Raw genomic sequence first — 126,665 nt, forward strand, 5'->3', positions numbered from 1 at the left:
GTGTAAAGAAGCCCACACAGATGCTACATGACAGGAGAGCAGATTCGAATTACTAGTGTAATTAGTAAAGCTTGTAGAGCATAGCTTCTAGAATTTTTTTCAACAGCCATGCTCTGCAACTTTTCCTTAGCTTGTTCATATTGCTATTAAAGTAACTCCACAATCTGTAACTTAATTACTTTACCTTCATACCATGTATCTTCTAAATCATCTTTCTTTATATCTACTTTCTATTCATTCAATTAGGTTTACAGGAGTTCTCAACCTTGGCAACTTTAAGACATGTGGACTTCAATTCCCAGCTTTGCTGGCTGAGGAATTCTGGGAGTTGAAGTCCACAAGTCTTAAAGTTGCCAAGGTTGAGAACCCCTGAATTAGGAGGACAATGTTTCTTTGAAGAGGACTCTCTTTCTGGAGCTATTCTATTTCCACTCTATTTTTTCCTCACTTTTGTTCATTTTCTGTAGGTCTAAACTTTCCCAAGACCTGTTTTTCACATTACAAAATAAAGGTTTGTCCCACATTCGGAAGTTCTCATCTCTCTTACATCCCTTATTAATTCTCTCAATCTTTTCAGCCTAATTAATCATGTTTTTAATTCATCCCTTTGCCTTGCAAACACACAGAGACTTATGCATAAACTGTATATTCCAAATAAATAGACATTTTTCTCATAGGTGCTTACTGGTCATCCTTCACATTTATTTCTAGGTCATCAAAGAGCTCAATTACTTTTTCTGTAGTCTTCTGTTTTGTTCCACTCACCCAGTCACGTCACTGACAGAATACCATTTTCTCCACATTCATGTTGTAATTTTCCTCAAAATGAAGCCTAATTCTTCCATTATCATTACAGTGGCCATATACAGTACATCTTTGTTATTTATTTGTCAAATTCAGATACCACCCTTCACTCACAGAATGACTCTAGGCAATATACAGCTAAAATAATCATAAAGGACAGTCTTTTATGTCAGAAAGCTGTCCCTTAGATTATTTAATTATTTATTTCCTTGGGTTTGTTCTTGGTTTAAACCTAAAGAACTGTTTTTTAGCATTATGAAACGCTTACAGGTTTTCCTCTTTTTTAGCCTTGCCCCTTTATTTTTTCCAAGAAAATATGGTTACTGTGATTGTCATCATTCACTGGAATGTAACAAGAGGCTATCATCAAGCTATGGATTCTTACTTTTAAACACACTCACAGCAATTTAGATGATATCAAGTTCAAACTTTCTGATATACCTTAGCTCTTTCCTTCAAAATAAAACCTGCACCTTCACTCCCCTAAAGATATCAACTCCGTTCCACAAGATCATATCACTATTCAAATCTATTACATCTTTTCCCTTTGTCTTAGTTTCATAAACACACAACTTATATAGTATTTCATTTGTGAATTAACTTTTTACCACTTACTCTGAAAGTTATTGCAATTCTCTGCAGGTTAGAATCTCTACTATACTGTACAGAAAAGATTTGTCTTGCCAGCCATCATACAGTACTGTTAACTTCATCCGATCAACTTGAAGATACATGCTGTGTACTGAGACACAATCAATATATATACTGATTGCAGAGGATAATAAACAATCTGTGAATTTTCCCTTAATCAGTACAGGTAATCCTCAACCACAAGTGAGAACAGAAAATTCATCATTAAGCAGCATAGTAGTTAACTGAGGCATCACATTGCTGCTCTCCATTTTATGGCCTTCTTTCCCATTGTAGTTAAGCAAGATATTACGTGATTATGATTTGCAACCTTCCCTGTTGGCTTCCCCTGTTGCAGGGATGGGGAATCTTGGCTCTTTTATGACTTGTGGACTTCAACTCCCAGAATTCCTGAGCCAGCATATTGACTTTGTTGGAAACCAGCTGGAAAGGGCACAAGTCATGTGACTGTAGAATGCTGCAGTCATCATAAATACAAGCCAGTTGCCAAGTGCCTGAACTGCGATAACGTGATCATGGTCAGATAACTTCATGGACAGATCATAAGTCACTTTCTTCAGGGCCATCGTAACTTCAAACTGTTATTAAACAAATGGTTGTAAGCAAAAGACTGCCTCTGTGGCTTAAATTTCATTCCATGAATTTTCCTACCACAGGAAACTGTGGTTCCTTGTTCAGGACTCTAAATTTTGTGGAGTTCCATGTTCATAATACAGAGAATCACAATGCAATCCAGGATCTCTTTCCTCTTAAGTAAAATTTACTGTCTTGAATAAAATTTATTCAAGGGAAAGAGTTTTCAAAGACCCAATATTGAGAAAAATGGGAAATCCATATTTAATCATTCTATCTTATGATGAGTCATTTTTTTTTTTATGTACTTCTTAAAGGGAGTGAGAAGTCAAATCCCTTATGAATAAGCACAGATGCCACATGATGGTATGCCTCAGCAAGTGGAGCCACTGAGTCATCCACGGCTGATTTCAGAAGCTAAACAAGTTCAACTCTGGTCAGAGGATGAGAAATGTCCTGGGAATTCTAGTAAAGTTGACTGGACTCAGAAAATCCAAGAATATAATCCCCAAACAAGGTAATGACAAGCCACGTCCCTAATACTGCCAAGAAAACTGCATAGATACAATTCGCCAGGAGTCCTTTTTATCAAAGTCTTTGACTTTTAGAGCAGTAGCCCTGATGTTTTCCTAGAGACAATATATTGTGCTATCCCTAAATTAAATTAGAACTTACTAAAAATAAGTTGAACAGCAAAATCCTATGTATATCTTCTCAAATAGTGCCAAATTCAGTGGAACTGAGTTCCAACCTACAGGGTAAAGAACGTCAACTTCAATTGGGGCTACTGGTTTTATAGGCCTTTTAGAAAGGGCAGCTAAATTCAGAATCTTTTGATGGGTGCAACTAAAAAAAAATCAGTTCAAAGGTATGATTGAGCCAAAATATTTGTGTTAACATAGATAAAATTCTGCTCTAAACCAGCAGAAAATGAACTGGTCAAAGTCTGAATATGAAGGCAGCATCTTAAATTAGAATTATAGAAATCATCGAGAAGAGAGAGAATCAGATATCCAATAGTTACTAAAACTTCCAACAATTAAGCCCGGGGTGGGAGGGAATAGGCAGATTTCTCCACTGCTATTGTATTGCAGTTTATAGCACATGGCCTAGTTTCTCTTTAAGTCATCCCATAATATGATCTCAACACTGTTGTACAATCTTTTTATGCAGTACAGCTTGTAACTGAAAGGTATGTACTAGTAAGAATAACAACAAACAGTTTCAAGATTGATGTCAGCTCTTCCAGGTAGAGCTGGTCAAAAAAACAGATACAAGGATTGCAGGAATACTATTGTAGTGGAGTGTAATACCAATTTTAAAAGCCTGTCCAAGTTTTGTTTTATACTTTCTTATACTACAGTATACAAAACCAAGGAGGGATTATGTTGAATTCTTTCTCATACTTCCTTTGGTCTCCGGACTGTGCAATCTCTTTCATAAATCCTTCTTCAATCCTTCATTCATACCTTGCACAGGTTCTGCTCTATATTCCTTTACAATATGCATTAAGGTATGTTTAAGATGTATAGTAATTCCAGAGAACCATGTCAGTCATTGCAACTGACTTGAAAAGAGACAACTTCACTAGAGCAAAGTCACCTGTAATAATACTGATTTGATTACTGAGTGATACAGAGTGCGTCAGTGCCGGTAATTTTGGGGGGCCCTAGAATGGCCTCAGTAACACCACTGCTCTGTGAGCTGCATTGGTTACCAGTCTACTTCTAGGTGCAATTCAAGATGTTGGCGATCACTAGTGAAGCCATTCATGGCATGGGTCCAGGTTACTTGAGGGACCATCTCACTCCACTAGGATTGGCCCATCCCCCTCATGCTGGCAGAAGAGACATGCTGCAGGTCCCATCAGCCCAATTATTCTGGTGTTGGGGTTCAAGAGGTCATAACTTCATGCTCCTGCCCTTGGAACATCTTGCCCCTCGATGTGAGCTTGGCCCCAACCCTCCTACCCTTTTGTAAGGACCTAAAGAACTGGCTCTGCTAATTGGCTTTGGGCCCCAGTGGGGAAATAAGGCAATGGAAGTAGTTGATCAAGTAATAACAGATCTCACCTCCCCCTACTCTGCCCCCACCCTCCACACATGCCCTTATATTTTAATTATTGGTTTTAATTTATTTATGTTTTAATTGTACATGTATATTTTTATGATTGCATAAGCCACCCAGAGTTACCATATGGTAAGATGGGCAGCCAATACATTTTAGAAATAAATAAATGTTATAAATAAACATAAAAAAGAGGGAATTCAGTGATTTTTATCTTTGTTCCTTTAACACAACTGCTTAAGTGCTTTGTTAATAGAGGAGAATAAAAGCACTTTACATATGTTCAGTACTAAAAGCTCTTCTCAACGAAAACAAAATTCTTGAAATCAAGCCAGAAGTACATAGACATGGATCACCACAAGATGGCACAATGAGAAAAAAAAATCCTCTATGCTCCCCACAGAATAAACGAAGAGAATTCAACCTTGACAACTTTTAAGATTTGTGGACTTCAATTCCCAGAATTCCCCAGCCACCTCTGGAATAAACCAACTAAGGATATTCACTCTTGTTCTTTACATGCTAACTTTGCTTTTAAAATACTAAATATTGAATCTCCAATTTTTTTCCTACTATCTTACGGGTTTTTTCTACAATATCAGTCCTTAGATCTAACATCCTTTGGAAGAGTTACACAGAGTGTAAATATTGTGTAGGTACAACCAAAGATTTAGACTTCCATGTTGTTGAAATCCAAAGTTTTGTCTAAGCAGATTATTCTGCTTACAATTTATTTTCTGCATCAAAGTAAAACAGAATGAAAAGGCTTTGCATAGCAATACCTGTCAGAAGTCAGAAGCTATTCTTCAATAAGAGGTCATAAATCTACTCATGAGATCTGCATAATTTACGTTCAGTGCCCCTAATTTATTCATCTATCAATATATAATTGGGGTTTATATGGCAAAGATAAAAAGGACTAAGCAATTGGAAATCAACCCTGATGATACATGGGTAACTGAATATCCTAAGGTCTCATAATTTATGAAGGCTAGAAAGACTGACATAGTATCAGTATTCAATTCTGAAAAAGCATTTCAGAAGCATTCTGCAATCCATGTCCCCAAGTGAATTACAATTCCCATGATCCAGAACCAGCAACCTGCATAAGATGAGAGCACAACATATCTATAGAGCATTAGTCTGGGGGAAGCAAACATGCAATACACATACACTTTCTTTCTAACATTTTTATTTAAATTACCACCCTTAAATGACAATGTGATGTAGGTGCTGAACTAGATTTTAGAAGAACCAATTTCAGGACCCCTTCAGCCATAGCAATTCACTGAGGGGCTTTGAGTCACTCACTAACTCTCTGCCTAATCTATCTCACACAAAAGTTGTGAGGAAATGGGAGGAGGATATGCTATCTTTGCTACCTTGAGCTCCTGAGGGAAAGATAAGATAGAAATCTTATGCATAAATTAAACATACATTATTCTCAACTCTGAATAATGTTTAACCCATTGATTAATAAGATGACCTGGGTCCTTCATATCGGTTAGTAAAATCCCAAATCATGGATTTAGTTCAGCACACAGAAAGTATCTGTAAAACAACAAGGGAAGACAAATTATGAAAATGCAAAAGAAGAAATGAAAACGTGACAGAAAAAAATAACATAGTGGGGAACCCTTATTGTAAGAAAAAAGTATTTTCTAAGAAAGTCAGAAAGGGAGAGAAGTGGGAATAATAATGTTATTTATGACTTCTTTATTTGCCGTTTCTTTTTTATTTCTCTTTAGCATAAAACCATGCTGGAATTTACTTATAAAGTTTTTGCTGGTTGGAATCTGAAGAATACACAGACTGTTTTAACAGAATAAAACTGTGAAAGAAATAACCCCCAAATAACTGGAGATTAACAGAGAACAACAGATGATTTTTTTCTTAATAGCCCTCCCACCTTTTTAGCCTTTTCCACCTCTTTCAAAAACATAAAACATACAACCACTTATTTAGCACTTTATCTTTAATTAAACTAGTTCAAGAAGAACAAGTTACCCAAAATAATGAAAAGTGTATTTCCTCAAATATGTCTTAGCACTCCCCCCCCCCCAACTATCTTCTTCCTTCTTTTTTTCAAACACTTCTTCCTCGATTCTGGGAAAGAAAAGAGAAATGCAACTCAAGGGACAGTCCCACAACATCCCTTTGTTTGTCACACAGTGTCTCCCCTGGTGATCATATAAAGTCGGTGGCAATGGCCAACACTTTGGAGAATTCTCTTTTTTTTCTCAACAGAGAAGGTATGGGCGTTTTGATCCGTGTCCCGATGGGGTTCCCATTATCTTCAATGAGAACCACGTTGTTAGAATCAAACCGAGGAGACATGCGAGGTCCGGGAAACTTGCATCCGACAATTAATGCTTTTTTCTTTTCCCCTTTGATAGCCAGAAGAATTTGGTCACCCACTTTGCCCACTCCGTTTTTGGTGTAGACGTGGATACATTTTGGAGGCCGGTGATATGGTGTGTTTCCCAAGGCGCTGTTATCAATCACTCGCACACGAGTCAGCTTCTGGATATAACTGCACACATTGCTGAGGCTGATAAAAGAGAAGAGAAGTCTCAATTCAGGATCCATTTAAAGTATAGTGTTCTCTTTTATCTCCAACCTTGTGCCCTCCAAATACTGGCCATAGTTTTGGGGAAGTATGGGAAGGTTGTCATTCAATATAGCTGGAAGGCAACAAGTTGAGAAACTTGCATCAAGGTAATCTCCTTCAGGATAAAAACAATACTATGCCAGAATGTTAAACCAGCAATATGAGGGACTGAAAATAAACATATAAAAAGATGTTAGGGAAGCATGCTATCACTTTAACAGTGTGTGTGTGTGTCTGGATGCATATATCCATATATGCATATATGTGGAGAGTGAGAGATGAAGAAAGAAAGCACCCATTCCATTATGAAGGTTGATTCTCACACAGAAACTTAACACTGATTAAATATTTTATTTGGCAGGCTTTCCTGTCTTGTTCTTTGCTACCCCACACTCACCTCCATCCCTGTTTGCTAGCATTAAAGAGTTAAACAGAAGGGATCTGGCCAAAGGAATCAAGTTGCAATCCGACCAACACTTAGCATGCAGTACCCCCACTTCAAAGCAATGGGACTTCTAAATAGACAATATACTTACTATAAAAGCTCTGTACTTTTACAAAGAGAGGAAAGGCAAACTGTGAGAGTCACTGACTCATTTTTACAGTACTTATACCCATAATTAAAAAGGGATACAAATATTTTTTGAGTTTTAACAAATGAGTTCAGGGTTCTGTCTCTTAAAATCGATTTATGTATGGTGCACTTTATAAAGTAAAGCACTTGATTTTTTTTTTTTTTTTAGAAAAACTCTAGTTATGCAAGACACACATTTTAATCCTAACAGACTTTAGAATAACTACTTCTAACTACTAACAGTAGTACGAATAACTACTGTTTTAAATATATTTGTATTCTCTTTTTTCTCATGGAGTGATTTATATCTGAGGAATCTTTAATGCAACTCTGTGCACGAAGGGCGGCTCTTTGGATTCAAAGGGTGACAGCTATTTCCAAGCACACAAGGGCACCAGTCAGCCACTCCTCAAAGCAAAGCAGCTAAGTCTTTTCTCTGAGATGCTGTGGCTGCTTTCTATTACTGCATTGTGATCCCATAAAAAAGGCACTTGGTTTCAGGAGTTATCAGCAGCTGCTCTGTGGGTGCATCTTTTTCCAAGGTATTGCACAGCTCCATTGATTTTATGTCAGGATGTTTCATTGTGACTGTATACTACAGGTAGTCCTTGACAGTAAACCACAGTAAAGCCCAAAATTTCCATTGCTAAAGCAAGACAGTTGCTAAGTGAGCTTGCCCCATTTCATTTTCCATTGTTGTTAAGTGAGACACTGCAGTCATTAAGTTAGAAACACAGGCTTCCCCTTTGACTTTGCTTGTCAAAAGTATGTTCATCAGGATGCCAGTACACTGCAACCATCATAAATACATACCAGTTGCTAAGCATCCAAATTTTGATCACATGACCGTAGGGAATGCTGCAACGGTTGTAAGTGTGAAAACTGGTCATAAGTCACTTTTTCAGTGCCGTTGTAAATTAAAAGGTCACTAAACAAATGGTTTTAAGTTGAAGACTATCTGTACTGAAAAATAACGCAAAACTAAACTTCCAAGGAAGCTGGTCCATCATTATGTATCTTCAGCTACACTTCCAAGATTCCCTGAAAGTCTCAATTTCTACTGCATATCTATAACGAAGATTATTCCCATTGGACTTTTTCAGCCAAGGACCATGTTGGCTAGATACACTAGAAATCACAAATCTGGAGAAGTCAGGTTCAGGTCAGTTGGTCACGGCTGACTTTCCCATCTTATAATGGCATACTCTGTTTTGGTCAGTTTGTTGAGTAAGCCCTAGTAACCTGATTCACACTAAGGTTATACAACATGTTTGACAAACTGTAATGCTTGAATTAACAGTTCAAATCAAACAAAACATATTAGAAGTTAGTGTGCTGTGAGACCATAAGCAGCGTGGAACCTTCTGGTGTTCTGGATCTGGCTTTGAATATGGAGATGCCAAACAGATAAAGTAGCAATATGAAGCCACAAAACAGAAGCAAACTATTTTATATTTTCACTCTGAAGAATATTCTAGGTGAGTTATTGGTTTAAAAATATGTTTGCTATGAACTGCATCTTGCAAAATACTGACCTTTGCAGAAGACACTTAACTGGCTTCAGGGCCTCCAAGGCCATTTCTCCTTTTTAGTTTTCAAGGATCACTCCAAACGTTGAGGAACAGCCAGCCTTTCTCCCATGGCTTCTCTCACTCCACCAAGTTATTCATTACACAATGGATAAATCACAAATGTCAAGGGTCTTCGTTCCCTCTTGAACATCAAGTATTTTGCAGAAATATTGCCCGCATACTTGTACAGCAGCAACATAATGATAAAGGGGGAAGAGCACATACCTCTACCTATGCAAATCTAATGAGTCTTTTGGAACATAAAGATTACTGCATCGATCACTAGTTAAAGAAATTAAAGTACCATCTACTGTGCTTCAAAAGCCAAGTGTGTTCTAGGACAGTGTTTCCCAAACTTGACAATTTTAAGGCATGAGGACTTCAACTCCCAGAATTCCACAGCCAGAGTTGAAGTCCACATGCCTTAAAATTGTCAAGTTTGGGAAACACTGTTCTAGGAGGAAGATGGGCAGTTAAGACGTGTGCCTGAAAGCTTCTGAATACATAGTGGTTGACCTATAACCACCATTGAGCCCAAAATTTCTGTTGCTAAGCAAGATAACTGTTAAGGAAATTTTGCCCCAATTTACGTCCTTCCAGAAAGTTCCATGCTTGCCACAATTATTAAGTGAGTCACTGTAGTTGTTAAGTTAATAAGACAGCTGTTAAGTGAATCTGGCTTCTCCATTAACTTTGCTTGTCAGAAGGTTGCAAAAGTCAATGACCTTGGGACACTGTAACCATCATAAACACATGCCAGTTGCCAAGCACCTGAATTTTGATCACATGACCACGGGGATGCTTGCAACAGTTGTAACTCTGAAAAACAGTCATTACTCACTTTTTTTCAGTGCCGTTGTTAACTTTTGACAGTCACTACGAATTGTTTTTAAGTCGAGAACTACCTGTACAGGGTTAAATCCCTGGAGAAGAGTCTGTAAAAAGACCCAGTCCCCTCCTAACCACAAAGTGAGTCAATCACTTTCTCTCAATCCAATCTACTTCACAGGATAACAAGAATAAAATGAAGGGTCACCACGTATAAATTGTCCCAAACACTTTGGAGATAAGACAGGGCATAAACCAGTGTTTCCCAAACTTGACAATTTTAAGGCATGTGGACTTCAACTCCCAGAATTCCACAGCCAGCATTGCTGGCTGTGGAATTCTGGGAGTTGAAGTCCACATGCCTTAAAATTGTCAAGGTTGAGAAACACTGGCATAAACACAATAAAATAAATACCTGAAATTTCGTTGATTTGTTGCTCTGCTTAACTGGGGAAGAGCCAATCCCAGGTACCGATACAAAGGAACCATCGGGATTCCAATCAGAAGCCTGAGTAAAAAAAAGAACAAACAAAAAAAAAAGGTTAATTTTTATTTTAGAGCGAACTTCTAGGGAAAAGCAGAATTTTTCATTCTATTATTCCCTTGAAAGATCTGATGCTTGCATCGTACTGTTAAGTCACAACAGCCCCCCAAAAGAAATAAATACAGCAGATTTAATGCAAGGCAGTTACACATAACACAATGGTACTGTACTTGGGGGGAAAAAACACACTGCAGGGCTGCTTTCTTCAAGGGCACAGATCCTCATTGTCAAAATAACCTTCTGCTTTCACAATTGCTGGTTGTTAGCTGCTAATTGTGGAGGAGCATAGTCATTTAGCACAGCATTTTCTACTCTGATGGTCTCCAGCGGGTTCTGAACTGCTGGTTTTTACAGCTATAAAAGGAATGAGATTTTTAAAAATTCAAAGAGCTGACAGAGATACCCATCTCTTTGTTATTTACTACTTTTTCAGAGAGACTAGTGTGAGCATTTTTTTAAAAAAAGTGTGATTTGCAGAAATTTAAAAGCTGATTTGGTACCAAAACTAAAGGTACGTTTGTTTAACTGCTTTATTCGCTTTATTTGCAGTGATATGGGATTTCTAATCAGCAATTTAGAAGCTTAATAAAAAATTTAAAAGTCACCAAATAAAAATCACCCAATGATACTTCTGGAATAGAAATCCATTTTATGAATATAGATTTTTTTAAAATGACACAATTATTCCCAATCTGATTAGCTCTCTTAATGTAAGTCCTGTGAATATACTGTACTAAAGTTTATTTTGGCCAATTTAATAACTCAGCTACATTTGCATTACTACCACACTATTTATTTTTTACCCTAGGCCTTATTTTTTTATTCTTTATGGAATCTTTATTCTTTTCCTAGTTTCCAAATACAACGTACAATACCTATCAGGAAGATTATCTGTCCAGTTTTTAAGCCACTCCCAAAATACTGATGTCATTTAAGACTAAATTTATGGTATGTATGTGTACATATGTGTTGTAAATGCTGGAGTGTCTGGTAGATTCATAAGATACAACAGAATTACAAACATTTTCGAGATGCATAGAGCAAGATCTTCTGGATCAAAATTACCTACTTGGAAAGAAAGTGTTCTTAGCAATCAAGGTGGTAAATATTTGCTTATTTGCTTTATTTATTTATTTTAGGCAGCTGCTCATCTCACAATTTTACACTGCTGGAACATTTACCTTAAAAAAATGTAAATCAAGTAAATGGGCAGTCTGCTTCACCACTATTTGCATTCCAATAATATACAGGGGTGGAATTTACTCTTTTTCTGTTCAGTGATTAAATCTTTTCCAACTGGAATTCTGGAATATAAAGCTTCATGACAAAATGGTACAAAATAAACCAGACAAGCCTTGTATCAAGAACTTGCAAGATTAAGTAATAGCATTTTCTATAGATCATGTAAAATTCATTTTTAAAAACACTGAATTATTACAGTGAAATTGAAAATTATCATTTCCATATTAGAATCATTTTTCTTCTGCTTTGCTTCCTTTTTTGCATCTGTGTGTATATAAATGCCATATATAAAGTGTATGTTTGGCTTCTGAGGGTTTATTTTCCTACCAGTAATTACAATTAAATCAGATTTTTCTTCTTTTTTTGCCTCCTCCCCTATGTTAAAGCAGGATAAGAGCTTTGGATATAATATACAGATGGAACAATGGGAAAATACATGGATGAAAGGATTGAAATTCACACATTATAATTGTAAAGATATTTTTTATGCAAAGATGGACCAGTGATATTTGTTACTGGAAAAAGTGTCTAAAATGGGTAAAGGTACTTTAAATGTAAATTGGAAATGTGAACAACAAGAGAGGATCTTTTTATCATGCCTGGTACAGCTGTAAAAATGCTTTTAAAAAAAGGATTCAAATTAATGCAGAAGATTTTAAAGACCAATATAAAATAGAAACCCAAGGTACTTCTTTTGGAACTGATGGATAAACAGCTGGGGGGGGGAACCCCTCATGGTACCTTGTTTCTTCAGCAAAATGTTTGTATGCACAAAGGTGGAAAGATCTGACATTACTTACAATGGAAGAATGGAGGGCGAAAGTTGTTGGAGCCGGCTGAGATGGTGAATCTGACAGCTTTGATTAGAGAAAAGACATTAATTTTAACTCCGATTAGAAACCCCTTCTGGACTTTCTGCCTGAAACAGAAAAAAAATGGAATTATGATATATGGATATGATGACTAGAATAGCAGAACATCAGAGTTCAAAAGTACCTTGGAGGTCTCTTCTAGTGTAATGCCCTGCTCATGCAGGAGACCCTATACCAGGGTTGGCTCTTTTATGACTCGTGGACTTCAACTCCCAGAATTCCTGAGCCAGCATGGCTGGGTCAGGAATTCTGGGAGTTGAAGTCCACGAGTCATAAAAGAGGCAAGGTTGCCTACCCCTGCCCTATACCATTTCAGACAAATGACTGTCCAGTCTCCTTAAAAACCTCCAGTGTTGAAGCATCCACAACTTCTGGAGGCAGGTTGTTCCAGTGATTAATTGTTCTGTCAGGAAATTTCTGAAGCATTTCAGACACCCCAAATTCTGTGTGGTGGGAAACGCCTCTTTATCTAAGACCTATCATATAGTACTTTTCTGCACTTTCAGCTTTGGCTTTCTTTTTCATTCTTTACTTTTTTTCTTTTTATCTATTTTCATGTTAATTATTAGTTCTTGTTAGTTTTTCCCTCTTCATTTTAAAATTGAACAATTTCAAAAAAATATATGTAATGGTTTTTAAGAGATGTCAACATGCTTTAAATTGCTGTAAAATAACTTTAAAATACCCAGCAAAGATCCAGTATCTGAAATTAACATAGTCTCAGAAATTAGGATTAAAATTTAATCCTAATCCAATTTAGATTTTTCATCCTGTGCAATGTTTTCAAAGAGCCTGGATACTTAAGAACCACTTTCAATGCAATTTATAAACAAAAATTACCTGTGCACAAAATTAGGGGTTATTGCTTTCTTTTTTAAATATAAATATTTCTTCTTTTGTCTTTTCATCCTTCAACATGTGATTTGCACCACATGTTGATTTGTACCACATGCTGACCAAGATGAAATGTTTCAGGAAATCACCCGCTGTATATAATATGGTTTATCTATTGAGGCATAGCATATTGTGTGGACATAGCAATTCTGTTGGGTTAACCTGGTTTTAAGGTTTAGCATATTGAGTAAATGGATCAAGGGCATTTGGAAGGGGACATGCTCCTTGATTGCAATTTCTTCTGTACTCCTCCAAATGTAAAGTTTTTTTTCCAAACTGATAATTTCCAACTGGCTGTTACATGGAGACTCTCCTCTAAAGATTACAGAAAGAATATAAGATAGGCAAGAAAAGGGATATCTGCAATTCTTCATTATTTATAGAATAATAAACCATTTTATTTCAGGCAGGCCTTGACATTTCATTTTTTTAATCATATCAACTGATCAAAACTGTTACACCAAGAACTAATTTGTATTCCGAGTATAAAGCTGATATGTTGAAAAGTGAGTTTTGACACAAGACCATTCTCATTACTAGTAGCATAGTTATCATGAATAGAAACATCAAGCACACAATTATTTTCCAATGTTAAGCCATAATTGCAGTTACTTTATCTCTTATAATCAACCATTTACATCAGCATAAAAGGAAATCATCTGAACACTGTGACTCAAGAATTGTTATTTTATCTCATTCCCCTTATCTGCTAGGAATTATTTGGGTACAAATCCACTCTGAATTTAAACTAAACTGCACAAAGAACAGAAATAATGACTTTATCTAAGCAAGAGAATAGATATTTTTAAAACTGCTTTGGGTTTTCAAACATATGTTTATTCCTCAAGGCAAATTTGGGGAAGCAAAACCTACAGGGAAGATGGAGGGATCAATCCTTTCCTTACCTGCAAAATCCATAAATCATTTAAAACAGGACTGTCACAGCTAGATTGTAAAGTAGGCCAGTTTGGGAATAAAACTGCAAGATTAGCAAAGACTCAACAAATGTAGACAAAATCTCCTCCAATTGTTAAGCCTTTCTGCAAGGTCTCCTCACTTCCATATTCATATTATCTTTGCAAGCATCTGTCAGTTGCTCAGAAAAAAAAACCTGTCCCCCAATTATGTCCCAGTTTAGAGTTTGTAAATAACAAAACCACACTGAAAATCCTTTTGTTCTGGGGGGACAACCTGCCAACAAAAGCCAATGTTACAATACCACTTTATTAAATATAGTTTTAAAAATCTTCAGTGATTTCATGCAGGCTTCATGCAAGGCAATAGAGCAATTTTTGAAAGCTGGATTCCAACTAACAAAGCCTTAGAGTCCTCCAAATTATGTAGATGAACACAGTGACACCAAGACTAATTTGTATTAGTTTATTCTCCTCCTGAGATCTTTCTAAAAATATTTTTATCTTGACATGAAAAAATAAGATGTGCAATTACCTTACCTTTTTAATGTACCAACCGCTCTGGCACCATAATATTTTATGCTTCCTCTCAAACATCTCACAAGAATTTGAAGCACCTCACTTTCCTCAATTGAGGAGTTTCTGAAAGTTTGCACCAAGATTCTCAAAAGCCCATGAGAATATGGACTGATACATTACAGCACTTCGCAAACTTGGGTGAATTACCCAACCTTAGGTACAAGTAGGGGTTGTGGGGATTTTGGGGGGTTATGACATACAAATCATTATCAAATCCCAATAGGGACATTTAAATAAGAACTTTATGATAAGGACTTTTGGATACTGAAGGAAAAAAGTTTGAGAAGCACTGCTACACCATATAAGTGACAAGTCACCTAAAGAACACCTTCCCCCAGAATATTTCATAGATCTTTTCTATCCCACGGAAGAGAATGGTTGCCTCCATGAGATTTCTTTCTCACAGATAGGATGACTAAGTTACCAAAACAGTGAACAGATGGAACTGGCCTCACCTGTTCAATCCCTCACAAAGTAAGACTGTAAGATACTTAAATGTTGCCACCACAATTGCCTATGTAGAGGTGTTTCATTGAGAAGTGGAGAACTCACGGGAATTATTGTGTTGTCATTGTGACCTTCCCCATAAAAGACTGTTTGATCAGAGATTTTGGATGATTGTCTGTTAGATGAACTATTTCCAGTCCAAGCTGTTTGGAGGAAGGTCTGACTCTTCATACAATATGAAGCCCACAATGAAAGGGAAATTTAATTTACAAAAGCCATCTACACATATATTAGATACACTGCTTCCAGTTTGTTCTGTGTGTGCTTCCGGTTGTTTCTTGAGAATCATAGAGCAAACCTTTTTTAACGTATTAAGGATACTGGGCAAGACGGATCCTTCCTGTTTCACAATCATTCATAACATTTCACAATGCAAAGGATGAGCTCAGATGTTTTGAAGAATGCATACGTGTTATGTTCTGACCAATGTAACAACTGTTTCTAATTGCTAAAGTCTTATGCATGCTTTTTTGAGAACATGAATGTACAAGAGTTTGCTTTGAAAAACTGATGAGCAAATATTCTGCATTATATCAAAGCAATGAATTATTTTTATGTAGCCAAGTAATGTGTAATTAAACTGAAAATAATGTAAGTTAAAATTCAATTGTCTCTCCATTAAGTTTCTAGCAGCCTTACCTATGCTGCCCTGAAATATATCATAAATGGAAACAGAACCAGAGTCCCTTAAATTTCTTTGCATCTATTTGCAATCTGGTTGCAAGTTAGTCAATCACACCGACAATGAAAAAATAAAATCAGTACTTGAAACCAACTTTAATTCACTGATTGCATTAAAAGACTGCAAATCTCATTAATCCCAGATGTATTGTTAACAGTGATAAATGCCACAAAAAATTCTGTTTGAAAGTGATGGGGGAAGAGAGTCACAGTTTTATCCAGACAGGTTAATATCTGAGCCACATCAGAGTTGAGGATGATGATTTTGTAAACTTTGATAGTAACTTTGAGTTTAATTTTGTAACATATACAGTATGTGACAAGATAACTTAGTTTTTTTATTTTTATCTTCTACTGTTTTCATTATGTGCTAGTGAGGGAAAAGAGGAGGGAACTGTTAATTATTTATACACAATTTAAATCATATGAATATATGTATATGAGTGTGTATCTGGACACACACAGAACAATGACAAAGTACAAGGTCCACCATCCAAAGGGGATTCCTTGACATAAGAGTTTGATGTGTGAATACAGGCAGTTCTCAAATTACGACCACAATTGAGCCCAAAATTTCTGTTTCTAAGTGAGACATTCATTAAGCGAGTTTTGCCCCATTTTACAACATTTCTCATCATAGTTGTTAAGTGAATCATTGCAGTTATTAAAGTCAGTAACTCCATTGTTAAATGAATCTGGCTTCCCAATTGACTTTGCTTATCAGGTGGTCACAAAAAGTGACCACATGATCCTGGGATCCTACAACCATCATAAATATGATTCAGTTGCCAAGCATCTGAATTTTGATCACATGACCATGGGAATGCAGTATCGGTCATAAGTGTAAAAAATGATCATAAGTCAGTTTTTTAATGCTCTTAGTCACTAAATGAACTGTTGTAAGTCGAAGATTACCTGTATAGCTCGGATCATATTTCCAAAGAAAATGACCACAAAGAAATAACATAGGCACTTGTTATTAAATCTTCCTGAATAGTCCATATTTGCTTATTAAAGATGTGCACATGTATTAGAGCGCATTGTCTCAGAGGACACAATACACAATCTCTACACAGTCCCATCTAGCTTCGCTAAGTGCTTTCATAGTTTTAATATGCTACTCACTTATTCAGGGAAACATTTTTAATTGACCAAAAAGCTTATTGACTGAATTTATACAAATGCTTTTGAAACAGCCCTAATTAATAAATCAGGTTGTGTTCTCCACTGAGAATCTTTGATCTAGCAAAACCTAGGAAAGAGTTTTTGTTGATTTGCTATTTCCTTTCCACTCTTCTAAATCCTCTCCTGGAATCCTACATAGAATTAAGAACCACTGGAGGGGGGGGGGGGAATCCCTACTGCAGCTGACAAAAGCCTGTACAGGATCAAACAACTAACCATCTTTGAAGAAATATACTTGCATATACCAGATTCCATAGTAGCACTTTGGATTCAAAGGGAAGCCAGCTGGGTGGGGAATTCTGGGAGTTGATACACACAGTTGCCAAGTTTGAAGAATACAGCCTTAAATAAAGTGCATCTTTCCCTGAGATTATGCTGCAGCTGTGGAAGGTTGTCCTGAGATCCTGGAATAAGACTCAGCTGCTTTAAGGAATAGTGAACAGGTGCCACGCAATGCCCTCTTATCCCTTCAGATCTGATGTGCTACTCAGTCCTGTGGCATATGATGCAATCAAAAGCACAACTGCCTAGACTATCACGCAAACAACTGAAACTTCAGACAGAAACATACATCTTGTATTTATAAATCTAGGACTATACCCTGCAAATTCTGAACCAGTATTCACATGCACAGCAGATAGCACAGCAATGTGGCAGGTCAAAGTGAAGAGCCTCTGCTGGCAGTTCCCTTGGATAGCCCTTAAGAAACAAACATTAACTTAAAATTAATTCAAACTATCAATTTGTTGTGTAACAACAACATGCAACCAAATTGCTTCCTCAAACTGCAGAGTGAGAAATTATCTTTCAGACAGACAACTTTTCAAGGCTCTGGCTCATTTTGATCTCTCCTCTAGAAGCACTGAAGGCTTCTGCCAAGCCACAATCTCAGCTTTAGTTCCGGGCAGCCAAGACCAAATATTATTTTTAACCTAGAGATAAAACAATACCGGTACCTCTGGATCTCAGCAAAGTTTGAAGTATTCTGCAGGGGTGAGGGGAGGCTTAGGTACAAAATGTCCACTGTTATGTGAGACAATCACTGTCTCTCTGCTCTATCAGCTCATTGGCTGAGGTCCTCATAACTCCCTTAAGCATGTCACTTAAAGGCACTCCCCCACTTGCATTTCTCCACAACATCCATTTCCTCTTTGGTCACCTGACATTGCCCTTATATCAAGCCAACTCATGAACAAAGCCATTTTTAGTTGTCCCTGGCTGAACTGATCTAAACAGAGTATTGCTCCCTTATTTCAACATCATCAAATAATAGCCTAAAACACTAGTTAAACATTGTTACCCATTTTCTTAGAGGAGAAATCAAGTGAGCAACTGTAAGAGTTACATAGGAACACAGAATCTGCCCCTTGAGGTTTTTTTCTTTTTAATTTATTATTTTTTAATTATCGATCTTTTTATTTTATTTTTCATTATTATGGTTCATCGCAAGGTCAGCCAGATGTTCAGACTGGTTTTGGCATTTTTAACCACCTACCCTTCCCAAGTTATTATTTTTTTATTTATTAAGTTTTGTCAGACTTGAGTTTATCCCAAGCTGTTTAAACTCAGTTACTGATGACTAACCCACTAGCTCCGCTGGAAGTTGGTTCCAAGCTTCCACTACTCTTTCTGTGAATACTTTCTAACACTACTTTTGTGCATCCCTCCTGTCAGTTTGAGGTTATGCCTCCATGTTCTTGATTTTTGCTTAATATGGAAAATATTGCTGTCTAGAACCTTATTCACATCTTTAATATATTTAAAGGTTTCAATCGTGTCCCACACTTTCCCTTCTATCATCCAAGCTGCATAAATCCAGTTCTTCCAATCTTTCCTGATTTGTCCTGACAGAAGAATATTGTAGCTTCCACTGTACACTTTTTAATCACCGTGAGCACAATATCTCCTAGACTCTTTTGTTACCTGCCTCCCATTTCAACTTCTCTCCAAACTTTCCAAAAGGAGAGCTCTCCTCAACTATTTTATTTGGGGAAGAATTGGGGTAAGTTTGTGCTAGCCCACCTTAAAAATATTTGGAAATCTATTTCTACTTTATATGTGAAAGCCCCTTCACTGTAGTTGGATATTGAACTCGCTGCCATTGCTTATTCATCTATTCCGTGTTTGTCAGATTCAGTTATTGCTATCCCCTGCAAGTAAGAGAGTAATTACTCAAAAACCATTTCAGTTACCTAATTCCCAGATACAAATCATGACAGGATTTGCCTCCCTCCTCTAGGTTCTATTTCTGTCACAGGGCTGTTAATGTGGGAATAAAATTAGGGGAGACCCCACCCAACTCTGTTGCCTTGAGAGAAAAAGTGAGATATCCACAAAGTAAATCTAAGCACTGAGCCACGACTTTTTGAATCTGTGGACGTCACTAAGATTCTAAAATTGTTTTCTACAATGGTACAGGTTAGTCCTCATTTAGCAACCACAATTAGGACCAGCAATTTGTTCATTAAGCAAAGTGGTCGCTAAACCACAACTGTACTTATTTTATTTCAGCTTCCTTTGCTTTACAAACCTGCAAAGGTCGTTAAAGGATTGGTTGTAAAATTACATTTTCATCATTGTTGTAATGGTGGATGATCACAAAATGACAACTACCTGTGTTTTTCATGTTAATTGTAAGCAACAATTAACTGTCAGACTACATTTAATTGATGTCAGAAGCTAGTCAGAGAGTTTCTTACCAATTTTCTGTTTAGAGTTTTAAAAAAGAAATATTTAGTTGCTATTAAATTTGATGCCAGCAAACTCTAGTTCGTCCTACAGTTTTTGTTTACCTGGACATTTTTCTTATTTCTATTTTCCTTATCCATACCTTTTCATAGCTTCTTATGCATATATCCCCTCCCATGAAACATAAAGCAGGTAGATGAGAAAAAAGTTGATTTTTATACCATGCTAAATTGCCTTTCCTCCTATCCCAACTTTAAGAAAACATGGGTAAATCTCGTGCAGTATCTGTCAGAATTTTAAAACTGAAGCATGCAGATGAAATCTTAGCAAGAGTCATTCACATTACCATTACACCTCATACTAAACACATTTGCTGAAGATGATCATGCTTAACATATCCACAAGAATATTCTTGTTATCAAAATTTGATATTCCTTTTTGTTAATTTTGCTATTTTTATGTTACTGTAGCTTTCAGGAAAAAAAGCAGACTCAGATTCTTTGTCCTTCATGTTTGACCAGCTACTCTTGACAATCCAAGTATAATTGTCACTTGCTGCCCTGTTCTCTTTGTTGCCTCTTTCTGATAAAATCATTGGCCATGGTGCCTAAACTACAATCTTGGACCAGGAAGAAGGAGTGAAAGTTTCCCATCCATCTTCTTTTGTGAATCTTCTTTTCAGAATGGGTAATAGATCATCCCAGAGCCAAAGCAGGCACTAAATGTGCTTGTTACAGGATCCAGATTAGGCTTGCAACAACTTCAAGCCTGGGAACCGGAACTACATTAAAGTCTTCAAAGAAAAAAAAAGACACTCTCCAGCCAAGGCAGAAAGTGTATCGGGATAAAGAGAGAGTTGCCTATGCTCTCCATTTCTCCAAATTTCAGATTTGAAAATAAAGCATTATTATTTTTTGCCCCATCTGCAAATTTCTTCTACACATTTATTTGGGAGAAACCTCCATGAAACCTAGAGGACTTTGTTTTCAGTAAAGGACAGAAATTGCTGTAATTCCGGAACACTGACCGAAGGGAGACCCTCAAGCCTGAGCTGAATTTAATGGGCTTAATGCCATCTACGTATGTAATCTTATTTTGAAATTCTGCTGATCCCGGGACTTATTGCTCAGCAAACAAAGACAAGATCCCAGTCTTCTGATCTTTGGAAGGTTTATATTCGAAATCGTAAAGATACTTCCGCACGAGTGATGTCCTATAAAATGCAACAGCCATATTTGTAAGTAAAGTTACTTAAAATCGCATCAAAGGGCTGCAATTTTACTCAAACTGATCGTCCTGATTTTCCACGCCCGCGTTAGCATTCAAGGTTGCGGTGCAAAGGAGGCCTTCTCGAGGTTAAGGTTGCAATGCTAAAATCATTTGCTGGGGCTTAGAAGTGAGCCTCGCACAAACCCGTGGGCTTGCCCACAAAAGAATCTGTATATACGACCGCCCCGCACGGCCTAACTTCTTTCCCATCAGTAGCATGAAGCCCCGTCCTAATCTTAGTTATTCCAGTCCTCCAGCTCGAAGCCGCAAGGAAAACACGGAACCGCTCCCACCCCGAAACGAGCCCCCCCCCCGCCCCTCTTTCCCAACCCTTATCACTCACACGGTCTCCGGGCCAGAGGTTCTCCCGAGCACGCAGGCGCAAAACAGCTTTTTAGGGAAGGGAGAAAAAAGGTGCACATGCGTAGAAGGCGAGACTCTGTCGCCGGCACCGGGCAAAAGGCCACGCCTCTTCGCTCTCCCCCCCCCCTCTTCTTTTAGCCTCGAAGAAGCTGGAGTAGGAGCCGCGAACCAATCCAAGGAGGCGAAAGACGTCTTTATTTAGGAAAGGGGAACTGAGCTAGAGCCGAGTGCGCTGGAGGAGCGGAGGAAAGCCGGGGCTTCGAGGCGAAGAGGAGCGGCTCTGCCTTGGACGCCGGGTAAGCCACCTGGTTGTCGCTCCTAGTTCCATTGCAATATCGCTTTCCTTCCCCTGTCTCCCCCCACCCGCAGCGATAACCACTCCTAAACCCTGTTTCCAAGGGAAGCTGGGTCAGCCCGAGGAATCCTTTGGGAAATGGCTTTCCGTGTTTTTCCTGAGCTCCCTCTCCAACAACTCGGGATCTGTTTACTCGGGAGAGATCTGCTTGTTTCCTCCCTCTGCCTTGCCCTAGAACAATGGAAGCGGCGGCTGCGTGGCTGCCCGGGATTCCGGGCGATCTGGCGCAGGCTCTCGCCTGCAGAGGTGGTGGCGAGCGGGGGGGGGGGCGCGGGCTGGCGCTGCCTCTCGCCCTTTACGCGGGTGCTTTGGGGAGCCCTGCGGCAGGATCGAAGGCTGCCTTGTATCCCCGCTGCGTTTCTTCTGTTTGGCGGGACTCGCTTTCTCCCCCGCTGGGTCGGAGGCAGTTTTCCTTCTTCCCCTCCTCCCACCCCTCAAAGCCCACCTTGACCAGCTGCTGCATTTCGTTCCGGGTTTCTGGGATTCCCTTTCCAATGTCAGTGGGGGAAAGGAGGAGGACAAAATGGGAGGTCGTGGCCTTGGGTTTGGGTTGTGTTTTTTATCCCGATCCCGATGTGTGCCTGCGTGGATTTGTTGGTGCTGCGTGCGTAAATAAGGCGCAGGTATCTAGATCAAGATGGCACGGAGAGAAAGCAAGGCTGGGTGCTTCTTTGTTGCTGTTTCCACTCTGGATGGTGTGATCGTGATGATGATGTTGGTCCGCGATGCTGCAGTCACTCCCCCCTCATCCTTGTGCATGTGATAGAGCCTGGAAGGGAAAGTAGAGGCGAGCCTATGAGAGAGCAAGTTGCCTCTTTCATGCGGCTTTTGTTTGGGAAGATTTTGCTGCAGCTTTCGGAAGACGCACCAGGTGCTTCTGAGAATTAGGCCACAAAAGCAGCAGGCAGGGAGGAAATCAGATCAGTTCCTAGGCACCGTCTGTACCTCTTCTCCTTTACACCACAATAGAGGCTTTCTATCTTTTCCAGGGATGATCTCTTGGAGGAGCAGTAATTGACTTGTTGCTGTCATTCAAAACATCTTTTCCTACCTATGGGGGGGGGGGAGGAAGCCTTCCTTAGCTTACTATCTGGAGACTGCCCTGAATTTCTGCTCTCACAATCTCCATTCTGTCTGGCTGGGAATTATAGGTAGTCTTCAACGTACCACCACAATTGAGCCCAAAATTTATGTTGCTAAGTGAAAAATTTGTTAAGTGAGTTTTGCCCCATCCTTGCTTGCCATATTTGGGTTAAGTGAATCGCTGCAGTTGTTCAATTAGTAACACGGTTGTTAAGTGAATCTGGTTTTCTCCATTGACTTTGCTTGTCAGAAAGTTGCAAAAAGGGATCACATGACCCCGGGGACACTGCAACCATCATAAATGTGAGTTGGTTGTCAAGCATCTGATGTAAATCACATGACCATGGGGATGCTGCAACAGTCATAAGTGTGAAAAATGATCACATCACTTTTTTCAGTGCTGCTATAACTTTGAATGATCACTAAGTGAACTGTTGTAAGTTGAGGACTACCTGTATAGAGGTTGAAGTCCAACACATTGTTGGAAAGGCTGGAGTAAAGATAAGCTGTGAAATCTTCTCCAAATGTTGCAACATTATAATACTGTTTCTCTTTGTTGCAAGATCTCAGTTTACAAACCAATTCTAAAGCTAAACTCTAAAATGTTTAGATCTGCTAAACTTTTCTTTTTTAATTGGCTTTTCTACTTGTTTTGCCTGATATTTCCTTCTCACTTCAGTTCATTTATTCTTTCCTCCTACCACTCCAGTTACATTATCCATGTCCTTTGAGCAACTTCTTCAGAGCACTTCTGCTTCGCTCCGATTATATTTTGGACTGAATAGTAAAGCAACTGCAAATGGGGAGGAAGCTATAGAGAGACTTCATTCCAGATCATAGTGGGGATTTTTTGCCGTTGTTTCCAAAAGTCTGTGTTTCCAAATATTGCCTTAAACCTAGTCAGGGTCTACTAATGTGGATGTGCCTGGATTTCAGTATGTCAGCACCTGATGATAAAGCACTGACTTTTGTAGAATTGGTGGGATAGACTGAAGGCTAAATAAAGTGATGTATGTTGAGCCTAGCAGTCAATGCAATAGAACAGATATTTTGCTCTAAAACAAAATGCTTAGCAAGCAATACATATTTTTGATATGGGACAGCCCTTAGGAAAGACCTGGGCTATGTTATCTGCCTTTGATGTCATTTTAACTAATGATTGGCTTCTAAGTATACAAATATTACGTGTGTGTGTTGTGTGTGTTTGGAAATTGTAAAAGATTGTTATCCATTACTTGCCATTAAAAGAAAGCACAACCTCCCGTTGTAAATGTAAATGTAAAGGAAGGCATTGAATTCTCATTAAAGGAATGAAGCTAAGCTAGGAAATACTGACCTTCCCAAAGCCGCCCAAGTTGTTAATGGAATTTTAATGCTACTGCTTCCGAGATTTTTTTCTTATTGAAGTATCAAGGTCGCTAGTTAACCTTATCCAGATGTGAGTTTCAGCCATTGACAGTATGGCATAAAAAGATTCCTTTGAGTCAGGCTTGGCTCCTAGAAGCCTTGTGGGCACATCCCTGCTGTTTTCTTGGCAGCAGTATAAAAATTATTTGCCATGGCTTTCCCTGGAGTCTCCCATCCAAGGGCTAAATTCTGAATTCAGATAAACTGAGCCAAATACTGCCACCTGCTATGGAATGCTGAAATGCAGTTATATTGTAGCTAAAGCGACAGAGAAAATGAATTGGAGCAATAACCCTTGGATTTGAATCCACGGTAGTTTTTTCTCCATTTGAGCTCTTCTTATTGTTACACAGCATAGGAATTGACATGATCTCTGAATAGCTTGTTCTTTATCCTTTACAACTTACGTGAAGTATATAAGTACTGGAATCCTTAAAGAAAAAATATTTAACCAAGCATATACTTCCAGGATACTGATAAATAGCAATCAGATTTCACAATTCATACTTCAACATGCTCTCAACTAGAGAATTGTAACCAGATGAATCCAAGTAAATGTAAATATAATTTATGTGATCTTCATAATGGATGAACTTATGTAGTAGGTGAATTGTCAAATGAGAATGAGAAGAGAGATAGTTTCTCCCAATGATTTTATTAAAAATTATGAATGAAAAGAATCAAATACAAGCTAGAAAAATACAGATAGTAAAATACAAAGAAATATGAAAAAAGGGGGGGGGGGGAAGCAACTAATTTCCCCCTTTATCCCAGCAAGTAAAGGCAATTTTAATAGGGCTTATCACTATAAATACAGTCTCTTCATCCCATAGTTTATTTAAGTAAAAAAAAAAATTCAAATGTTTTGCCAGTTGTTCTTTCTCAGCTAAAAAAAATTCCAGTAAAAGCAATTAGATATAATTGTTTCTTTTAGCCCCAATCAAATAAGCCAACTTTGTATTTCTTCCTTGAGTTTTCAAGAATCTTAATTTTTAACTGCTTCAAAAATAGTCCCAGAGTTAATTTTCTGTTCATCTTCTAGCCAAAAACCTTTCAAAATTTTAACATTTCTTTTGTATATCCAATAAGTAAAGTTTGTACTTCTATTTTTCACTTCTAATAAAGTCCTTCAACACCTTAATAGCACTCTTGTCATGGTTCCTGACAGATGGAACTCTTCAAAAGAACTTTGAGACATTGTTTACCTTAAAGAATCTTTTATTTGAGAAACAAAGTATCACACTACATAGTTGAAGCCAAAAACTGAATTCTCCTCCCCTTGGCACAAAGTAGCAAAGCACAATTCCCTCCTCCAATTAACTGTCATAAATCACATTCCCCAATTAGCTTGAAGCACGGGCTTCCTCTCCAGTTCTCCAGCCCGCCAAATCTTTATCAACTCTGGGTGCAATAAACTTGGATTCCCGTGGCTGAGTTATTGTTATGACTAGCTGGACTCTCATCCACATTCCCCCTCCCAGCATCATTCTAACTCTAAAAGCGAAAGAAAAAAGATGGCTACATTTCCATCTGTTATCAAAGCAAGAACATTCAATATTAGCAGCGTTGACAACTCTCGTGTATTCGGTTAGAAAAAAAATTATCCAAATCAATTTTCTGGTTCAATGTTTGTAATTGCTTTTAGAGAATAAGTCAGCCATCAGTTCCATTTATGTGTCCATATCTTTCTCCATATTCTTTTCATTGTTTGTCATATTTAAGTCCCCCTTCAAAATAATTTCAAAATTATCTGTTGAAATTTGTTCTTCCTCTGTAACTTCATTAAGTATGCTCTGTCTATCTCATAAATTTATCTTAAGAAGTTTGGGAGACCAATATTCAAAAACTTTTATTATAGATTTCTGCTCCATTCATTTCTGTATCTACTAGCTCCCTCTAGTGTCCAACCTTCAAAGTCCCCTTATAAATAGACCCAAACAATGCCATTTCCCATGAGACAATTTCTTCTACTTAATTCCAAGCTATAATTTTAAATCCATCTGGAACCTTTATCTTTCCAAAATCCTTATTCTAAGTATACCTTTGCAGCATAATTTTTTTTAAAAATCATATATTTCCAAAATTTTAAAAATAAAAATCTTCTTAAGGGGAAGAGAACTCATCGAATGAATACAGCAAAGCCTTGCTGATCCAGAGAATTTTAATTTCTCGCCTAATGTCCATAGAAGGCTGCATTGTGAGTGTGAGCTTGATGGAATTCCAACTTTCAGCCACTCATTTCATAAGCTGATAGCAAAACAGCAGTTTCTACGGTCTACCCGCAAGGATTGCTGTCTAGAGCCATGTAGATGATCTCAACAATTTCTCATTCCTCATGAAAGATTTCACAAGATTGGATCCAGCATCCGGTTGCGATTCTCTTTGGAAATACGGTCCTGCTAACAGCAGGACATCAGTTAAACCCTGGCACTCACAAGAAGAATGGAAAAAGATACCGTTTTGACAAATTCATTTATGCTGCATCTATTGCCATAACTGGCTATCATTACCGAGAAAAAGGAAACTGGCTTGTTAGTAGACTATAAACATTGTGAAAGTGTGCAAACTTTTAAAAGTTTATACCAAAAATAGTATTAAGTGAAAATGTAAGATACAGATATATCGCTAGTCATATAAGTTTATGAAATTTTATTTATTTATTTATAAATTTATAAAATGTATTGGCCCATCTTACCATAGGGCAACTCTGGGTGGCTTACAGTTAAATATATAATTAAAACATAAAAAGTTAACAGCAAACCTTAAAACCAAGGACACATGGGAAGGGCATAAGCAGAGTTGGGGAGGGAAGTGGGATCTGTTATTACTGAATCAACCACCTCCATTGCACTGTTCCCCCACTAGGGCCCCATACCAACTAGCACAGCCACATCTTTATGAAAAGATAGGAAGGTTGGGGCCAACCTCACATTTGGGGGCAAGATGTTCCAGAGGACAGGAGCAACAGCAGAGAAGGCCCTCCTCCTACACCCCAGCAGCTGGAATAATTGGGCTAATGGGACCTGCAACATGCCTCCCCTGCCAGCACGTGTGGTACAGACCAATCCCAATGGGATGAGACAGTCCCTCAAATAACCTGACCCATGCCATGAAGGGCTTTACGGGTGATCGGCAACACTTTAAATTGCATCTGGAAGCAGACTGGTAACCAATGCAGCTCGCAGAGCAGTGGTGTTACAGGGGCCTTCATAGCCCCCTCCCTGAATTATGGGCATTGCCACACTCTGTACCAATGGTAGCTTCCAAATCCTCTTCAAGGGTAGCCCCATGTAGAGCACATTACAGTAGTCCAGCCATGAGATGGCTAGGGACTGAATGACTGATCACAGGAAATCCTGATCCAGGAAAGGCTGCAACTGGTGCCCAAGATGAAGTTGTGCAAAGGCTCTCCTAGCTGAGACTGCCACCTGTTCCTTGAACAGGAATCGCAAGCCCAGGAGAACCCCCCAAGTTGCGGACTGGATCTCTCTGGGGCAGTGCCACCCCACCCTGAATCAAAGATGACAAGATCCTGGAGCCCCATGTATCCAAAGCCAGCAAAATGGCAAGTCCAGAAATGTATTAGTTGTGTGACCTGTACTTTTAAAAAGGTTAATTCATTTCTGATGTTTAATGAGAAATGATTCCACCCCCAGGAACTTTTGAATGTCTCAATTGAGAAATCAATTTGCTAGTAATTGCTATTATATATTAAGGTACAACTGTGCTAATTTTGTTTAAGAGAGGAAATAATGTAAACTTATTGCTTCTATTTATATCCAGTAGCTGTCAAACCTGCAAACACAGAACAATATGGTGCTACATAGCAATAAAAATCTCAGTGAAAAATGTGAGAATTATTATGCTGATAAAAAGACTAGCAGTTACCAAAAAAGTGAAGATATGCAGAGTAGTACAAGCTTCCAGTCCCTGCCTTCCCAAAAATGGAGGATATTGGCAAGAGTTGTACTGGCATAAAATTGTTTGTGTGTGTGTGTGTTTGTGTGTGTGTGTGTGTGTGTGTGTGTGTGTATGCGTCTCATTTGAAAGTAAGGAATTGCTAGCTTGTTATTCAGTGGATTAACTGCTTCCAGTCTAGATTAAAGAAGGAAACTAGGACAAACAATAAGATAACAAAGAATTAAAGATCTTCACAGTAGCTAAAAAAAGTTGCTAATATGACGCAGGCATATTTGTTAGATATATTATAACAATGCTTTGTCATACCTAATATTTGGTGGTGTAGAGAAAGACACAATTATCTTTTTAGTTATTTGAAGGATATTCAGGCAATGATACACAAATCTGGTTAGATATAATTTCCAATGAGCTCAATGGTGTTTTTCCCCAAGTGCTTCTCTTTAGAATTTTATATTATAGCTGCTAAGAGATGGAGGTTATTGTAGATGTGAGCAAAATGTCAGTAAATTTGTTTTTTGGACCAAACATTTCCTCTTTCTTCTAAGGCAGCTATACTGGCTGAGGAATTCTGGGAGCTGAAGTCCATAAGTCTTAAAGTTGTCAAGGTTGCAGACCCCTGTTCTAAGGAACTTGAACAATACATTACTATAAAAAGGGTATGCTACCAATCTAAAGTTGTAATTCATATCTTTTGTTAAGCTAATTACCCTGAGGGGAATATTGATTTGAACATTTAAGACAGGAGATGACATAATAGCAAAGCCAGATCTGATGATTTCATTACTAAAAAGTTTGAATCAGAAATTTAAAATACTGCTTTTTATATTATGATGAGGTCAAGTAATTATTAGATAATCCTCAGAATGCATAATGTTAGCTATAGATTAGGTTTATAGATGTGTAATACATTTGAACTTTCTATGAATGTTTACACAAAAATTACATTATTTTGTTGTAAGTAAAATACAGGTATAGCTAATCTATCCAAATTCAGAATGCTGATATTATCCACAAAATGATTTTGATTCAAAATGATCTTTAATATTATGAAATAACTTTATGATGGAATTTAGAAACACTAATCTGATTCCCATATTTCATAAGGTATAATATGCCTTGTTTGGTTTTGACTTAATATATTTTGATCCATAAAGCAAGTGATTTATAACTTTTAGCATTTACATGAACTTTGCCACTTGTGAATTATTTGATAAAGCACAATTAAACAATGTCTTAGTTTTATATGTGAAATCTCTCACTATATATAATATATTTTAACTGTACTGGGCCTACTCTTTAGCAGTACACTGTACATTTTAACTCTCCTACCCTGGTCTCCTTTTAGGGAAATAGCAATGTGAAATAGCAATGATTGTAGCTTCTATACCAGTGATGGCGAACGTTTTAGAGACTGAGTGCCCAGACTGCAACCCAAAACCCACTTATGCATCGTCGGGTGCCGGGTGGGTATTGCCCATTGGATGGGTGTGGCCCATTGGGTGGGCATGGCTGCAGTGGTAACAGCAGACTGGGTGGGACTAAAAAGTTCAATCAATCAATTCCAACTTTGCAAGATCTTTTTTTTTCCCGCGAGAAGTTGAAATTGACTGATTTGAACCTTTTTTTGGTACACAGCAGCGGAGGCCTAAAGCAAAAAGGTTTTATAAAACCCAGCTGAAGGCCTAGGACTGGGGCGATGGCACGCGTGCCCACAGAGAGGGCTCTGAGTGCCGCCTCTGGCACTCGTGCCATAGGTTCGCCACCACTGTTCTATACATTTAAATGTAAATGTATATTAATTTGCAATTAAACAGTGAATTATATATATGAAAAGATGGTAAAAATCTAGGGAAATGTATCATCTGGTTCTTTCTGGGATCCTTTAGGTCAGTGGTCTTCAAACTTGGCAACTTTAAGACTTGTGGACTTCAACTCCCAGAATTCCTCAGCCAGCCAGAATTCTGGGAGTTGAAGTCCATAAGTCTTAAAGTTGCCAAGTTTGAAGACCACTGCTTTAGGTCCTAGGATGCTGAGATTAAATGGAACCCTAGCCTGACATCTGTTCAACTTGCCTCCTGTATCGGTGCCCCCTTTGCCATTGGCTAAGCTCCTACACTTGGCAGAGGTTGCCAGCTGCCAGGCTACTTGCTCGCATTGTGTGAACAACTTTACAACTCTACTCACACATCCCATCTAAGTGATGAGATCTCTAACCTGGTACCCAGTGTCAGAATAGCCAACATTACCTGTGTGGGAAAAGGCTGAGAGAAGCTGTTTCAGTAACACTCCTGCCATGGGGTCTATTTCCTCTTTCCCTAATTTGGAATTGTTCTATCTTGTTGATAAGGCTTGAGCTAACCACTCCTCATTTCTATGTATGTTCATACTTGGAATGCCCCACAGCAGCTTACTGCCCCCAATTTTAATAAGGAATCATAAAGATGGCCAAAATCTTGGAATTTTCTCCATCCCTTATTTAGATTTGCATTAGCATTTTACTACGCAAATTTTAATATGAAAAAACATAGCATTCCATCTTCGAATCTGTTCTTTTTTCATTTGTGAAACGTGGCAGCTCCTACATCTTGTTCGCCAAAATTGGCATTTAAAAAATGACTCATTTTCAGCATTGCAATTTGTTGCTTATTTTCTTTTATTTTTCTTAGATCGAAAGGGCTCTGGATGATAGTTTGGCCTGATTTATCTCAATGTGGTTGGGAACTGGGTTTGCAGATAAACCAAAGAACCACTCAATATTTATTATAACTGTAGAAGGCTATGGAAGCTAAGGTTCTCTTAAATTGGAAGAAAAATTATTCCTGTGGAATTCGGTACAGGTTTTTGATGCTGTAAATGCAGAAGCTTCACTCAGGAATGCTCCTTTATAAGAGTCAGGATGTATCAGCCTAAGGCTGTTCTCTGGCCCTGACAATCACCTTGCATTCACAAATTCGTGGGAAAGTCTTTATCAGCTACTGGAGAATGCCATAGGTATTAAGCCATTGTTTAATTGGAAATTTTAATACCCTTCATATGTTTGAAATTGATCGATGAAAAGCATCAGTCACAAAGTACAGCTTCCATATCAAGTAACTTTTGCATCTCCCCATGCCATGAGAAGAACAGTTAATTTATTTATTACCATGGTGCGATGGTATCCTTGTAAACATCTCACACAATGGCCTTCCCAAGAAGTAAAGGTAATTATATTGGACATAAGTACTATAACCAATGAACTTGTAAGTTTATGTTTTCAAATTTGTCAACTTAAGAGATGTGGACTTCAGTTTCCAGAATCATGGGAGTTAAAGTCCGTATGTCTTAAAGTTGACAAGTTATAGAAACACTGCTTTAAGTGAAAGAGAATAGATAAAAAGAAGGGAAGCTACCCACAGTGTAGGGAGATGGGAGAGCCAGATCCAAAGGAGAAGTTGATTTATTGGCTATACTGTTGTCAGTTTCCTAACAAACCTAAGGGGGAAAAAAACAGTTGGTATCACAGCTGCAAGGCCTACTATCAAACCATCTCTTTGTTACCCTACCTCCACCCCAGGAATAAATGTTTCTTTATCAAAGAGAAATCTTAGAAATCATTAAAGGACAAATTCTGTTCTGGATTTGTAAGTCTCAAACCAAAACAAACGATAAATAAACAGTATTCAGAATGAAGAGGGAAAATCATCAGTATCCATTATTGGTATTTGGATATTGAATTTCATTATAAATAACACAAAATCAATCATGACCAGAAAAATGACCAAATTTGTTTACTTTTATATAAAAATGCATAGAAGTTTTCTGCAGGTAACAGAATAGCTACTGTAATGCAAAAAACAATTAAGTGCAACTGCAATTTGGTTGTGGCCCAGGAAGAATGTTTTGGGGTTATAGCACAATATCCACATTAAATACATTAAATTTAATAGTTACTAGAAAAAAGCGATGTAAAGATTGGGGTTATTAAAGGGAGTGTTGATAAATTTCAAAATATTGAATAGGGTTTTAGCCTCAGATCTGAAAAATGTTGTTAAACTGGAGATAGTTGCAAAAAAATAGAAATTTTCACAATCACTTTAAATATTTTCAGAAACATTTAATGTGGAAACATGCAAGTTAAATAAATTATTATTATGGTTGGTTGTACAGTCAGCCAGATATTTAGACAGAATTTGGCATTTTTAATCCTTCCCAAAGATCTGGGATAGGCAGATGCTGCTATTCCATCATATGAAGGATAGATGTAAGCTGCCTTTTGCAATTGACTGGTGATGATTTTGTCAATGTCAGTAGTCTTCAAGTGATACTCTAAATGTTTTGGAATTGCATCCCAAGGTGCCTATTGCTATTGGTACTATCTTTGCTTTCTTTTCCCACATTTGTTCTACTTCTATTTGCAGGTCTTTGTATTTTGTAATTTTTTTCCCCAGTTCTTTCTCTTCTATTTTGCTGCCTCCAGGCACTGCCATGTCTATTATCTAGACCTTTTTGTTTTTCTTATTGACAGTTGATAAGTCTGGGGAGTTATGAGGCAGGCTATGCTTTTCTGCTTGAATTCTAAAGTCTCAGAGCACTTTAGCTTCTTAATTCTCAATTATTTTGTCTATTTTGTGATCCCACCAGTTCTTGCTTGCAGACAAAGGGTATTTCTTGCAGGTTTTCCAATGAACCGTTGTTGCTACTTTGTCATGCCATTGTTTATAGTCAGTCTGTGCAATCTGTTTCTTCAGTTTTTGTTTGTTTGTTTGTTTGTTTGTTTTTGAAGAGGAGGCATTTGCTTTCTCTTGCTGTCCTCTCAGTTCTGGCTCTGTATGCATTTGTTCTTCTTAAGACATGGTCTTGCAACTGGAATTAGCCCTTCTGTCTCTTTCTTCAATTTTCCTGATTTTACCTATTGATAGTCTTGTTTTGCCTGCCTTATTATGTACTCTTGAGTATTTGTTATGCTCGATCTCCATTATGATGTTATTGTGATTTTATATTATTATTTAGGAGTTGGTTTGATTTTCATCATACTTAAATGCCAACAATTTCTACCTACATGTTTCTTGAACTCCCAATCAATGTAATGATTGGAGATAAAAATAGGTAGGAACCAAATAAAAAGTGCAGAATAATATGAATGACAGCATTCTGACAGTAATCAGGAGATGGAATGAGATCTCAGGTGATCCAACAATAAGCTACTAAAATAATTCACACATGACAGAGTATAAGCAAAATGTCTCACTTAGGAAGAACTGATAGATAATGCAGCATTCAATAAGTGGAAATAGTAAATTATAATAGTTTTTTTTCATAAAATTTCCATCAATTTGGACTCCTGGTTTTTCATAATAGCAGAGATTCCCAGCTGGCAGCCCTGGAACTCAGAGTGACCAATTAAAAAGGGATGAGATGATCAGAATGTAGTAACCTGTTTTTAGCTATGTTAAGTTTAAGATGGTGGCAATACATCCAATCTAAAATCCCACCTAAGCAATTGTAAGGAATTATCCATTTTGTAGGCAAGGCAAGCTTAGACAAATAAATCTGAGATTTTGATATATAGATTTAAATTTGCAAGAGTAAATTTGCCTTTGTTGATTTAAATACTGATGTCATGGTTCCGACTAATGAAGCACTTCAAAGAACTTCCAGGCATGTTTATCCTAAAGCCTTTATTACCAGTGTTACAAATACACAGCACATCATGGAGATTTATGCCAGAATCCCTCTTGCTGGCATCTAACTTTTCTTGCTAAACCCCTCCCTTATCTTGCAGTCACAAGTTACATCTTCCAATTATCCCGTTCCTTTCCCCTGGCTTTTGTTATTTCCTCTCCCTTTTCTCTGTCATCTGAATTAACTCTAAAAATACCAGACAGTTCTGCATATTTTGTCAAAGCAAGAATATTCAATATTAGCAGCGTTGACAACTGACTTTGCAAGGGAGCCTACACAGGCCACATATTATAGCAGGCAATTCTTCTTTTTGATGCAAAAAGCTGTCATATTTCATCATGGACAGAGTCACTTAACCTAATCCTTATAAAACAGTATCTGTACATGTTGTGTAGTGAATATATAAACGCTAGGGCTAAAATATCAGGCATTTCAAAATGTTGAGGGGTGTGTGTGTGTGTGTGTATAAACATTCTTTTGGGGTAGATCATCATGTGGAAAATGGCCACCATGGCAACTTAAACAGGTACCAAGCACCAATTTTCTGCCATACTCTCTATCTCCTCCCTCTCCTCGTTGCAGTGCTACTTTTTCTTATTTTTATCCTTTTCCCAGACATGTGGACACACTTGCAAACAAAGCACAAGACATGTCCCTAAGGTGCTTTTCAAAAGGCAGCTGAATATCAGAACTAAAGAAGTTTCTTGGATGAGAAGCAAGCTGTTTTAAAAGAAGCTTCCGCCTTTGGAAAAGGACTTTGGGATAACCATGACCTGGATGATTGAGAATCTCCATAGACATAAAGAACAAGTCACTTTTTCTCACTTGTCCAACATTTGTATATCTTTAAAAGAGTAATAGCGCTCATCTGAGCCCTGGAGGCTCTGTTGGTAATAAAGAGGGTGTTGGAGGTTTGGCCTTCTTTTGTTAGCATCCTATTTTTGTTCGATTAATTGGATCCACATATTGCACTAAGGCATAATGTGATTTAACTCAGCACTTCAAAGGGGCAAGGGCAGATACTGAACTATAAGCAACCTATCTCAGTGGAAAATCAATCATCTCTGAAGTATGTGATGATTGTCCTTTCCGACATGATTTTTTACAGCCTTCCTGGTGTAGAATACTGTAGATCTTTAGCTCAGCTCAGTAATTCAGGCAACAATTTACCTTCTTCATTCAGGAGAGATAATTATAAGATCCGATCCTGAGGATCAGCCATGCACTTAATATTCTAAAATAAGAACCTTCAACATTAGTGTTTTGAGAGATTTATTGATTTGCTGAACCTTAAATGAAGGTTCTCCCAAAGCCATGAGCTTGCTCTGTCAGCCTTGTTCTGTTGGAGAAGAAGGAGAAAGCCAATAAAGGTAAACAGAAAAGAAACAGATAGTATTGGCAATGTAAGCCACTCTGCATATTGGAAATAATCCCAAAAGATGTGTAAGTAAGCATTTCTCACTATGGTCAAATTTGGTGCAAATCAATAGGTATTGTGAGGGCGGGGAAATCTACTAGTAGTATTCATTAATACTTCCATAGAATAACCTTCCTGATTAAAGGAGAATCCAACTTGTAAGAAGGAAGACTGCTGAGCTATTTTATTAAGCAATTTTTGATTGAGATATGCAAATATTAATTTTGTGCTCTGAAAAAGCTTTGTGAAACTGATGATGGCAGTGAGACCCCCAGATCTGGGATGAAATTGCGAACTTTCTCACTTTGGATTTCATCGACCCAATCCCCTACTCCCAGTAATAAGCTTGGCACATTTTCAAGAGGAAATGTTATTTCAACTCATAGGTATAGAAGAAGAAAAAGATTTATCCAAAGTCATGGATTTGCAAAGATGATCAAAGTGGATGTTATCATTTCTAATACTTAGCATAGGAATTTAACAAACTCTAGAATCTAGACCATATTAGGTGAAAAGCTTATCTAAAACAATTTTTTATTATTCCCTCTTTCACCAATTAGGTACCAGTGAGAAACATATATCTAAAATGTACAGTGTTTGGTTTTGTCTATAACTTGAAACAAGGTCGTTCCAAAATGGCATTGTCTCCTCATGCACCACTTGAAATATGTGTTCTTACTCAGATATTGACAAGTTCTGCGCTCCATGCACCTTCCCCTTCTCAGTAACCTTTTTATAGCCTTGTGAGACTGTTCAAGGGTTTCAGCTCAAACAAATGAGTCCTGAATTAATTTTATACTTGGAATTGATTCATTTTTATTTCTCTGTTTTCACTTCTGAAGAGAATACAAACCATTCATTTCATTTTCCATTTGCTTTACAAATAAATGAACACCTTCATTTTTAAATGAAAAGAGCCATCCAATGGATCCTTTTTAAAAATTGCACATGCAGCAATTGCAGTTTAAGCAGCACCTGTAGGAAGGATCTTCTAAAACTCAAAGACCTCCAAGAAATGACATAAAATTAAGATTGACAACCCAGAACTGATTCCCTATGTGGTGGAAATGTAACATCAGAGTCTATCTTGAACCATAATTGTATTTTTATATGTTGTTAGATTGAAATCCCACCCTTCCTCTTAGGATTCATAGCACTCCCTCTTCCCATTCCCCCCCCCCCCCGTGAGACAAGCGGAACTGAGAGAGAGCTTTGCCCAAAATCACCTAATTTTGTTTCCATGTCTGAGGAGAGACCTATCTCAGTCCTAGTCTAACATCATGGGCCAAATGTTCCTCATGCTGGCTGAGGAATTCAGGATATTGAAGACTTCACAATTTAAAGTTGCCAAGGTTGAGTATCATTGATGTAGGCTATCTCATATGATATCCATAGAATTTAATGTTGGTTTTTCTCTAGAGCAAATCCATGTATGCTATGACTATTTCAGAACTGTGATGACTACTGGATTCTGCTATGTGTTGTGAAGTAAGATGATTTGGTCTGGTCTACTTGTTTGGGTTTTCTGGCTTTTGATGAATGGCTGATTGTGGAGCATCCACAAAAACAGAGAAATCATGTGACTTTCTGTATTAGACCTGTTTTTTCAATGGTGACTAGTGATATAGGGTGATGACCCTATGTCTATGCTTTCTCCTTTGTGATCTGTTTAAATAGGTGTTTAATGAAGAGTCTCTTATATTTAGGGAATTTTAAAGAGGAAAATATTAATGGGATCTTGGATTGGGATAGTCAAATGACTTGCTGAAATATTGGGCTGTATAATAACAGAATTATCAACAGTTTTTCAAGGAAAGCCCAAATGCCTATCATGAAATAGAAATGCTTCTGAGATTTTAAATTCCCCAGCTTTTTTTTTCTTCCTTGTGCTATGTGCAATTTACAATTAAAGATACTGCAAGATCTCTTCTGAGCAAGAAAGCATAAATATGATCCATTTGGATCTCTCTCTAAAGATCCCAGTAAGAAAATGTTTTGCTTTCAACTTCTTAGACAGTTACTGTACTTAACATACGTTACACCAGTGATTCTCAACCTTTCTAATGCCGTGACCCCATAATACAGTTCCCCATGTTGTGGTGACCCCCAAATGGGTGTGGCCACCAATAAGAGGGAGTAAGACAGCTAGGGAAAAGGGAAAAAAATGGCGGACAGCATGGTTTGGTGACCCCCGTGAAATGGTCATTCGACCCCAAATGGGGTCCCGACCCACAGGTTGAGAACCACTGCGTTACACCATAAAATGCTACCATGGAAAACATCCTGGCAATTGACATTGTCCATCTTGCTGCATGTTAAGTCTCATAGTTAATCCTGTTTATTTTAATTTATGGTTGATTAAATGTTTTTGCAGTCCATAAGCCTGGGTATGTTGTATTGAGAGAAGGCTATTTTAGGTGTTTTAAAGGTATTAACCCTATGCTGAAATAACAACATGCAATTCTGCATGTGTCATTTCAGAGGTCCATATGGGCTGAGTGCCTAACTATCCTTGAGAATCCAGAGGAGGCTGCAAGATATTTAAGAGAGGAAACCAGGCTGTTGCAGAAAAGAACAGAAGAACTTCAGGAGCTTAAGAGCCTTTAATTACACTACATGTAAGTTGTGTGGGAGAATAACTTTGATAGGCTTTCATGGCTTTTTACAGTGCCTTTCTAGCAAGAAAGCCAGAAATCCAAATGGCTCTTGTCTCCTGAGCTTACCAGGCCCAGAGAATTTTACTAATCCCCATTGAGTTAAATGGTACTTATTTCAGAAAATGAAATGTAGAATCATATCATGGCTCATAACTTAATTTTTTTAAAAAAGATTTGGAAATTCTGAATTTGTGTGAAAAAGAATTATTGTCAATATCTAATAATCCTGTATAATAGGTGGTAGCAATTCAAGCCCTAACAAATTGCAGAGATGTAACCTTATTCCATCCCCTATCCTAGTCAGTTGCACACATAGAAATAGTTTCGGCATCAAGGATCCTTTTGCATTTAGATAGGGTCTCCCCACAGTTTATAACCTTGGTTTTCTCTAATTAACTCATTTGTCCTTTTAATCTGTTTTATTGGATCAAGTGGGCTTGAAATTCAATAGTATTTCTGTTTGCATGTACTAAATAATTATAGTATTTAAATTAATAAGCTGCTACACCTTCTAAACTCCTTATGCAAAATAGAAGTGATGAGGGCAGGAAAGAGAAATAAAGTGGGTTACACTAAGGGCTGAAATTGGCAAGAGAAAACTGGAAAGAGGCACCAACCAGTCGTGCCCATGCCTTGCAAGCATCTTCTGCATTTCATCTGGGGAAAGTGCAACAAAGCATCCATTAACTTGAAGAGTCGTAAGAAAGAAACCTAGGATTTAAACTCTGTGGGCTTGATAGATGGAAAAACAGATACGTCAGAGATGTGACTTATTTAGGTTTGCAGTAAAGCATTTGTCTAATTATACTGAGGCTCTGAGACTTGTAGGCTCTGCTCTTAACTAGTTACTCAATGCAGGTGGTCAAACATCTGCGATTTATGAAGTAAATTACCTCTACAGGACCTCTTAACACTGAGGGAATAAAGGCAGGTGCAAAGGGAACTACTGTTTGCTAAAGATGGGTAGATAGAAATGTGTGTGTGTGAGAGAGAGAGAGAGAGTGACTATATATATATTTTCTGAGGTTTTTGCAGGTGTTTGTATGTAGGTCTTTGGTTATTCAGGTTTTCTCCTGCGTAAAATTGAAAGTGTCTTGGCGACGTTTTATAACATCCAATGGATACCAAAGAAATAAGATTACAAACCTAATCCAAAAAGAAACCCTCACTAAAATCCAAGACAGAGAACAAGAAAACGGCAAAGCCCTCCTCCCATACATAAAAGGCACCACAGACAGAATCAGCAAGATCCTCCATAAACACAACATCAAAACAGCATTCTGCACAAACAGAAAAATATCCACCATCCTGAGAAACCCCAAAGATAAAATTGAATTAGAAAATCAAGGAGTATATGAAATCCCATGCACCACTTGTCCCACCACATACATTGGACAAACCAACAGAAGAATAAGTGCACGCATTGAAGAACATAAGAACTCAGTCAAAAAAGAGGAACCAACATCTTCCCTGGTCCAACACCTTAAAGCCACAGGACATGAAATTGACTTTAAAAATACCAGAACTATCGCCAAAACTGAACATTTTAATAACAGAATAATCAGAGAAGCCATCGAGATAGAAAAACGCCCACACAGCATGAACAAACGAGATGATACCTCCTGCCTACCAGCCATTTGGAAACCTGCCCTTATTGACAAAAGACTCCCTAACACAAAAAATGACACCAGACCCACACTCACAAAAACCACACAGGATGTCACCACCACACATCCATGCAAAAAGCAAACCCAAAACCACACCAATGATGAGGCACGACCACAAACCAGAAGCCAGACCACAGCTGCATCATTAGCCACTTTAAACCCCTCCAATCCATACATGAAGCAAACTGACACCCACCATGAAGATGAGGCACGACCACGAACACACCATTTTAAACCCCCCTGCAACTTAGACTAACCTGAGCACAACAAAGCCCCCACCCAAACAGAACACTCCCCCAGCCAATCAGAGCACAGCCAACCCCCCAGCCAATCAGAGTACAGCCAACCCCCCAGCCAATCAGAGCACAGCCAAGCCCCTAACCAATCAGAACACACCTCCACCCAATCAGAACATAGCCAAGCTCCCACCCAATCAGTTCATACCCCCACTGGCAGTTAAAAGGAAGAAACAGCTAAGACCACACATTGCTCCTCGAAGCACGAAGCTGAAAACACCAGCCTGAAGATGACGAATGGGACTTCGTCAAAACATCGCCAAGACACTTCCAATTTTACGCAGGAGAAAACCCGATATGTATGTATGTATGTATGTATGTTAACAATTACACTAAAAATATGATCCCTGGGTATATCCATGTTTAAAACGAAACAAATAAATGTGAGCAACAGGGAATGCTTAAGAATTTATGTTGGGGAGACCGCCAAGAGAGTAAGAACCAGGGTCCATGAACATAAATTAGCGGTAAAGAGGGGCAAACAATACTCTCAGATTGCGGCACATATGACTGAATCAGGCCACTGATTTGACTTTGAAAATGTACATGTCTTGGCTAGTGACAATACGAAAGGGGGCCGCTTGCTTAAAGAAGCATGGCTATCCAATCCAATAAGGATTCTATTAATCGGCATATCGATCTTTGCCCAGCCCACTTAACGCTGAGAGCTTGGAGCATGGGTAATTCCCCACCCCACTGGAGACACCCTAAAGAAATACCTAATATATCAATGGAGAGGATTGTGGAGAAGAATTCCCCCTCTCACCATCCACAGCCCGGGAGTACTCAGACAGAACGCAAACAACGATCGAGACCTCCCCCCCCAGAATGGTTAGACATCTCCGAGCATCTGAAGGAGCGTCGGGAGACATAGGAGCACTAACATGTGGACCAGGAATCTGCACGCACCCCCCAGGATATCCGGAGAGGAGAGCGTCGCCTGATAAGAGGTCCACATCTAAAATACCCTTGGCGGGGACACTGAATTGCCTGCCATGTTTGGGAGAAGAAAGGGTAACTTCTCCAGCCCTACTGCCTGTAACAACTCGATCACTCCATTCAGCAGCACCAACCCAAATGCGTCAACGGGAGATGTGGAATGAACCCGATGAAGATGCATATGGGAGGAACATCGAGAGTGGAGGGGAGAGGGCAACGAAGACTGATACTCCTGATTGCTGTATAGAGAGCATCCAGGGTGAGTTGGTTAAAACTAGGATGGAATACACAAAGATCGGAGATAAGAAAGGAGACGCCTGGGAGCAACAACTACCAGATCGTACTCTAAAAGGGGAGAAACAACCTCATTAGCATGTTTGGGGAATACGACACGCCCACCCCACCTTGTAATGCCAATCCATCCATATCAACAGACAACACGGAAGAGCCCTCAAGCCTCCGTGCAAGCAAGGAGTAAGGAGGAAATAAGGGGTGTGACAGTAATTAACTCGAATAACATCTGCGGAGACCATGACTGGGGAAAATACAAAGAAAACAAGAGACAGTGCGTTGCAACGGGGCAATCAGAACAGAGTGGGGAAAGGGGAGGAGGGAGGAGTGCAACTAAACAAAGTAGGTGTAGCAATAAAACAGAAAAGGAGAGGGAGGATATTCTGTTAAACCCCGAATTTGGGAAGGAGAAAACACCCGATGACAGCTACACAAGCAAAAAATGCAGGAAAGCAATTATTGCTAGTAAGAAACCAGCAACTGAGAAACAGTCTATTGCATCAGGCCCAATGACAAGGTCTAGGAGCTGAGTGCAGACTCTGACCAATCTATAAAGAGGACTCTCCCACTGACCGGCATTTTGAGCCCTAATGATGTCAGCAGTTGCAGACAAAAGCTAGGCGTTTTATTGGTTTTATTGTAATTTTATTGGCATTTTATTAAATTTTACTAAATTCTTAAGCATTCCCTGGTGCTCACATTTATTTGTTTGGTTTTAAACATATAGATGAGGCACGTAAGATTGGAAGCATATTCACGGGTGGAGAGGGGATATTTGAGAAGGGAGTAAGAATGGAGGAGAATAGTCAGGAACAGCAGGTAGAGCTGTAGATTAGAGGGGGGAGGAAACAGGAGAGAGTGGAGTTGATAGGTATGGAAAAGGGCAGGCAGGAATAATAGGAAAGCAGTTTTGGAGAGGGGAAAGTTTGGGAAGGAGAGTCCAATAGGAACACAGGTCGGTAGATGGGAACAATACGTAGGACAGCAGGCAAGGGAAGGAAGAATGCTGGAAGAAACAGCAAACAGAGCAGTGGATTGGAGAGGGGGGGAGGAAACAGGAGAGGGGGGGACTGACAGGAAAGGAGAAGGGCAGATAAGAATAGAAGGCAGGACGGCAGATTGGGGGGAGGAAAGCTTAAGAAGGAGGATTTAACAGGAATGGATGTTGGCATGTGGGAACAGCATGTAGGAAGGCAGGTCAGAGGAGGAGGAATGCTAGAAAAGAGAGGATGTACAGAAATGGATGAACAACAGGCAAGTCAGCAGATGATGGGGAAGACATTGGAGAGGAGAAGATGGACAGTGGGGGAGGAGGGTAAACAGGAACAGCAGGTAGGGCAGCGGATCAGGAAGGAAAAGATATTGAGGAAGAGAACATCAATAAGAATGGTTGATGAAAGGCAGGAACAACGTGTTCATCAACAGGTGGGAGGGTTGAAGGAAGGGGGGGAAGGATGACAGGAATGGACAAAAAAGGGTGTATGAATCGGCAGGCTGGGAGAGGAGGGGGGTTGGAGGAGGGAGTTGTAATAGGAACTGGCAATGGTATGCAAAAACGGCAGGCAGATCAGCAGCCCAGGAGCATGCTACTGATAACAGCACAGGGAGGAGGAGACAGCACAAGGATGACAAAGCAGGAAAATACAATGTTAGAGTGCAAAAAAGAGAGGGCGGAACAGGCAAGGCTGTCACAGGCAATCAGGAAGAGTGGCCCTGTCACAAGGGCAATGAGTAGGCAATTGGATCAGCAAGGGGATAAAAAGAACTTCCCACCCCCTAAGCCCCACTCTGAGGACGTTGGCAGAGGACCAGCGAAAGCTAAGTTGTTTTAATTCTTGTATATAACTGTTTTTATTGTTTTAAATGTTGTTTTAACAATAAATAACTGGAGTATACTCTTCCCGGAGATCGAAGATTGCATCATTGAACACACACACACACACACACACACACACACACACACACACACACATATGTTTTCTGAGGTTTTCGCGGGTGTTTGTATGTAGGTCTTTGGTTGTTCGGGTTTTCTCCCACGTAAAATTGGAAGTGTCTTGGCGACGTTTCGACGAAGTCCCAGTCGTCATCTTCAGGCTGGTGCTTTCAGCTTCGTGCCTCGAGCAGCAGTGTGTGGTCTTGGCTGTTTCTTCCTTTTAACTGCCAGTGGAGGTATGAACTGATTGGGTGGGAGCTGGGCTGTGTTCTGATTGGGTGGAGGTGTGTTCTGATTGGTTAGGGGCTTGGCTGTGCTCTGATTGGCTGGGGGGTTGGCTGTGCTCTGATTGGCTGGGGGGTTGGCTGTGCTCTGATTGGCTGGGGGAGTGTTCTGTTTGGTTGTGCTTGGGTTAGTCTGAGTTGCGGGGGAGTTTAAGATTTGGGGCTGCCTTGCTATTTTTTGGCTTCGCATTCGTGGTCGTGCCTCATCTTCATGGGGGGTGTCAGTTTGCTTCATGTGTGGATTGGAGAGGTTTAAAGTGGCTAATGATGCAGCTGTGGTCTGGCTTCTGGTTTGTGGTCGTGCCTCATCATCGGTGTGGTTTTGGGTTTGCTTTTTGCGTGGATGTGTGGTGGTGACATCCTGTGTGGTTTTTGTGAGTGTGGGTCTGGTATCATTTTTTGTGTTAGGGAGTCTTTTGTCAATAAGGGCGGGTTTCCAAATGGCTGGTAGGCGGGAGGTATCATCTCGCTTGTTCATGCTGTGTGGGAGTTTTTCTATCTCGATGGCTTCTCTGATTATTCTGTTATTAAAATGTTCACTTTTGGCAATGGTTCTGGTATTTTTAAAGTCAATTTCATGTCCTGTGGCTTTAAGATGTTGGACCAGGATGTCACCACCACACATCCACGCAAAAAGCAAACCCAAAGCCACACCGATGATGAGGCACGACCACAAACCAGAAGCCAGACCACAGCTGCATCATTAGCCACTTTAAACCCGTCCAATCCATACATGAAGCAAACTGACACCCCCCATGAAGATGAGGCACGACCACGAACGCGAAGCCAAAAAATAGCAAGGCAGCCCAAAATCTTAAACTCCCCTGCAACTCAGACTAACCTGAGCACAACCAAACAGAACACTCCCCCAGCCAATCAGAGCACAGCCAACCCCCCAGCCAATCAGAGCACAGCCAACCCCCCAGCCAATCAGAGCACAGCCAAGCCCCTAACCAATCAGAACACACCTCCACCCAATCATAACACAGCCAAGCTCCCACCCAATCAGTTCATACCCCCACTGGCAGTTAAAAGGAAGAAACAGCTAAGATCACACATTGCTCCTTGAAGCACGAAGCTGAAAACACCAGCCTGAAGATGACGAATGGGACTTCGTCAAAACGTCGCCAAGACACTTCCAATTTTACGCGGGAGAAAACCCGAACAACCAAAGACCTACATATATTTATATATACACACACACACACACACACACACACACACACACACTCAAAATAAAATGAACACCAAGGGATTGGGCGGCATATAAATATTTATAAATAAATAAATATTAATTAAAACTATAAAAAGTTTAATTTAAAAACGCCAAGCTTTTGCCGTCACCTGCCGGCATCATCAGGGCTGGACCGCCAGGGTGTGAGAGAGTCTATCAACCGGCACATTGACCTCTGTCCGGCACACTTGGCACTTAGATCATGGAGTGCGACCAACCACCCATCTCGCTACTGTTGGCCTGACAGCAAACCCAGTGAGAGAGCCAGAGGGGATGTGCCAACCCCCCAGTCAGCTCGATGTAAGCCAGAAGAGGAGGGGCAATGACCGAGAATCCCCACTACCCCCGCAATGTTAACACGCTCGCAAAAGGCTAAGAGAGCGATGGAAATTGAAGCCCAGAACCCCTGCATCATGAACATCGGAGATATTCCGGTTGGTACGCAAGGAGACACGACAGACAAAGATGGGGAGGGATCGTTAAACCTGACACCTCACCGACGCTCAGAAAGAAACAAGACGATCGATTTAAGGGGGAAGAAGCGACCCCCCCCACCCCGTATCACCAGCCGGTTTAAGAACATATGGAGTGCAGGACGGCGCCGGACACAACAGCAGGCTTGCGGACGCTCCGGAAAGTAAGGAGAGGAACAAGTCCAGACGGAGAAGTACGCAAGAGGGCGGAGCTAATGAGATCAGCTTACCGTGCCTCGTACCGGCAACACCCATGGACTCCAAGGACTTCTGTCATAAACGCGTAGGAGCGAGAGGTGTCGGAATGAGGAGGAGAGTAAGGAAGGAGCGTTATGACGCTCAGGAAGATCGCAACTCAACCCCCCCCAGATCAAGACCTTAGATTACAGCATGCGCGAAAAGAGCGCAGAGGACAAAAAGGAGGGGAAGGGTATGGTAGTTAAAGATAACCACAACTACGAGACCACCCCCATAGATAAACAACTTACCGAGCCACCCCAGCCAATCTGGAACAGCACGTACGACCATCTTGATGACAGTTGGGTACGAGGGAGGGGCGTTAAGGACGAAAGGAAAGATACTCATAGAGAAAATGACTGTGCGAAGCGTGATTGGGGAAAAGAAAAGGACAAATGCAAACCACCACTCAAACCCGAAGGGGAGAATGGGTTGAAGGATAGAGACAATTGGAGAGGCAAGGAGTTTACATCACCTGCCTTAGAATCCAAAGAAAAGAAGATAGATGAAGGCATACACGGAGCTAGGAAGGACAGAAAGAAACGAATCACCGGAGCACAATTTAACCAATTGGGTCCGGTGACGAGATCGAGGAGCCGAGTGCAGACTTCGGCCTGCCTATAAAATGACTCTCTCACACCCTGGCGGTCCAGCCCTGATGATGCCGGCAGGTGACAGCGAAAGCTTGGCGTTTTTAAATTAAACTTTTTATAGTTTTAATTAATACCTAGGTGTTCATTTTATTTTGAATATGAATATTCCCAGGGTTCACATTTTTAGATATATATATATATATATATTTGTTTTCTGAGGTTTTCGCGGGTATTTGTATATAGGTCTTTGGTTGTTCGGGTTTTCTCCCGCGTAAAATTGGAAGTGTCTTGGCAACGTTTTGACGAAGTCACATTCGTCATCTTCAGGCTGGTGTTTTTAGCTTCTTGCTTTGAGCTTTGCTCAAAATTGCTGCTCAAAGCAAGAAGCTAAAAACACCAGCCTGAAGATGACGAATGTGACTTCGTCGAAACGTTGCCAAGACACTTCCAATTTTACGTGGGAGAAAACCCGAACAACCAAAGACCTACATACAAATACCCGCGAAAACCTCAGAAAAAAAATATATATATATATATATATATATATATATATATATATATATATATATATGTATATGTATATGTATATGTATATGTATATGTATATGTATATAAATATGTATATAAATATAAATATAAATATAAATAAAATTTGGATTGCTAGCAAAGAATTAAGGGAGAACTGGAATAGCTGTTTCGAACTCTTTAGCTCTTTTCAACCAGAATTGAATTCTACTGGAATTCAAATGATAGTGTAATCTGAACAATTTTGGAACATTCTGCTTCTCCTATTTTTGATTATGTGCCATCAAGTTGGTATTTACTCTCTTAGGGACCACTTCTCCAGGAAGTCCCAATTTTAGCCCTTCAGTTCTTCCAGTGAAGCACCAATCAGCATTGCAATCATGTCCCATCTGCCTTATTGCTGGTGGTCCTCTTCTTTCCTTCCAACTTTCCCAGCATTATCAATTTCTTAATGGAGCTAGGTGTTCATGTAATGTGTCTTAATATGAGCCTGGTCATTTGTGCATATTTTGAGTGAAAACTCCAGATCCTGAAATTCTTTCCCTTTGCAATTTTTAATAACACACAGTTATCTCTTTTTTAAGTACTGGTTTGGGGGTCATTAACAGTTTTGCATGTGTTAAATGTGCTAACAATGTCATCCTCCCCAAATCTAGCTATGGGGGATAATGGGAGATGTAGTTCCATTGTTCATCGTTGTAGGATACCAGGGAATGAGGCATTGAGAAATTCTCCTCCAAGGCTGATGGAAGATCAGATGTCCATATACCATGTACTGATGCATCCACTATTAAGAGGCAAATTCGACAAAATAGTGCTCAACAGGTTACAAAATATCGAAAGTGGCTGAATATTTTTTTTAAAGATAGATTTATGAAGGGTTTCTATTCTTCCCACTCACTATCCCAATTACAGAATACAATAAATATTCCAATCCATTTTAAAACTGATTTTCCTCTGAACAATTTTCTTCCCTTCCTTGCTGAATCTTTTTATACATGGTCTTTCAGGTTATTGTATGCACAGAGTTCTTCTAAATATATTCCATTTCAAAGTGACAGTGTGCCAAATTTTATTCATGGGGCACTGTTTGCAGAAGATACAGGTTACTGGGGTAAAATTAAGGACTGAGGAACTGATGAGAATTCTGTAGTCATTTTTATAAGCCCATCTCATTAAAGAACAGTTAAAGCACCAAGGGGATGATAGGAAGCAGGTGCCAAGGAAGGCTTGATTCTTTACTTGAAAAATGCAAATGCACAAAAACTAGGGAAACAAGAATTTGAACTTATGCACGTTAGAGACAGAAAAAACATGGGCTGAAAAACCAAACCAAACCTAGCTATAATTGGAGCTTACAACTGCAGTACTATTAATCCTTCCTCCCCCCCCCAAAAAAAGCTTTTCTAACACCTCCAACATTCTCCATAGTTACAAGGCATTGGTTGTGAATTCATGTTCCACTTGCTGGCTGTGGAATTCTGGGAGTTGAAGTCCATGCATCTTAAAATTGCCAAGGCTGAGAAACACTGTTCTAAACACAGTGGATATTTTACTGCTGGCCACCTACCTTTGGAGCCACAATTGCATTCTGAAAACTGCTACTACCTTATGCTATCCATGTGAAAGGAGTTCCAGTGTTGACTCGCCTCTTGTCTCAAGCATCATCATAAAAAATTTTTGGCATTTTCTCTGGACAAAGTGCATCCTCACTAGATTCTTTTCCTCTTTGGGGCCCAAGTGATTCCCTAAAGATGATATTTTTTTTTAAGTTCATCAGTTAACTGACACCCACTTAAGCAAGAAGAGGAAAGAGAAAAGGGAAGATTCTGTTCTTGAAATATTTGTTTAAATGACTACTCTTTTGATCAGTGTCTCCAGTGATAGTCACTATCACTGAAAGTCCTTATGACTAATCAGAAAGCTGTATCAGCTACAGTTAGCTGGGGCTGAGTCATCTTAATTATAGTCTCAGGCACTATTAACCTATAGCTAAACAAACAGGACTCTTCCACCTTGGCCAACTTGATCTGTAACCCACATCTACTGATAATTAAGTATGATTAATATTCCTTCTAATTCTGTCTCTCTGGGGCTTACATAATAGGTGCTCCATTAGTTTTTTCAACAATCCATGTTTGTTTTATATTGCCTTCTTCATGTGTGGCAATTATTAATGGACCCAGCACAACTTTAATTTAGACTTGCTTCTTTGTAATTTCAAACAAAGAACTTCCCTCTCATTTTCAATAAAAGGTCCAAACATCTATTTCCTTTTTATTTGGAAATATAAGTTGCCACTTTGAAATCCACCCCACATCATTGTCTTGACATTTTAAGCCATTTTGTTTAAACATAACCTTACCATCTCAGACAAGTGACTGTCCGGTCTCTTCTTAATCCCTATTGATATTCCAGAAGGCCCTCAAGAACTGGTTAAGTTATCAGGACTGGGAATAGGGGATTTACTTAATCAGCTCTCTGGTTGAAGTGGCCATTTTTATCCTCTCTTTGGCTAGTAGTTTCTACACTTGTTTTTTTATACTATTTATTTCTTAATGTAGGTTCCTATATTTTTTATATATTTGTGGTTTTTATTTGACATTAACTGCCCAGAATTGCTTTTGACTGAGATAGGTAGCTGTACAAATTTGATTATTGACTGATAAATGAGTGAATAAATGAATGAATGAATGAATGAATGAATGAATACATACATACATGAATAAATGGAAATATTCTTAGCGTAGCCTTTTATTTTAATTTAGTATTTCTGGTTGTCATTTGTGTATCCCTTCAATATGTGCAAAATTCTAATAAGTTGTATAAATGTATAAGGTTATAAATAGAATATAGTTGCTTTCTGTATGTGAGATACATAAATGGTTTCTCCTAACTCAGTACAAATGTGGCTGTTGCTGCAGCAGTTGTATACTTGTGACTCATGGTTTGTTTATTACTCACTGCATGATTTGGATTTATCCTGAATAATTTGTTACTAATCATCTGCAGAATATGGGCTTGAATTGAAAAATAAATAAATTGTATGCCAGAGTAAGAGCTTTTTTGAACTATTTTGTCTTCATTTTCTCTGTGATAATATTTGAAATGTCCTAATGAAGATGTGTTGTCTATCTGAAATCCTAAAAGCAATCGACCAGTAAAAGGAACTAATTTTATTCATTTTGATCTCTCCTGGCTATTATATATATCCCCTGATAATTTGAGTACATACTTTGCATAGAAATGACCTGAAATTCAGTCTCGGGTAATAGGTGATGGGAAAGATCTATTTCTGATCTAGGTGAGTAAATGGACTTATGTAGACATTATGGCATTTCTTCCCAGAATAATTTTAGTTCAGGTAGCATAGGAAGCCCAGGTGGTGTTGTACATCCCTGTCTTCAGCTATCCTCTGCACCACCTCTATGTGTGTGCGTGCAAAGCTTTGAACTAGTTTTACATGAACAAATTGGTATGAAAGCATCTGCATCTATTTGGTTGTCTTTTTGAGCTCCAAATTACATAAAGGCTCTGATTTGCACTCAAGAGTATAGGATATATAACTTCACCTAATTCAGTATTTCAGAGAACTTCTAATTAAACACAAGTATCACACATTCCCAGAACCTCCCAAATCTTCATTCTACCCTCTTCAGTGATGTCCCCATCAATCTTCCTATAGCCCTTACTTACAGACACACAGAGAGAGAGGGAGAGGGGGGGGGGAGAGAGAGAGAGAGCACAAATAACAAGAAACATAAAAAAGTGTGATTCCTGTCTATAAAAAGATATTCCACCCCTGTCCTGTTTTACTTGATGGTCAGGGAATAATATAAATAAACTAAATGAAGTCTATTCTTTTGATGTCTTTAAACCCGACTGCACTGCAAGGCAAACACATTTATTTTTTTAAGAATTGTTAGTTTGTGACCTAAGCTCCCTCTTGGAACTGATTTGCTTCCCACTTCTACATCCCAATCAAAAGGACATCTGTTTTCTAAAGATTTCTCTTTGTGTCATTTCTGCCAAAAATTAAAGACACATTGATGCTTAAGATAGGCCTGATTTTAGGAATTTTGATTATCTTGTGGTCCTTTACTGTACAAGCAGTTGAGTATTGGATTTCTGGCACACAATTATGTGGAAATCACCAGTGACAAACAATTTAAGTGAAGCAGTAGATGTATATTGATAGATCCAGAACTGTATAGAGTGGGCAACATGATTGATGGGATATAAATAACTATTGAATATAAGTCTTTATTCTGATGCATATGTGTTAATTTTCTTTTATTTGTCATGAGGGTCTATGGTTGAAAAAGGTCTCATCCCCTACTGGGCTTCTAAAGAACTTCTTACAAAACATTTTGATTCATAATTTATAGAAATGCTATCCTGGACTACTAAATTCCGATTCAGTCATAGAGGCCACTTTAATCTAGTATCTGTCTCGAAGCCCAAATTGCCTTGCAGAATAGTGCTCTTACAGAAGATAAAGCAGGATACTTACTTCAATAATAAGTAATCATGGTATACAATGTATATGCACAAATCTATGTTTTGATTGTATAATAGCTAATATAATATGTCTTGTCTTCAGCCAAATACATAACACTGGTTTAGTGAGTAATTTATATAATTATTTCTGTGCTGGACAAATCTTCCCCTCTAAACTATCCAGTAGGGTTATGGAAGGATTCTCCATTTAATCTATAGAAGTGCGTGGACTAGAATAAAAAGAATAAGATCAAATGTATCAGGAAGGGATTAAATGTGTAGTATAAATCTAATGAATCATTTTCCTATTAGTTATCCTTGCTAGCTTCTGAGCTCTAAAAGCTCAATCATGCAAAATATACTCTTATGTCATTTTTATAATAAGACGGTGTCATCCAAATGTCTATAAAGAGGAAATGTTATTCAAAGCTGGAAAAGACTATCTTCTACAGGTAGTAGAATCAATTATGTTTTTTACCTGGTGTATTTTAAGAGCTTAAAAATGACAAGTGGTGAAATGTGTAAATCTGGCCTGATTTGAGCTTTTTATTTTTATGCTATGTTGTGAAAATACCAGCTTAGGGCAGGTTGTGAAAGGTTTTGGAAGCTGTGGAGCATGTTTATTCTGTTGCCAGGATAGAACCAGTATTGTTCTAGGAGAATTTCACTAGCTTGATGGAATTTGTTTCTCCTCCCATTCTCCCATCAGTGCATAATTTTAATATTGCAGCATCTTGTAATTTTTCTTTCCTCTGTTTCCAAACTTACTTGCCCAGAAGATAGAATTATAACTAGTTGGTTGCTTGGGATAACAGATCCAGATTATTTTCTCTTCTGTTCTCATCACTATAGTCTTTTCTACCTACGTACATTGTATACATCACTCTTCCAAATACATTGGACCTCTTTCCTTACCAGGTTACATTTACAAAATGCCACATGTAATTATGACACACCCTTTTCCATATCACCCAAAAACTTTTCTGCAGGAATTCTTTACTGATGTTTTGAATAAAAGCATACCAATAGAAACACTGATTTTATATTTTCATGCTAAACGTACCTTTTCTTTCCAAATGTTCAAAGTTGTGAACCCAGCTAATATGTGTGATGCTGAAGAATATGGGAGAGTAATGGAGTATTAGATACATTGCAAAACTGTGGATGCCTTCAGGCAGTTTCAACACTGAGAAATCAGTATCATGTTCTTACTTCTTCTAATAAGGAGAAGCTATAGACCAGTGGTTCTCAACCTGTGGGTCGGGACCCCATTTGGGGTCGAACGACCATTTCACGGGGGTCGCCAAACAACGCAGTCCGCCATTTTTTTCCCCTTTTCCTTAGCTGTGCTACTCCTTTTTATTCTATTGGCTTTTGAAAGCCAATAGAATAGACTCTCTTGAATAGAGTCTAATTCTATTGGCTTTCAAAAGCCAATAGGAATTGTCCAGGCTGTCTCTGCCCTGCTGAGCCCGCCAAAAGTCCCATTCTGCAAATGGTGCTGCACCAGTTGAGTAATCCTCGACTTACGACCGATTGAGTAGTCCTCGATTTACAACCGGTTGGGGGTCGTGGCATTAAAAAGGTTGAGAACCACTGCTATAGACTGAGCCATGTAGAAAATATTATTAGACTTCAATAATCTTTTTATTGTTTAACCTTCTGTACTTCTTTGTTGTACCTCTCCAACTCTACTTTGTCTGGCAAGTTGCCATAAGATTATTGTTTGTAATCTGTTTAATTCTTTATAAGACCTCCAATACCTGGAAGAAAATATATTTACATACATTTTGCAACTATAAAACAAACTAATTAATATTTACTTATTTCTGGTATTTGTTAAATTTATTTGCCACCTGTCTCTCCATGAGGGTACTCTAGATGGCTTACAATAATAAAAAGGCAGAAAAATGAAAGTGTAAACAGAAGTAAAATATATATTTAAATGAAATTATCTTAAAATATTGCAACAGAATATTAATAGCAATAGCGGATGTTAAAATCACTTCAGATCTACTTCAGTTTTGTGCACATAACACAAGCCTAAAAGCCTTCATACAAGAAACAGATTTTACTTTTTTCTGGAATATTCCATTCAAAAAAGCTTGAGCAGAAAAGAAAAAGTGATCTCTCTGGATTTTGATACTGAGGTTGGTATGATCAAGGATTGTACTTGGCTTTTTTTTTTTTTTCAGCTATATACTTTTTTATGTTTAACTTCTAATTTAATAAGACACCCAAATGTTTTATATTTGTGCTGCTTCGCTCCCATTCTAAAAGGCCTTTAACCTTTCTTACTTTACTCCAAGGTAGGCCTATGCATTTGCTCTGTCAAGCTTCATTTTGCTGTTTTCTACCCACTGCTAGTTTATCAAGATCCTCCTATATCAGTGTTTCTCAACCTTGACAATTTTAAGGCATGTGGACTTCAACTCCCAGAATTCCACAGCCAGCAATGCTGGCTGTGGAATTCTGGGAGTTGAAGTCCACATGCCTTAAAATTGTCAAGGTTGAGAAACATTGTCCTATATACTGTTCTTTCAGAAGTTCATAAATCTCCATTATCTTTATGACTTGTGACTTTATGACTTTGGCAAATAAGATACTGTTGTTTCTAATGCCATAACCTGGATGGATGGATAATTTTACATGACTGGAATAGAGACTTACCATACACCACTCAACATTTTCACTTTGATGCAGAGCCACTGAGTTACATCTATTGAGTGATAATTGTTCAGCCAGCCTTCTGGAAGAGTGTAATCCCAAATGGAATACTCATACACCCCAATAAATGATGGCTTCATGTCAATTCTTTGAAGCAAGCTCTGATTTTCAGTTGTAATAATTAGATTCTTTTGCCTGCTTATTGATGAAAAGAAAAACGCTTGAAGTGTGAACATTTATTCTTGTGTGTTCTGGGGAACTGCTGTAAAAGAGGGTTATCTGCCAAGTGTGAAATTCCATACTTTCTGCTTGCTTATAGGAACCTAGTGAGATTAAAGTGACAGGAATAGACTGCAAACAAACTACATGACTTGACAGCTGGCAGGGGAAGAATATAATAAATTCTTTCCTTTGATTTGAATGCCTGTGTTTTCTCAGAGTGTGGTCAGTCTTAATATAGCTCAGGTCCCAGATTAGGTGGGCCTGCAGTTTCTATGTCCCTGTGCCATCTGGTATTTCTTGCACAACTTAGTAAGTATCCTCACCAATAGTGTCAGCTATCTCTGGTTGCTGCTTTTTATTTCCAAAACAGAAGAAATTGGAAATGCTAGAATATAGTACCATTGACTGGCCAAGTTAGAGCAACCCAACATTTTGTCTCTACCACCTATACTTCTATCCCATATTGTTATCTCAGGATTGAACTACTTCAGGAAGCTCTGCTTGGGACTGCTGCTTTAAAAGCCAGTCCTGAATGCAGTGGCCCATCTGCTAGTGAACCAAAGTTGATTCAGCAAAACAACACTATTTGACTTCTGGGGGAGAAATTGTGAACTGAAGACGCTCTGCTAAGAGTGGAGTTCACAACCATGATGGAATGAACATCTGGTGAGTGAACCAGCTCTTCATAATTCTTTTCTGAACCCGGGGAGGACTTGAGATCACCCTTAAGTGTCCCATGTAGTTGGTTCTCACAGCTCTGGGTGATGAGGGAATAAACATCTTGCGGAAACATGGTTGACATCTTTAAAAGGACACAGGATTTGCATACTTCCTGTAATTGCTTTTGGAACTTGATTGTTAACTGCTTTTTAGCTATTAGGAAACTTTGGATCAACAGGATTTGCAGCACCAAGGGAGTTTACTTCAATCTTTAGCAAATTTAGTTTTAAATGCAAGTTTAAGGCCTTAAAAAGTGTTTTGGAATAAACAGCAAAAGAATGATTGGAACTTTAATTTTGGAAAGTATAAATGGACTAAGAGTCCAGATAGATTTTAAATAAGATTTTAGAATTAATTATAAAAATCCTTCCTATGAGAAATGCTTTTGTTTTGAATTCTCTCTTTAAAAAAATGATAGGATGAAACTTTGAAGGGAAGAGAGAATCAGAGGGAACTAAAGGTTATAATTAAAGGGGAAGAATGTTAAATCTGACTTACTAATACAGAATGGATCAAAATACTATAACATTGGACATATTGAATAATGTTTTTGAACAATAGACCCAGAAGCTAATTTTAAAAGTGTCTGCCTCTATGGATAGTTTGTATTGAAAAGATGTTATGGAAGAGGAACAAGTTTTACCAGGCAAGACAGACTCATTTGAAAGTAAGGTAGATTTAAAAATGACTGACCACAAGAATGATATGGAAAAAATGATATGCTGGGCATGCAAAGAAACTAGCTGATATATTAATAAGTAAAAGGAATACAAAATAATAACCTTGATAACTTTCCTATATTAAATTTATAAAAGAGACATAGAATCATAGAGTTGGAGGGGACCTCGGAGCTCAAGGCAGGAGACTTCTACCATCCCAGTCAAAAGGTTGTCCAGTCTGTTCTTGAAAACCTCCAGTGATGGAATACTCATAACCTCAGGAGGCAAGTTATTTTATTGATTAGTTGCTCTCATTGTCAGAAAATTTCTCCTTCTAGGGTGGATCTCTCTTTAGCAGGCTTCTACCCATTACTTCTTGTCTTGCTCTCTGGTGCCCCAGAGAATAAATTAATCCCCTCTTCTTTGTGACAGCCCCCCATGTACTGAAAGACAGCAGTCATGTCCCCCTTAATCCTTCTCTTCAGTAGACTAGACATATCTAGCTCCCTCAATTGTTCTATGTTTGATTTAGCCTCTAGGCCCTTTGTCATCTTTGTTGCTCTTCTGTGCACACTTTCCAGGGTCTCAACTGAATGCAATATTCTAAGTGTGTTCTCACCAGCATGATGTAAAACAGTACTACCCACTTCTCGTTGTCTTGATGTTATCCCTCTGTTTGTACAGCCTAGGACTGTATTGGCTTTTTTATTGCAATAAATACACATTTATTGTGTATTCCTGCTTAAGTAGTGATCCATCAGAGGTCCCTCTCACAGTTAACTACTGTGAGCCAGGTATCAACTATTGTATACCTGTGTATTTGGTTTTTCCTACCTAAGTGCAGGATCTTACTTCTCTCACTATTGAACTGCATCTCATTGGATAGGGCCCAATGCTCAAGTCTGTCAAGATCCTTCTGGATATTGAGACTTGTTAAATCCTTGAAGAATTTTGTGAGATTTGGACAAAGAAAAAAAGAAACCAAGTTCTAGGATATTATTTGAAGGGATTAAAGATCAAGATTGTTAAAAGTAAAAAGAAGGAATATGAAATTGGCTTATTTGATCAAGATTAAAATAGATATGTTCTTGTTTCTTGTAACCCTAAACAGAGTTTTGCTAACATCAGAACTGAAAGACAAGATCCTACGGAATTGTTTATAGATAAGGAGATAGGATATGGGAATAAGATACCATTTCCTGTGTTTTATGAGTAGGTGATGAGATACTAAAATTATTCATACTTGTGATGAAGGGGGAAAGTCGTTTCTTTATATATTTCTTTTCTTTTTCTTTGATATATTCTTATTTTTCTGTTTATTTTTCTGCAGTTACGGTTTTTTACTCTTTTATCTTTTAGTTTGTATTCGTTTTTATCCTTTTAATTGTAACTTTTAATACTATTACTATAAAAAAAGAAAAGTAACAACTCTTTTGCTAGTACTGCATCCATTTCAGAGTAATTAAAAATGCTCGGTTATTGCACACAAAGCCCTTCACTGCTCTTTGTGACCATCTTCCTATTTGTTTGCATTATAAAGGCATGTTGTGAATTCCCACTCCCAAGAAGCTTCAGGAGGGAGATAGGAATTTTGACTTTTTGATGGCTATCCCAGATCTCCAGAAGAGGCTCCTCTTCTCACCCACCTGGAAGGATGTGTTAATATCCAGGAAGGAAGAGATAATTTCCCTCTTTCACACAGCTTTAGAATTTAGAATCTATTGCTGTGCTATTTTGCAAGTTATGTTTATTTATTAAAGGTTGTAGGTGATTTCATTGTGCTGTAGCTGCATAACATTCAGCCGCGTGTCCTCTAAATATGTTTTAAAAAATACAAAATAAAAAATGCTGTAGACACTGCATTAATTGCAGTGGACCTAGCATGCTTCTGTAAGTAATGGTGAGTCTGTTTGATGCTGTCCCTATGACTGGGTGGCCTTTTGACCCAAGTTGTAGCCTCAGTTCCACCACTGAGCAATCTGGAAATGCATAAAATTGGGTCCCAATTTTACTCTCATCCCCCCCCCCATAAATCTAGGAACAGAAAGCTCTTGGGAGTTAAGCGTTTGCTGTTTACTTTTAATTACTTTTTTATTGCTATCTCTAAGGCCAGAGGTTTATTTTGATATTCTTCAAGCTGCTCCATTTTCATGCAGTTAAAAAGAATACACTTGTGAGAAGATAATTTGCAAGGTCACAATATTGGTTTTTCCACCTACAATTTCTAATTGATTTAAATAACAGAATTGGAAAGGAACTTGGAGTCTTCCAGTCCTTTCTAGCTGAAGCTGAAAAACCTACCATTTCAGACAAATGACTGTCCAATCATTCCTTAAAAATGTCCAGTGATGGAGTAGCATCTCTTTTATTTTATTCTTATTTTATATTTATTATGAAATGTTATTTTTTTCAGAAAATTAATTTTACAAGAGGAGATAGTCTTAATTAATCCTAAATGATATCCAGAATGTAATAGGAGATGTAAATGAGGAAAGAACATAATGAGACCTGTATGGTAACAACCCCTTGGGCTATCTGAGATAATTTGTAAATTGGAAAAAATGCTTAAAGAATGCAAAAGCATTTGCTTTTGACCAATTCCTCAATTTCAGGATTTGGGAGGGAGGGAGGGATTGTTCTTTTTTAAGAAATTTGAAGAAAAAAGTTAAATTCCTCCAGGAAGTTGTGGAGAGATCCATATGAACAATTCCATCTACATTGCAAAAAAACAGTAACACCCCCACCCCCAAGAAGGCAAATTTCAACACTTAAAGCTTTCATCTCTATAATAATAATGAGTTGGAAGGGACCTTGAAGGTCTTCTAATCCAAACCCGGGCTCAGGCAGGAAAACCTATACCCATGGTGGTAAACCTATGGCACGCGTGCTACAGATGGCATGCAGAGCCGTCCCTGTGGGCACGTGCACCATCACCCCAAAGGGAAGTGGGGCTGGGCTCCCCTCCCCTCTCCACATGGACCAGTGCTTATGCTTTCTTTCTCTACACTGGGAGTCAGGAAGCAGCTGCAAGAACTGAGTGGGGAGAGGCAAGAAGCCAGAAGCGGCGCAGAGAAAGAGGTGTTGAGACAAACTCAAGAGCCAGGGAGGGATTGGGGAAAAAGACTGCTCTTGCCATGATCTCCCTTTTGCTGGCCACTGGGAAGCCTGGCGGCATGACTTGACATGACTACACCGGGAAACTCCAGCGCCCCGGACTTCCAAGTGAGTTTCGGCACTCCCCAGGTTTTAGTGTGGTAACGGGATGAAACTCAGCAAAGCATTGAGTTCTCTTTGCGCAGGTTTCTGGTGCCTTTGTGAGAATGGCTGCTCCCCTCTGCCTTCCCGTCTCCTCTTAGCTAAAGGGCTCTTTGGAATGGGCAGCTGGGGAAGATGAATGAAAGCCCTTCTTAAGATTTATGGAGGGGCGGTGAAGGGGGAAGGCGGTGCGGAAAGTTTGGGCAGGGTGATCCGTGCAGGGGTTGGGGAGGAAACGGCGGTTGCGGCAGGGCGATCTGTGCGGCGGGTGGGCGAGAAACAGCGACGGCGGGGTGATCTCTGTGATGGATGGGGGAGAAACCTACCCCACTTGTTCCACGGCCGCTTTCGGCCGAGTCACATTGCACCAGCATTGGGCGCAATACGTGAGGTGGCAAACAGCCACCTCCTGCCCATGCTGCTGCCATGAGGCCCCTAACTCTAAGTGGAATTTTCCCCCAATGGGAGTTTCCCAGGAAAAATAGATAGGGCACCCTAGAAAAGTCAATGCCCTCCTAACCATACCCAAGAACTCTGGTTTCGTTGGCGATGTCCATTTTGCTCTATGAGTTCATGGTGACCTAACCCTAACCCTAAGTGGAATTTTCCCCCAATGGGAGTTTCCCATGTATTTTATCAGGAAACATAGAAAAGGCAGGCTAGAAAAGTCAGTGCCCTCCTAACCATACCCAAGAACTCTTGAGTTTATTGGCGATGCCCATTTTGCTATATGGGTTCATGGTGATTTAACCCTAACCCTAAGTGGAATTTTCCCCCAATGGGATTTTCCCATGTATTTTACCAGGAAACATAGAAAGGGCAGGCTAGAAAAGTTAGTGTCCTCCTAACCATACCCAAGCACACTGAATTTGTTGGTGATGTCCATTTTGATCTCTGAGGTCATGATGACCTAACCCTAAACCTAAGTGGAATTTTCCCTAATGGGATTTTCCCATGTATTTTACCAGGAAACATTGATAGGGCAGCCTAGAAAAGTCAGTGCCCTCCTAACCATTCCCAAGAACTCCAAGTTTGTTGGCAATGTCCATTTTGCTCTATGAGTTTCATGGTGACATAACCCTAACCCCGTGGTGGTGAACCTTTGGCACACGTGCCATAGGGGGCATGCAGAGCTGTCCCTGTGGGCACACGTGCCATTTTCCTAGAGGGAGGCGGGGCCGAGCTGCTCCCCTCCCCCTCTCCATGTGCATCAGTGCTTTCGCTTTCTTTCTCTGCACCTGGAGTCAGGGAGCAGCTGCAAGAACTGGGCGGGGAGAGGGGAGAAGCCAGAAGCAGCACAGAGAAAGAGGTATCGAGACAAGGTCAAGGGCCAGGGAGGCAATGGGGAAAAAGATCACTCTTGCTATGATGTCTCTTCTGCTGGTCACTGGGAAGCCTGGTGGCATGGCTTGGCATGACTACACTGGGAAACTCCAGTGCCCTGGATGTCATGGTTCTGACTAATGAAACACTTCAAAGAACTTCCAGGCATGTTTATCCTAAAGTCTTTATTAACAGTGTAACAAATCGACAGCACATCATGGATGTATGCCAGAATCTGAATTTCTCTTGCTTGCGTCTAACTTTTCTTTCTAAACCCTTCCCTTATTTTTCAATCATAAGTCACATCTTCCAATTAGCCCGGAGGGCAAAGATTCACTTCTGTTCCTTTTCCCAGGCTTTCCTTATGAATCTCTTCCCTCACTCTGTCACACCGGACTTGCAAGTGAGTTTTGGTGCTCCCCAGGTTTTAGTGTAGCAACTAGACAAAACTCAACAAAGCAGGTTCTCTTTGCTTGGGTTTTTGGTCCCTTTGCGAGAATGACTGCTCCCCTCTGCCTTCCTGTCTCCCCTTAGCTAAAGGGCACTTTGACATTGGCAGCTGGGGAAGATGATCGAAAGCCCTTCTTAAGATTTTAGGGGTAATTGCAGAGGGAGATGGTGGTGCGGAAAGTTCGGGCAGGACAATCCGTGCGGGAATGGGTGCAAATGGCAGCGGCAGCACCAGGGCGATCCATGTGCAGGTGGGGGGGAAACGGCAGCGACAGCAGGGCAATCCGTGCAGTAGATGGGGGGAAAATCTGCCGCATTGCAGCAGCATTGGGCACAATATGCGAGGCAGCAAACAGCTGCATCACGTCGAAACCGGCCGTTTGCCATCTCCTGCCCAATGCCACTGCCATGAGGCCGTGGAACAAGCTGGGCGGCAGTAAGAAACCAGCAGCAGCCCCACCTGCATCCGACCTAACCCTCGCAGAGCGCCATTCTCCCGCTGTCCCGACCGAACCCTCACAGAGCCCCGACGCGGTTCCTTACATCTGCCCGGCTTGTTCCATGGCCTCATGGCAGCGGCACAGGGAAGGAGGCAGCAAATGGCTAGTTTTGGCATGGCGTGGCTAATTGCCTCTGGCCACAGCCATTTGCCGCCTCGTGTGTTGCAGCCATTTGCCACTGCTATGAGGTCACAGAACCAGCTGGGCAGTAGTAAGCTGGCCGGCAATAGACTGGAGAGCACCAGACAGTGGCAGGTGCCTCAGGGCGAGCTGTAGGTGGGGTGGGTGCTCCCGATATTCACGGGGGAAGAAGCGGCGAGGAGGCTCCACGCCCAGTCCAGCCCAGACCAGCCCCGGCGCGGCAAGTGAGGCAGCAGCCTCACATGCATCCCTGAGCGCGAGTGCACCCCTGCCCTGCCAGAAAAGCAGATCTGCAGCATCTGCAGCAGAAGAGCACAGGCGGGCAGCAGAAGGCACAAGGAGCCCCGATCCCAGCACAGCCCTTCCCAATTCTCCTCCCCACCCTTGGAAGAGCTGTGGGGCTCAGGAGCCTCCCCCTATGCCCCCCAACCCATCCAGGGAAGAAAACCATCGCAAGACACTCTTGTTTTAACTTTTTTTCCTTGTCGCTTTTTGGAGTTTTCATCCTGCTTTTGTGAGATGGCAGCTTTTGGGAGGGGGTGGCTTCCCCCCAAGCCATCAGCTGAACAGGATGTCCTACTACCCCACCTGCCAGAGACCCCCTGGATCTCCCCCAACCCTGCCCGGCCCCCAACAGCATCCCTCTCCAGAAGCAACATCGAGTTGGCCATGCCCATCCAGTCTGCCATGACCACCGTAGCTACGCTCACCCAGCAGGCCACGCCCACCCAGCACCCGGTAATACATAAGTGGGTTTGCAGTTTGGGCACTCGGTCTCTAAAAGTTTCGCCACCACTGCCCTATACCATTTCAGACAAATGTTTATCCAGTCTCTTCTTAAAAACTTCCACTGTTTGAGCATTTTTTATTAGTTTCCATCCATTGCTTCTTGTCTTGCCTTCAGGTGCTTTGGAGAATAGCCTGACTCCGTCTTCTGTGTGGCAACCCCTGAGATATTGGAACACTGCTATCATGTCACCCCTCGTCCTTCTCTTCATTAAACTAGACATAACCAATTCCAGCAACCATTCTTTATATGTTTTAGCCTCAGTCCCCTAATCATCAGCATGCAAAGAATCCGTCTTGCATAAATCTTTCAATTTTGAAAAACATCAGTAATGTGACCCACATGTTCCTGTGAAATGTAAAACTTAACAGCAATTTCCCTTTGAGTGCTCCATCAATTGTCCTTAATCAGTTCATCAACCTTTCTCATTTGCTGTCACGGGTCATCCATCAGTCTTGATCACACAAATCAGCTCTTTCTGGTTCACCATTTTTACCTGTTTTGGTCCAATGACTCATAATACGTATGTCAACACAGTCATCATTGGTAATCTACATTCAGCAGTGAACTTCAACTGGTGGGACTCCATCAGCAATCACAAATTCAATTACTTAAAGGACACTGAAGAGTACTCACTGCAGAATTCTGTTTCACAAACAATGATAATACAACCTTTTCTCACAGCAACTTCCTGCCAACTGAAATGAAAGAACAGATGCTAAAGAACATGTCAGAACTTCAAGCACATCAGTACTGCCATTTGTTGGTGACTTACAACAGTGGAGACATTACTTTATATTCAGCCTTTGTAGCTTGACCCAGAGCTATCACTATCAAAGAACAGACAAGGAGGTAATTAAGGAGAAAAAAAGGGAAGACTCTTTAAAAAATGGAAGCAATACCCAAATAAAGAGAACAAAATATGTGCAATGAGTCAGCATGGCATGTAGAAATGGATCTTGAAAAGCATAATTAAATCCATAATTTAAAGAAGCACATTTAAATACATCAAATGCAGGAAAATAGCTAGGGAAGCTGATGTAGTAGCTAAACTGCTGGACTAGAAATTGGGAGATCAAGAATTCTAATCTCCCTTAAGCACAGAAGCTGGTTAAATGATTTTGGACCAATCACTGTCTCAGCACAATCTACCTAACAGGGTGGTTGTTGTGGGAAAAGTAGGAGGTAGGAGCATTATGTATACAGCTCTGAGTCATATAAAATAAAGTCAGCATACACGTTTAATAAATAAGCATTGACTATCAAGACTGTTAGAAGAATAATAAAGGGGGATCAGGAAGCCGAGCCTGTATATTTGCAAGGGTGTACATAATATTTCAAGTTTGAGATTTGGAGTTATTTAGACCATTATGGAAAAGCCTTGAGTTCTAAACAGGAAAAGGTTTGAATGATCCATTTTAAATTTAGAACTCGAAACAAGCATGCTGCATTGACCTTCTTCATTGGCAGCCTAGTCTAATAGTGCTTACAAGAGGTGAAGATCTAGAACAGGAGTTCTCAACCTTGGCAACTTTAAGACTTGTGGACTTCAACCCCCAGAATTCCTCAGCCAGCTTTGCTGGCTGAGGAATTCTGGGAGTTGAAGTCCACAAGTCTTAAAGTTGCCAAGGTTGAGAACCCCTGATCTAGAACTCTTCAATATTTTGAAAATGATTACATCCAATATGATAACATCTTGTAAAGTTTCTCCAAGTTTAAGGATCAGAGTATTTGGAGTACCTGTCATGGCTTGAGTCACAGTTCCGATTGCTTTGTTTTGCCACCCAGCAAGAAGCAAGGTGCTGTTTTCTAGTAAATCACATGCGAAATCACATTGGAGAAGTGCATCTCTAGTTTCCCATTATGAAGGAGCATTGAACTTTCCATAAGTGAATCTAGACATAGTAAAGTCTGAAATGTCTGGGTCCCACAGCATTTTTGGGGTGGTCTTTTTTATGGAAAGAAGGGATGGATTTGGTCTCTAAAAGGAGACAGTGGCCCAACTTACATTGCGGCTTACTCACATTTTGGGGTTTTCCACATTCTTTTGTGGATAGTTTATTAATTGGATCCTAACCACTGGAGAAATTAGCATTTTAATCTCTACAATTGACAGTAATCATGTTCCTGAATGTATTTGTTTTATTCAGTATATTTATTCCATTTCTGTCCTTTCTGTCTTTCAATTGAGTATTCAGACTGGGTTGTTTCATTTTCATGCATGCAGTAGATAGAAAAAAAATTTCAGGATCTTTATTACAATTACACTTCTATGTGAACATTGTGCCAAATCTGCTTGGATTTGATTGGAATTTTAGCTTGAAGCTAAATAACTGTTGAAGTGAAGGAAACCTCAGGATTATAATGGTGAAAACAATTATATACCTCCTACTAAATGCTAAATTTAAAATATATTTTATTACCAAATTATGCCTTGTTTCCTTAAATATATTAATCCTCTCTATAGGCACTGTATACTAGAAAAGTTGAAATGTATTTAATCACGTGGGCTTCTGGGATTTCCCCAGACTGATGAGTCTTCAACTCTGTAGCCTTTTTAGCTGTGACATTCTGCCAGTCACATGTCTAACGTGTCTCCATCTCACTTACAGATTAAAATGTCTACAGGATGGCCTGCATGACATTAATTGTTGCATGTTGATGTAGAACTCATCTAGTCCAGAATGTGGCTGGCTTGTTTATGTGCAGGCCTTTTGACGTAAAATCTTTCCTCCACTGAGGTATCCTACAACTTGTCAACATGTGTTTTTCTTGTCATCTTTTCTTCCTCAAGCTAATACACCTTCTATTTTAGGAATAATGATGTGGCTACACAGTGTCAGGGTATAGAAAGTAACTGTATTAAATAGTTAATGATCGAGGATGGTGTGTAGTCTAGGGACAAGAAAGGAAAAGGTTTGTGATTTCTTTCAGCTCAGTGCTCTGACCCTCAAGGGGCCTTGATTCCAGCTGCTACTGTTCCAGGCACAGCTGTGTTGCAGATTTCATCTTTACTAATATTCTCATCCTAAAGAAATAGAGCATTAAAGAGTAATTTTACTCATAGGCACCCGTATCACAGTTTGTTCTCCAGCACTGGAGATGGATAATCCACGCAGTGGGTTGAGACTGTATTCCTGGCCAATCAGATCAGTCAGCCAAAGTTGCCACGCCCCGTCCTGGACCATGATCCTTAGTCTTGACTGATCTGGCCATACAGACAGACCTACAACTTTGGCTCCTGGGCAGGTATAGTTCCTTTCCATTGGGGGGGATTTTTTCTAGTAGCTGAAATTGCTTAGTTTAAAAGTTAATTAGAGATAATTTAATTCAATTTAATTGATTACTCAAAAATTTCCTTGCTAAATTGTAAGACTCAGGAAGTCAGATTCCTACAGGGGAATCCACCCCCACTTAAAAGGGGGAAATCCCTAACTCCCCTCCCTAACCCAAACCCCAGCCACCTTCCAGCAGCCGGCAGCCGCCTTAAACAAACGGGGGGCTCGGGCAACTCCTCGCGTTTAAAACAAACAAAACAAAAAAGACAGAAAGGCAAGCAATTAGCGAGGGAAGCGGAGGACAAAGGGGACGCATGCTGGGAGGGAGATTGATTAAGGGAAACAGCTGGCGTGCGAAGGAGCAGTCTTTTCACTCCAGGCTGCTCAGGATTTTTTAAACGAGGCGCCATTGTCTGCACAGCTGGAAGCACGCGCAGCTCTTTGTTACAACCGCACGTGGCACAGGCAGCCTTGTTAACACATGCGCAGTAGTCTCCTGGCAGCGGCGGCCATATTTTTTGTCCAAACAGGGGATTTAAGGACTCCCTGAGAAAGCTAGGTTCAGCCGCTGGAGTGAATTAATAGGCAAGCAGTACTGGGGTACTAAAGCATCTATTATTCATTCAGAGACATTCAAATCAGACACATAGCTACTGGTTCCAGGACTTGGTGTCTTCTACCTAAAGTAAATAAGAACCTTTCATAACTAACTGTGTTTAGTTGCCTTTGGCTCCTTCCAGACTTCGGGTCCCCCATTAGTGGCCCGTACGCCTCTGGATTTAGTGGTGGGTTCCAGGCATCCCCAGTCGCGTGCCTGTCCTTACCCACCATAGTCAAGCCGGGTTCCAGGCATTCCCATTAGCGTGCCTGTTCTTATCCGTGCACAGTGACTAACTCTGACAATTTTGCAGAGTCTGCTCCTGAGTTCCAGATGCCCCCAGTAGTGCGCCTGTCCTTACTCAAAGTTGGAGCTCTCCTACTACCTGGGTCCCCCCATCGCGGCCCAGCGTTAGTGGAGAATGGAGGAAGCAATCATTCCCTCCACTGGAGCCCCGCCTTCATCCTCTGGAGCACCTGCTTCAGAGGATTCGGAATCCTCTGCAGCCCCTAGAAAGGCTGCAAGGAAGTCATCAAAGAAGGCTGACAAACAGGCAATCAGAAGACACCAAGCCCTAGAAAAAGAGTTCGACAGAGCCCAGAAAAGGGCCAGAATTGAAAATAGGCAGAATGGGGGAATAGGTCCTGATCTACCGCTGGGTCTCCCTTCATCCCCACGGGCCATTTGGTTATTAGGGAACTCATCACAGTCCCAAACAGAGAGTGGGATAGGCAAATTCTCATCGCTCTCCCGATCCCCCTCCCCACGGAGGTTACAGGAAACCCCGAGGACCATGCTAACCACAGCACCTGCGGGGTCGCAGGCAATGGTCACTCCTCCTGCATTGACGGGGGATCTGCTAGCTACCCTAATAGCACAGGCAGTGGACCGTGCATTTGAGGCCAGGGCTCAAACTTCAAAAGCCAAGCCTCTAGGACTTAGAACGAGGCATCGGGAGGAAACGGAGGACCATCAGGACCTCTCCTCCATCTCAGACTCGTCGGTCTCTGAGGAAGCTTACCTGGACCAGCCAGGTACGTCACAAGGGATTCAAATGTCTGAGGAGGAGGAGGACACCTCACCTCAAGGGCCGTCCTTCAGCGGCCTGTTTAACCCTTCTCTTTTTGTTACTATTCTGCGCAAGGCTGAGGCCACAGCCCATCTGGGGCATGGGACACCAGCGGAGCCTGTCACAGTTGACACGGAGGCTGAGCCGACGTTCGCCGAAAAGGTAACCACTCAACACCGCATACCATGCCCGACCATGTTCCTAAACACAATAAGGAAACAGTGGGCAGCGCCAACCTCCCTACCGCTTCCTAGCAATGCGGAGAGGAAGCTATTTAACGTAGCAAGGGAGCTAGAGGGAACATTGGAGGTGCCGGTGGTGGACGAACCCATAGGTCCCCTGATATCGGACACGGCCATATCAGGAGATTTTGCTGAGGCTCTTAAAGCCGAGGACCGAAAGAGTGAGTCCAACTACAGGAGAACGCACCAGGCAATAGCTTGGGCTACCAGGGCGACTACCTCCGCGTCCTTTTTCACCAGAGCCACACTTTGTTGGCTCCGTGAGTTACAGGGCCGGGTTCCCATGGAGGATATATGCACTCACCAGGAACTCAGCAAAATGGTAGCGGCCACGGAATATGCGTCAGACGCAACACTTTTAGCGACCAAGTTTTCAGCCAAGGCAATGGCGGCAAACAACACGAGCAGGCGCATCCTCTGGCTAAAGAACTGGCAGGCGGATACCAAATCCAAGTGGAAATTGGCTTCGGCTCCGTACCAAGGGGCAAAGCTGTTTGGTGAGCACTAACGCCATACCTGACAGAGAACAAGGACAAGCGCAAGGTCCTTAAACACATGCTTAAAAGGCAGGACAAGAGACCCGGCTCCTGGAAACACATGCTTAAAAGGCAGGACAAGAGACCCGGCTCCTGGGGAAGGAAACAATCCTTTCGTACGGAAGCCAGGGTCAACTACTTTCAAAATTCCCAACCCTTCCAAGCTAGACAGGATAGGGAAAGACAGGGGGACAGACAGAACACAAGACATAGGCAAACGCAGGGAAGACGGCCCTTTCGGGGGAACAACCGCCCCTTCCGCCGTACCAGATGACTCCCACCCAGACCTTCCCATAGGGGGCAGACTAGCAGGGTTTGCTCCCCAGTGGGAAGAGACCACCACGGACGTATGGGTCAGGAACACCATACGTCATGGTCTATCTCTAGAATTTCTCTCAAAGCCCCCGAACCGCTTCCGCCCGTGCCCCTGTCCCACAAACCCAACAAAGAGAAGGCTCATGAACGAGGCCGTTCAGCACCTTCTAAACATACGGGCCGTAGAGCCGGTGCCTATGAACCAGAGAGACCAGGGGTTTTATTCTATCCTCTTCGTGGTCCCAAAACCCTCGGGGGGTTGGAGAGCCGTTTTGGATTTGAAAAGGCTAAATTTCTACATAAAATACCGCAAATTCAAAATGCAGACACTACGCTCCATCCTTGGAAGCGTAAGGAAAGGGGATTTTCTGGCATCGATCGACCTCACGGAGGCATACTTGCACATCCCTATCTCTCTGGCTCACCGCCGCTTTCTACGGTTTGCCTACAGGGGGCACCATTTTCAATACAGGGCACTTCCATTCGGCCTGTCATCAGCGCCCAGGGTGTTCACCAAGATTCTGGCGGTTCTGGCAGCACACCTAAGAAACGTACCAGTCAGAGTCCAGTGCTACCTGGACGATATTCTAATCCAGTCATCGTCCGCCCAGCAGTCTCGGGCGGACCTAAAGTTAGTGATAAAAATGCTGCAGGACCACGGCTTCTCGGTGAACTTTCCAAAGAGCCATCTAACCCCAACTACGAGAATACTCCACCTGGGAGCGGTCATAGACACAAAGGAATGCAAGGTGTACCTATCACAGGAACGCCTCAGCAGCATAAAGAAAGCCGTAAAACAGGTAAGCCGCGGTCAGTCAGTGACGCTGGTCTGCCTCTCCCAGCTGCTAGGGAAGATGATATTGACCATAGCAATAGTTCCTTGGGCAAGGCTGCACTCAAGAGAACTGCAGTGGTTCATGCTCCCGTTTCAGAGACAACAAATCAGTGCATCCCGGAAGAGGGTAGGCATACCTCTGAGAGTACGACACTCCCTCAGGTGGTGGCTATCTCCAGCTCTCCTCAGGGGGTCCCCCTTCAGGGAACCAGACAGAGTAGTAGTCACAACAGATGCGAGCTTATTCGGCTGGGGAGGCCACTTGGGGACCAAGTGGACACAGGGCCGCTGGTCAGCGGTGGATCTCCGACACAACATAAACTGGCTCGAGCTGCGGGCTATTCACCTAGCGTTAAGGCATTTTCACAGCAGCATAAAAGGCAGGCACGTACTGGTCCTGACGGACAACGTGACAGCCAAGGCCCACATAAACCGTCAGGGGGGCACACACTCTCGCTCGCTCTCGGCCGAGGCCCTCCTATTGGGGGCCTGGGCGGAACAAAATCTGGCCTCCATAAAGGCCAACCACATATCGGGGGAGGCAAACATCCAAGCAGATCTGTTGAGCAGATCAACAATAGATCACTCGGAGTGGCAACTACACCCGAGGATCTTCAGGGAGGTCTGTCACCGCTTCGGGCTTCCCCAGGTGGACCTTTTTGCCTCTCCTTCCAATGCCCACCTAACTCGCTTCTTCTCCCGATTCCCATCCAAGGGAGCAGAGCAGACGGACGCGTTACGGAGCCCATGGCCAAGGGGCTCCTGTACGCGTTTCCACCCTTACCTCTCCTTCCGGCGGTAGTACGCAAGATTCTGCGGGAAAGGGCCGAGGTAATCCTTGTGGCCCCTTATTGGCCAAGGAGACCTTGGTTCGCAGACTTGAGGAGTCTCTCCCGCACGAATCCATGGCGGATTCCTCCGGAGAGGATCTCCCTCAAGCAGGGGGAGATCTCCCACCCAGAGCCACAATGGCTACAACTAGCCGTCTGGCTCTTGAACGGTCAATTTTAGCCAAGGGGGCTTGCTCACAGGGTGTAATTAGGGTCATACAGGCATCAAGGCGCCCCTCCACGAACCGTATCTACGAGGCCACGTGGAGAAGCTTCCAATCATGGTGCTCTAAACAGGAATTGTTACTCGAAGGGATCACAATTCCCAAGATCCTAGAATTTTTACTAGATGGCCTAGAGAGGGACCTCTCGCCAAACACACTGCGCAGGCAAATCGCCGCCCTCTCAACTATACTTTCTGCCAGCCCCGGTGAATCCTTGGGCAAGCATCCCTTAATACGATCCTTCCTCAAGGGGGCTGCGAACATCAGACCGCCAACCGTGCACAGGTATCCATCGTGGGAACTACCACGAGTACTACAAGCTCTTACCAGAGCGCCCTTCGAACCACTCAAAACATGTGACATTCGCTATCTGACCCATAAGGTAGCATTCTTGGTAGCCATCACGTCAGCTCGGCGGATATCCGAGTTAGCTTCTCTCTCAATGAGGAAGGACCTGTGCCATTTTCACAGGGACAAGGTAGTCCTAAGAATAGACCCTTCATTCATTCCAAAGGTCAACTCCCTTTTTCACAGATCACAGGAAATAGTCCTACCAGACTTCTGTCCAAACCCAGCTCATCCCCTGGAGCAACAATGGCACACCTTGGATGTACGAAGGGCACTAAGACATTACATTTCGCGCACAGCGGAATTCCGACGCTCGGAAGCGCTTTTCATATCCTTCCACCCTGCTACTAGGGGCCGGAAGGTCTCGTCCTCTACCATCGGTAGGTGGATTAGGGCATGCATCACTGGGGCATACCAGGCGGAGTCCTTGCAAGTCCCCAAGCATATCACGGCCCATTCCACAAGGAGTGCTGCCACCTCAGCAGCATGGGCCATGCAGGCTTCTATTGAAGAGGTATGCAGGGCAGCCACTTGGGCCTCGCCCTCTCCATTCATTCGTCATTACAAAATCGACAAGTACTCCTCTGCAGAGGCCTCCTTCGGTAGGAGGGTTCTCCAGCAGGTTCTAGACCAAAGTTGCACACGGGACCAGTCTATTCCCCAACCCAAGGGACAATAGGCTTTGGTATGTCCCACTGCGTGGATTATCCATCTCCAGTGCTGGAGAAGGGGCGTTGACTTACCTGAACGCCTTTTCTCAGCACGGAGATGGATAATCCACACCCACCCTTATAGACTAGGATAATAGGGTATATTTAGTGGAGCCAAAATGTCTTACTGTCAGTCAATGGCTGCGCTCGAGTCAAGACTAAGGATCATGGTCCAGGACGGGGCGTGGCAACTTTGGCTGACTGATCTGATTGGCCAGGAATACAGTCTCAACCCACTGCGTGGATTATCCATCTCCGTGCTGAGAAAAGGCGTTCAGGTAAGTCAACGCCCCATTTCCTATAATTTACAAATAAGAGTTCTTTAAGATCACAAATGGTAGCAGGTATTTCTTGGCACACAGTTTAGTAATATAAAATATAATTCTCTGCCAGATTTCTTGTAAGTAGCTTCATCTTCAGTTAACAGATTTGTCTGCTGCTCCTTTTGACATTGCAGCTGAAAGAATGGTTGCTCACCTGCATCAATTTACCTTATTCTACACAAATGGTCACCTTTGATTAGATCTCCTGTTAATTATTAACATAATTAAAGCACATTTAGTAAAGTACACAAGTACATTATGACAACTATACATTCTCACTTAATATATCTGAATTGTTACATTGCTAAGCAGCCAACTTTTACCAAGACTAGATACTTCTTTGTTTGACGAAATTCATTTGATTTAGGTCAATTCTTTGCATTAGTTTTTTGGACATAAGCCAAACCACTTAATGCTCATAGAGACAATCCCACAATTTATTTTTAGACACTTTTTCATCTTCATGTGTATTTGGTGAGCTGAAGGCCTTATTAAAGAATAAAAGTTATCTTGCTTAAATTGAATTACATTTAATTCAAAATAATGAAATTGTTGTTGTTGTTAATTGTGAAGTCGTGTCCGACCCATCGCGACCCCATGGGCAACGTTCCTCCAGGTCTTCCTGTCCTCTACCATTTTCTGGAGTCCATTTAAGTTCACACTTACTGCTTCAGTGACTCCATCCAGCCATCTCATTCTCTGTCGTCCCATTCTTCTATTGCCCTCAATCTTTCCCAGCATTAGGCCCTTCTCCAGTGAGTCCTTCCTTCTCATTAGGTGGCAAAGTATTTGAGTTTCAACTTCAGGATCTGGCCTTCTAAAGAGCAGTTGGGGTTGATCTCTTCTAGGACTGACCGGTTTGAACGCCTTGCAGTCCAAGGGACTCGCAGGAGTTTTCTCCAGCACCATAGTTCAAAGGCCTCAATTCTTTGGCGCTCAGCCTTTCTTATAAATGAAATACATATTTACTCCCATGTACTTAATTATTTCGCTGTTCTTGCAACATAAAACTAGTTTTGCAACAACTTATGATTCTAGAGACTATTTGAAAGGTTGAACAGAGATGCAGTCACAGATACTCACATATGCAAAAAATTGTGACTATGTCACATCAACATTGGAGAATACAGCACTACAGATTGTAATAAACATTTTTTTAAAAAACATTGCTTTTATTTGAGTATGCATACATAACAGTGACATATTTGAAATAAATAGTTATGAAAATGGAGCGTCAAGAAAATATTTCAGGAACTTCTACAGAAAAAAGTGATTCTGTACTGCATATTAACACATCCCATTTTCAATTGCACATAGTTTAGAAGCCTAAGAAATATTGGTTCATAGAAAAGTAAAAACTAATAAATTACCTGAGCAAAATAAATCTTAAAAATGGCAGAATCTGGGAATGCATCAGACATTTTTTTTAATTGGAGTAGATGCATTTTAAAAAGCGATTCTCTATCAAAATGGATGAAGGGCTTCCAATAATTCACCAATTTCTAAAGTTATCTGAAAAATACTTCAGGGGATAAATAATTGGAAAGTATTTAATCCCCAGAGGGAACAGCACTAAGTACCTCATACAAGGCAGAAAAAGGAATGAGATAAAACAAACTTTTCCCCTCTCTCTTTCTCTTTTTCAGTCTGCAGATATTTCATTATAGCTAAGATTGTGACAGCTATAGATAATTTGGTGCAGAGGCTGAATGCAGCACTATCATTGCCTCTTTTTGTTCTGAAGTGTAGGTTGAACTTGGTAAGTGCATAGAATTTTGCAGTTTTCCACTGCCATTTAATTGATGGGTGGAAGGTCAACTACCTACTTAGCCGTTTCTAATCTTATTCCTGAAACATTTGGCCACAGAAAACTAGCATTGCCTAGTTCGGCCAGAGACTTTTGACATAAAATATGGAAGTCAATTATCCAAACGTGAGGATTAAGCCTTCAGATGCCTTACAAAATTGCAAATCTGTACATGGTTACTGTGAGATTTCTAACTACATGTGAATAAAGTAAAGGGGATCCAGTCATTTTGCAGTTTAAATTTAATGGTTGGCTTGCTCTATTGATATATATATATATATATATATATATATATATATATATATATATATATATATATATATATATATATATATATTTGCGCTGTGCTGTTTTGCCATAATGGTAGTTCAGCCCTAGAATACACTGCCTTCCCAGTTAACCAGCCTTGTATAGTCCAGTGTAGTACCTGCCTGGTGTCAAAGCCTTCTATAGACAATTCAGCATGCATTTCCCAGAGCTTCTCCTCCCAAAAGGTCTGCCATTACAACCATTCATTTAGTGACCATTCAAAAATTACAACAGAATGGAAAAAAGTGACTTACGACCTTTTTCAAACTTATGACCATTGCAGCATCCCCATGGTCACATGATCAAAATTCAGTTGCTTGATAACTAGTTTTATTTATGACGGTTGCAGTGTCCTGGGGTCATGTGATCCCCTTTTGTGACCTTCTGACAAGCACAGTCAAATGGGAAAGGCAGATTCACTTAACAATTGTGTTACTAACTTAACGGCAGTGATTCACATAACAAATGTCGCAAGAAATGTTGTAAAATAGGGCAAAACTCACTTAGCAACAGAAATTTGGGGCTCAGTTGTAGATGTACGTCAAGGACTACCTGTTTGTCTGCGCGAGCAAGGCATTCCTATTTCACTTTCAGATGAAATTTGCTTGCATTAATTCATTTGGTGCATTTATAGTCTGCTGCATCAGTACTGTTGGAAGGTTTGAAATTTACAAACATGACAAAGCGAGGCTTCAAATATTTACCAAACAATAACATACTAAAGTGAATAAAAGAGGAGCAGTCAGCAGGATAAAAAGTAACTTAGCAAGGATCCATATATGGGTATTCCACCTTTCTGCTAGGTCAGGTTCCTGACAGGACAAGTGGCCTTTCAACCAAATGATATTCCAAAGTAAGTGTTCCATTCTGTAGACAAGATGCAGTGAAGTTGTTTATCTAAACCCAGTTAAGTAAGGCATTGGACATTGCCAAGATGCCAAAGAAAACTTCTTTAGCAGATTGTAAAGGATTTCTACGGTCATATGGGAAAAGATAAGTCCTTTAGGCACCTTTGGATACAAGCTATTTAGAGCTTTAGACAAAACATCCTCTGAATCCAGGCTGATTATCTGGATTTTTATAGTATTGTATTTATATCAATAGGTTTTGTACAGTTTTATTTTTTAATATTGTAAACTGCCCAGAGTTACCTTATAGTAAGATGGGTGGCTAATAAATTTTACAAAGAAAACAAAGAAATTCAGAAGCCAGAGCGGTTGCTGTGAAATAGGATATACCTGTTTCCATGAATCCTGGATAGGAAGAGATTAGATCCCCAAAACACCACTTCCTCCTCTTCGTCTATCTGTTTAAAATGCAGATAACCAGCAATTGACCTGAACATAAGACAATGCCAGATTACCTTTCATTGATTTTATGGAAAGTTGGACTATATAACCATGCCATCTTGGTTTTTCAGAGGTAAAGTAGAAAACTTTTAGGCTTCTACTGGGATAACTTTGGTATTTTCAGCCTATTTTTCTCTTTTTGAGGGTGATATATACTGGAAATATAACATGTTTTCTTGCTGAAAATTGGAAAGAAAATTACTCCTGTTACTAAATGGTTCAGTATTGGAGTATCTCACGAAACTACAAAGATACGTTTGAGACCTCTAATTTTCCATCTTTTCCCTAGGGAAAGGGACTATCTGTACAATATGTTATATAGTTAAGACAGTGAAGCCTTTTAATCTCAAGTTTACCATGCTCTGCTACATGTTTTAAATATTAAAAATGGCTATGTATTTATATTTTAATTTTTTTAAAAAAAAAAATCTTCATGAAATCAGTTACCCCAAGCTGTGGAGAACTTCCCATCACTGGATATGTCCAAATAGAACATAAAAAGCAATTCTACTCTGAGCAAGAAGTGGACTCATTGGCCTCAACATCATTCCTTAATGGTATTATGTCTTAAGTTTTATCCTAACGTTCTCCTACCTTGCTTCTGTATGTATTACAATGAACAGTTACTTATCTTTTTGAGAACCTGTTTAAGTATCTAAAAATATGAATGAAAGCAAGATAAGTTTTGACAGAAAAAAAGAGATTATCCTTTCTAGTTAAGGAAGATACAGTGCTTTTGTGAAAAAGTCTTGTATCCTTTTTCAGACTATAAAAGAATTGCTGGGCAAATTAAAGAGGGACAATTTTTAAAAAAAGGAATTAAGTAAGAATAACAGCTTGGGGAACAATCTTGTAAAGTCTGTCAGAACCCAGTGATACTGCATTAGAAAAACGTTACTTTTTGAAGAATCAAATTTCTGAGAGAACACAGGGGAAAACATGTTCTCTTCACACTGACTCTCATTATCGCAGAGCTGATCTCTCCCAATGAAAAAAATATTCAGTTTGCTGGCATACATCCTCTTTTCCTGCTTGATCTTCTCTAGTCTCACCTCTGTTGTGCCTTATTAAGTTACTAGTTCGGCCAAACCACGTTTCTAAGTTTTTGTGCAATGTTTCGCTGTCAAGCTCATCTGTCTAGCTCATCCTCTTCAGTTTACATTCATGAAGTGTCTTAGCACCTGCAAAATGGAGAAGTATTATAGCTTTGCTGTTCTTTACTGTTCCAAAGCTGGTGCTCCCTTGCTGGTGAGGACAGATAACTATTTTAAAAAGGGAGAGGAATCATGGAAAAAGTAGTTTGTATTTTACTCTTCACCAGTTTGATAAAATATGATATCTTAATGTGGAATTTTATATTGAGAACCTGTGTAGGTTCCAGGCAATTTGAGGGGAGGAGATGAAAGATTTAGGGGAGAGCAGTTCAAAACTACTAAAACCTCAACAGAGAGTAGTTCAAAACTACTAAAACCTCAACAAATCATAGGAAATTCTCAGCAGTAACACTCACACAATCACATTCCACAGAAGATGATTTTTTATATATTTATTAAACTTATATGCCACCCATCTCGCTGTCACCCTTTCCCAGTATAAAAACATTGCACTGCATCTAAAGGACATCTTTGAGGAAAGAGAGGCATATTCTGCTCAGCAAATCAAAAACAAATAATTGAAAGCAAGCAATTATAGAACTGTACTGTCTCCCAAAAGTGGAAGAGGCAGTGACTCTTCTTGTTTCTTTTCTTTTTCTCTCCTGGAGTCACTTCTTCTCCCATTTTACAGGGGAAGGCAGGGGTGCAAATTTTTTTCAAGAGAGAGTTGCAAAACCCAGGAAGGAACTGAGCAACCTCTGAAATCACAGCACCTTTCCCCTCTTTCTTGGCTAGAGTTAGACCAGGGGTAGGCAACCTCGGCTCTTTTATGACTCGTGGACTTCAACTCCCAGAATTCCTGAGCCAGCTGTGCTGGCTCAGGAATTCTGGGAATTGAAGTTCACGAGTCATAAAAGAGCCAAGGTTGCCTACCCCTGAGTTAGACAATCAGACCAACAAGTTGTTTGCCAGTGAAATCAAAAAAAGGGTGTAAGTGCCATATGGATGATAGGAGATCTTTAAAAGGTGTGGAGGTTTTGTGTTTGGTGGGTTGGGTGATGCTCCTTCAGGAAGAGTCCAACCTCAGACTTTGAAGCTCGCTGCATTTCTTTCTGAGTCTAATCACCCTCACATGGAGGTTATTTGGTTAAAACAATTATAATAAAAACACAGAAACCCCTTTGTGGTCTTGGAGGGGAAGAGGATAAAAACTACTCTCTAATATCAGAAGTGATGCATATGCGAACACTTGTCCTTTGGGGGTGAGTCAGCCTGCTTGTGCCTTGATTGAGAGGGTCAGATGGGGACTGAATGAGACCCTGTTGATGCTGTGATTGTTGGACTGTCCCAGGGAGGGGCTAAAGAGTGGCAGAAACAGATCCCTTCAGTGAGAATGCCTTTGCTACACAGCCTGTCCCGTGCATAGGGACTTTGCCAGTTGCTGGAAGTACATGTTTGGGTAGCTGATTATCTTGCACTGCGGTACACATTTTTTAATCTGCGTATTTCCTGAGATTACTGAAATTATAGCAGAACCTATAGATTGGAATCGGTAGACGGTGTTAAATAATTGCAGAGTCATTTGTGACGCAAATGTTCACTTTGGTTGCTATGGCAGGAGTAATATTTCACTGGAAAGATTCCTCTATTCAAAACTGGCTAAGAAAAGCCCAGGACATGATTTGCTAGATTGTCTTATTTTTAAGGTCAGAATCGTTAGAGGATAATGATTCTGATAATTAATAATATATCCAGAGGATATATTGGAAGATACATTTGGAAGAAACTTGATTTCTTCGTATATGTCAATAATTGTATAGATATTTCTCTCCTTGTTATTTGTATATGAAATTGACAAATAAAATATTGGTGCAAATAAGGATAGTGGGCTGGTTTTTATCACTCCATAATAATGTATTTCTTACAATTTGCATGCTGTAGAAGTAGCATACATAGAACTCTATTGATTATATTATTATACATTATGTAGCATTAATAATTATTTTAATTATTTATTAATTCATTAAAAAGCATTGCATTTATAGTTAGTGTCAATTGCTTCCAGCTTTTCATGATCCAACAGTCATTAGTATGCCAGAATTGTCTATCATTAATTCTTTGAGTTCTTGTGAGTTTATGCTTGCATCATGAGTGATGGCATCTAACCACCTTGTCATCTATCCGCTTCTTTTGAATGCCTTCAAATTCTCCCAGCATCAGGGACTTCTCCAGTGACTTCTTCCTTTGCATTAGATGTCCAAAATATCTTTAACTTCATAATTAGTGGTTCTAAGAAGAAGTCTAGTTTTACAGGTAGTCCTTGACTTAACGACCACAATTGACTCCAACATTTCTGTTGTTAAGTGAGACATTTATTAAGTGAGTTTTGCCCTATTTTACAACCTTCCTTGCCACTGTTCTTAAGTTGATAAGCTAGTAACCTGGTTATTAAGTGAATCTGGCTTTCCCATTGACTTTGCTTGTCGGAAGGTTGCAAAAGGTTATCACGTGACCTTGGGGCACAGCAACAGTTGTTAGTATGCACCAGTTGCCAAGCATCTAAATTTTGATCACATAATTATGGGGATGCTGCAAAGGTCATAACTGTGAAAAACAGTCATCAGTCACTTTTTTCCGTGCTGTTGTAATTTTGAATGGCCACTAAATGAACTGTTGTAAGTCAAGGACAACTTGTATTTCATCCAGAATTCCATTGATTGTTCTTCTGGTGGTTCAAGCTATTCTCAACAACTTTATCCAGCACCATAATTCAGAGGTACCTATTTTTATTTCTCCATCCTTTCACATGGGCCACCTTTCACAGCCATATGTTTTAGCTAGCAATACTATGGCTTTGACAGCAGGTACAATATCAGTATGATATTTCTGCACTTTAATATTGCCCATCTGTGTAATTTTAGTTTTCTTTAATATTGAGTAGCAGATCAGGTTTGGGGTTCAATACAAGGTTTTCCTTGTTTCCAGATATCAAAACGGTATCATCAGATCATCAGCATATGATCTTTGTTACTGATTTTCCAGTTCCTATTTATTCTAGTCCAGCATTTTCATTACATATTCTGTATATAAATTAGTTAAATAAGATGATATAAACAACCTTTTCCAATGTAGGACCCTTAGTTACAGACAAATAGTACAGATGTCAGCCAGCTCCCTTATGGGGAGACTAGAACACATGGTCTTTCAGCTTCTAGCTTGATGCCTTAACTACTACAGCAACCTGACTCTCTGCGTTTTATTTTATGGGACTTATAAAAACTATACTTTTACTTATTTTATTTATCTCACCTTCATTATTTTTATGCATAACTCGAGGCAGTGAACATACCTAATACTCTCTCTCTCACTCTCTCTCTCCCTCTCTCTCTCTCCCTCTCTCTCTCTCTCTCTCTCTCTCTCTCACACACACACACACACACACACACACACACACACACACACTCTCCTTCCTCCTCCTGTTTTCCCCATAACAACCCTGTAAAGTTCGGCTGAGAGAGAGTGGCTGGCCCAAAGGCATCCTAGCCAGCTTCTTCCTGTTCCTTTAAACATTCCCTAATACTCAGATAAAAGTGGCTAGTTCACAATCTAAGATGGGTAGTTTGTGACTCTGTTTTGAGTTGAATGGCCCTAATGGGAGTCTGGTAAGAAGAGGGAGAGAACAATCTTCACTGTAGAAGCTTTTTGAAGAAATTGAAGCAGAATAGACTATGCTTGTGTGGTGCTGCCTGTTTGTTTTCAGAGGCAATAGCAATAGCACTTAGGACACAAATTTCAAATGATCAGCTCAAACAGGTTTGAAGCAGGCTCCTCCAGTTGGCCACACTGTCAGGATTCTCTGGGGACCATGATCTCAACACATCCAGAAATGGAGTTTCTTTCCCCTTTGACTCATTCATTTGAACTTGAAACATAGATCCTTTTCATTATTTTTTTTATTCTGTTTGCTCCATGTAAATTAGATCCTATCATTCAGTTCTTTGTACCCATGTTGAAAAAGAGCTGATCAAGTCCACTGCCTATGTAGCAGCACTTTTTATCTCACATCCAGAAAACGGACACTGTCTGTGCATTTTAAAACCATGATAATCTACCACTACCTTTTCACTATAAGTCCCTACTATAGTAAAAAGGAATAACTCTTTTTATTCCAAAGGACCATTCATAGTTTGTCCAAGGTTATCCATTTGTGCAGGCTTTTGTCTTACTGTTGTTGTTTTTTCAAAGGATCCTCACAGTGCTGAATCCTGCTTGCGCTCTCAGATCTCAATCTTGCTGTTTTGATTTTTTTGTCTTTTTGTCAATCTAGAGCTACAGCAGCCCCCTTCTCCCTGTCTCTGCATCCCATCTTTGAATTTAATGCATAACATGGCTCTCTTCCCAGATCTTTTGTGCCTCTTATTAAGTAAGCCGAGTCGCAGCCAGATGGTGATTCCCTCTATGTGCACTGCCTGTCAATCAATATCCTGCATGGCCCTTTGTTTACCATTCTTCTGCCAGCCTCCATCCATGTGGGCCAGCCTCATTCAAGCCAGTAGGAATTAATTAGAGAAAACAGGTGGGGGGGACCCTAGTGATATGACACTGCAGGCTTTATAATGAAGCATACTCTATTGCCAATGTTCGCTGCTGGGATGGTGTTTTGTGTTTTTTGAGTTATAAAGCAACCTGAAAGAACCAGACTTCAGCTTTTTTACATTAGACATAATTCGCTATACCAAGTCAGCCCTGGGCTTGAGGAAATGGGTTTTACAGATTTAATCTAGATCAGGATCTGCAACATTGACTGTGGAAGAGCCAACTCACCTGGTTGAGTGAGCAATTTTCTTCCTGGGATACAGAGTTTTGGTTCTACCGCTGAAGGGGGGTTAAAGCAGTCCCACCTCCCCCTTAATTGGAGAGTTTATTTTGTTTGTTTTTTTCAAAAAAACCCTGAAAACAAGCATCTGCATGGGTGTGTCCAGGAAAAGCATCAAGCTAGAAAGACAGAAAAGAGGTGGAAAAGATTAACTCCAACCCAAAGAAAAGCACCTCAGCAGTAGTCTTTACATCAGGGTGTCCAACCTTAGCAACTTTAAGTCCTGTGGTCTTCAACTCCCAGAATAGCTGGCTGGGGAATTCTGGGAGTTGGAAGTCCACAAGTCTTAAAATTGCCAAGATTAGACATCCCTCCTTTAGATAGCAAGAGAAACCTCTCTGAGCGGCAAGACATTGAGAGGCAGAACTGAGATATGAGGGAGAGAAAAGTCTATCTAGAGCAGTGGTTCTCAACCTTTTTAATGCTGCGACCCCCAACCGGTCGTAAGTCGAGGACTACTCAACTGGTGTAGCACCGTTTGCAGAATGGGACTTTTGGCGGGCTCAGCAGGGCAGAGACAGCCTGGACAATTCCTATTGGCTTTTGAAAGCCAATAGAATTAGACTCTATTCAAGAGAGTCTATTCTATTGGCTTTCAAAAGCCAATAGAATAAAAGGGAGTAGCACAGCTAAGGAAAAGGGGGAAAAAATGGCAGACTGCATTGTTTGGTGACCTCCGTGAAATGGTCGTTCGACCCCAAATGGGGTCCCGACCCACAGGTTGAGAACCACTGATCTAGAGTCTAAAAACCCCAAGCAAGCCTAAAACCAAACCATACCCATTGCTTGCAACCACCCAGGTGCAGAGCCCTACCAACCAGCGCCACAAACTGTGAATGCTGAGGGAGAGAAAAGCCCATTGGCAAGTCTATAAAGGAGTGAAAAGGGTTTTCAGATGCAAATGGACTGAGATTGACTACAAGAGCTAGGGAGTTGGGAGGGAAAGGATGATTTAAAAGAAGTAGTTAAGATAAGAAAACATAGTGCTACCTTAGGAATAGAAAAGAATGTAGAAATATATGGATTAAATAATCCTAGAAATAGAATGGTATTACACTTACATTAATGCAAAGAGTGGAGTAAATTATAAGTTTAGCTTTGTACAATAAAACAGTTTTGTGTAGAAAAAAACAGATTCAGTCTTTGTGTTTATGTTCTGTACCATATTGTGAAAAATGATAACACTGACTATATTTTAGCATCCTACTAGAACAGTGGTGATGAACCTATGGCATGCGTGCCAGAGGCAGCACTCAGAGCCCTCTCTGTGGGCACGCGCACCATGCCCCTGTAGTAGAAATCAAAGACTTGAATCAGCTCTTTCAGGAAAGGGAAGTTTATTGCGCGCAGGTTCAGAGAGCCATCCTGGCTAAACAGTCTGAACCCAGATTGTACCTTGATGACCATTTTTATAACCCTTTCTGGCGGGGGTTATTTTCAGGTCATTACATTCTATAGGTCCTTATTCTAACATAGAAAAACTACTAAACAGATCTATAATCGATAGCTCCTCTGGGAACAGGATGTCTGGCCATCCTAAATTTAAGAGTTGTCTTGTAAGCAAAACAAACCTCCCTTACACACACAATCTTTGGTGGGCCATCTGCTTTTTACCCATATTCTTTGTCAGACCATTAATATTTTTCCAGGTACCACTTTACCCCAGAGATGGCAACCGTCCCTCTTCAACCAGCTGCCCGAGGTCCCATGTGGCTGGATGCATCCCAGCACCCATGCACTCGCTGGCCTGTGTGTGCAGGGGCCGATGGTGTCAGGCAGCAGTCGCCCCAGCCCCTGCCTCACATTGCCTGTGACAATGGCACCCCCGCCCTGCCTCACCTTTCCCTGCAGGACAAGCCGCCTGCCCACCGCCCCACCTGCCAGAGACCCCCTGGATCTCCCCCAACCCTGCCCGGCCCCCACAGGCATCCCTCCCCATGAGCAACATTGAGGTGATTACACCCCTTGGCCACACCCACCCAATCTGCCATGACCACCACAGCCACGCCCACCTGGCACCCAGCGATAAATAAGTGGGTCTTGGGTTGCAGTTTGGGCACTCGGTCTCTAAAAGGTTTGCCATCACTGTACTAGAAGCACATTCCCTATTTCCTTTTTTTTCTTAGTTGGATTGGCTTTAGTAAGTTTCCTGTGCCAATCCACATTGTCTGCAGAAGAATAGGCTGTGACCCTATATTTATGATTAGTTGGACAGAATGAATGTTGTGCTCATCCATCCAGCCGTTTTAGCATTGAAAGCTCCTGTATGACCTGAAGAAATTTCAGTGAATCCTTGAAGTACATGAAACCTCCAGGGATTAGAAGGACCTATTTCATTGTAGTACAGATAAAAGAGATGAAACTTTACCACTCATATCAAAATATAGGCAGAAATTCAGTTGCTTTTGGGTGAGGACCTGTGGCAGATTAGATGTCTCTGTGAATGACTCCGTAGTTTGGACAGCACCGTGATGAAATCCGGCAGCCAGCAGACAAATTCTGGCTGGTAAAAATCTCACTGGAGAAATGGGAGATTGGGGGATCTCCCCCACTTGCACTCTGGATAACCTGACCTTTGCGAGGATACTACAGGAATTGAAGTTTTTGTGGGAGTTGAGTGGCTCGGGAGTTGAGGGAATGTCAATGCACCCATATCTGCTGTGCACTTTTTATCGACATATGGCCAGCAAAAACCTCACTTTCATAAACAACTTTGGATAAAATTAATTAATTTTAGAATTAAGAAGACTAAAAAGAGTTTAAATTAAATTCTTAAAAGAGTTTCCTTTAAAAAGTAAAAGCAGAACAAGATCAGGATTCAAGGATGTTTTAAATGGATAAAGGGCACAGTAATTTTAGAAAACAAAACAATTTATTTTCCTGACAAAAGTGCCTTTGAAAACATTAAAATTAATTAGACAGACTGGATCTTCTTGGGAATGCTGATTGTTTACTATTAAACAAGGTATATAATTGGTACAAAATAAAAAGATAAGGGTAATTGGAGCCAGATTGTGTGACTTTAACTGCAGAGCACTAGCTGGGATTAAATATTAAAAGCAGAAAAACACAAAACAAAAAAAGGAGCCTGTTTTTTTACTTTCACCCTAGTACAGGGGTAGGCTGGCTCTGGAATTCTGGGAGTTGAAGTCCACGAGTCATGAAAGAGCCAAGGTTGCCTACCCCTGCCCTAGTACTTCATATATGTTCACTTTATCATAATGGCAACAAGAAAAACAGAAAAAATGGGAAAAGGAAGAGAGAACAAATTACAGATAAGGGCATTTCACCACATTTATTGCAGAAATTGTTTGAGGAAATGATAAAAAGCTGTCTACAACTGTTGCCAATAGTTTGAATGTTTTTAAAAAGAAAATGGAAAAAGGATGTGTAGGAATAAAAAAAAGGATACAAAAGAAGAACTTGTTTCTTTTAAAACTGAAGGACAAACAGAAAAAAAAAGCCATGGAAGACTATTTCAGTATAAGATTACTGCTGCAACATGTGCAAAGATGGGAAGATTCAGCATTATCTACCACGGAAAAATGGTTTGGTGAAATTGACAGAATTTGTTGAGATGGACAAACTGACTTCTTTGATTAGAGAAAAGAAAATATCTACAGTTTCCACTGGTGACCAGAAACTTCTTATGAACTTTTTGCATAAAAATGAAAAAAAAATAACATGTGATTTATGTTTTTCATGATTCAAGAGTATAGATTGTAGAAAGAAGGCAATCATGATGTAACTTTAGAGAAAGAGGTTAAAGTATAATTGTACTTATCAACTGCTATGAAGGATATCAGAACCTACTTTTTTATACTTCTTTCTACCTTTCTTTATATCTTTCTCTTTTTTCTCTTTTTTCTTTTCCTTTTTTCATACTGCACTTTTAGCATATTCTTTCTTTTTCTCTGTTTTATTTTACTTTGTATTCTTATTATTGTTCTTAATTTTTTCGTCAAAATTGCATTAAAAATAGTACACAGGCAGATACTCTTTATATCAGTGGTTCTCAACCTGTGGGTCGGGACCCCATTTGGGGTCGAACGACCATTTCACGGGGGTCGCCAAACAACGCAGTCCACCATTTTTTCCCCCTTTTCCTTAGCTGTGCTACTCCCTTTTATTCTATTGGCTTTTGAAAGCCAATAGAATAGACTCTCTTGAATAGAGTCTAATTCTATTGGCTTTCAAAAGCCAATAGGAATTGTCCAGGCTGTCTCTGCCCTGCTGAGTCCGCCAAAAGTCCCATTCTGCACCAGTTGAGTAGTCCACGACTTACGACCGGTTGAGTAGTCCTCGACTTATGACCGGCTGGGGGTCGCGGCATTAAAAAGGTTGAGAACCACTGCTTTATATGGTCTCCGCTATGTATTCAAGATGGACAGTGATTAATATTTATATGTATTTATATGTAAGGGTGTAGGTATATACATATGTTGTATATAGCATGTTTATATGTGTGTTGTGTATGTGTATACCTTTGAGAGCAAGCAACAGAATTCCATTTTTAATGTGTGCCAGTGTGCCCTCAGCAAAAAATGACAATAAAGGTTATCTTATTCTTATTATTTCTAGATGTTTCTAAACCTAGGAAATTGTGTGGGGTTATATCTGCATGACATCTCATCAAAAAGAGTATCCTGCAGTCTTGTTTTCAGTTCTTGGGCAGTTAAGCAAACTCATATTTTTTTCAGGAAATGATTCCTGGAGGGTAAATTGTCAAAAGGAAACTAGTTGTTTCATTTCCTGCTTAGTTGTTTTCTAGTCCAAATAATCTGCCAGTTAGGCTGGCATTTCCCCCCCCCCCTTTGCTTCTAACCAACTTCTTTTCCTTCTTCCACAGGTAAAACAATGAAGCAATAGAGATGCTTCCCTTTGTGATCGTCACCCTGGGCTCTGCAGGGACTACCTGCAGGTCCTCCAGCTGCAACAACAGCAGCACTAAGGATTATTGCTACAGTGCGCGCATCCGCAGTACTGTACTGCAGGGATTGCCCTTCGGAGGGGTGCCTACTGTCCTCGCCCTCGATTTCATGTGCTTTCTTGTAAGTGGCTGTTGTCCTCTAGCTTGTTGGCAAAGGTGCTCATCCCATGCACAGGCAGTTCAAAGCACACAATCTCTGCAACACCTCATACACAGGCAGCACATTGGTTTAACAAGAGCTTATCTAGGATCTTTTGCATGCTCGTTCTGTTATTCCGCTGCAATTTGGCACCCATTGCAAGGTGCCAGCCTGCTTTGCCTGGGTAATCAGACAAAGGTCTTTTGTGGGACAAAAGAGGGGCAGCAACTCATGTGTAATGTAAGAGCACATTGTCAGGATTGCTAGAAGCTCTCAAGGATCTAAGATAATGTAAATAATTTATTGACATATATTCCGTCCACTTAAATAGTTCTGCCTCATTCCCAATAGCAATTTATTCCAGCATTTAGTATCCATCACAGAAAAAGGCAGACTTTGTTAATGTTAAATGTATTTGTAGTGAGACCTGAATAAGGATCTAAGAATGTGGGATTGGCTGTGCAACAGGTGGGAACCTGCAGGTAATTTGAGCCTAAGTCATGTAAGGCTTTATACTCAACTCAGTCCCTTGAATTGGCAAACTTTGTGGCTATTTCAAAACAGATGAAGGGAATGATGATTGAACTAGAATCCTTATCAGAATGTAGTGGCTTGTACCTCTAGAATGTGCCACCCAGCATCCATGCTGCTGCATTCTGATAAAGGTTTCTAATTATGGTTGATTCCCCTGATTTTGCCAACCTAGACAATCCTAACTCGGAGTGGTTCATCATTCAAAAAGTATCTGGTTAAGGTTCTTTCCAGCTCTGCCACTTGAAGTTCATCGTTGGCGACAGAAGTAACTGATCTGAAGCCCTAGATTTCTGGAGGACCAGAGGGGTGATGGTATAAGCCATCCTTCGCACTTTGTTTTAAAGCATTCTGAAAAAATTGTTTTAAAAAAGAATCTGGGCCGTCTCATATACACTGAAAATAGGTTAAATCTAAGTTTATATGCACTGCCAAAGGAACAGGGAATCTATGGTCATTCAGATGTGGCTAAACCATGGCCTCCAGCTGCCCACATGCTGGTTGAAGCTGCCCAGTATTGTACTTCAGCAAAATCTGGAAAGCTGCAAAGTCGAGTCCTATCCTACATCCATGGGAGAAGGTTCCGTTATTGAAAACTGTGGAGGGGAATATGATGTCACATCAGGCATCATAATTCTGCTTTCTGAGTACCAGAAACAGTTGCAGATGTGGGACATTTGCAGTCTTAATCTGCAAACACAAGGTCTGAAATCCTTGAAGTTACCTGAAAAAATCTTTTGCTTGCTGCCAATGGTTGAAGTGCCAACCAAGTAGAATTAAAAAAAAAGGTCTACCATAAATGCCGGCGTATAAGACGACTTCCGCAAGCGCTGAAATCGGCGCCAAAGACGGGGGTCGTCTTATACGCCGAGTTGTCTTATACGCCGGAAATACTGGTAGTTTCCGGCGTATAAGACGACGTTCTAGGAATGCGGCCTGGCTATAAAGACGGGGGTCGTCTTATACGCCGGGTCGCCTAATACGCCGGCATATACGGTATATCCTTTAATAGAGTCTGCAGTTAGCAGGCCAGATGTACATACATGTTGTCTTTAATGCAGTCTGTGTAAGCCTCTTTTGAGGTATGACTTAGCAAATTTGGCTTTTCCAATGAAGAGGTTCTATGTTTTGATACGGAGCAATTTATTTGTTTATTTTTTGCAGAGTATTTTTGGATTCAGAATCGGGGTAGCATTAGAGGCTGAGCAGGGGACACTGCCAACTGATCATTTTTTTTGCCTTACATTTCCTTATTTGCCTTTCTACAGGCGCTGCTGTTTGTTTTTTCCATTTTGCGCAAAGTGGCCTGGGATTATGGACGTCTGGCATTGGTAACTGATGCTGACAGGCAAGTAATTTTTTTTAAAAAAAAAAACTAAGAAATTAAGAAACCTCTTCTTGGATCAAATAACAGCTGGACTGAAGTTAGGAGGAATTTCTGAAGCAGACATTCTTGCTAGCCAGCAGTTCAAGAATTTGCTGTTCAAACAGCTACTTAGCTACCCCAAAGACTTGCACATGCAAATGGCTTGATGCTTTTGTTTTAAAGAGTTCTGCTTCATATCACAAAGTTGGAAAATGCTTCATAATTTAAAAATGAAAAAAGAAGAAAAAACATGCCCTTGAAATTAGCATCTCCTAAGAAACCCCTGCTCAATTTTCTAAATCCCAGTTGGTATCTCAAGCCATGGTTGTTGTAAAAAAAAAATAAGCCTATGGTGTAGTAGGAAGTCCAGCCTGATCTGTCCTCTTAAAGACCAAATTGAAGAGACACAGCCTGTACTTTCTCCAAAGTCTTGAATGGCCTTGCTAGTAGAAACTGCTGGATTGTAATTTTTAATGGGAAACTGGAAAATGTTAAACATAAAGGGAGTCATTATATCCACTGTATTTAATTTTAGTCAGAAATGAAAATCCTTTTGAGTTGAACTTGACCTTTGTCAATTACATGGACATGTCCATGTAAGGTTTTTGGGAGCGGTTCAGATGTGTTTGCCATTTCCGTAATCTAGGATTCTTTTTAAATTTCTTGATCTTCATTTATATATCTACTTCCTTGAATTCTAGTCTACTGTCCTAAAGCAGATTCTCAAGAAGAGCATCCTGTTCTGTCATATTTATCCCAGGTCCCTTGTTGTATTGGATTGTACTGTATTGTATCATATTTCATTGCATTCTCTATTATACCTTATGCTGTTTTTCTGCCAATAAAATTAAGGATGAAAAAAAAACCTGTACTGAATGATTTGCATCATCATCATAGGCTGAGGGAGGTGTTATTAAAAACAGTTCTTAAATCTAATTTAACAAGAGAAACTTAAAGTATTAGTAATTCAAAACATTTCAGTGATTAGCAATCAAGGTCAAAGCAGGAATAGTTTTATCTTTGGGCTTAACCACCGATAAAGTCCTTCTCCATATCATTTTTTACCAAATGAAACTTCAAGGTCAGTGGGGTTTGTCATTCAAAGTCCTGGTTATTCACAATTCCAGAGAGGGAGAGAGAAGTTGCTTACAAATTGTATGCACAATATAGAAAAAATGTTAACAAATATGCAATGCCGCTTCTCCTCCCGGCGCTGCTTTAGAGCTTGGCGCATCATCGCCCAGCTCGTCCCTCTTCCCAAAAACAAAAAAGTGTCTTCACTAATCTGCTTTCCAGCTCTGGTGTATTTCTCTCCTGCTGCAGGGAAACGGTGTCCGTGAGACTAAAAAAAGTTCAGTCAGACCTTCTAACTTCGCGAGATCTTTTTTTAGGCAAGTGATCTGTGGGGTGGAGCGTGAAGAAAGCCCCTACAATGGCACACAGCAGCAGTGGAGCCTTTTGCCATCACTCCCCCCTGCCTCCAAAATGGTGAGGGGGACCAGGTCTACCCCGCCCATCCTCCATACGATAGCATGGCAGTCCGGCTAGGGAGGGGAGTGAAAGGGAGCAAGGAATGGCTTGGCTGGGGGGGGGGCTGAAGGAAGCGACTGCGGGGCATGTGGGGTAGCTCCACCCCTTCCCCCACCTGACTCACCTTGTTGTGACGGCAGTGGCGCAATGTGCCATGCAGCCTCCTGCCGCAAGCGGCCGCAGCAGAAGTGGGCTAGCAGCCATGCAGGCTCCTGCTGGATGGGGCTGTTGGTGCTGTCACCGTGAGGCGAGGCAGGTGTCACGGAAAATATAAGACATCGCCCAAAAGTAAGACCTAATGCCTGTTTTGGAAGAAAAAATAATAGAAGATCAGGTCTTACTTTCAGGGAAACACGGTATGTATATATATGTAGTTCTGGAAGAGAGAATTTTAAAGAGTTTTAGAAAAGAAAAAATTCCCGCCCCAGCAAATGAATGTGAAGAAGCACCGTTATGTGTATATAAACTTTATTTCTCCTGGGACGACAATATTTCTAAAGGGAAGACTCAAGAATATCACCTAGTTTGTTTCTGCATTTATAATTTTCATTTGCAGCTGTTAAATGCATCTTGGGATTATGCCCTGTGTTTCTGCAGAATCTTTTTTTTAATTTCTCTGGCCTGATGTTTGTGCAACCACATTTATTTAACATTTGAAATTTGGGGAAACAAATGACAGGAAGGCAGGAAAAAAAAACAAGAAAAATGTTCAGAAAGTCAGTCACTGTCCAGGAACATCTCTGTCTGTTGCACAGTGAGTGACCTTTAGCCAAGTTTATTTGTTCTTTTCTGATCAGATTTGGTGAAATGTTTCTTTCCTAGGACTTCTGAAATGTCAGCCAGAGGGAAGGAGGATCCTGACTCTTTACTCAGATGGTAACCTGCTGGTAACTCTCTCTCTTTTAATTTTAATTATTTTTCTTCTGTTCTCAGGAAGCGACGCTGGCAACAGGAGCAAGAGGAAAGGGAATAGTACGTTGTGGGTTTTTCCACGTGTTTAATTCTCATTTCTGCCACTGCTTTTACCATTTTCTCCTTTTGCTTTGGGACTAATCTTTTTGGAAACAAGGGCTTGATTTCTTTTATTTTGGCGTCCACATTGAACACTGCACACTTAACTCTCCCATGCCCTTTGTACTTCATGAGCCTTTCCTGACCCTGGTGCACACCAAAAGTTACATATCAGAGATTATGCTGACTAGATTAGGGTGGAAGTCGTAGTCCCCAACATCCAGAAAGCACCAGATTGACATGCACTGCATGGAAGCTAATGATGTGAACAAGAACTGGAGGAGAGGAGTAATGAAGAAGATTGTCATGAATAGCTATGTTATTGCTGAAACAATTTAAACAAATTAAACATTGTTACTAATTTAGAAATTTAGAGAGTAGATAGATATAGGAAGTATTTTAGTTAATCTTGGCAGGACAAACTGTGATGGAGAAGGTCTTATTATTTGTTTATTGCCTTTTCTAAATTTGGTGACAGAATAATCCACAGAGTATTAATGGATTATCTGATTTATCTATGTTTTATTTGTAAAAATTCTCTGCCCTTGCACCATTTATAAGAGAGTTCAGAAGAAAATAGAACACGTACATAAATTATGCAGTTCAACAAGCAGAGACATCAGCTACCTTACATTATTTTAAATGGGCATTAGATAAATTCAAGGAAGATAAAGCTATTAATGGCTATGTATTATCTCCAGTAAGGACTATCTGGGTCTTTGATCTCATCCAGCATAGTTCTGATTGTGTTCCTTTTTATCTTTGCATGCATTTTAAATATAATGATATTAAAAAGCATTACTTAGTAGTATAGCTTTTAGTTTTGCTAGGATTCCACTGAACTCTTCATTATTACGCTGGATTCGGATAAGAAACACACAAAAAATCATTCACTAAATCTTGTATTTGTGCACATGTATATAGATATAGTATGCATGTACAGGTAATCCTTAACTTACGACCACAATTGAACCCAAAATTTCTACTGCTAAGCAAGACAGTTGTTAAGTGAGTTTTGCCCCATTTTACAACTGTGGTTGTTAAGTGAATCACTGCCATTCATAAGTTAGTAACACGGTTGTTAAGTGAATCTGGCTTCCCCATGGATTTTGCTTGTCAGAAGGTTGCAAAAGGTGATCACATGACTCCAGAACACATCATAAATACATGCCAGCTGCCAAGCATCCAAATTTTGACCACGTGACCACGTGCTGCAACAGTCATAAGGATCATAAGTCACTTTTTTCAGTGGCATTGTAACTGTGAACAGTTACCAAATGAATGATTGTAAGTGGAGGGACGGAGGAAGGAAGGAGATCTATGATGAGTAAAATTATTCTCTCAGATTCAAACGATCTTGTACGCTGATTTCTATATCTGCTAGAGCAGGGATGTCAAACTGCCGGCCCGTAGGCCAGACGCGTCACAAGGAAACTGGGCCCACCCCATTGCCGGCAAGGGGGAAAAAGCTCCGATACGTCGCACGATGTCATGTGACATCGCGAGTTTGACATGTCTATATTAGAGGATCTCTTTCACTAGCCTGCCAGTTTCACTCTTGATGTGAAAAGAGAAGGCAACTCAGTAGAAGCAGCTGCCCCGATTCCATTGCTGTTTCTTTGCTCCCAAGTTCTTGTGGAATTAAGAGCAAGTAAGGCAGCTTAAAAGGACTGGTTGGAGAGGGGTTTTGCCCCAGGCCCACAATGCTTGTATATGTTAATGAATTCAAGATCCAGTTAGTTCAGAGATTTTCTTTAGTATAACTTCATATTTTTCAGAAATGGAAAGATAGAACCTACGTACATAATTCAACCAAATAAAGGTCTGATGACACCATCAAGGCCATCAACAGAGAAAATAGTTTTCCTACACTGTATTTCTTGTCTGTGGCCTATCCTGCATACATGATGAAACTTCCAGGAAATGCGTTACAAAAAAGCATTCATCAGTTTGTTTGGTTTTGTCTGTAAGTCTGATAGAACCTTAGCCAAGGAAGTAGAAAAATCTTCAAATGGGAAGCAGTTCTGAGCAGCTTATACTGTGTGGTATTGCAGAACCTTAAGACTAAGATAAATAATCTTAATAAAGGAGTTGAACAGTTGTTAGTATAGATTTCTTGCTTAAGGCTAAATGTTGCTGTTCCTTAGTCTTCAGTAGCAATGAGGAGAAGGATAGGTGAATACTCAAAAGGGCCCATTCATTCTTAGAGAGGTTTAGGAGTTGACAGATCTGCTGGGATCCACACTCATCTTACCTCTTGTTACATCAGCTGCTGCCATTTCTTACACTACTGAAATTTGCCAGGTAATATACTATCCTTTGGCTCTCCCTTGTGGCCAGATGCTTTCCATGTTCATTTTGTTTATGCACAGCAGTACAAGTGCTATTTCTTCAAGTCAGGCTCAGCTCCAACATAGTCATGGACACATCCATGCTATGTTCTACTCTAGACAATTATACAGACATGATTTGCCAGAAATATGGTTCTTGGTGCATATACCAAAGTGTATTTGAATATGTATTTGAGAGCTTGGTATATTTGAGTTTTTTTAAAAAGCAGAAAGAAATCCTTTCTGATTCTTATAACTTTTATTTAGTGCAGATAGAAGAAGGGGCCAATCACTGAAAAGAGAATACGGTTAAAAGATAGTTAACATCAATTTAGATGGAAGAAGAAGGAGCAGATGAGGAGGGAGACCCAGGTGACCCAGTATTGAATAACTGGAGGTTGTATAAATATTTATAGAAGTATATACCGAGAAGGTTAGATAAATAGAAGTATTAATGTAAGAGAAAATTAATCTTATTGTATATAATACAGATAGGGAAATTTGGAGAGAGGAGATGCTTGGACATTATCCCTGAATTGTATCTGAAGAGGGATGAGAGGGAAGAAAGGAGAGGAGAAAGAAAAGACTAAAGGAGGGGAGAAGGAAGTAGAAAGGTTGGAGGAGAAGAGGACAAGTGGGGAGAAAGGGGAGGAGAGTGGTGAAGGAAAGAGAAGAGGAGAGGAAGAAGAGGGAAGTAGGGAAGAGAAGAAAGGGAGAAAGAAGGTAGAGAAGAAGGAGTGTGGATACAGTGAAAGGGGAAATGGGTAAGCAACACCAAAAGTCATGTATATGTATTTATTTCATTTTATTAAAAGTATCTTATATATGAATGTAAAAAGAATGTATGTTAACATCTGATAAATATCACAGTATATGTATGGGGGAGAGTTTGGAAAAATAAAAAAATATTAAAAAAAGAAGAAGAGGCCAATCAGTTTGATTAATTAGTAAAATGGTAGAAACCATTTAATAACATATTTATATACAATTATGTGTGTGTGTTATATAGTAGTTCAAACTTAATTGTTATGTTATCACATATTAGATTTTCAGTTCCAATTGTTCGATTGTTTGCAGTTTATACAATATGTTGTATAATTATATAAATCTTTGGCAGTGATATTCAGGCTCACCAGATCCAAAAGGTTTTTTCCATTCCAATTTTTGTTCACTTGCACATCACATTGCACTAACACTTTCATTTTCTTAATTCTTATTATTAATTTGACATTCTTTACTAGCCTGTTATATTAAATTCCTTAGAATAAATGTGTCTTATGCAGCATCTGGGTTATTTCTTTATTTCTTGGTGGCTATATCTGTGTCGATGTCTATATTTGTATTGTCTGCTAATAATTTCATAGGAAGCTTCCTGGCTGCTGGTTCACAAGAAGGAGTGCGCAAACTCTCATAGCTCTTCTTCATTCATCTTTTGGGGCAGGCCTAACCTTTATTTCTCCTCTTCTCTGTTTCATTGCTCCATTATATGAGTTTAGCTGTGGAGGTGGTGATGGATACCTGGACCTCTTCTACACATTCTATCCGTAGATACAGTAGATGGTACTTGCATTCTTATGGCATCACTGATCAAACCTTGTGGCAGCACAGAAAATTGGAGAATGGAAGTCCCCTTCTTTCTCGTAGACTACACACTTGAAGATCATTTTCAGTGTTTCATCCTTATTTATTGCAATTACCTCTTTAAAGCTCTAAAAGTGCTATATAAATTGTACTTCCTCTGACTTTCACAACAAAAATGTGAAGCAGATGATGAGGCCACAAGGCACTACTTCATCAGCTGCCATTTCCCTGCAAAGTAGCCATTATCCTGTAATTGATGAGATGTTATTTATTGTTTCTGTTGCAAGCATGGAGATTGGACAGCTGCCACACCGTTAATTTCTGTGGGGATTTGTTAGCTCATGAACAGGGTCATTTGTACATTGCAACTGTGCTAAAGTAATGACTGTAAAATGTGGTGCTTGGTACAGCTCTTTAGCATCCAGAAGACATTTCAGTAAATAAATGTCCCTCTGCTTAGATGGGTTCTGCCACAAATGGGCTGTGCCTGCTGGAATCACAGTGGGTGACTTCACGAAGTTCCAGCCATTGAGAATGGGAATGTATTGCCTGCACTTGTCTTTGACCCACTCCAGGGCAGGTCACCGTCAGTCAGGAATTGGAAATACCCATGTTTAAACCACAACTGTACCTGCCTAGTAGATGTATCACAGATGTATATGCACTGGATCACAGATGTATATGTACTGGATCTGAGGGAAAGGAAAGAAAAGACAATCTTTGCTAACGGCTTTTCTCTTTTGCTTTCTGCCTTCTCTGGAAGCTTTCTCTTCATCTTGCCTGGACCAAATTGCCTTGCATTAACTGTCCTGACCTTTGGGTTCTCCTCTTTTAAGGGTGTGTGAGCTTCACTTAATGGGCATTTCTGTTATCGTTTCAGTGTTGCGTCTGCTCTACATTCTGATAGCCATGATCGCTATGAACGCCTCACTTCTGTCTCCAGCTCAGTGGATTTTGACCAAAGAGACAATGTGAGTGGAAGTAAATAAAAGGTTTGGTCCTTGGTGCAGCTAGTCCTTTTCAGGATGGCAAAAATCTTGAAATAACGTCTTTCCCAAGTTTAAAAGGAACAGCTGTGATTCAGAAAGTGGAAATGCATCTAACCCCTTTAAAGAAAATCTTTACATCCATCCCTACTATCTCAGTGCAAGGAATACACATCCCCACAAAAACATGTGTTAAAGGAAGTAAGAAATCAATAAAATATAGCCAACTAAATAATTTGGAGTGAGTAGGTAATAGCAGGAGGTCATATATATATAAACTGGGGATATGCAACATCGATCTCAACTTTAAATAGAGTTGTTCCAATCTTATTGGAAATGATCCAATTAGGCTAGAGGCATTTCTAGCTTCAAAACACTTGTAGAATAGTTAAAACACTGTAGGAGCTTCCGATGAGGTCAGGACAGTTATTTCAAGCTTAAAATGGAACATTTTGAGCTTCGAATGTTTTGAGCTTGGGAACATTTTGCATACCACTGGTATAAAGCAAATCACATTCTCCAGAAAAGAGCATATAAGAAACTAAAGGATAATTATAAATCTACAAAGATGGCCAATATGCAAGAATCTTTGTATTCCTTTCACTATCAGGACATTTCTTCTTAAGCATTTCTCTTAAAATGCTTTTTCATCCTACTTGTTTCACTCTAGTTTCAGTCATAGTAGCTTAATTAGGATGTTCCTGATCCACAGTAGCCTGTTTGCTGAAGAGTGACACTTTCAAGGTAGGACTTCAGAAGAGACATAAAAGATCCCACTTCACAGAACAGGCAGAAGGGAGCCACAGCGCAACCAGAACAAACATATTACCTGCATATTGAATTCAGCCCAGTACTGTTCGTTAATAAAGTGTTATAATTACTACGTCTACATCTGGATCCAACCCATTACTATCTAAAGGATGACTCCATAGGCTTGTAAAACTCTACACCTATCTGATACCACTATTGAGAGAAGAGAGGTGATAGAGAAGAGGCAAACGCTGTTGATTGCTTGTTAGCTCATAGAAATGGATTGCTTGTTGAAAATGTCCCATGCCCCTATTGAACAGGAAGAGTTGTCTCTTTCAGTTGTTTTTGAAATTGTATTTTAGCTAACCTCAAGTGAATCCAGAGCTCGTTGAGCAATCCTGCTTTTTTTTTCTCCAGCACCTCCATTTTGTTTTTCATCTGTCAATGCTAGTCACTGGAGTTCAATATTAATAGCAGAAAAGGTGCATGTATGCAGTAAGAACTTTCTGTTATTTATTCACCAGAAAACCATCCTGATTTCTGCAACAGTCTAAGGCAGTTCTGTTTCTAAATCTGAACAAATAACCCCCCTTTTTTTCTTCTGTACAAATGTGTCCAATTCTCACAGATTGCTAGGATAGTCCCTAAAGTTTTCTTGGCAAGATTTTTCTGAAGTGGTTTGCCATTACCCCTCCTTCCAGGGCTGAGAGAGAGTGACCAGCCCAAAGTCACACAGCTTGCTTTGTGCTTAAGGCCAAACTAGAATGACCATTACCCAGTTTCTAGCCTGGTGCTGTAACCACTCCACCAAACTGGCTTTCAATCTCAAATTATTTGGGGCCAAAACTTGGGGGCCAGTATTGTTTGCTTATTTTTGGAATTTAGGAAGGATTTTAATGCACATTATCATTGTCTGATCATTTCTGTTGGAAACAGGCTAATATGTTTTTGTACAATTTAAACATGAAATGTAGAAGTTCAACAAAGTGATTTTTTTTTTACAAGATCTTGGGTGATGACAATAATGGATCTTGGATTCTGACAAGAGAACTAGCTTGTTTTATAATTTAGAATTATTTTAATTGTTATCCGATTGTATAGTGTTCTATGTCCTAGAACTGTTCCAGTCCATTCTTCTATTTTCTTTCTCCCATTTTCAATTGAGGGGAGAAGCTAGTGGGATACTTTAGTTTCTTATGATTACTTGTATAGACTAGCAGATGTTCTGAAAATGGAGAAAAAAAAGAACTCTGAATAACATGGCCTTGTTTTGCCTCTCCATAGGGCTTTTGCTCCTGGTTGACAGCAATCTTCAGGATAAAGTAAGTTTATCCTATTTCCATGCAGATGTTTCTCCATTCTAGTGACTAAATGCCACCAATATCAATTGCTATTGCTCTTAACACTTTTTATGCTATCAGTACGGTGATAGAAAGTATAGCATTGCCCATATTTATTTATTAAATAAATAAAAGGGAAATGGATCATGGGAAGCCCAGAGCAGGTGGATCTGAGCCTGCACTAGACCTTCCAGGGCATCCCCAACCTCTAAGGCACCCTGTGTTCTACTTAATGGCCTGCAATCACTTAATGACCACATTGGGGAGAACAGGGAAGGAAGTCATTAAGCAAGGCGATCACGTGGGCATCTTCCTTAATGACCCTAACAACTTGCAACCATAATGAGCATACTCCATTACAGTCATTACACAAGGACTACTATATTGCCTTAACAAAGATCTTATGTTCAGAAACTAAATACATTTCTTCAAAGTTATTCTGCAATCAAGGGGACTTCAGATTCATTGACTCAGGGATTCTGGTAATGTGTTGTTTCTTTCTAAAAGAACAAAGTGGGTGGACTTATACCTCCTTTTAATATATAGAAAGTAATAGAAGCCAGTTAGCCAATATCTGCTCTATTGAAGGATTCTTTGGTTTTCATTTGAGAGTTATAGAAATTTCAGGGCTCTTAAATTTGTGTGATATAATATTGAAAATAAGAATCCCTCCAAGCATTTCATCGTTTAATTAACTTAAAGTAGTTAGCTTGCAGTTCAGAGAAATAGGGATGATGCATGGAAACTTTATTTCCAGCTCTGTCTACATAATTCTTGATTTTAACTCTTCTGTATGATCCGTTACAACAAAGATGATTAGGGGACTGGAGGATAAAACATACAAAGAACAGTTACAGGAACTGGGTTTGTCTAGTCTAGTGAAAAGAAGACTAGGATAGATGTGTTAGCAATGTTTCAGTATTTATGGGGCTGCCACAAAGTACCTGAAAGCAGGATAAGAAGACAGAACAATTAATCTTTGGAACGACTTGCCTCCAGAAGTTGTGGGTGCTCCAACACTGGAAGTTTTTAAAAAGAGACTGGACAAACATTTGTCTGAAATGTATAGGATTTCCAGTTTGAACAATGGTTTGGACTAGAACAGTGCTTCTCAACGTTTGTGTGACGGCGACCCCCGTCACACAAACGTTCTGCGCATGCGCCGGGCCGCACGCATGGGGGCGGGACCCCCACGCGCGGCGCGCGTGCGCGGCGGCGCCCCCATGCGCGACACGCATGCGCGACCCCCCACACGTGCGCGTGTACGGCGGCGCCACCATGCGCAACGCGCGTGCGTGGGGCTCCCCCCATGCGTGGTGCGCATGCACGGTGCCGCCCCATGCGCAGTGCGCATGCGCAGCAGCGCCCCGTGTGCGGTGCGCATACGCGGCGCGCATGCACGGCACCGCGAAAAATGGCAAATCGCCGCCTTTGGTGACCCCCGAAAAATGGGGGATCGACCCCAAATGGGGTCGCGACCCATAGGTTGAGAACCGCTGAACTAGAAGATCCCCAAGGTCCCTTCCAACTCTGTTATCCTGTTCTACATTTTTACTGTATTACCACTCTACAATTTTTTTAAAAAGTGAAAGGTGTTTTAATGAATGGAAAGGAAGACCAGTGAGCATGATATTCTCCACCCTGGCCCAATCTACTCTACCTTCTCCATTTTCATAGCATTCACCATCCTCTAACATTGGCCAATCTCCTGAGAGACAGTCAGTCTGAGGAGCCATCTTTCCTGCCTCCAGACTACTGAGAGAAGATAGCCAACTGCTTGCCAGATGTTTAATTATCTACTTCAGAAAGAACAAACTTAAAAGCATATGCCTACTCCTACTAGCAGAAGCTTTCCTTTATTGGTCTGACATTTTGGATGAACATCTTGACTAGTCCCAAGAATCCTGAAGCTATTCCAAATCTTACCCAATTTCTTTTCTTTTCCAGGGATGATGAAATCAGGGATAAGTGTGGGGCAGATGCAGTCCATTACCTCTCCTTCCAGCGGCATATCATTGGGTTGCTAGTTGCCGTAGGTGTCCTGTCTGTGGGAATTGTCTTGCCAGTGAATTTCTCAGGGGATCTTCTTGGTAAGTGGAGGGCATTTTGTGTCAGAACTCTGCTGGAGAAGGTCTCACTCAGCTGTGGGACCTGTGTTTCTACTGTGTGGGTCAAAAGAGCAGAAGTGATTCAGACATACAGGTAGACAGATTTTCCTCTGAAATCTCATCTAGGCTTTATCTAGGCTGAGGAATGCTATACATCAGTGTTTCTCAACCTTGACAATTTTAAGGCATGTGGACTTCAGCTCCCAGAATTCCACAGCCAGCAATGCTGGCTGTGGAATTCTGGGAGCTGAAGTCCACATGCCTTAAAATTGTCAAGGTTGAGAAACGCTGCTAAACATGCATCAGCAAGCTTGGAAGAACACCAAGATATGCAGCTGTAGAAACAATATTTAGGATAACAGCCAAAGAGAACTAAGCATGCTGAGTGGGCAGAGAATGACAACTGACCTGGAAAAGGGGCTGGCTAAACAAGAAAACTCTGCATTGAATTTGTTTGTCATGGTACTTGTAAATATTATCTCTTAAGGAAAGAGATAAGAAGGAAAATGTGATAGTTTGCAAGACATGGATGGCCTCTTCCAAGCATTTGCTCATCCTGGTCATTAAGCTGTAGAGCAGGAAGGGTTCTAAAGCTTAGCAAAATGGAAACAAAACATAACCACTGACTTACGTGAATTTTATTTTATTTTTGTAAATATTTTATTAATTTCAAGTTTTACAATCATAAGTACTTAATAAACAACTTGGTGTCTGGGTTCTTTTATCATTCAGTAGTATATCTTAACTTGCACTCAAAATATCCAATACTACACCATCCAGTATTTCCCTGATCCTCTCTTCTTCCAATAATAATCATTTTACCCCCACTATGCAAGTATAATTATTATTGCTATTAATACCTATACAATTAAATATAAACATCTTCATCACACGTTTCTAATGTTATACATAGTGTCCATAATATCAGTTTATAATATCTTCTCTAGCCAAAACATATCTCAAATGTATTTGCAGTCAGAGTTCCCTTATTCAATCCATATTGTTTTTTTCTCTTTTTTAATTTTCCATCAATATTCAAAATAACTTTATCAATTATCATTTTTCTCATAATTAATTACATTTGGGTAACTAAAAGCTTCCTTTATACCAACCCTCTTAGTATTTTCATATTTTCCATCTTATAGAAAATTATGTTATCTTAGTTACAAATCACATCCTTCTATTTTATAATGGTCCTTTTATTTCCAACAATTGTCTATTCTTTTAATCATATTCAGACATCCATTAGATGGTATAATCTATCATCTAATTAGTCAGGACCTCTATTTTCTTCAGTCTTGCTCTAGCTTTCTTACTTTGCCAAATAACTTTGCAAGTCAGTACATTTAGATCACCAAGTATTTCTTCCTCTGTTTCTGTATATATTATTTGAAATAAAAAAGACAATTTAATTAAAGTGTTTTTGTAAAAACACTTAATCCATTTATATTTGTTAAACAGCCTTCATTTTCTTTCTCCTTCAGTTTCTCTTTTAGTTTCTTGTTCCCTAGTTTTCAGCATTTTTTCTAACACAGCTCTGTCATCCATTCTATCAGTTCTTCTTCCTTGTCCTCAAATATGAACTGAAATCTTGAAAAGTAAAATGTCTTTCCAATTTCTGGTGTTATATCTGGGTCTTCCAAATTTTTATTTATCTGCACCTGTCTGTTGGTTTCTTCTTCAAATTTATCTTTATGTCAGTTTCCTCTATTTTTTCTTCTGGTTTCTCACTTGCTAGTTCATTCTTTATGGTCATTTTCTGAGCATTTTTTGCTTGTAAGTTTAAGTTGGAGAGTGGCTCATTTATGTTATTTAAATTATTTTTAGTCTTCTCATAATTTAAAACAATTGTCTCTTGAATTGATTTCAACATGGAAAGAATTTCTTTCTGAACTCCATTTACATTTTCTTATTGATTATCCATGTTTCTTCCAAAGAGAAATAATCCAGAAGCAATTTCCCCACTGTTTCTTAATATTTCTTGTTAATTCTTGAAACTAAAAGTCAATCAATATTTGTAATCCAAGCTGGCCAGTTTAGAATGGTTTATTGTCTCCTTCATACAGATAAACCAGCCCAATGATTTTTTTTCCCCTTTTCCCAGCTACAGTCTGCAAAAGTGAAAGTTTCCAGGAATAACAAAGAGCCTTATCTATGTCCAGGCTTCGTGCCAAATTTTCTTTAAGCATAATAAATTGTAATGCCAAGGTTCACCACTAAAAGTCATTAACATCAATCTTCCAGCTTTTAAATCCAAACCTATTTCACCAACTTTCCAAATATCTTTTTGAATATAAAGTCTTAAAAATACTTTTAGTCCCCAAATTTGTCAAAGCTATGTCTTTATATTGAATCCAAATTAATTTTGTAGTTTTTTCTAATTTCCCCTCAAAGAAAGTTTTTCACCGCTTCTCTTTTCCTGAGAGAAGGGGGTGAAAATTCCCCTTCTCTCTATCATCTGGGGGATTCTTTGCTTTGGGAGTTCTTTTTTCCAGGAAAGGGTTTTAAAGTTATAAAGACAGGATCGTTCTCACCCAGTTCCATCCGTGTTGTTCAGAAGTTGCTGGTTAGTACTTATCTTGGGTTGTCGGTGGTATGTGGCCAGTCTTTCTTCCTCCGGTTTGAAGGCTTCCTCCACTCAAATGGAAGGGCTGCCGCCCCTCCGCGATTGATGAGGGTCCCCTTCTTTGTCGCCTCTCTGGGGCAACTTTGGACTCTTTTTAAGAGTCCCCAGCAGAGGAAAATCGGACATGGAAAATGGAGCCCCGTTTTCGTGCGCACATTATGCCATGGTGTCTAACCAGGAAGTCTCTGACTTATGTGAATTTCAAGGATCTCACATTAGGAGACTGTTACGCAATATGGAAATCACCCTCCCGGGTAAACCAAAAAGTAAACCTGACTATACAACTATTTCTACATTGTTGTAAGGACACATGAACAGAATCTTGTGAGTCTGAAAGTAGAAACTTCCTGTTGCCATTCTTAACTGTTTGATCCTTTAGAGTGGTCATTTCTGAGTTTCTTCCTCTGACCGTTAAGCCATTGGGGGCTGCTCATTATCTGATAATTTCTTAGGTAGCATCTTTTCCTTTTGTCCCTCAAGGTCATTCTTATATTTCAATGACACCAAAACCAAACTGTGTTGATACTCTGTTTTCTGGAAATACCTACCTGAATGTGGAGATCTTTTGTCTTCCTGTCCTTACAAGGGATGCTTAAATTGGATTGGATTGAGAACATGCTCTGGCATTATATTTCCCCCTAAATTTTCTTACACAGATACAGCTTACTTAGTGCTTAACTACTTAACTTATTTACTTATCTCTTAACACTTTGCTTTCCTTCACTACTGAAAAAAAGTATCTTTACGAAGGGCAATCTGGATTGGAGGAAGTGTTTTCTCAATAATATTAGGAAATGCTTTTAATACTGAAGCAATTTATGGTATTCTGGACTTGAGGCGAATGGGAGAGAATTCCCAGATTGGGAAATGGCAGCTGGCACAGGCCTAACACTTTCTCGTAGCTGAAGAATCTGTAGATACCTTAAAGTAAATATTTGACATTTTACATTATAATGAATTTTTTATTATAAATCATTTGGAGCCTCTTAAGATAAAAGCAAACTAAATTTTAAAAAATTAAGTCAATAATCTAGTTCATTCCTCTCTCTGTCCTCCCTCCCTTCCATCCTGTTTTTTCTATCCAGAAAATAACCCCTACAGTTTTGGCAGAACAACTATTGCTAACCTGAATTCTGGGTGAGTATGATCATTGAAATGTTTCAAGAGATTCTATGTGGTCAAGGAAATATTATTCATATCCTTTTAGGAAAAACTTCTCCAGAATTCATATGAGTTGGCCCTTAACCAAATGAGCCGTCCTCTAGCAGTGGTTGAATTCTGCTCTCTTCTTTTAATTTTATGGCAGGAATAACCTCTTATGGCTGCACACTACTTTTGCCTTCTTGTATTTGCTGTTAACTGTGTACAGCATGCGTCGCCACACTTCAAAGATGCGCTACAAGGAGGATGACTTGGTAAGTCTAAGTGAGCCCTGGACCAGTTGTCAACCACCTACCACTCCATTGTAAAGTAAAAGCAGTTGGGAACAGGCCAGGTCAATGTTAGTTCTCCTTGAAGTTTCTCTTCCCCAAAGGCTTGATGGTGGAGACAAAATACCAGATACGCTTTAAAGTAGCTCATCCTTAAAGGCAGTTTCTTGAAGGTTCTTCCAGCTAAAACATTTAATAAATGGCTCATCAAGAGCCATTGTCACATGACATATATCTGTCCCCCAATGGGGAGGACGTGACTTCCTTGAAGAACACTCCATAAAGATGTTTGTTAAGTTTCCAGGAGTTGAGCTTGTTTGGGAAGAAATATTATTTTACTTATTTGTTGCCTCATATCTATTCCAGGTGAAACGGACTCTCTTCATAAATGGCATCTCAAAATATGCGGAACCTGAAAAGATCAAAAAGCATTTTGAGTAAGTCACTCATTCTTCATCCTGTCAGGAAGAAAAAGCTCTGCTATTTTTTTTTTTAACATAGCCAATTGTTTTTGGATTCTAGCTCTCAGGCTTCCTGACCAGGAAACAGGATGGGGATATTGTGACTTAGTAACATTTAGAACAGTGATTTTCAACCTTACTAATGCCGTGACCCTATAATACAGTTCCCCATGTTGTGGTGACCCCCAAGTGGGTGTGGCCACCAATAAGAGGGTGTAGGACAGCTAGGGAAAAGGGAAAAAATGGCGGACAGCATGGTTTGGCAACCCCCATGAAATGGTCATTCGACCCCAAATGGGGTCCCGACCCACAGGTTGAGAACCACTGATTTAGAAGGTGGCAGATTCCCCACTAATACAATAAAGAGCTGGTTTAGATAGAAGTGATTTCTATTCTACATAACAGAAATGAAGGATATGGTTAATTTTTTGTTCCATTTCCAAAAAGTTCCATTTCTTTCCACAGAAAGAAAGAAAACATTTCAAAGGTGCTGTTCCTTTTCAGGATTAAAAGCACAACTACAATCATCAGTCAGAATCTTTGAAGTTTTGCACTTTCTTCAGGAACCTAATAAGCTTGTCTGGGCGTCTTTCTTGTTTTGTAGGGAGGCCTATGCAAATTGCACAGTGCTGGAAGCACGGCCCTGCTATGATGTAGCCCGGCTGATGTTCCTTGATGCAGAAAGGTACAGAACCTGGAGCTTTCTCAGCAACTATGGTCAATTACTGGTGGCTGCAATGAGCCGTGTGATAAAAATCAAGCATAGCTGGATCACATATGTGAGCAGGATGTTTTCTGGGGCTTTATGAGAAACATTAGGATTTATTTTGTTGTTTCAATTACATTAACTCTATGATGTTTGCTATAGTTTTAATGATTCTTAGCTCAAAGGGATGTAAAATTAAGCCACACGTTGGATTGTACCACAGTATTGTAGTCGGACAAGTTTCTGGTAATGGCACAATAAGGTGTGTGTGTGTGTGTCAGGAATACACATGACCCTCAGGTTGCCTTATCATGCTAGGAGAACAATTAAATTGCAATGGAGGGGCATTCTGAGAGTTTCAATTCTAATATATCTGGAAGGTGCCATGTTGTGAAAATCTTGGCTATTGTTGTCCAAGGTGACATCTGCAGTAAAAAGCATCATCCATTTTTGGTATTCATAATAATGAATCCTGTAGTTAGGGTAGAGGTTAAGGGTGTTGGTTCTGGTTGACAGCATTATGATATAAAGAGCAAAATACAGCTGGGTGAGTATTGGACAGCAAATAGAGCAGAGTTAGAGCATATGTTCAAACAGGGATTCCAGTTCACGGTTCTAACAGGCAGTGAGAATAATCCTGAGCAACAGGAGGAAAAGCCAAGGCAATGGTCAAATAAGAGAAATCTCAGTCCAAAGCAGGAATATAATGTCTCAGACTTGACCCTCTTTAGTTCTCTTTAGGTAAAGGCAAAGAGGGAGAGGCACATTCAGAGTTGCAAGATTTTGTTACTGTAACCCTACAATAAAAATAGTTTTAGTATTCATGATTTTGGGGTTCATGTCTGGTTTGTCAGAATGGGCTGACAATGACATGTGAAGAACTCTTAATCAAAACCAAGTGATACTGAGAACTTTCTATGAATGATGGACCCAAATGTAGGGACTATTGAGATCTTGGATGCAACAAAATGGAAGAGTGAATTTCATATATTCTCTGGAACAACGTTGTGCTTACTTAGCTTTCTAGATATAGTGAAGCTTGTCAGCTACCCCTGGAAAGCAGAGTAACAGTAATCTGATGGTCTATAAAGGGTTAATAGGTTTCCCAGTCATTACAGAGATCCAGTAACAAAGTGGGATGTATTCTTTTATGAATTAGTTGGAGAAACTATAACAAAAATAAAATTATATGTAATAAATGAAAACTCAACTCAATAAAATTAATCATAGGTCAAATCACTGACCATACCTTAAAACCAGCACAGTACAATAAAAAAGATTATTAAACCTAATCATAAGTTGAGGTATTGGCCTACCTCCACCATATGTAGATACTCCTATTTTGAGTCACCACAATACTCTAATCTAGTTCAAACATTGTTTTCTCAATTGGGAGGCTGCTGTGGCATAAACCACTCCTTCCTCTGTTAGATGTCAATTAATTCACTGAAGTAGGAAGGATTGTTGGATAAAGCTAACATTTAAAAATGTAATGAACTCGATCGTCCAATTCCAGTTCCCAGCACACACAAATTCCTTATTGAACTGGTATGCCAAAAAATTGGCTGGTTTGTGCTATTGCATTCACTTGCTGTAAATGCAGATTGGCAAAAGCTTTCTGGTGCTCTGTTTCCACACTGAAGGCTGTACATTAAAGAAAGATGCTAAAGTGCAGGCATTTGTGTTGACAAACTGGAAATTAGTGGGATCATTTTACTGCAACAGAAGTACATGCAGACAAATACCAATGAAATCTTGATGTCTCACCACACTTAGCCTGTACATAGCCTACTTTGGCTTGCAATGATCACTGCTACCTGTTCTGAGGTTCCACTTTTCTTACAATCTTTTGTTTCAGAAAAAAGGCAGAACGTGGAAAAATCTACTTTACCAATTTGCAGACCAAGGAGAATACCCCCTCAATGATCAACCCAAAGCCCTGTGGCCATCTCTGCTGTTGTGCTATCAAAGGCTGTGAAGAGGTGCAAAGAAGGGCTGGTTAATGACAAGTGACTGGGCTATAGTGCTGGGAAATAGCATTAAAAAAAGAGAACCCAGAGAAGCTCTTTCTCCTGATCTGATGTTACTGTCTGACATTTATTACTTGTGCACCCAGGGAGAAGAGTTTGAGATTGGTTACCAGAACTTAGGGCTCTATTTTTGCTAAGGCATCTTCTTGTTTTATGGTATTACTGAGAAGCTCCTGGGGATAACATGTATCAATTTCAGTTGCTGATTATTCAGTAAATTATAGTTAATGACAGAGAGTTTGTATCTTATCTTAATCAAAATGGTCCTTATCAAAATGGATTAGAATCTAATTATTCCATTTTTATTCCCAGAACAGACCTAAACTAATGGACAATGATTTGCCCTCTAACATACTTCTACTTAAATGGTTTGCATTTAATGGACTGTGAAATCAAAATATTAAGGTGATCAGTAATTCTCATTTCTTGGGCAGATCACTGAGGAAATGCAATATTGTTATGTGTTGGGCTAATAATGTAGTATGCCTGCTTTGGGACTAAGTCTCTTGCTTTGTGGATATTTATGCAGGTGGAAGCCATTGAGTATTATACCAGCCTAGAGGAGAAGCTGAAAGAGGACTACAAGAAGGAAAAAGAAAAAGTCAATGAGAAGCCACTGGGCATGGCATTTGTAACTTTCCATAATGAGGCCATAACTGCTATGTAAGTGTGTGTAGAGGTCAGGCTGGAGAAACTTTTCACTTGTATAAAAGGAGGGAAAACATCAAACTAGACAAGCTAAGATCCTCAATATCTTAGTCCCTGAGATACTCACAAATAAAGAGATGGTCAGTAGTGAGGTCAAATAGCTAGTCCACAATCTTGGGGTTTTTATACATTTATTTATGTTTGATTATTTTTATATTGTTAATGTAGCTATGTTTATACCTCACCTGGAGTCGCATCTATGTAAGCTATATAAATATGCTAAATAAATAAATAAATGAAATGACAAATCCCAAGTGCTGCTGCTTCTGAAAGAAGCATCAGAGGACTTGTCCAACACTCAGTGGAAAACCCATCTTCAGTAGAAATATCTAGTTTCCCCTTAAAAGTATCAGTGCTACTTCATTCTGTAATAGATCATGTGCATTAATTAGTCCAAGCACAACTGGACATAATTGCAATTTCAGGATTCCTCCATATTCTACAATTCAGTTTACACTGGTCTTTAAAACTGTTGCCAGTTTATTTCATTGACTTAAATCTGAGTGGGAGGGAGAAGAAGGAAGGAAGGAAGGAAGGAAGGAAGGAAGGAAGGAAGGAAGGCTTTTTTTTAACACACCTCCAGACTTCATGGTTTTCTGAAGTTCTCCCTTAAAATCATGTTTTTTTTTCTTTCTGTTCTAATTTCTAACAGAATATTTTAAATTAGTGATATTGTCACATCACAAAAATGTATATAAAGGCCTTTGATCATCTCCTTATCTATTCCCTCTCCACTTTCTTCCAGAATCCTTAAAGACTTCAATGCTTGCAAGTGCCAGGGCTGCAAGTGTCGTGGGGAGCCCAAGGCTTCTTCATGCAGCGAGTCTCTCCACATTTCAAACTGGGCAGTCTCTTATGCACCTGACCCTCAAAACATCTACTGGTAAGTTGGCCTAAAAAGGGGAACTCAATAAGTCTTTGTGCTTCTGATAGGTATGTGAAAGCGCCAATAAGAGGGATCCTTTAGAAGGGGCTCAGCCTCATTGGTAATATTGTCAGTGAACAGGCTAGCTTTTAAAAGTGGAATTCAGCAATAAAGAGTGTGGCCAGGATATCATCCTAAAATGCAATCCCACCTTCTATAATTGACACTGGATTCTTCCACACTTAAAAGAGGTTCTTTGTGTTGTCTCTCTCCTCCAGGGAGCATCTCTCAATACGTGGCTTATTCTGGTGGTTCCGCTGCCTGATCATCAATGTGGTGCTCTTCATCTTGCTGTTCTTTCTCACCACACCTGCCATTATCATCACCACAATGGACAAGTTCAATGTCACTAAGCCTGTCGAATACCTGAATGTAAGATCTTGACCATATGAGGCTTACAATGAAGATCTTCCCTTGTGTTTAGGGCAAAAACAACATACCTATTTCAGCATAGTTTAGGCGCACACACACACAGACACACACACACACACAATCCCCAACCCTTTCTGTAAACTTGAGCCTCATCATTCAGTACATGGCTTTTGAAAGAAAAACAGAGGAAGAGCTTGCCAGAAGTCACTTTGCAATTACAACCAGTGAAATGGCAAGGATAAGTAAGGAAATCTCTATTGTTAGCAATGATTTATTTATTTATTTATGAGACTTATATACCTTTAAGTGCAAGTACTCTCTAAGCGGTGTACATTGCCCCCAACAATCTGGGTCCTCATTTTACCTACCTCAGAAGGATGGAAGGCTGAGTCAACCTTGAGCCGGTGAGATTTGAACCGCTGACCTGCTGAACACAGTCAGCTAAAGTGGCCTGCAGTACTGCACTCTAACTGCTGCGCCACCTCGGCTCATGATAATCAGAGTTAAGGGATTGCAGGAATTGTTCTTGGCTGATATGTTAGAATTAGCTGATGGGTCATAAATATAATTCCACTAGTGGTTTTTAAATTGTTCCTGAACTCAGTTTTTTTTTTCCAAATATCAATGAGAAATAGGCTCAAGCTGGTTTAGCAAGCACATTAATGCTTAAAGCATATATGATGCTTGAAGGTTAAAGGATACATGACAACATAGTTCCATTGGAATACACACATAGACACACACATTGTGGATTCTCTGGTACAGCCCTTCCTCACCTAATATATTTCAAATGATCTGGGCTAAATTCCATAATCCCTAGCCAGTACTGACAAAGTCAGACTCATGTAAAGGGTCTCTCTTTGGGGCAGCTGCATTAAGGGCATTTAAGTGGATAACATTGTCCTTCAATCGCTGGAGTTTAAATAATTTAAAGTGGGCTTCGGAATTCTGCCAGGTCCTCTAGACTGAATCTACTTTGCATTTATGGCCATTAAAATCACAAAACTCTAAAAGATCCAAACATTTTATTGGCTTGGAGAACAGATATATTGATTTTCTCCTTTTTCTGAAAAAAACCCATGTGTCTGAATTTAGATCTTCATCTGTTTCGTTCTGTAGCTCTGAAGTGCAATTTATATAAGTAAGCATAGTTCAAATGTAGAGTGGTATCCTAAAATAGGAGATGCCCTCATATTTTTCCAATAGACAAATATAGGAATTGTTCTGATCCATACTAGATTTGTACAAATAAGTACATTCTATCCTTCCATTGTAACTTGGAAGAATAGGTGCTGTTGGAACTCATTCTGCGTCCTTGCACCTGATTTTAGAAGGCAAATATAAGATACTATAGTCCATCAGCAAATTTGAATACCTTGTGTGTAAGAAATAGAATATGGTTTCAGTGTGCATACAGAAATCTCCTCATATTTATATATGGAATAAATTTGTCACCCAAATTTAGGGTTCTTAGATATTTTATGTCTCAGGATTTCTGCTTGCATACTGTGGGATGAGAGCTAAGACCTACAACGCTATTCTGTATCTCCTGATTTCTCCTTTTAAACTGGGACTGTATGGCTATGAATTGCACTGTGGAGAAATTCCATCTAAAAATGTAATATTCTATGTTCTTCTACAAGTTGCTTGGAACAGGTGAATTATTGTTTTATCTTTTTTGCCAGAACCCTATCATCACCCAGTTCTTCCCTACTCTATTACTGTGGTGCTTCTCTGCTTTACTTCCTACAATTGTGTATTATTCAGCATTCTTTGAAGCTCATTGGACTAGGTAAGATGGAAAATAAAATTGAAGTTATTCAAAATTTAACTCTTGCTTATAATTTTTCTTCCTTGCAACCACAGAATCATACCCTGAATTATTTTTTAATTTAAAATTATTTTTGTGGACTTATACGTTGTGTATAACCTCTGAAAATAAATTTAATAGAGGCGGTCAACTTCAGTTTTACTATTGGGGTAAATAACAAGGTAATCTTGTAATAAAGGTTCCTTCTGGACATATTTTGAAAAAAGAAAAAAATACAATTGATCTACATTTTGAAACATGGTTTGTTGCAATGCTGTGTTCAATCTATAGCTGCAAACTCAAAATTGAGAGTTTTAGATATTAAATAAATATATTCGATAATAAGTTTGGTTCACGAGAAGTCTTTTGTACATGAGTATATTCATCTCTTCATATCACACTAAGATAACTTGAAACTCAGCTCTGTATCAATATTATTAGTCTTCCAGAAATATCTTTTCTTTATGATTTACTTCTTAAGGATCTTGCTCTGTTACTTATCGTCATTATAATGCATACTTATGTGCTGCTGTTTCAGTGTTTTATTCTTTATTTGTATTGTGCATTGCATAATGATATAGAATAATTAGTACTACATAAATAAATTTTGCATTTCACCATCATGTGGCTTTTATTTCTCAAAAGCTATTGGAACTAACCATATGCCCTATAAATCTACCAATATTCTTTGTGCCACTAGGTCTGGAGAGAACAGGACAACCATGCACAAGTGTTACACTTTCCTCATCTTCATGGTCTTGTTGCTGCCATCACTAGGCCTGAGCAGGTAAATACTAGGATATTGAACAGCGAACGATATATTCAATTTTACCTATACTGCTGTTGTCCAGTTTTGCTTTGTTTTGTTTTGTTTTAAAAAAATCAAATTTCTCACATTGATCTGAAGAGGTAAAACTGAAAAAGAGCCATGATGGCGCAGTGGTTAGAATGCAGTATCGCAGGCTAATTCTGCCAGCATCCAGCAGTTCGATCTTAACCAGCTCAAAGTTAAGAAGATCTTTCCGAGGTTGTAAAATGAGGACCCAGATTGTTGGGGGCAATACTCTGACTCTATAAACCTCCTAAAGAGTCCTGTAAAGCAATATGAAGCTGTATATAAGTCTAAGTGCTATTACTGTTGCTAAAAAAAATGTAGCAAAAGATACTTTATAATGTTCTATTTAGCAATACATTTCCAGTGTTGCAGTGGTCACTGGTTCATGACTTTGCGTCACATTAATTAATTATGTCAGCCTTCCCAGATAGACAAAAAAAAAAAAAAAGAAACAGGAGATGAGCTACAGAGGAGATGAGCTACTGTTACTGTTACTAATCTGAAAGTACAAATTTCAAGCTTTACACAAGCCTAAGAAGTTCTGGAAGGTACCTTCTAAGCTTCTTTCTTTGCTATGCAGCTGAGGGATGTACGTAGCTCTATTATCTATCTGATTCCTCCCTAGGCTTCATCTTTTGTCCCATTTCTCAATGTCTCCCTCACATATTATTACAAGTATGGTCGCTATCTCCTGTGATTAACATTTCTTGTTAATCTACTTGTGATAAATTCATTCCAATTCTTTATATGCTAATTTCCAGTACATTATTCCAAATGTGAAATGTCAAAACTGCTTTCAAATCATCTGAAGCTAGTATAACTTGCCAACCGTATGCTAACTCTGCAAACTTCTTATAGAGGGCTGTAAAGCACTGTGAAGTGATATACTGTATAAGTCTAAATGCTATTGCCCATCCCAGTCCAGCTAACCACATTTGAATTTCTATATTGGTGTTCTCATTAGTAATCAGCATACACCAAGGAAACTTTGTTTTGAATAACTTTTTTTCTGGAATATCCCAAATCCTTTTTCTGAGCAAGTGATATAGAAAAGAGCAAAACTAACTGACACAAATCAACTTATACATCAGGAGGAACTACTTTTTCCAAAGTTGACAATATTTTGGCTTATCAGGAAAGGCAGGCTGCTAAATGAAAAGCAGTCAAAATATCTGATAATTTGCATAAAAGGACGGTAGCAGATTCCCTGCAATCTCATAGTGGCACCCGTTAAATGTGGATGTAATTTTGATGATCCTGCTTTTACACTGGGTGGAGGCCAACTATTTGAAGCATAACAGAATTAAGGAAAAAATACAGTGATTAGGTGGGTTTTAGCTCCGGAGTGCCTAGACAAGATAGTCCTCCTTCAAAGTGAGAGAAGCCAGAGCTTTGACTAGTTCTCCTAGATGTTTTCCTAATTCACTGAACTGTAAGAAAGAGGAGAAGGTACAGCCTGATCAGACTTGCAAAACTTTGTTACACCTATTTTAATAATAATAATTATTATTATTACTATTATTATTTAGCCTTCCTTTGGAGTTAATTTTCTGTTGATAATTACATTGCACTCTTTCTTTCTATATTTCTCTTCCTAGTTTGGATGTGTTTTTCCGCTGGCTCTTTGATAAAAAGTTCTTGGCTGAAGCTGCCGTAAGATTTGAGTAAGTCTTAAACTGTTTTAAGAATACAATACAATAATAATAATAATTGTAATATTTGCTCTTTTCACATCCTGCTTTCCTCAGGAAACATCTTCCAGGACAGCCAGTTTATCTTAAGCATTCAGACAAGGAGGAACAGTTGTTATGGAATACCATACACTCATTTTATGAGATTTTATGTGACTTCCTCAGCTCCCTTCTCTGGAAGGAGTAACTTGTCTATTTTTACAGGATGCTTCTTGTGTAGCACTTTTATTAATAGTGACCACCATGGAGAAAATACCTAATCAACTTCATCCTAGGTGGAACATATCAGGGCAGCCAAATCTCCCCAATATCTTATTACAAATCTCACTTTCCCTCTCTTTTTTTTTTAACTATCCCATGCAACTCATACTTTTTTCATGATTTCAGTAGCTATTTTTCCTTAAACTGTTGGAGGGTGTATTCTGAGTATAAAATATTTATGGGAAGTTAAGATGGTTCTGTAAACAGAGGTGTTTCCACAAATGCTGAAGAACAAAACAAAATTACTATATTCAAATACATGGCAACATACATAATTCCAGGAGCTTTAGATGTAAATAGCTTTGTAGTAGCCAATTAGGTAATGGACAGCTACAAAACAACATAGCAAGATTTTAAATTTGCCAAGAGTGGTTTGCCATGAGTGGTTTATTATTCCCTTTGTTATTAAGGATGATTTTTTTCAGTTTCCCAGGCTGGTCTACACTCATACAATTCTTGCTGATCTCCCTGATTAATATAACTTTTTCCAAGTCAGCCAAGTTGCCTCTCTGTTTTTCCAGATGCGTTTTCTTACCAGACAATGGGGCCTTTTTTGTGAACTATGTAATAGCTTCTGCTTTCATCGGAAATGCCATGGATTTGCTGCGCATCCCTGGCTTGCTTATGTACATGATTCGGCTTTGTCTTGCCCGTTCAGCCGCTGAACGCAGGAATGTCAAAAGGGTAAGTAAGTCAGGTAAGGAAGGGAAGAGCAATGCATCCGAAGGCTGAGCTAAGTGTAAAGTGGTTGTCACTGAAAACAACCAACAGAAAATCTTCACTGTTTTTTTTTTTTTTTCATGTGCTGAGAGGAATTCTGTTTTCTTTTTTAGCATCAAGCTTATGAATTCCAGTTTGGAGCTGCTTATGCCTGGATGATGTGTGTTTTCACTGTGGTTATGACTTACAGCATCACGTGCCCCATCATTGTTCCCTTTGGTAGGTATTATCACATCCCCTTGGCTTTCTTGTAGCTAGTAGCATATTGACAAGTAGGTGTATGAATAGCCACATTCGTCTTCATCATGGATCATTAATGAAATTTTGGATCTGGGTTATCTCTTCAGTTGCTTTCTCTGAGTAGAATTTGCTTATCTAGTAAGAACCAGTAGAGAGAGAGATTGCTGTGGGAATTGATTCAGTATCGCAAGGATGAGGCTTCTTAACTCTGTCTGGAGCAGAGTGTGCCAAGAAAGCAAGGTGGATAGCCCCATCCCTTCTTGTGACCTGCAAGATATTGTGATCTGGAACTTCAGGAGGGTCTCTGGGGGTGGAGGGGTTGTAAAAGGGCAATCTGAGGAAGTGGCATCATAATAATGTGTGATTGGGGAGGGGAGTTCCATGTTTTTAATCTAATTGTTATATTTATACAATGGTAATCTGTTTCGAGTTGGTTTTAATCGCAGTGGAAATAAAATAAAGAAAATGCATTGATTTCTTCTACCTTCTAAAGAATAACTAATACATTATTTTCTCTCCTCTTTCAGGTCTGATGTATATGTTACTGAAGCACTTGGTGGACAGATACAACCTCTATTATGCTTACCTACCAGCCAAGTTGGACAAGAAGATTCATTCAGGGGCTGTGAATCAGGTGGTGGCAGCACCCATTCTATGCCTCTTTTGGCTCCTTTTCTTCTCTACCGTGCGCACAGGTGAGACAAATTTACAGGGACTAGATTTTGTGGGGTTTAGGTTTTTATGTCCACCATGGTTTCTAACCCACATAGTACAAGCAACATGGTGAGCAGCTATACCAGCAGTGTAAATAGAGCCACCTTCTGATCTTCACAAAGAGCAATTGAAGGAGCAAATTGATTCCATTATTTAGTGTCTTCTTTCACCTGGTGTCTTTTAAATATCTTCGATCAACTTGCAGCAGACAGCTTGAACTACAAGTTGTAATACAGGTATCCTTCAGAGGGTCAGAAATGACTGGGCTGAGAAAGGCAGTGCTACATTTTGGAATTGGGACATCTAAAGAAACGAGGATGAGAAGAGGAATTATCTGAACTCAAACATTATTGTAGCATGTTAGTGCAAATCATAGGCTCAATTGATTTATCCTCAATCAAGCCAACATGGCAATTGGGTTAGGACAAATCTTCTCCAAAGAATTAGGGATCCATAAGTTACCATATTTACCATTTGAGAAACAATTATTTTTATTTTCCCCATATTTTCTAGGTCTATGTCCCAGGTTATCTTCAGATGTTGTTAGGTCCCAATGGTGCTCAGAGTGTCTTCAGCCATGTCCTGGAGTTTTCCTCTGTTATAGAATCTAATGTTTGAAATTTTGCAAAATAAAAGCAAAAGTAGAAAACAGAGAAGGTTCAACTGCAGCTATTGCTGATATTCCTTCATCCTTTTCTCTTGGAATGTTACCACCACTTTGTTCCAGTTATACTGAGCTTTAGGAGATGAAATAAAACAATTATTTAGGATTGCTTTCTGCCCATACAGTATCACTTCTGATAATATTAAAAGCCAACATAGAACATAGAATAACAGAATTGAAAGAGACCTTGGAGGTCATCTAGTCCAATTCCCTGCGCAAGCAGGAGAGTCTAAATCAGGGGTAGTCAACCTTGGCTCTTTTATGACTCGTGGACTTCAACTCCCAGAATTGATAAAAGAGCCAAGGTTGACTACCCCTGGACTAAACCATTTCAGACAAGTTGTTTCTCTGCTTGATTAGTTTCCATCCATTGGTTCTTTTCTTGCCTTCTGGTGCTTTGGTAAATAGTTTGCCCCTTTCATCTTTGTAACATCCCCATAGTTCCTGCATTGTTAATGGAGTCCTCTGCAGGTTTGCTGTAGAATTGCTATTAGATTTTGTGGATTACAAAAGATAATTTTGGGGGAGAGGGGAGGGATTTCATGGCTTATTGAGTGATAGGAGTTTATGAACAAGAGAAACAGGAATGCCTAACTGAAATGAAATGTACTTCCTGTAGCAGGGAACAGCAAATTTCCCCTAATGTTTAGGCCATACCTGCTATGAGAGAGGGTTGAAGTAAAGTCATTAGAAGGGCAAATCAGATTTGTGTTGGATAGCTTGACTGTTGTTATCTGCTTTCTATAGGATTCTTGGCTCTCACGTCCATGTTTACTTTCGTGGTTCTTGTCATCACTATTGTGATCTGCCTATGTCATGTCTGCTTTGGACACTTCAAATACCTCAGTGCTCACAATTATAAGGTAACACATACTAAATACTAAAATATGTTCAGGGGAGGGATTTGAAATCAAGGAAGATGTGTGAAATGCCTCAACTTTGTACGCAATTTTTTTATTTTTGAATTCCATGTTTGTTTTTATGGTCCGTTCTGTTAGTCTCCCAGAATTATTTGCTTAAGATATAAATAAAGGAGAGAAGCATGTCTTGTACACCTTCTACCTTGTACTTTCACTGAAGTTCAGAGGGAAAAAATGTAGGCTTGCAGTTTTCTGTTTTTGCCATCTTTATGCCCAGCTGGAAAAGTACTAGACGTCCTGTCCCTGCTGTTTGCACTTGCTAGAAAAAGAGAAAAGCTTGCTGTTTCCACTGGGAAATTAAGAGTCTTTCCATGTATAGCCTAGAAGGTGCACTTCTGAGGCTTCTTACCGGGCAGGAAGGAAAAACAGTGATGGGTTAGCTGTGCATGTGAAGACTGAACAATCCCTGTAGAGAATAATTTTGGCACATGAACCTTCTACATGATTCTTTCATTATAGCAGCATGCAGGAAGAAAGTAGAAAGAATGAATGCTAAATAGTCCAAAGTAGATGGCGGGAGATAGAGTGGAAAGAGATTTTTTCTATTTATTATATCAATTTATATAGTCATCCATCTTGCACTCTGGGCAATGAATATAGAATTAAAAAAGCAACATAGCAACAAGCGAAAAACACACTCACAATAATAGGGCAACCATAAAATCCTGGCACCTGAGGACACTCTCACCCAACTCATATAAAGGCAGTCACATGTATCCAATCTGCAGACTACAGACTTGAGGAATGAGAACTGGGGTTGCTGTTGTTTCATGGCACACTGTTGTCTTCCAGATTGACCACACAGAGGCAGATGCTGTGGATGGAAGAGAGAATGGGCGGCCTGCTGCCAGTCAACCTCCGGCCCCTAAATCAGCTGTGAGTCTCCAGCTCCTCCGCTTGCCATCTGCCTCGCCAGATGTTCTGTGTCCTCTTATGTCTGACTTTGGGGAGGAGGGAGAAGCATTTACAGATTACCTTTCAGGTTCCCCCCTGGTTGGCTACACACAGGCAGCATCAAAGGAGCATGGGCAGGAAACAGGCTTTATTACTGGCCCTGTCTGAAATGATGGACCTGCACACCTCAGTTTTTGCCCCCATCCCAGTGCTGTTGTTCACTTTCGGGCCTTTGTCTCTCAGCTGGACAGTGAAACTAGACTGGTCAGTGCCCCCCCTTCCTCTTTCGCTTTGTGGCTCTAACACATTGGCATGTGCTCTTAAGTGCTGCAGAAAGAACTGAGGCCATCATTTCCCAGGGCAAAGGGGTTTTAAGCGGAATGAGAATATGGATTCTTTAGAGGCTTTGTGGTTTGCCCTTTCCCTGAGCCCCGGGATGCCTGAATTATCCAGAACAAAAACTGCTCTGGAAATGTGAAGGGTTGCAGTCATGCCATGCAGAGTATTATGTATATACTCTAATGTGGCTCCCAGAAGCTTAGAAAAATCTTCCAAATAACAGCTTTATTTTATATAACTTGAAGTAGATTGGTTGAAGTAGACTAAACATAAGGAAAATATGAGAGAGGAGATTACTTAACTGTGATCATTGCCATCATCATCCATTTTATCATAGTATTTGTTTTGTAAAATCTTCCATGCTATCCAGAACCCCAGGTGCACTCTAGTAAATATACAGAGCTTCTGTACTTGTCAGTTTCCCAGTTCTAAAAGCAAAGAAAAAACAGCTTTTGCATCATACTTTGTCTTGAAAAGTGTCCCGTTAGTCCTATTAACTGCCAGAGGACAAGGATGCTTCTCTCTCTTTGCTGTGGCCTGTTGAGAGTGAGAGGCATGAAGTCTCACTGCCAAGGAACTAGGAGATGTTGCAGAAGCGGATCAAACCATGGCAAGTGAAGCAAGCTTTGAATGGCTGCCACAATATCAAAGTGTGGGGATGTTCCTGCTTTTGATGAAGGTTCCTTCACAAAGATTTCTGAATGAGCAGAAATTACTTCCATAGGAAATACTTCCTATTTTGGTGGCTTTTTCTTTGATTTGCTTTTTTTAAAAAAAGGACCAAAAGCAAAAAGGCGCTATACAGAAGCATAAGGCAAGAAAACTTTGGAGCAAGCCGGGTTGTCATGTAGCTATTTCTTACTACTGGATGTCTCGGAAGAGAATATGTGACCTTCCAGATGTCAGTTGAACTACAGTTCCCAGCATCTTTATATTTTGCAATGCTGGGGGGGCATTGTAGTTCAGCCATACCTGGAGAGCCATAAGATTCCTCAGCCTTGAGTTATGGTCATTTTTAAAGAAAAGTGAGGTCATCCTTAATGAGAAGTCAAGTGTGACATCTCAGGCACAATTGGAAACATCATCTAGTATTTATACCATAAGCTCTGGTGTCGTATAGTTCTTCTTCCCCCCCCCTCCCTGCCCATGTTAAAGAAAACAATTATGTAGGTTCTTTTTGATGCCAGCATGATTGCTCTCAAGCTTCCATCCGCATGGCACAGCCATCATAGTTTGCTTCCAGGTTTCCCATCCAGGCAGAAAGCTAACGGGTCCTTCCCTCTTCCCCTTTCTGTCCACTCCACAGAAATATATTGCCCAGGTGCTACAGGATTCTCCACCAGACGGTGACATGGCTGAGTCTGAAGAACAGGGCTCCCAGGACGAGGATCTCATCAACCCCAATGGCATTAATGACACAGATTTCCAATCATGTGAGGACAGCCTGATAGAAAATGAAGTCCATCATTAGGGATTGTGGGAAAGCACGAGGGGGCAGGGGAGTCCTGAGAGTTGACATGGCTGCTGTGTGTTGTACGTATATGTATGAGTGAATGAGCAATAGAGGGAAATTCCAAGCAAGGGGAAGAAGAGCAGCACATGCTCAGCACCAACCATCACCACCTCTCATTCACTTGGCTGTTGCATTATTGCTCATTCCAGGGTGGGGTGAAACCATTTGACCTCCATTCTCTGTCTTTCCTATCATTCCTCCTTCTCCCTCTTCCCCTTCTCTGCCTCCTCCTCACGTCCCATCGAGGGTAGGAGCAGAAAGTCTCTGATAAGTTACCTGCCATTCCCGCTTTCTGAAGCCCTACAAGTCCAAGATGGAGTCAAAGGGATGACTTTGCTACTTCATGGTGTCAAGGAGAGGAACTGAAGCAAGGACATCAGAAGCCTGGGTGTTTCTAATGGCAAGAATCTATTCTGGCAGAGACTTCATCCTGCCCTGGACTGCTACCCTCCTCTAGAACTCTCTAGTCTGAGACACTAATAATGAATTAGGTTCCAATGAGGACTGAGCTTTAATCAAGGTACTGAATTTCTAAGCTAAGAATATGGGTGGCTTTGAACCTGGCAGGAACCAGTGGTTCCAGCCAAGCGGAGCTGTTTTTAATTGTGTATAAATTTCCTACTTGCTTGTGCATCAGCAAGCATCTTATCTCAGATGCCCAAGATGCAACCCCATGATAACCTTGGTCTTGGTCACTTGTTCTCTCCAAGGCTGGCTTGTAAATAAGCTATCAAGAGCAAGAGGGATTGAATGGAAGAGGCCTTCTGCTGCCATGAACACTACCCAATGAAGGCTGCAATTGGAGAATGTTGTCTAACATCAGGTATCCATGAACAACTGCTAGTAACCCCTGTAGCTCCCAGAGGGGAAGTGCCTGTTTCAGGGTGAGAAAAGGTACAAGGGATTTGCCAGGAGAGGGTTCAGCAGGATAAGCAGCCCCTCCAAGTATCTATTCCAGGGGTAGTCAACATTCCTTAGCTGGCTCAGGAATTCTGGGGGTTGAAGTCCACAAGTCATAAAAGAGCCAAGTTTGACTGCCCCTGATCTATTCCCACATTGCTTGCACCCTGAATGTGAAGCAAGGCACTGTGATTTATTTGGGTTCTGCAACAACTTTGCACATTTGTTTTACCTTCAAAATTGACTAAAACCCTGCTCTCTTGTCCTAATTTCCCAGACGGGAGAGGAAGAGAAGGGGTTGGTTTTCTAAATCTGTAACTGGAAAAGGTTTCCACTGAATCCCCAGGATTGTAAGGTTTCCCAGCTCATCCATTTGCACCTCAGACCCTTCTTGCATGAGGCTGCCTGTGTATTCCATAAGAGGCAGCTCAGCTGCTTTACCAATCCCACAGCCTTGCATGGAACTCTTAAGGAGCCGCCTTACGACTCAAGGGTTGCCATCTCTTGACCTGCTTCCCAGGTGGGAATTCAGCTGCTGGGCCTTTTCCTTCAAAAGTGGTCTTTCTGAGGGGCACTTTAAATAAATCTGTTTAGAGTGGAGATGAGGCAAAGGGAGATGAGAATTTCACCTAGAGACCCTGCTTTTTCAGATGGATTTTATGGGGAGGCAAAGAAGCTGTTGTTTCCCCCCCTTTCACCTCTGGACTGCCTGGCATGTTGGATAAGGTAAAAAAAAAAAAAAAACCAACTCTCTTGAGCTAAATCCCTTTTCTGAAGGAAACCTAGACAGAAGGATGTACTTTGCTGCTAAGCGGTCTTAATGTTTTGCCTTCTGTCCTCTGCACAACTCTGCTCTTTGCCTGCCGGAATCAGTACTTGAGAAATGCTGCCACTGTTGCCTAGAAGCAGAGGCCCTATCCATTTTTACCATGGAAGTGGGTGTAAATTAACTCCCATTGTTCTTTTAGCCAGAACGGCCTGAAGATTTTTAGGGAGGTGAGATAGCCAGGTGGAAATGAGAGTATGGAGACTTGCCACTTGGTAAATCAGGGTTCTCAAGCACAAGTACTGAAGATTAGGCTTAGTCAAAATTGCGTAAGTTGCTGATGATCAAGAATCCAACTAAGAAGCCCCTTGAGCCTCCTGAGTGGGAGATAGAGCTGGACTTTCCATTTCCCTTAAAGGAGGAGAGATGAAGGTTTGAAGAACCCTTTTCACCCCTTGGAAGCTGGACCATAGCTTGTGGTGAGGTTTCTTTTTCTGGAGCTATCCTAGGTGGTGATAGGGAGGAGTAGAGGAGCATGAGCGCCTCTCCTCCTTCCGATGCTGTCATAGCCCCTTTGTGCAACAGCCACTCTGCTGCTGAAATTGCACATGGACTTTTATTTTAAACGTTCCCGGATGTCTCTTCAATGCTGTCTAGAAATAGTATGTGTTCCATGCCAGAGTTTCCTGTCCTGGTCCCTCGGCACCATATTCCTCAAAGCCCAGTCACCAAGGCTGTGTCTACATCAGCCCCACAGCTTCCATTTGGGTACATGGAGATAGATCTGACATCTGTGTATATACAGCTGCAGCGCGAGACTGGCTTCTGCTAGTGGGTGCAGATCATTGGGTGCAGATCATTGGTGTCCTCCTCCTGCAGGGAGCTCTGTTCTAACTGGCACTTTGTCTGTGTAGAGATGTGTATAAATACCCTGTACATATTTGTGTAAAAAAGGAGAGAAAAAAGAGGAACTTATCATATTTCCACTATGTTTGTGTGTGTGTGTGTGTATATATATACATATACTATCTAAAAGTGGGTCGGAGGGAAGACACAAGATTGACCACTGTTTGAAAAACAGCAGGCAACAACAAGGTTAGGATGTATGGGGATTATTTATTTTATTTATATGTTGCCCATTAACTCTGGATGGCACTTAATTTAATGAGGGAGAAGCACTTTTATGTGAGGAGACCATTGGGAATTGCATTTCCCTCCATAACTGCCATCGTAATACTGATTCAACACTGAGAAGAAGAAGAATCTCACTATGAGGTGAGATCATCAAGCTCTCTAGTGCGATACTAAACATTTCTTGAATGTTTTTTTGCAAACGTTTTCATACAATTGGAAAGAGAAAAAGTGGCTAGCAGTGCATTTCCTAAAAAAAAAAGAATGCCAGTAGCATTCTCATAAATGAAATGTAGTCAAATGTACTCAAACTAACCCACGTCTTATATTTTGCCTCTGTAGACAACATATCCTGATATATATTTTCTGCAATTTAAAATACAAAGAAACAAAGGGGGAAATCCTTGACAAAAATGCTCTTTTTCATAGCGTGATGGAGTGATGGGCATGGAAGCAAAACTATTTGCTAATACAAAGTAAATACAGAATGTTTTCCAAGCATGGCTTTGAGGTTCTATCTGCTTTCTCTAAAATGTTCACCATCAAGCCTATAGTAATGTTTTGGAGAAAAGAAAAGCATCTGTCTAAAGGCCATATCCCCAAACATTTGCCCTTCCTACAGCAGCTGAAAGCTAACGTAGATCTCTTATTACTTGACAATTATGTAAATCCCAGCTTGGGACAAAACCAATACAGGCAAAATAGCCTCTTGACTTGAAAGTATGGTTAAGGGAGGCAAGTTTTTTATGGGCTAAAAGGCTCTGGACCTCTGCCAGCTACTATATGAACACAACACTCTTTTGATGCTTTACCACTGCTGTCACTTGCTGCCTAATGATGCTGCCAACTGAATCTGAATGAGATGGCAGTGAAATGAATTCATCTTTACTGGAAGCAAAAACATCGAAAAAGAAGTTCTCAGGATGAAAAGACAGCTGCGCTGGACAGGTGGGAGATTGCATGCCATTCTATTCTAAGATAAACACAAAGCAAGATTAAGGAGCAAAAATAACACAAGTTTATGGCTAGAGAAAACTTATTCCAATTTTCCCATATAAACTCAGATGCAAAAAAAGGGTTTTTTAATTCCATTCTTCACAACAAGATAGGCACTGAAGAATTGCTCCCCTTTTTATCCCAAAGTCCCAAGATTTTCTCTTCATGTATTCTGACTTGCAAGAGAAGCCATCAAGGAGAGCTGCCTCCATCTTTTGTTGCTGAAGCCCTGATGAGAACCAAAGTTGGAACAAGTGATAATCTAGCCATTATAGCATTTGAGGCATTCTCACCTCTTGTTGTCAGCAAGATGGGTTAATGGCTCTGTTCTCCCCAAGAGACGAGCAGTATATTTTAAATACCAGATATAGAGAGCAGAGGAAATCAGCTGTTGCCCTGTATTCATGATGGTGAGCTACCTATGTATGACTAGCCATAAGAGGATACAAAAAGCCAGAGTTAGAGGTACCATATCTGGACTGCTAAACTCAGGACAACCATTAATGCTGCCAATATTTTAAGTTTTCTACCCCTCTTTGCTGCCATCTAATGGTCATCTGGATTTTTTTAGCCCAGACATAATATCCCTAATTTAAATGGGACATAGCCCCTGTGCTTATATTTTTAGCAGATGTTTTTGGAGATTATTCAGAAAGTTGAGCAATACTAAATACAAAGTGTCATAATACAACTTGTTTGCCTGCATACCTCTTACAGATGCTTATGCTGGCATGGAGTTCTGATATGTGTTTTCAAGGTCCCAATTTAGACTACATCCCAACTACATGAAATCTGCCCTTTACAGGCGTGTTCAGTGTATCTTGAGTTCATGATCCAATTGTGGGTAGCCAGAGACCCGTTCTTGCCGACAGAGGGAGCCCGAGAGTTACAAGCTGATGTGGGTTAGTGTTATACGGCGGAGGTTTCGAGCCCGTTTGTTTTTTATTGGCCGAATCGGAGCTTGCTGTGTTGCTCAAAGGAGGCTTGGTTCTTCAATCGCCGTCTGAGGCGATAATAACTTCCAAGAGAACAGCCTGAAACTTTTTAAGATTTCGCTCCCCCTGAAGCGCTTCAAAGTCCTAAAAAAGTGAGAGAAACCAGGCCTTATCGCAGTGCCGACGTTATTAGAAGAAACAAAAGCACAAATCTGGTCCCGGAACTCCAGCTTTGCCCGCCCCGTTTTCTCTGGGTGTGGCAGCAGCCCGCTGGACTGCCGCAGTCAACATAGCTGAAGCCTGACTCAAAGCCGGGCCGAGATTCCCGAGAAGGCTCCTGGGCTACTCCCTCGCAGAGAAGACTCTTACATTCGGAGCTGCGCTTGGATGGGTGACCCCGCCGCCTTCTCCTTGAACCCACTGACCGTCCGGGAAACCGCAAAATGCGAAGAGGCGAATCTCACGCGCACAAGTTTTACTTTGCTGAGTTTAAATCCACTCTAGCCGCATTAATAGCGTCCCAAGACACTGCGATACGAACCGCCGTCAACCTAACAGCTGAATAATTGTTAATAATGATTAATTACGGAATGTTAATGAGTTAATTATCACAACTCATTATGTCATTATATTATCCCACTGTCCTTCTAATGAACACCAAATATTGTCCACTCTGCTTCCCCCCCCCAGCAAAAAGACATTCTCAAATCTGTACGAGACACTTAAAGAAACAAAAACTGTGAGAGATGCAGCTACAACGCTAGCATTAAAAAAGGTGGTAATTGTTATACCATGAGAAAATAACTTCATATTTTGGTGGTGACTAAAATAAACTTAAAAAGAAAAAAAATGGGAAAAACTAGTTTAAAAAAAGATTTATATACTACCTATGTAATGTCAATATAGAATTGATGTTTCACATATCCTTAAGTCTATTAAATCTAGATCACATTGATAAATATCATTTCATCTTCATACATTAGGATATAAAGATTTTCAAAAGTAGATAATAGATTCATGAGGTATCAAAGAGTCTAACCCAGTGGTGGCAAACCCATGGCATGCATGTGGCCGGATTCATCCCAGCACCCATGCACTTGCTGGCCTCTGTGTACGGGGGCTGATAGTGCAAGGTCTCTGCCTCACCCTGCGACAATGGCACCCCCACCTTGCCTTGCCTTACCCTGCAGGACCAGCCTCCTGCCCAATGCCCCACCCGCCAGAGACCCCCTGGATCTCCCCCAACCCTGCCCAGCCCCCACAGGTGACCCTCCCCAGGAGCAACATCAGGGTTGGCCATGTCCACCCAGCGGCCATGACCACTATAGCCACGCCCACCCGGCACCTGGTGATACATAAGTGGGTTTTGGGTTGACGTTTGGGCACTTGGTCTCTAAAAGGTTCGCCATCACTGGTCTAACCACTTTCCGTTCACACAAGATTATTCTCTTTATTAAGGGTCCAAAGATCTAAATGCCAGATTGTGTGGCTACAAAGCCTTTTCTCCAATTTCACATGAAACAATGGAATTGTGATGTTTTGGAATCCTTTGGTCATTCGCATTGACTTGACCTCAATATACTTCTGTATAAGCCTAGCATTGTCAGTGAACTTTATTTTCAAAGGAAGTCATATTTTTAGATACGCACTGTTGCTGTTAAAAGTATGTTGGCTCCAACAATGGAGGTTTTTAAATAGAGATTGGACATTTGTTTGAAATGATATAGGGTTTCCTGCTTGAGCAGGGGGTTGGGCTAGAAGACCTTCAAGGTGCCTCCCAACTGTTATTCTGTTAAGAAACAATATATTCATACAGCATATTCACATATGAAGTAATGATTTGTTTGTTGATCCAGAATTAAGGACTAATGCTGAATATAAAATCCAGTTGGGCAGATCTGCAACCACCTCCCTTCAGCCAGCCAGGTCTCAGGGATACATGCCAAGTCTGTCAACTCATCCATAATTAAATCATGAACAAGACTAATGCATGTACTTTCATGGTGTTTCTATAATCTCCATATCACATGTATATGGGTGGCGTTTTGTGATACTATCAGCGGTTCTAGCTTGATTAAAAGCAGTTGGATTTTGAAGCACATAGTTCTGAAAATAAGTGACTGTCATGTCTGATTTGCTATTTTTGTAATTTATGTACTTTACCTTGAGTGTTTTTTGATGCACCCTGTTGGCCCAAATATGGAAGAAAGAAATCTTTCTTTTTCTTTTTCTTTTTCTTTTGCCTGTATCAGCTCAATCTAGAGCCATCCACAGGCAGCGGTCACCAACTGTGGATGGCTCTAGATCAGTGGTTCTCAACCTGTGGGTCGGGACCCCATTTGGGGTCGAACGACCATTTCACGGGGATCGCCAAACAAGGCTGTCCGCCATTTTTTTCCCCTTTTCTTTGACCACGCCCCTGGCACCCGGTGATGTATAAGTGGTTGGGGGTCACCACAACATGGGGAACTGTATTATAGGGTCGCGGCATTAGAAAGGTTGAGAACCACTGCTCTAGATTGAGCTGATACAGGCAAAGAAAAAGAAAGAAAAAGAAAGAAAGATTTCTTTCTCCCATATTTGGGCCAACAGGATGCATCAAAAACCACTCAAGGTAAATCTCCTCCCCTTGTCTCTTCCCTCCCTGATACAGCTGACAAAGTGAGAAAGAGCCTGTGGCTTTGAGGTTAACACACCTGCCTAACATGTAAGCAGTCCAGGTTCGAATCTCAGAAGGGTATGTTTGGCTGAAGAAAGCTAAGAAGCTCGAAATAGCTATTCCATCCTTAGCAATCCAAAAAAAAGTATATAATTTATGTACTGAATATATTTTAAGGGCTTAAGCTTTAGGTGAGTTTAAACAAACAGGGAGGTAGAGTTTCCAAGCCAATCTCACTCAGCTACATTCCTTGGAGTTTATTGTCCTAATCATGTAACTAAGCAGCTCTTCTCATCACCCTTGGATATGTAAAATGACTGTCCACAGACAGGCCACCTCTGCAAGCACTAGCTTTCCATGACTGATAAAGCAGGCTTCCTTTAATTTTTTTTTCAATCCACTGAAGATATACATATAAACATTTGGTACATGCAATAGCAATAATACCTACATAATTTTC

General features: G+C 40.1%; 2 protein-coding genes across 7 annotated transcripts; one reads left to right on the forward strand and one right to left on the reverse strand.

The window, feature by feature from the left end:
- Positions 1-5,794: 5,794 nt before the first annotated feature.
- On the reverse strand, positions 5,795-21,536 carry MRPL14 (mitochondrial ribosomal protein L14). 3 transcript variants are annotated; one of them, XM_039347019.1, is made up of 4 exons: positions 21,398-21,536; positions 12,266-12,384; positions 10,095-10,187; positions 5,795-6,646 (listed from the first exon to the last, which is right to left on the reverse strand). In XM_039347019.1, the coding sequence occupies exons 3-4, from the start codon at positions 10,166-10,168 to the stop codon at positions 6,283-6,285; spliced, it is 438 nt and encodes a 145-aa protein (XP_039202953.1). In that variant the 5' UTR covers positions 10,169-10,187; positions 12,266-12,384; positions 21,398-21,536; the 3' UTR covers positions 5,795-6,282. The 3 variants fall into 3 exon arrangements, with proteins under 3 accessions (XP_039202953.1, XP_039202954.1, XP_039202955.1); XM_039347020.1 differs by having other exon boundaries at positions 12,266-12,380; positions 21,398-21,426; XM_039347021.1 differs by lacking the exon at positions 21,398-21,536 and adding an exon at positions 18,054-19,045.
- Positions 21,537-21,562: 26 nt separating this feature from the next.
- TMEM63B (transmembrane protein 63B) lies at positions 21,563-121,473 on the forward strand. Of its 4 annotated transcripts, none has more exons than XM_039347017.1 (25): positions 21,563-21,713; positions 85,207-85,408; positions 87,226-87,305; positions 89,787-89,825; positions 94,656-94,746; positions 96,796-96,833; positions 98,799-98,941; positions 102,671-102,722; positions 102,892-103,000; positions 103,382-103,452; positions 104,081-104,161; positions 106,041-106,164; positions 106,742-106,875; positions 107,666-107,803; positions 108,064-108,217; positions 109,903-110,009; positions 110,728-110,814; positions 112,461-112,526; positions 113,336-113,498; positions 113,648-113,753; positions 114,302-114,469; positions 115,900-116,015; positions 116,865-116,948; positions 118,612-118,738; positions 119,070-121,473. In XM_039347017.1, coding segments are annotated over exons 2-25 (2,460 nt in total). In that variant the 5' UTR covers positions 21,563-21,713; positions 85,207-85,228; the 3' UTR covers positions 119,072-121,473. The 4 variants fall into 4 exon arrangements, with proteins under 4 accessions (XP_039202951.1, XP_039202949.1, XP_039202952.1 ...); XM_039347016.1 differs by adding an exon at positions 37,743-37,879 and having other exon boundaries at positions 21,565-21,713; positions 118,612-121,473; XM_039347015.1 differs by having other exon boundaries at positions 118,612-121,473.
- The last annotated feature ends 5,192 nt before the right edge of the window (positions 121,474-126,665 follow it).

Source organism: Crotalus tigris, unplaced genomic scaffold (genome assembly GCF_016545835.1).
Source record: "Crotalus tigris isolate CLP2741 ecotype Arizona unplaced genomic scaffold, ASM1654583v1 scf7180000018048.2368360, whole genome shotgun sequence".
NCBI lineage: Eukaryota > Metazoa > Chordata > Lepidosauria > Squamata > Viperidae > Crotalus > Crotalus tigris.

Excerpts from the sequence above, each read along its gene's own strand:
- MRPL14 (XM_039347019.1), bottom strand. The coding sequence starts at position 10,168 with ATGGTTCCTTTGTATCGGTACCTGGGATTGGCTCTTCCCCAGTTAAGC. Across the intron at positions 6,647-10,094 it reads ACAAATCAACGAAATTTCAG|CCTCAGCAATGTGTGCAGTT; the intron begins GTATTTATTTTA and ends CTCTTTTATCAG.
- TMEM63B (XM_039347015.1), top strand. The coding sequence starts at position 85,229 with ATGCTTCCCTTTGTGATCGTCACCCTGGGCTCTGCAGGGACTACCTGC. Across the intron at positions 96,834-98,798 it reads ACAGCAATCTTCAGGATAAA|GGATGATGAAATCAGGGATA; the intron begins GTAAGTTTATCC and ends TTTCTTTTCCAG. Across the intron at positions 113,499-113,647 it reads AACGCAGGAATGTCAAAAGG|CATCAAGCTTATGAATTCCA; the intron begins GTAAGTAAGTCA and ends TTTCTTTTTTAG.